This window comes from Nannobrachium achirus (genome assembly GCF_963921795.1).
Source record: "Nannobrachium achirus genome assembly, chromosome: 12".
Taxonomy (NCBI): Eukaryota; Metazoa; Chordata; class Actinopteri; order Myctophiformes; family Myctophidae; genus Nannobrachium; species Nannobrachium achirus.
The window spans coordinates 30824410-30932521 of record NC_137832.1 but is presented as its reverse complement, the minus strand read 5'-3'; the positions used below and the strand labels follow the sequence as shown (position 1 = coordinate 30932521).

General features: G+C 40.3%; 5 protein-coding genes across 6 annotated transcripts; 1 reads left to right on the top strand and 4 right to left on the bottom strand.

Annotated features, from left to right (window-relative positions):
• Positions 1-7250: 7250 nt before the first annotated feature.
• LOC308296093 (leukocyte surface antigen CD53-like) lies at positions 7251-14570 on the bottom strand. The gene is made up of 8 exons (XM_080739215.1): positions 14539-14570; positions 13594-13678; positions 12556-12747; positions 12070-12144; positions 11743-11844; positions 9938-10048; positions 9137-9220; positions 7251-9025 (listed from the first exon to the last, which is right to left on the bottom strand). Exons 2-8 carry the CDS (start codon positions 13654-13656, stop codon positions 8954-8956), a joined length of 699 nt encoding a protein of 232 aa, XP_080595341.1. The 5' UTR covers positions 13657-13678; positions 14539-14570; the 3' UTR covers positions 7251-8953.
• Positions 14571-20057: 5487 nt separating this feature from the next.
• Positions 20058-26781, bottom strand: LOC308295515 (leukocyte surface antigen CD53-like; the record flags this gene model as incomplete). The annotated part of the gene is made up of 7 exons (XM_080738566.1): positions 20058-20135; positions 20240-20323; positions 21735-21842; positions 22861-22971; positions 23563-23637; positions 25959-26147; positions 26719-26781. 7 exons carry the CDS (start codon positions 26779-26781, stop codon positions 20058-20060), a joined length of 708 nt encoding a protein of 235 aa, XP_080594692.1.
• A 3647-nt stretch (positions 26782-30428) lies between these two features.
• lman2lb (lectin, mannose-binding 2-like b) lies at positions 30429-40333 on the bottom strand (the record flags this gene model as incomplete). 2 transcript variants are annotated; one of them, XM_080738191.1, is made up of 9 exons in its annotated part: positions 30429-32941; positions 33455-33571; positions 34234-34348; positions 35149-35310; positions 36019-36039; positions 36244-36326; positions 37699-37816; positions 39562-39680; positions 40129-40333. In XM_080738191.1, the coding sequence occupies 9 exons, from the start codon at positions 40331-40333 to the stop codon at positions 32799-32801; spliced, it is 1083 nt and encodes a 360-aa protein (XP_080594317.1). In that variant the 3' UTR covers positions 30429-32798. The 2 variants fall into 2 exon arrangements, with proteins under 2 accessions (XP_080594317.1, XP_080594318.1); XM_080738192.1 differs by lacking the exon at positions 36019-36039.
• A 19429-nt stretch (positions 40334-59762) lies between these two features.
• tm2d2 (TM2 domain containing 2) lies at positions 59763-73501 on the top strand. The gene is made up of 5 exons (XM_080738565.1): positions 59763-60111; positions 64774-64943; positions 67272-67359; positions 68097-68212; positions 71320-73501. The coding sequence occupies exons 1-5, from the start codon at positions 59851-59853 to the stop codon at positions 71531-71533; spliced, it is 849 nt and encodes a 282-aa protein (XP_080594691.1). The 5' UTR covers positions 59763-59850; the 3' UTR covers positions 71534-73501.
• Positions 73502-73948: 447 nt separating this feature from the next.
• On the bottom strand, positions 73949-103950 carry htra4 (HtrA serine peptidase 4; the record flags this gene model as incomplete). The annotated part of the gene is made up of 11 exons (XM_080738563.1): positions 73949-74114; positions 75812-75907; positions 76047-76104; positions 77430-77544; positions 83073-83105; positions 83480-83674; positions 84869-85073; positions 85152-85251; positions 90067-90406; positions 94173-94178; positions 103759-103950. 11 exons carry the CDS (start codon positions 103948-103950, stop codon positions 73949-73951), a joined length of 1506 nt encoding a protein of 501 aa, XP_080594689.1.
• Positions 103951-108112: the final 4162 nt, after the last annotated feature.

Here is a 108112-nt window from a genome sequence, read left to right as displayed (position 1 = left end):
TTGGCAGAAGATGCTTGTTCTGTGACTTTCAAGACTGAAGCGAAACTAAATCACTCGTGAATATTATATATATATATATATATATATATATATATATATATATAATTATTATTATTTTTTATTTTTTTCTCCACTGCTCCAGTAGTTAGAGTTTTAGTGCATAATTGACATACAAATTGTACAGAACCTCACTGTTCTCACTCTCTGAACTCTGCCCAACCACAGCATCCTTACTTCTGGCACCCATTATGCGCTAAATTCTGCTCATGCTCAGAGGTGCTCCCACATTCCAACAGATACCTGGCAATGGATTTCTCAAGGCTTCTTTCCACAGGTTACTCTTTATAGAATGTTACCGCGAGCTTCAAGATTGACAAGAAATGCCGACAAGAGACTTTTGCTCGCTTTTTTCTTTCTTTTTTTCATTTTCTTTTCTTTTCTTTTTTTTCCTTTAAGTTATTGTCATTTAACATCATGAGGACTTGGTAAACTGTAGTAAAATGCAGTCTTTGAATCAAAACGGTTAGTTGTATTGCTGCTATACAACAGTGATTTATTTTTCTTGTTGTATGCCTCGGACACCTGCACAGTGGAACTTCAGTGCAGTCAGTGAGCCATGTCATCCATAGTACATTTGCCCCACCCCCCCTAAGTCTTAATGGAATATTCTCAGTGCTCACACTCCACTACACCATGGACAAGTTAACACATCTACATGCTTAAGCCCATTTAGAACGGGTACACATTACTGTGTATCATTATTTTATGCTTTAACTCCTGAAAAATAGCAGATATACAAGCTCGGCACCGAGTGCCGCGCTGCCCGACCCGATGTTTCTATGTCAGCAATCTGGCTTAGCCAGCGTCAAAGAAAAGGTCCTTTTCACTTAACTGGAGCTCAGTTAGTCTGTTCTTGAGAGACTACTATGTCAATGGTTCTCAAACTTTTTCACGTGAAGGACTCCCAAAATGATATTTATTTGGCCACGGACCCGCATCTCAAAATATTTAGTTCCAGGGACCCCCCAGAAGCAAAATTTTAGTTACAAACGTTCGCTCTAAAAATACATATATTCAAAGATTTGCACACATTTTCACGACTTTTTCAAAAATAGCAGATCTACAAGCGCGCTGCGAGCTTGTATATCTGCTATTTTTCAATAGTTAAAGCATTCAATAATCCTAGGCCTAAATGGGTTAAGCCCCCCACTCCCCCTTACTCCGGAAGATTGATTCTAACATCTGTCTGATCTGATGTTTTTCATCAATGCCATGCCTCACATTCTGTTCATACCTGGGAGCTGCCCATCACAGCCACCGTTCTCACCTGTCGGGCCACTGAGTAGCTCCACTGCAGCAGTTGGAGATGTAGTGCCTTGCCCAATGGCGCTTCAACCTTAGGTTGTTGAGGGAGTTGTGTTTCCTATCGCCTTCCTATCCAGGTTATCCCATGCCAGTTCTGAATTCAACCTTCCAGTCACAGGCCCATACTCTTAACATACGTCCTCTTTTCACGGTTGAAAGTGGTGTTTGGCTTAAAAGTTAACGCATATCAGAAGCTGCTGTTTTGTCTGTTGACATTCGCAGAGGTTAGATTAATAGTCTTGAGGAAGAAACATCAGTTCAAACACATGTCATTTTTTCTCATTCCGATATTTACAAAATCAGGAGCAATGTCATTAAGAATCTACATGATCGATCCCATCACCACATCAATGTGGTATATATACTATATTCTGATGCAACGAGCAGTGTGCAATGCATGTTAACCATTTTGACACAGAAAACATGTGAAGTTTTACTAGAAGTTTATAACAAACGCACTGCCTTACTCAACTAGAGGATGTGGTCAGAATAAAGGGAACAAAGACACAATGGTGTGGAAAATGGGCATCTTTAGCCCAGTTTGACAGTCATTTACTCCAGAGTTATTGCAATAGAGTGACTGTTGACTTGCAATGACGCAGACATTGCAGAGGCCTTGACGTGACTGATGTTGCTGTAGTCCTCAAACAAATGGATGACTAACGACCAATACCTTGAACATTAGGGGAATGTCTTCTAGGTCCTAGAGATGATGACTAGATTCCTAGATCCTACGAAGACTATCCCTATTAGGAAGAAATAGAATCCCTAACCTTAGAATCATAAAGGATCCAGTTAAAGATCATTACCTGAAGTTTGTAATTCAAGACGTCTTAAAGGGATATTCCACTTTCAGAAAAAACGTTTGGTCATTTTATCATCTACTCAGACTTTTGTTAACACCCTGGACAGATTAAAATTTCATTCAATATTTAGATATTTGATATTCATTTTATCAGACACTCCCCATCCAGGGCCCATTCGTATACAAACCTATTGTAACTTCAAACTTCATTTTAACAATGATAGATTCATCAAAAACACACGGCCAGCTCACGTATTAGGAGGGTAGTATGAGTATGAATCTATCATGGTTAAAATGGAGTTTGAAGTTACATTGGGTTTGTATACAAATGGGCCCTGGACGGGGAGTGTCTGATAAAATGAAATATCAAATATCTAAATATTGAATCAAGCAAATTATTAACTGTCCAGGGTGTTCACAAAAGCCTGAGTAGACGATAAAATGACCGAAAGCTTTTTTGAAAGTGGAATATCCCTTTAAGTTGTGGAGGCCTCTAGACTTTTTCTCAAATTTAAATTATGCCATTTTTAGTGTTCAAATTAAATTAGTTATTCAAATTGTCTGGCTGTTTAATTTGGGGTCCACTGTCTAGTTTGATGCAACTGTTTTCTGCACTGTTGAATGACTCGACGTCATGGAAAAGCAACATTAACGGTTGTTTGATTTTCTTTGTTTTGACCATACCCTGTAGCTGATTGTCCATTTTCTCAGTTAAACTTCCAAACGGTATGGACGTTTTTGTGTATGATTATGGTGTGCTTGAAAGAGAATCAAGACTGTTGAAAACAATACAAGCCATATTTATTTAGTTTCTATTATTTTTTTAAACTTCTTAAATTGAGTTGACAGGCATACTCTGAGAACTCCTCAGTACAGGTGGCAGTTACTGAGAGAAGAGTGAGCAACGATTTCAGTTCTCACATTGCTGCAGACCATGAATCGGGATTTGAATGGGGCCCTTCCGTTATAGTTTTAGCTTACAAAATGGATCCGCCTTTACACTAGATGCACACAAAACCACCTATTCTCCTTTTACATGTTCTCCTTCGAGTGTCAGTTTTGGGAACATGTTTGGCTCACATTTATTAGGACAGGGTTTTAGTTTCATGCTTTGGCATTTGTGAATTGAACAGTGACTGTGAAGGTTGTACTGTATGCTTGATGGTGTGTGAACCGGGCTGCGGCTCGACATTAGAGGGCGCTATCCTTTTTCTTGTTTATACTGTAATTCAGTGGTTCTCAACCTGTTGGCCGGGACCCCCAGGGGCGTCCCCAAACTATTTTTGGGGGTCCCCAGATGATTAACCTAATGTGCAACATGGTTTTCTCACTCAACAGTAAACAAACCAACATAAAGGTGAAGTGTATAGAGGGTATATGCACATTTCTGAAGTGACAATTTAAGGACTTTTTAATGCCTCCCCAGTTAAAATATGATTATTTTGGGGGTCGCGGCCTGAAAAGGTTGAGAACCACTGCTGTAATTGATGTGATTGATGATTAACTGGTGCAGAACCTAATCAAGGGTCAGTGGTTACTGAACAAAATAGAACTGACAGCTTCTGTCTACGCAGCAGAATGATCCAGGTGTTTTAACCTAGATGTTTTTAATGTTTTTTAAATATAGGGGCTGGGTACCCTCGTTGTTTTACTCATTCCAGTTTTGTCAGTGGGTTATTGGATTTGGGGTATATGGCTTGGATGCGGGGTGGCCACATTAACACCAGCCACCAACCAGATGCTAATTTTAGTGGCTGGTTATGGCTTTGTTTTCTACTTGGTCAGCCACTTTTGCAGCTAACCAGCAGTTATTTTTGGGTTTTAATAATAAGAATCATGTTTTGCTATCAAACTAGTTAAAGAACGGCTGGGGACTTTGTGGATCCCATAATGCCGCTGTTGCCCGGAGGGTGGGGAGCGTTAACTTCCTGCCCTGCTGGGTGTTTGTGGAGAAGCATTGGGTTAGTGACAGGGACGTGCTGGGCCCCTGATTCAGCCCGGGAAAAAAGAGTTGGAGGGGCCCTCATTTTTTTTTCTTTTTAGTTATATTTCGTTGTTGTCGGGTGGAAACCTTATATGTCCAAAACCGTTTGTTTTGTATTTATCATTTTAAAAATGATTTAAACTAGTGAAAACAGCCGATCTAAAAGCACACAACGCCTCGCGGTGCGAGGCGTTGTGTGCTTGTAGATCTGCTGTTTTCACTACTTTTGTGCAACGGCCTTGTATGATGAAGCAAGGCTTTGCTTTGCGAAACAATTTATAAATTTGAAACTTGGAGATACGAGGTTTCTGCCCGTCAGTGACGATTTACTTTGTTGGCCGCACAGCCCCCAAAATGGAACGAAGGCCGAATTCTTTTTTAATTCTTTTTCCTAATGGCCGGGAATGAACCGGCCGTTCTGGAGTTGTCCCGCTTTTCCCAATAGCAAGCACGTCCCTGGTTAGTGACTCTGTTTCTGTTCATTCTTATTTATTGATGTATACTTTTTCCCCACCACATGTTCTTTGTCTGTAATCGTGGGTCTTTTGAGGCAGACTAAATGTTTACCGAGAGAGATCACACACTTTGCAGCGTTTAAGTAATGGTTTGGGCTCTCACTCTTACAAGAATCTCTCTTGAGGCATGGTACTGGCTCAGTCTTGCACCTCCTAACGAGTTTTCTTCCCGTCTCACTGAGGCATTTTGGTTTGCTTTCAACAACATCTTTGGCAGTAAATACTAGATATTAAACTTAAGTTTCAGTGTGGTTGTTAAGCTCAGCATTTCACTGCAGTGGCATTGTACTGCAATTTCAAAATGCAATGCAAGAAAGTAAACCCGAGTCTGTTCTAATGATGTATAACGGTAGATGAGAAGTATCTGAGTAGCCCAATGGTTATGGGATGCCATCTATCTTTCAAAAAAAAAAGTTTAATCTTTGTAATAGCGCAATACGAATGGCAGAATGTAATTAAAAAATCTAAAATCCATATTGCAAGATTATCCGTACTTTACAACTTCACGCTAGACTTTGGGTTTTCTCATGATCTCACTTGAGTGCAAGATCTGGAGGAGATTCACCATAGGCATAGCTGAGAATTTCCCTGCTTATTTATTTTTTGATCGTACAGCTGTCTAGACTACAGCCCAGTTTAATACATTACCTCTGTATCCCCCAAAAGAGGAGAGTTTTATCTGGTGTCTTAATAATAACAGGAAGAGGAGTGGGATAAGCATATGTGTCATGCTTACTGGGATCCACCTTGTAGGGATGGACAGGACATGTCCTTCCCGGGACAGACGGCAATAATAACATTATGTCACAGAGAAAATACCACTGAAGTCTAATTTATGCTTCATAACATGACTGTTGCTAGCAACACCATTCTGCATCGAAGTATACATTAAGCTTTACGCTGCTGCTGTCTCTGGTTGCTTTCAGTGGACAACGTGGGGGTGTCAAAAACAGTCTTTTTCAGAGAGGAAAATGAGACCGAGAGAGAGCTGTATCGGAGAAGGGTGTGTTTTTTTTTTTCTTTTCTTTTCTTTTCTTCCCCTTGGCATATCTCTCTAGTTGAATTGCAATAATTGTGTTAATAGTTTTCCGAGGTATCAGGGGTGTTAAGTTTGCAATAAATGGTATATTCTGCTGTGTACAGTTACATTTTTTTTTAATGACAAAAATTGTACTTGTTTCTATTTTTTTTGTGTGACTGTTTAAAAAAAGAACAAAATTATTTTAAAATGTAAAGGAAATCTTAGTATTTTTTTAGTTTTTCTTTTTTTTTGTCTTAAAATATTGATGCAGGATTTTATTCTATAAATAAAACCGTGGATTACTTATGACATACGTCCAGTTTCTTTATTTAGTTATTTTTGCCAACATGTATCAGCAACAGAAACTAAAATGTTGACTTTATATTAAAAAAAAATTCAGAGTAGACTTGAGTGGCTATTTTGACCCATGAAGTAGCACAGAGGGGAAGTGGGTGTCTACCACCACCGCAAGTTATATCCAACAGGGCGATAGCAAGAGAGCGGTAAAGAGTAAGACCCGTACTTCCCGTTTCTGCGTGACGTAGGTGGATACCTTTTTAGGAGGCGGAAGCATGTTTGGAGTCTATTCATTTACAATGAGAGAGCTAACGTGAACACAGAGCAAAATAATAGTTCAGAAGCTATGGTTACAGAACTAAATATTGGACCCGATCATCACAAGCCTCATAATATTAACAAAATTGTCATACCAAAGTGGCTTTTTTCAGCGACACAACAAAGGAGAAAATCGACTTTATTATTGCTCTTTAGCTGTCCCAGCAACACACTCTCGCGGGATCTATAGCACCAGTAAACAGGACGTGCGCGGAGATTTGCAGTCAGCCGGCGCCCACTTAGGAGGCTTTTTGTAGGATTTGTTTACCATGTCGCTCTCTAGTAGATCCAATGATGTTGAGCTATCTTCATTAATTAAATATCTTTGGTCATATTGTGACTTTCCAGAAAATAGCTGACCTCCAAGCTCACAACGCGTCGCAGCGCGACACCTTGTGAGCTTGGAGGTCGGCTATTTTCAATGTTTTCACCAAAGGCCCTTATAGAAATTTCAGCCTCTCTAACATTCTCTGCACGTCCCTGCTAACAACCCACACGCATCCATAACCAGAAACTTGTCAGAGGTTCTGTGATGGCTTTCCATTTAATTATAACCAGAACCACCCCCTGGGTAGGTATGTCATTAAAAAAACTATTACAAATATATATATATAAGTGTAGATCTGCTATTTTCACTTTTTTGGAAAACGTTTGAAAGTAGTTCTGGGTCTCCTAGAACTCAGGGTTAGTACCACCACGTGAGCAGCTCCCAAATTACAGTAGGTCCTGAGACTGAGCTTCACATCTCAAACAAATCCACAACCGGTGAAATATATTACATGGCAGTGGTGTAAAGTAACTTAAGTACATTTACATTTTGATGTATGTTTTATTACTGGAGTTTTTCACATTTTCAGTACTTAAACTTCTACTCCACTACTGTACATCTCAGAGGCAAATGTTGTACTTTTACTCCACTACAATTATTTGATAACTTGAGTTACTTTGTAGATTTTGCAACGCAATTGTGAGCTTGCGTATCGACTATTTTCAGAATAATCTTTATTCATTTTATACATACTTTTGTACTTTTACTCAAGTCAATTTTGAATTTCGGACTTCTACTTGTAACAGAGTGTTTCTTCAATGCATTATTGATACTTTCACTTAAGTCATTTGAGTATTTCTTCCACCACTGTTAGGGTGCCCTCACACCAAAATACCTATTAGAGTGGAATCCGCGTTCCACCAATGCATTTCAATGAGAAGGGAGCGTTTTTTGCAGAAATCCTCTGCTGGCATGAAACCGCTTCACTCATTGAAATGCATTGGTGGTACGCAGATTCCACTCTCATAGGTGTTTTGGTGTGAGGGCACCCTTACACAACAGTGTTGTGACAGAGGAAATGACAACCAAGCAGGGCTGATTGATGTATTGTCAAGCAGCACAAAGTTAAGACTACAAGCCATCACATTGCAAATATTGTATTTATGTACAGTATGTATGTAACCACTTAACCCTATATGTATACTTAGTTGACTGGAGTCCCTCCAGGGGCTCTATACTGCATAAGGCTCCCTCGTTTTTTCCCTCTAGACCAAATATCTTTGCCGAAAATAGACGATCTACAACCTCATTGTTAGATTGGCAATTTTTGCACAATGTTTGCCCCAGAATAGGGATGCTAGCATTAATGTGTTTTCGAAAGGTGTCATTAAAATGCATCATTGCACGATAAGACAATTCTATATTGCCTGAGACAGTTACAATATTCCACCGGAACATTCACCAGCTTAATTTCCGTAGAAAAAATGTACAATCAACCGTAAATAAATGTATATAAGGGAACAGAAAGTGACCAACTGACCATGAAACACTAACATAATATACCAGTAAGACACCCTAATAAAGCGACCACGCCCTAAAGGGCAAGGTTATTGAGTCAACAATGTCAATGAGTCAACAATGTGATGTCACAACAGGTCAGCTATAGACATTGAGACGTTACCTACAGTAGCTACCTACTCACTGACGGTCAAGGTTCTGCCGGGTTTGAGAGTAAATTCTCCCTACGGTCACAACTACATTGGTGCATTTATATTTTCACAATGGCTAACAATTTTTTACAATAGAATAACATTTACACAGCCTGATTTCTCAAAATGTCAATGTCTATGTGAACAGCAGTATGCACTATAAGGTTCCAATAGTATTATGTCTATTTACAGAAACGGAATTTGACAAGCTTGAAAAGCACACTGTCTTCAAATGCAAAAACATTATATAATGGGAAGATAACCTGATGTAGGTCTAACACTAACAGACCGCAACATTGTATTCCCATTGAATATGTTTTGCATTTGAAGACTATATATAGATATATAGATATAGATAGATAGATATATAGATATAGATATATAAGATATACTAGATATAGATATAGATATAAAAGTATGTGATACTTTTCACAATCAACATGAGGTATTCTACAAAGCCAAACAAAACAAATAAATAGCAAAGGTTCCTTCAACTCCTTCAGTGAACACTCACCAGTACCCTGAAATAAAATGTTATCAAATCTGGTTTGGAACTACATGTGGAAAAGTACGATCAAATCTATATTCTTTTCATAGAATGTGCATGCAACCTGGCAATATGATTCACTCTAACATAAGAGCAAAGGAGATGTGATTCAAGAGTGTTTCTTCTATAACTTGTAGCCAAGTCCAGATCTGCTGATGTGGCAGAACAGAGTCATAGCGAAACACATTCCCAAGACCTGTCAAAAGAGAGCGGAACATGATGTAATGATAAAATGTTCTAACATGTTGTGGTAGTAAAGGGTAAATATATAATCATACATCTAAAAATAAGTGGTCAGTAAGCATACCTCAATGATGCAGAGGACAATCACAGAAATCCCAGTTGTGAGGAAGTTCTCCTCAAACCAGTTCTTCATTTTCTCCAAACAACCCTTAAATAGAGAGCAGCATTTTTATGTATGTATTATTATTCATTCATCTATTTACATTAAATGGACATTCTGGGGTTTGTGTAGAATAGTGGTTCTTAGTTGGTTTCAAATTGGGGCCTAAATTTTACATTGGTCATCAGGGGTGTCGCACCAAATTCTAAGGCCCTGGGTACAAGGATTCACTGCGGGCCCCCCATGAATGTTCTTCTGCTTGGGAACGCATTATTTTGTGCTTTAACTATTGAAAAATCTTGGAAATGTGTGCAAATCTGAATATTGTTGACCCGATTTTATAAATGTACATATAGGCCTATATATATGTATATATATATGTCAGTGTTGCTCAAACATTTTCATGTGAAGGACTCCCAAAATTATATGTATTTGGCCACGGACCCCCATCTCAAAATATCTAGTTCCAGGGATTCCCCTGAAGCAAGTATTACAAATGTGCGCTTAAAAAATACATATATTAAAAGATTTGCACACATTTTCACGACTTTTCAAAAATAGCAGATCTACAAGCTTGCAGCGTATATGCTATTTATCAATAGCTAAAGTATAAAATAATTAAGGACACCCTGGGCCCTAGTAACTCAGTCCCACTCTAAGATGTGTTGAGTTGGAATCGAATGCACTCACAACTATATTTATTCACTTTATATAGTGAAATAGCTCTGAATATTTCAAATGATGCTACCAGTGTAATATTCATACCGTTTCCTTGTATTTGTGGTGTGTGGCGTTAAATGGAAGGATGCGGCACGATTTAGGCACTTCATCTTCAGTACCCCAGTCAGATACGTTAAGGACTCCACAGCAGTTAAACTGTAACACAGAATGGTTGGGAACATCATTTCAAACCAGAAAGATTACACTCAGTAGAGTGCATACTCTGCCAGTGCTATTGTCATTATATGCCATTCCGTGACAGATTATGATATTTAGACCTTGCCCTTAATGGTGAGCTTGTACTTTGACGTTTTTCACTCAAAGGTCTGTTCTTGGCTACCAAGTTCTATAGAAATCTATATCCATTCTCGATTGTGAATTGATTACAACCTCGACTTTTGACCTCTTTGACCCAAATGTAATAAGCTATAGGCAATTTCGATCTACTGTAAATGCGGGTCGTACCAAATTAACCAAAATTGTGACCATCATTCATTAAAACGTGTGTGCTATGCGGCTACAATTCACAACATGTCCTGCCCTTAACATGGACAAGATTGCAACTAACTTTATTATAATATTTGGACGGTAATGGTAGTTATAATAATGTTAGTTAGTGTGCGAGAGCTATATGAGGCTCCAGGAAAAAAAGAGAAAGGAAACTGGACGTAGACTTGTAGAGATAATAAAAATGAAGAGAACAAAATGAGAATAAAATAGACTTGAAAGTATACTTAATAGTTAATAAAATATGGATAATAACAATTCTAATAATTGTGACCAATCACTAGACTTTTTAACTTTTTTAAAACGCCTATCAACAGAGCCTGTATACATTAGCAAGTTAACAGTTTTGGGTGTGAGCTGCATGAGATATAAACAGACAAGCAGGAAGGGCGGACACCAATAGTGCAGAGTTGCAAAAGCAATCAAAAATGTAGAAAAATCTATTAAGAAACCAACCTTTTGACCTGGCAAAAGGGTTTCTTCAGGGAAAAGATGAATTTAGGTGCATGACATTAGACATACCACTAGCCATTTCTTAAAGACTTCATAACCTTACTTCTCTCATTTTTCCTTTCTTTACATATCTACTGCATAGTACTGTGTTCTATTCGTCTGTCATTCAATGTTATATGAGATACTTAAATGGTTTCCTGTGGAAATAAGCTTAGTCTTTTCATGGATCTCCTTTTAGTAGACCTTGTACCAGTGAACTGTACCGTCATGAAACTGTACCTTTTCCTATGCAAACTTCTAATAAAGTCTTCAATCAATCAATCAATCAAAAAAACAATCAAACGTTACATTTCTCAGAGATGCTGAGGAAGGCCTAGGGGTTGTTTCCTTCTGTTGTTATTTAAAAGTGTTATTTATTTTTGATTACTTGATCTGATATCAGACCCTTGTGGTTCTGATTCTAACCCATCATAAGAAGACTTGTGTGTTTAGCATACAGTACCATATCGTCGTTGTCGGAAGAAAACCTTGTATGTCCAAAACTGTTCGTTTTAAATGTATCATTTTAAAAATGATTTAAACTAGTGAAAACAGCCGATCTACAAGCACACAACGCCTCGCACCGCGAGGCGTTGTGTGCTTGTAGATCAGCTGTTTTCACTACTTTTGAGCAACGGCCTTGTACGATGATGCGGGGCTTTACTTTGCTAAAGAACGTACACATTTGAAACTTGGAGATATACGAGGTTTCCACCCGACAACGACGATATTTTCTTGCTAAACCCTGAAGAAGGGAAAACAAACCTAACCTAGTGTGATGTATTGAACCTTTTAGTATACGTTGAGAAATGTAAATGCACATAGAACATATTAGGGATTCATGCACTCACTGTGTTCTGAACCAGATCCCAGTCACCCGAAAGAACTGTCGAATTCTCCTTCGTGGCAGCAGCCAAGCTGTTTTCCAGGTCTGTTTTCACCATTTCACCAATCTAAACAATGACATTACTTTTACATTTGTTTCCTCGGTTTACCAAGTGAATTCTTAATAGATTGTCTATAGACGTATTGACTTAAACTATGTATCATCGTTTAAAAACAATCAGAACCAGTTTTTAATTTACATTACCAACACTTTTGTGAGAGATTTCTTTGTGTCAGTGAATTTATATCGTATTATAATAATCCTATAATGATTTGTATAGATCGTGTCTTACCCTCTCTTCGTAGACCAGGAGGAGGCAGGCTGCAATCAGCTCCACTACCATCAGAATAAACAGCAGAAGGAAAAACTGGGAATAGAGATTCCATATCACTCAGTCAGTATCATTTGAATTGATATGATCTGTTTCTAACATTTTGTAATTAGGATACTGTGAGGATAGCCATGTAAGATCAAGATGTGATTGCAATCTGAATCGGCATACTGTCTGGAACAATGGTTCTCAAACTTTTTGGAGAACCAAATGGTCCACTTTGGAGAACCAAATGGTCCATTTGGTTCCATTTGACACTGTTAGAGTTACAGACTTGTAAAGGTCAATGTAGACCTCCCTAAAAGGACCCAGAGAGTCCCTGGAATCCACTTTGAGAACCACTGGTCTGGAATATCAAGGTTATGGTCCTATCCCTATCTTTTCTAGCCATAGAAATAAAGAAATAGATGTGTATGAATGTGTTCTTCCAAAACTGTTGTAGCATACAGTCAGGAGGAGGCAGCGGTTTTCTTTCAGGGCTCCCAGGAAGCCCAGGAAGGACACACAGGAGATGATGATGCCGCAGATGAGCAGCATGTTGGGTATGCTGAGGTGAGCCAGGCTGGGCAGGAGAGCAGTGGACAGCCTTAACTGCATCATCATGTACACACCGAACACCAGCAATGCTGTGCCACTCAACTGTGAAAACAAAAGACACATCGGGTTTTATCCCATTACGACCGGGAACGCATTATTACGCATTGTGAACGTCTTGTGCAAGTCTTTGAATATCTTTGACCCGATTCCATAAATGTCTTCTAAATCCTTCTAAGGTTTTTGTCAGTGGTTCTCAAACCTTTTCATGTCAAGGACCCCTAGAATTATGTATTTGGCTGCCGGACCCTCGTCTCAAAATATTATGTATCAGGGTCCCCCCAGAAGCAAATATTTGAGTTACACATGTAACTTTAAAAAAAAGATATATTCAAAGATTTGCACAAATGTTCATGTTTGTTCTACAAGCTCGCCTGTGAGCTTGTATATCTGCTATTCTTCAATAGCTAAAGTATAAAATAATTTCAGGTCTCATTTATACTTTGTTGAAAGACCAGGTAGCTTGTCGTTGACAATAACTGACTTTCAACTGAATTTTCAGGTGAGCTATAGATTGTAGCGGTAACAGGGCCGGCCCGACTAATTAGCATACATTTTAGGCCCTACCCGGCCCGAAAACGTCGAGTCGGGTAAGGTTGGGTTCTGGAAGAATTTGAGGACTCTATCAAAGAGTAAAAGTAATATAAATAATAATGTATATTTTCTTTTTTCATTGAGGCCCAGCCCGGCCCGACTAATTAGCATGCATTTTAAGCCCTACCTGGCCTGAAAATGTCAGGTCGGATCAGGTTTGGGCAGAATTTGAGAACTCTAGTTCTAACTTCTGGACTATAACATGAAAACTGACTTATACATCGTTCATACATCCATTCCATATACTGTACGTAGAGAAACACGGAATGAGAGCTGATAACAGAAGGTGGTACATACAAAACACAGGAAGTTGACCACACACATGGTGTACTTCAGGCACTTTAGGCAATTCTGAGCCATTGTTCAGATCCTCTGTTCAAACCTGGAGGGGAGGGACACATTAAACAATGTTATATACGGATACACCAAAAATGTCCTGGTCAGAATATTTGAGTCAGACATTGGATTTCCCCTCCATCATGGGGCAGGGTTCTGTTTGTGAAACTTGAGGTAGAACGTCAACTCACAACAAGGAAGTGAGGAGCATGCTGCTGTACATGTCTCATTTCCTGTGTGATACATTGTGTTTCCGCTGCATTAAAACTATTTCAGCATAAGATGAGTTACTTAAATGAGTGCAGTTGAGATCATTTTTAAATCGTTAAAGGGATGTTGCAAATATCAATTCAAAACATTACTTGAAATGTATCCAAAATTGTTCCAGAAAATATGAAAATACGATACGTTACGTGGGGGGTGAAAATCCTCTCTAACATTTCCCATTTATATACAGCAGTTTAGACACTCATATTAACTTTAAAATGTAGTCTTATATCAAAACAATAATCATTGTGTTTAATACCTTTGTCTGAATATTTATGTTCACTTTTCTTTTTCACTTCTTCGATACACGTTCAATTAATTGAATGTATTACCAGAAAGACAACAATACAGAAAGATAACAACAGCAATGATATTCTAGTAGGGAAAACAAGGACAGCAAATGTAACTGTATAGTCAACAATCAACACAGAAATTCAACCCATTGTGTGAGCAACATGAAGTTCCTCTTTCAAATACTCCTTGTTTTTTCTTTCTCTAAAGAGCCATTTGTCTTTATACTATTTCCATTCATAAACACTACAATAAAGACGACTTGGATATTAAAGTTTGATGTCTCACTCACCTGGTTGGTTGAATTATAGGCTACCCTCTATTTCTCAAGAAATTAAGACCACTTACTCTGGAGTCGACCTTGGTGTTGTCTGTACTTTACGTTCTCACGTACGTCTGTACTCTACATTCTCGCTTAGCATTAAAAAAAGGCTGGGGGCTTTACTTAGCCACCCTTTTCACTTCCTTATTTCAGAGCAGCATGAAACATCTATGACTGAGAAAGTGTACTGCGGAACAAACAAAAATAACCCCACTAAGAAAAAAAGGAAGAACAAGTATCATGTCTGTGACAAGCTGCTTTTTTTTACAACATGTAAATTGTTTTGCACACAGTACAGTGGAACATGTGAGAATCACACAAACCAATAGCCTCTATCACCAAAACACAACCACGTTGGGAAAACAAAGGTTTGAGGTGTTTTATTCTCATACAACAGGCTAATATAATACAGCTGTATCAGCATTAAAGGCAGTGGAATACTTGTACTTTAAGCTTCCTCAACAGTGTGGAATGGGTATGGTTGAAATAAAAATCACACCCGTGTGAACTGAGCGGTGGTTTACCCACCTCATAGATCATGTGTACCGATTTTTGTGACATTTGAAGAAAATATGTAGGAAAAGGAGCAAAAAGTGTGTTTTGGAGAAGATTCAAGATGGCGGAAAATCTATCCTGGCGCAAATGGGCGTGGCCTATATGGGGAGATGCGTCTTGACCCAAGGAATCCAGGGAAAAAAGAATATTAATTTTCCGATCTACGGTTCAAGAGTTACGGGGCAAAACGCAAAGTGGGCCGTTATAGCGCCACCATGAGGCCGAGTGATGTAATTATTTTTGGATTCATTCTTAAAATCATTATGAATCTCCTCTCCGAGGTTTGAAACTGTAGCTCCTATGGTTTACGAGAGAAAAATACTTGAAAGTGATTTCTTGCATTGTCCCATTATAAGTCAATGGGGACAATTAAGCGTCGTTTTTTGCCGATTACGTCGGCATGGTAAGGCGGATCGGAACGAAAGGTAATAGCACACCATTCCCGGCCGAGCCGCACATTTTGATGTATATATTGCGCGAGTGGCGTAAATGGTGCGGCACTAGTTACGCGCCGAAGTTTAGGCTACATACAGACACGGACGGACGGACGGAGACCCACACACACGGCCACGTATAGGAGCGTTGTGACCACCGCTCAAAAATAGAATAAAAATACTACAAAGGGGTGCTCAGTGGAGCTCAAATCTCTGCCAGGAACCAAACCCTACTCCTCTCCATCATTGTACATGTGTGGTGCATGTTGATGGCATTGTGTAAAGGCAGGATAACAGATGAAAACATGCTGATCATTATTTTGTGTCAATTAAATTTGCACAGAACCAGACTGGGAACATAAGCGGCAAACGGCAGTGGCCCCATCTATACTATAATTTTGCGAATGTCTGAGTGAGTGTCTGAGTGAGTGTCTGAGTGAGTGTCTGTCACAGCGTTTCTCCTCAGTGGCTGGAGCAATTGATCTGAAATCGCATCACCATTAGCATATGAACACACCTGACATAACTGTGAAGCCCGTTTGTCACTTTCACAAATCGTATGCTGTATATTAGCATTTTTATGGTGTAACTACTATCTATTCTGCATCTAGCATGAGGCACATCTATTCTGCATCTAGCATGGGGCAACATGTTTAACTAGAAGCAGTGCTCTTCCGAGCACAGGTCTCCACCAGGCCACACAAATCGGCCTGTTATAGCGCCACCATGAGGCTGATTTAAAAAATGTGGGGCAGAGGTTCTGAATTAGCATCCAGGGAGTGTGTGTGCTCAGTTTGGCAGCGATCGGGCCAACGGCGCCGGAGATTAGCTGGTAACAACCAGGCCACACAAATCGGCCTGTTATAGCGCCACCATGAGGCTGATTTGAAAAATGTGGGGCAGAGGTTCTAGATTGGCATCCAGGGAGTGTGTGTGCTCAGTTTGGCAGCGATCGGGCCAACGGTGACTGAGATTAGCTGTTCACAAACTGCGAGGACGGACGCACGGACGCACGGACGGACGGACGGACGGAGGGGAAAACATACTCTCCCTCAGCCTTCGGCTGGTGGAGACAACCAGCTCTGTGTGTGTGTGTGCGTGTGTGTGTGTGTGTGTGTGTGTGTGTGTGTGTGTGTGGGTGGGTGGGTGGGCGGGGGGGGGGGGGGGGGTTGGGGGACAGTATCTCTGTAGCCATTAAACGAAACGGGTTTCTTACATTGATGCTCCTACATCATGCAAGCACCAGTTAAAGTTACTTTCCATCCCTCATATACTGTATGCACAGTGCACATCCCATAACCCACACACTGCACATCATTTTGGAGCTCATATCTTTGAACGGGTAAGGGCTAGTATGTCCAAATTTACAGTATTTGTTTGTAGTTTAAAACAGGCAACCAAAGTGTGGCAGTGGAACAAAAAACACCAGCACATAAAATCCTTTTTTAGGCTCTCTTATTTATTTTGTCTGGAAACTTTTACCCCAGTGTGGTAAAAGTATGGCAACCAGCTGAGTCAGTCTCTGAAAGTAATTCAAAAAGTGTGGTTGCCCTGACGCAAGTTCTGGGTTACCAGCCACTGAAAACTGAGGTGTCCGTGGGAAAAAATAGTGTTGCTACAGTATGATATCCGGTTCAACATTTGACATTTGTAGAGCCTCTCTGGTCAAGTGAGTGTGGTTTTGGAGTTGTACTTGTGTTGTTTAGGCCCTGCAATATGTGATTCCAATTTGGGTGTTTGAAGAGAAAAGAAAATGCAGAATAGGCAAATGGACATTGTATGTGAGTTATTTCATCATGGACTGATATAGGCCAGATAGGCTGAAAGTGAAACAAAGGGGGCCGTTATAGCACCAGTGCACACTATGACGCAGATTTGAAAGACATTCTGGGATTGACTTATTTGGCCTACTGCCTGGTAGTGTAGCCTAAGACATTTCATGCTGATCAACGTTGTAGTTTGCAAAATTAGCCGCAGACTCACAAAGAAACATGTACACGCACAAACACACAAGGACGGTCCTGGCCTTTGGCCTGGTGGACACTTTTTTTTTTTTTAGAATAGATTATAAAATTATCATGAGTGTGATATCTTATATTCTCCCATCTCTATATGTCAGAGTGACTTCCAACAAATGCAATCACAGAACAAGCTTCAGTTCAAACATCATATTCTACACTGTAAAATAGAAGCAGTGCTCTCCCGAGCACAGGTCTCCGCCAGTATGTTATTGTTGCCTCCTGGTGGCGCTATGATAGGCCAAAGTGAAAAGGGTGCCATGTCTTCTTCATCCTTTCGCTGCATGCATGATTTGAGGCATTTTGTCCAAAAGTGAGTATGGCAAAGGTCGACCTGCTGGTGGCGCTATAACAAGCCAATGTGAAAAGTGTGGGATTTGCTCCTTGATCTAGTGGGAATGTGGTGCAGAATTTCGCATCAATCACAAGCTGCATTCATGATTTTGAGGCATTTTGTTCAAAATTGACCAATCCCGCAAACTTTGGAAGCCAATGTTAGCCAAATAGGATGGAATATGAAATATTGGACAGATCCATCTTGATCACATGACTATAGAGATACTGTGTACTGATTTGTGTGATTATTGGATAAAATCTGAAGAGTAAGTTGGCCTTCTGGTGGCGCTATAAAAGGCTTATAGCACCACCATGAGGCTGATTTGAAAATGTTAAGTGTCATTTCTGGCCTAGTGGGAATGCGTGCAAGATTTCACCAAGATTGCATGCTGTGTTCATGCTTCGGCATTTTGTTCAAAAGGGACCAAACCAAAACGTTGGAAGCCAATCTTAGCCAATCAGTATATGGAAAATTGGACAGATTTATGTCGATCACAATACGAATTTCAAGGTCAGCTCTATAGAGAAGAGAAAAAAAAGCAACAAAAAAAAGTAACCACAGAGGTTCAAATAATGGAGAAGTACACAAAGATTGTGGTGAGAGAAATTACGTATAGGGGATCTCCTTAAACAGGAGGTACTTTCAGTCAGTGCTTTTTAAACACAACAGAAAATACCAGATTCTGCCTTTCTGACTGGGGTGTGAACAGTGGGATGGACTTTCCACTGACCACTATCCTATTGCAGGACACGATAGTCAAGCAGGGAAACAAAGTAATGAGAGCAAACCTGTTGCATGTGTTTATTTAAAACAATTCATATAATATCATATAATATTTAAGAAACAATTTACAATATGACTCTTCGTCACTTCATTTGCCCAGTACAGCAAAAGGAACAGATATTTGACAAGCGGCATAATGGCATTGATGCAGACACACTACTAGCATACATGAGACGTACAGCAGGGGCTCTCAACCTGTGGGTCTGGACAACCGGCAGGGAAATGACAGTGGAGTGATAATTTACAGATTTTTAAGACCTTTTAAATACCTACAAATGTTTAACGTAAGCAAAGTAAAAGATCATTATTGCATGGTCTGCAAGCAATAAATAAACTATAAAAACATTGGCAAAATTGTCAAATAATATAAGAAAGAGTTAAAACAATATTTATCTGTGGAACCGAGTCAAACTAAATTGAATGGCCCAATTCCTATATTCCAAGTGCTTATCAGGGTGGTGGGGGGTCTGGTCCCCAGTTCATTATTTTGGGGGGTCGCAGCCTGTGTGTGTGTGTGTGTGTGTGTGTGTGTGTGTGTGTGTGTGTGTGTGTGTGTGTGTGTGTGTGTGTGTGTGTGTGTGTGTGTGTGTGTGTGTGTGTGCGCGCGCGTGCGCGTGTGCGTGCGTGCGTGCGTGCGTGAGATTGCAGGTGTAAAAGGAGGCGGTGTGAGAATCCAGCAGTGTATTGGTCCAGTGAAGCATGAATCATGATGTGGTTAAACTGAGTAGAATTATATACAGTATATAGGCATGAGCATTAATAGAGCACAGGTATAATTAAAAAAAAAAAAAGATTAAGGGCAGGACAGAATTATGGTTTGTGTCCTTTCAAGATTATTGTTATTTAATGACATTTTACCTTTAAATGAAATAGTTACACAAAGTAAAGGAGTAGTTCACCCCCAAAATGACTTTTTTTCTATTGATTAGTCACACCATGGAGACTTGAGTTCAATATATTTTTTTATGTAGGCTATTTGTCGCATTCCTAAGACAAAAAGAAAATGTATTATAATAAATGTACCCCCATTGATTCTGGATGGGGACCCAAATGCATGGGCCTGGATGGTGTGAGACTCAATGGGGGTAAATTTACTTGACCCTTGACCCTAAATTTACCCCCATTGATTCTGACCCAAATGCATTTGGATCCCCATCCAGGGCCTTATTTGGGTCCCCATCCAGGCCCATGCATTTGGGTCACCATCCCGAATCAATGGGGGTAAATTTTTTGTCTTAGGAATGCGACGAATACAAAAACATATTATTGAACTCAAGTCTCCATGGTGTGACTAATCAATAGAAAAAAGTCATTTGGGGGGTGAACTAATCCTTTAATATCATTTTGAGTAGAAAAGGAAAGGTCTCCCCCAGAATGTATCACATCTCCACAGATTAGCCGAGCTGACTCGAGGAGATTCAGAGATGTGAGAGGTAGCCAAGTCCATTTCGAGTAAAGTGGCAAAACACGGGGACGGTGAAGCACATACAAATGAACTGTGAATAAAGACAAAGATGACATTTATCAAATATATAATAGAACTAACAACAAATGTCTGCAAATGAGTTCTAAAGCAAAGAAAGGGGTGTATTCACTGTACCTGCAGGATAAACAGAGAGACAACGCCTGCACCGGTGCTAAGGAAGTTTCTGGCAAACCAGTTCCTGAGTTTTAGATGACATCCCTGAAACAAAAGAAATAACTCTTCAAATGGTAAATAAATATTTATGTAAGTACAGTATGTACTGTACTGTACTAACCATGCATGTATTTACTTATTTATTTTGTACCCCTTGTACTCCACAATTGAGTCATTACACCAAATGAATTCCTTTCACTGCTTGTGACTGCCTACTGGCTCACCTGCCAGTGAAAGAGTGTTACACCTCCCGCCTAGCCTATAGGAGTACATGCAGTGACAAATATCACCCTGCATGCCCACTCAGCTTCCCTACCCAGGCAAGCTGGGTGCATGGTGCAGTGCAGTGGATTCGAACCCCTAGACCAGGGGTCTTCAACGTTTTCAGGCCAAGGACCCCTTAGTTGAGAGCGAGATGAAGCAGGGACCATATAGTTTTATCGTTTGACAGCACAATCTTCAGTGTTTTTTGGATTCATCATGTCAATTTGTGTTATCAGATGTAACCACTTGAACCATCAATACTTAATAAACTTGACCTTTCACTCTGTACTTAGTGTGCTCTTTTTCCCCCTCTACACCAAACCTCTTTGCCAAAAATAGCCGATCTACAAGCTAGGGTTAGGGTTCAAGTGGTTAAAAAAGAAGAAAAAAAGTTTCTATCAAACAAAGATTTGAAGGACCCCCTAAGGGTCCCGGACCCCCTATTGAAGGCCCCTGCTCTAGACTCTGCGAGGGTAGGCACTAGGCAGGTATTTTACCCCTGCGCCACCCGGGCACCCATCTTAAGAATATATCAAGGAATAAAGGACGTGTCTTGTCAGCATTTGGACAAACATGTCCATGCATTCATCTTCAGTGGACTCAACTACTGTTGTGGTGTCTTTACAGGTCTCAGCTGCAGTTAATTCAGAATACCGTTTTGTGAAAAGCACTGAATATCCTTGTTGTGGAATTGTCCTATCCTACTAATAAAGGAGCAAACTCACGCTCTAACGCTCTAACGCTCAACTCACTCACGCTCTAACGCTCTAACGCTCACGCTTATCTACGTTTATCTATTCACTCGCTTCAGCAACTGATCCCAAAGTTCACATGGTATTGGCCATTAGCATTATACCAACACTGACGGAGCCCGAATTTCATTTCTCCCAAATTAAAGCAGTTTTTTTAGCGTTTTCTTAACCACTTCTGTTGAACTCTGCTGTCTGTTGCCAGGGTTACGGTCCGTTCCTCCAGGCCATGGGATCTGTAGCCCCACACACACACACACCCCTTTCTCTCACAGTTAGGAATGTTTCTCTCTCTCTCTCTCTCTCTCTCTCTCTCACACACTTTCACCGGGTGCGTTTGACATATTTTGGAGCACATATCTTCGAACGGGTAAGGTCTAGTATTAATAAAACGGCATTTCCTTGCCTAAAAACACAACTTAGGTTATACTTATATAAGGTACCTCTTGCCAGTTGGTGTGGTTTAAAAGTACACATGGGTCTTCGGTACAGCAGGATAACGGGACCTTCCCGTCCCAGTCAGACGGACCATGGACTCCACAGCACTGAAACTGTAAATATGACAAAAGTGATTCAACTAAACTGTAATAGTGTACAACAATATTGAAAAACTCCCCATGACCCTGAGGAAACCCACACATTGAACAGGAATGCAGGGTCAGCTACATTGTGTGGATAAATAAACAACAGCCATAAGAAGAAAAATAAGTAGTAGCGGTAACATTAACAGACCAGAGTGCACTTTAAGCTAAAAAGTCTCAGGGGTCATCGCCATGCTGGCTTGTGGTGGATATTTTGTCAAATCTCATACAAATGAGTGGACAATAATATTACCAGAAACACATGAAGAGCTATAGCCTTAAATGACCTTACATGCAGACCTACAGGTTTGTACGAGTCCATTTGGTTCCATTTGTGCAGTTATGGGTGTCCTTGAAAATCCACTGCCCTAGTGCAGTGCTCCTCAACCTTTTCAGGCCGCGACCCCCAAAATAATCATATTTTAACTGACGAACACTAAGAGTTGAGGCATTACATTTTGTATAACACAGTTCTATTGTGAAAATAGCTGATCTACATGCTCACGCATGTAGATCAGCTATTTTCACCATTTCTGTCTCTAATATTTTACAATTTGGCCAATGTTTAATTTGACATTTTATAGGTATTAAAAAGTCCTTAAATTGTCATTTTAGAAATGTGCAGATACATTCTATACACTTAAACTTTATGTTGTTTTGTTTACTGTTGAGTGAAAAACAACATTGCACGTTAAGTTAATCATCTAGGGACCCCCCCCAAAATAATTTGGGGACCCCCTGTCCCGACCCACAGGTTGAGAACCACTGCTCTTGTGGACTCCTAATGTGCCATATAGTATCAGAGTAGATCGGTGTAATAAATATTCAGAAGAAAACCTGGAGGCTGACATTCAGCATTGGATCTTATGATCAAAATGACATAACTATAATGTTTTACGGACAAGGCCATGTCTTGCCAAGGACATATTTTGTCTATGTGTGGACACATTGATGACCCCTGCCTGGGGTAGTCTTGCAGAAGACTTACAAAGAATTGAACGGCATCAAAATCTTCTTTGATGGTCATGTTGCCATCTGGAGTGGACTGCTTGTAGGTCTCCAAGCTCCGCGTCAGATCTTTCTCAAAGAATGTGTCAAGCTGTACCACACAAGTGCAAAGGCATTCATCAATACAACTGCCCAATTAAAAAATCATTACAATATTAGAATATTGAACTGAAAACAGGGTACTCACCACACTTTTAATCTAGTGTGTAGAATTTGCAAAAATAAACAAATCTTTTACCTTTTTAAATTGCATATCAATGTGTACTATACTGCATGGTATAGAAGGCAAAAGTTAACCAATAGGGGGCACCAAACTGCTGTACTGTTTCATGTTCATGACATGCTCACTAATACAATACAGTTTACAGTTTAGGCATTTAGCAGACGCTTTTAATCCAAAGCGATTTACAATAAGCAGATAAAACATCACAATAATAAACAAGATAATAAAATGTATGTATTATTTACAGATGGGTATTGTGTTGTTAGCTATGTAGCTCATGTTTTCTATAATACTTTTCACTGGCACTTTGAAAAAAAAAAGAAAACATATTTACTAAATGTATTTTTAGCATTGTACACTTAACACTCACTGTTTGGTGATACTTTGGGTTTTTCAATCATTATGTTTTGATAAATATAAAAGAAACATAAATGCATAGATCTGTGATATATGCTGTACCTCTCTGTCATACACCAGGAATACACAGCCCATGGCCAACTCCACTAGCATCAGAAGGAATAACAGCACAAAGAACTGTAATCACACAAATCATACACGTTATGCACACGAATGGATGTTCTGGCATTTTTGGCAAATATACTGTTGTAACTGAACAGATCTGGATCAATGTTTTTGACACAAGGCAGATATGCCCTTTACACACATGCACACACTCACACAATTAAGGACCTTGCACACACACCATCAGCTGAGAATGACTAATTGCAATGTGTTGCATGTTTCCTCTATTTGTAGCCTACATGACATTTTTAAGTGACAATTAACACACAAGGACTAAATGTTTATTTATGTGTTGGCCACCTGTCTCTCCTCTTCAGTGCTGGCATTCATGTTGATTGGAAGGGGCCAAAACAGGTGTTTGTTCATAATGTTTGTATTTTGATTTGTCTTATTTGATAATCTGTAAATGAATTGGCACTGGGAATCAGCTGAAGTTGTTTTCATTCCTTGATGATTATTATAGTATTGTGTAAGTAATAACTCATGGGCCAGTTAGCCAGCTATGAGTTAATTGGGTTACCAATTACTATAATTGTGATATGGTTTGTCCCACCAAGAAGCAACATTTTGTATGCTTTTAAATGCCTTATCAACCTTATCAAACTATCTTTGTGTGTGAAATGTACTATGCATAAAAAATTTACTTACTAATAAACTTTAATTTATAGCACCTTTCATATCATGCTGTAGTCTACGTCCTACATATTAAAGCAAGGTGTTTTTACATAATAGGGAAATATAACACAAAGACAAAGTGTGATAAAAAACCTGGTACTGTAAACAAGAAGGCAGTGGGTTAGGGATAAGCCCCAGCTGGGACCCTTGGTTTTAAATTGGCTTTGTTGCGATTAACTCCACAAGATGTTAATCACAGGAGATTTATTTGGTGCAAATACTGTACATCCCCAGTTCCCCACCCATCTGGCATGTATCTCTGTCTAGTATGCTGTCTACTATGCACGTAAGCAGGCCAGAATAAATTATGTTTGTTCCTTAGTGTTCAATTTGCTCTGTCTACATTAGTGTTTTTCTGGCGTGGTAGAGACCCCCAAGAGAAGATTGGGGGGGGGGGGGGGGGGGGGGGGGGTGGAAGCATTACATTTTAAAGGGGGTGGCTGAGGTGCTCTGGAGGGGGGGGGGGTGATACTGACATGATACTGACCATGATACTGACATGATACTGACCATGATACTGACATGATACATACTGACCATGATACTGACATGATACTGACCATGATACTGACATGATACATACTGACCATGATACTGACATGATACTGACCATGATACTGACATGATACATACTGACCATGATACTGACATGATACTGACCATGATACTGACATGATACATACTGACCATGATACTGACATTATACTGACCATGATACTGACCATGATACTGACATGATACTGACCATTATCCCGACCATGATACTGACCATGATACAGACCATGATACTGACCATGATACCGACCATGATACTGACCATGATACTGACATGATACAGACATACCAGACATTCCCAATGTATGAATGAATGAACCATTGTAAAGCGCTTTGAGCACTTGGAAAAGCGCTATAAAAATGCAATTCATTATTATTCATTATCATGATACTGACATCATGATACTAACCATGATACTGACCCTGATACTGACCATGATACTAACATGATAATAACATGATACTGACCCTGATACTGACCATGATACTAACATGATACTAACATGATACTGACCATGATACTAACATGATACTGACCATGATACTAACATGATACTGACCATGATAATAACATGATACTGACCATGATACTGACCATGATACTAACATGATACTAACATGATACTGACCATGATACTGACATGATACTGACCATGATAATAACATGATACTGACCATGATACTGACCATGATACTAACATGATACTGACCATGATACTAACATGATACTGACCCTGCTACTGACCATGATACTAATATGATACTGACCATGATACTGACCATAATACTGAACATGATACAGACATCATGATACTGACATGATACTGATGATGACAGCACATAAATTATATAACCAACACAATACACAACAAAAATACAGCTTGCTTTTTAATTTTGGGGGCGGTAAGTAACCTGTATATTGGATAGAGGGCCCAAAAAACTTTGAGCCTGGGGCCAATACGCCACTTTAAGGAGACATTTGAAATGTAAATATTTCAACAATTAATTATACGTCTCCTAAGGCTATTTTGAGTGTGGAAACCCCTTTTTAATTAGATGTATTTTTCTATGTTAGATACTTTGAGTGAGTTCAATAAACGTACCGTGATGAGCATGCAGCGGTTCTCCTTCAGTGCTCCCAGGACTCCCAGGTAACAGACACAGGTGACGATGGTCCCTGTCACCACCAGGGTGTTGGCCGGGTAGATGGGCCAGAAGGTGGTGATCAGAGAGGCATATCTAGAGTGTATCATCTGGAACTCTCCAAACGCCACTACAAATGCACCACACAGCTACCACATACAGGAGAGTAAGAGAGAACATCCATCACATGGCATGTTATGGCAAGTTTTCACCCCAAGTTTTAGGGTCCCCATATTATTTTGTGGGATCTCCAGATGATTAACTTATGTCATTTTTTTCCTTCTCACTCAATGGTAAACAAACCAACACACAGTATAAGTATACTGTGTGTTCTACATATCTACATATTTATAAAGTGACAATTTGAGGACTTTCGTTACCTTTTAAATACCAAACTGGCAAATATTAAGTAAGAAAGAGGCATTGTGAAAATAGCCAAGCTCACAAGCCGTAGCGTTGTGAGCTTGTAGTTCGGCTATTTTCACAATATTTATCTATGGAACCGAGTAACGCAAAATACCTACAATTCCAAGTGCTTGTCAGGGTGGGGGTACCCAGTTCAAATATGTTTATTTTGGGGGTCACGGCCTAACAAGTTTGAGAACCACTGTCCTAAATAAACCTCAAAATGTAATGACTAATCCTATACTGTCTGTACAAGTAATCCACTCTTCTTAGAACCATGTTTTTACGACAACATATGAAATAGGCTTTAGTCACCCAGCAAATGAAGTTGAGGAAAACCATCATGCTTTTCCAGCAGTCTACACAGGAGCGATTCATTCTTCCTTAAATGATGACCTGCCTCCGTTAAGACCTATGAAATAGAATTCAACGAAACACTACAAATGCAGATGACAACATGATGGCAAATTCTATGAATCCGCTTAAAATCAACTGAAAGCTCATTGTGTATTCATTTACTATTCCATGTCTAAAGACAGAACTGCTATAGGCCTAGCAGAATTTCACTGCCAATTCAGAAATCCAACAATACTTCATAGAAATGTCTCAAACTATAACCAAATCTGACAAATCTTTACTACATTTTTGGAGATTGTCATTCTTAACACTGACATAATTCTCTTTTTTCGGCCATTAAATAAATTCATGTCACGTCAGAACAGTTTTTGGAACAGAACAAAACAGTTTTAGGAATCTGTTCTATTCTGTCCCAAAAACTTTTCTGACATGACATCCAAAACATTTATTGTAACATTTTCTAGAAATCTCACCTCATATTATGCATGTGTGCTACTGCGGGCCTAAAGAGTACCCTACCGTATCAGCCTTTCTCAGACAGTTAGCCCAAAAATCCAATAGATTCTGTTGTTGTAAACCCTGCTGCTCAGGGGCCTCTGGCATCCAGCTCGGCCAACCTAGTCAATGGCTCCTGAGTACTGGGCAAATATCACAGGTTTGCCCAGACAACCAGTTTGCCCAGACAACCAAGGGCTTTGCACACTCACTGGGAATGGCTGGGGCTGTGGCCCCTGGAGGTCAGCGGCCCCTGGGCACTGGCCCTATTTGGCCTGCTCCCTAATCCACCCTTGTTAGGGAGAGTGTTTACACGACAACACTGTTTGGTATGACAACTCTGAAAGCCGCTGCCTGAGCCTGCATCTACAGTCAGAGTGTAGCCCCTTGACATTTAGACATGGAATAGAAGACCATTCTTCACAATTAAAATCTTCTAAAAGATAATGACATACTATACATTTTCCGAGAATCTGCATTTTCGCAAGAAAATAAAGCTCAGCGTGTACTCAAATGAAAGGTAATATGAAACTTTATCTTTGGGTTTCATGGTAGCAGAATAGCTGAATAGATGCAAAACAGACCTTACGAGACAGTGCTTATAGTAATTTTTAAAATTTTAGTATAGTACGTTTTTCCCCTTATCTTCTACTTAACCGTATTTAAATGTTTGTAGCCTAATCATATTGTCCTTATACTATTCATCCCAAAGATTCATATAGTTTAAGTCATGAGCAACTTATTTCTTATATTATGAAAAAACAATGACCCAACTTATTACCCATACCACAACGTACTGAAAGTTAAATAAAACCAATAAAAACAATTTTGTATAGCTTAATACGAGAATTCGGATTTATTTGACATCATTGATAACTATCTCAGTATAAGACTTACCTTATCAACAAGCCTGCAGTAATATTAACTCCCAGGTGATAAGTTATAGGCCTTTGGTGGCTAGTAGCTGTTTATATACTATGAATACTCCAAGTTAGCTACTGTACAAGAAGGAAAAGGCAGTATAAGGGACAGTGGCAACAACAGGATCCGCCTCAAAATACTGTCTGTAGAGACATTTCTATTTGTTTATTTACACAACTGACAATAAAGAGATGGGAGGGGCATCCACAAGATTCCACCTTACTTCGCATGAAACCATAGCATCCCTATTCTGGGTCTAAATAGACTCTACAAGCCTAGACATCTAGAATGCTTGTAGATCTGCTATTTTTGGCAAAGAGATTTTAAGTAGTGGTGGTGGGAGTGGTGCAGCCCTCCAGGGGGCGTACAGAGAAGTCATATTTTTTAAAGGCGCTCTTGGGGGACGGCAGTTTAATATAGCTAATATAAAATATGCAATAATAATAAAGGTTACATTTTAATTAGGTGTGGGGGCAGAAAGGGACCTGGATATTGAATAGGGGGTACTGGCACAAAAAAGGTTCAGAAACACTACTGTAGAGGGGAAAAAAGAGGGGACCACTTATAGACCCCAGAGAGACTACTGTATGTTGACCCCAGTCAGTTACATAAGTCAGTGGGTCCCAATGATGGACCACCAAATAGCCATAGCCTCTGGCCCAGCCATTGCAAAATGGCTTTTAAAATAACCAAAATTAGAGAAAATTGCCAATGTACAAGCTCACAATTGTGCTGCAATGCGTTGTGAGCTTGTAGATCTATCTGCGTCCATGTAAAAATCTTACTCTTTGATTTTCCTCTCATTTCCAATTGGCCCTTTTGGCGGGCCACGCCGCACATTCACACTGTCTTTAGGGTTTGACAAATCAATATCCTTCTTCTCCCTTTCAGCTGTACTTCTATTGTTTAGTGTTCAGTTCATTCCAACAGGTTGGTGTTGTTGATTGTGTGGCAGATAGATTTCCAGGAATGACTGCAGCTTGATGATGTTAGCGGTGGTCTTCCAGGTTTCTGGTCTAAAGAGCATCCACAATGCACAACAGAAGAATCCCTGTAAATGTATCCAAATTCCATGGAGCCAGTTTAAGAGATAAGCTCCATCAAACATATAATTTTCCGAATGTCTGTCTGTCTGAGTGAGTGTCTGAGTGAGTGTCTGTCTGTCTGTCACAGCGTTTCTCCTCAGTGGCTGGAGCAATTGATCTGAAATCGCATCACCATTAGCATATGAACACACCTGACATAACTGTGAAGCCCGTTTGTCACTTTCACAAATCGTATGCTGTATATTAGCATTTTTATGGTGTATCTACTATCTATTCTGCATCTAGCTTGAGGCACGTCTATTCTGCATCTAGCATGAGGCAAAATGTTTAACCAGCTCTGTGTGTGTGTGTGTGTGTGGTGTGTGTGTGTGTGTGTGTGTGTGTGTGTGTGTGTGTGTGTGTGTGTGTGTGTGTGTGTGTGTGTGTGTGTGTGTGTGTGTGTGTGTGTGTGTGTGTGTGTGTGTGTGTGTGTGTGCAGGCAGGCGGGTGTGTGTGCAGGCGGGTGGGCGGGCGGGCTGGGGGAGGGGGACAGTATCTCTGTAGCCATTAAACGAAACGGGTTTCTTACATTGATGCTCCTACAGTACATCATGCAAGCACCAGTTAAAGTTACTTTCCATCCCTCATATACTGTGTGCACAGTGCACATCCCATAACCCACACACTGCACATCATTTTGGAGCTCATATCTTTGAACGGGTAAGGGCTAGTGACAATATAATTTGTTATCTACTCTGAAAGCAGTCTATAGTGGCATAAAACTGTGAGCACAATAATCTGATGCGTATATACGACATAAAATGTGCTCTCTACTTCAACTTCACAGTTCTGAGAAACTCAAACAGAACATAAATCTAATCTATCTATAAATGCGACAAATCTCTGTCTACACAATCAAAAAGAGCACCAATCACAAACATTCAATCAACGACAGACCAATCCACACAAGACAGTTACAGTAGCCTACTGCACATAATTAACAACACACTGCTGCATATAATTTGGCTAAAGCAATATCAGGCCAACAAGATATATACAGCATCATGACATAACCCCATATTATGGCTCTTACACAGTCAAAAGAGAATATTGACAGTATCAGTTCCATTGTTTGCAAAACAATTTCTTTGTCTAATGCCTGGAAAAAGAGACGAGAGGACATTCAAGAATTGCACTATAGACATTTTTATTGAAAATGATCCGACACAATATAGCACAAAAAGTGCATATTATCCACTTACAACAAGAACAAATTACAGCAATAAGATTAAAAATAGAAATTTCAGAGCTTTGATTTAAGTATTCACATTTTCACAGCCTAAATAGCATCAATTAAATACTCTACTGTATAACTATCGTTTCTTCAAGAGGTCATAACAACACAACGTATCCACCCACATACACTTTTAGAAGAATACTACAGATCTGTTGTAAACTAATAGAATGACAGCAACATGTTCCTCGTCCTCCCTTTGGGTTAGGTTTATTACCAAAAACAGGATAGTTTATCTATTATATCAGATATCAATAAAATTATCGCTATTATAATTAACATGACAAATCATTTCCTTATTTATAATTATGTATCTATATATATATTCAATGGTTACACCCCGCCACTCCGACATGTCTTCATTCTGACATCAACCCTATCTCTAACCTTACCCTAAACTTAACCCCTATGGAAGTGTCGCCACTCCGACAATAAGAAGTAAATTTCGGAATGGAGCACGACACCCATATTCAATGGCTATAAGAAAAATGGCTGAGCAATTTTGTCATGTCTGATGAAATATGAAGTTCAGAGACATTGGTATATCTCCAAATGTGTGGTGTATTGCATATTAGGGAAATACACATGCAGGTTCAGAACACTTCCATTTTGAGTTGTTGCATCCAAATTTATCTTGACGGATTGGACACTGAATTGCCTGAGATATCTGAAAGACTGCTTCACTTGTCTATGGTTAGATGTTATCATTATAAATATGGTTCTCTTTCAGGCAATGTAATTTGATCACATTCAAGAAATACAAGAACCTAGGGTAGATGGCCTAGCAATAGTTTAAGAGCGGCTGTAATGGAAAGGTCCAATTGACATGTTGTACCACAAGGCAGCCTTGTGTCTGCGTCTGTGATACACTGAACCCCCTTCACTCAATGCAAGTCACATGAAATATTAAACTGTCAGCTCAGGACACTTTCCCCTTACTGAATACAGTTTCTGGTCTTAGATGTGCGAGTAAGGCACCAGCATGTACAACATTAGAAGTCTTGGTAACTAAGGCTGCACAATTTAATTGCTAAAGAAAAGTCAATCACAACATTGACAATATTGCAATTTAAAAATGTAGAGTTATTTGTTTTTTTGTTTATGTTCTTTTGCTTCTATGAGAACAACTGTATCCACGTGTCAGAATTTCTTTCCTTTGACAATATTGTGCATCCCTCTTGGTAAGAAAATGATGTCACAGGTTTAACGGTTTAACCCTAACCCCAAAACAGTGTTCATACACAAACTCAAAATACATGTGACTTCATAACATTGTCGATGGACAGTAAAAAACATGTACTGTATCTGCTTTCATACGACAAACAATTGATCACTGGCAAATGTGACTGCTAATGTGTCATGTAATGACAAAGTGGTGCATCGATGTTAATCAAATTCACAGGTTGAATAAAGTTTAGTGGCAAAAAGAAGAGAAAAATAAGTTTGAGTTCAGGCATGCTCTAGAGATGATGTAGTACAAAAATATTTTTTCATACACCAACAGTTAAAAATGGATTCAAGAAAATTATTCTCAATATTCACAATAACAGTAACTTCAATATAAAAATGTGTGAGAGAGCAATGAGATGTCAAATACAAAAGGCAAGTGTAGCACAAACCTCAAGACTAGGACAGAACATGTATAAAGTAAGACTTGCGTAGTCTTTATTGGTCCTAGCTAGGCACTTAGTTTGGATAGCATTAGCAACTCAAGCACACATACTCCTTAAAAGTACAAAATGGAGCACATCATTCTCCAAAATGTACTTTTAAAGAAAAGAGTTCAATAATAAAATAAAAATCATCTCATGGGTGCTTTGTACTGTATCAGTGCAACAGAGATCTGCCCATGGTTGGCTCAGAGGACCCACAGATCATTGTCAAAGTGCCCAGCAGCAGCTACAAATACATAACGTTTTCTACCTTACTTTTTAAAAAGGAAAGAAACGGTCAAATCCTAGTGGATAAATGCATTATTTCCCCACAGATGCAGTTCTTTTGTCCGAGATGCTCAACTTTGTTCAGTTAAAAGAAGTGATGCCCATGGAGAGCCGAGTGTATGAAAGCCTTCATTCCAATCAAAAACACTACACCAGCTTGTTTCACAAATGTGCACACAACTGTTGGTATTTAGCTGAAATTACTACCTGCACACACTTGACTGTCCATGAAATGTGTCTGGGTTAAAGCTACAGTAGACTTAGTATTATTGAACTGTCCGTAAGAACACAAAAAAAAAAGAAACTCACTGAGAACTCTCACTCCGCCTGTGTTGTTGTGTAGACTGTTCAGTCCATCTCCGCTCAATAGAAGCGCTTGCGGCTGTTCTCCTTCCAGCGGTTGTACATCATCAGGGCTATGGCTCCCAACACACACAGGCCAACGATGGAGAAGAAGCAGGTGATGAAGACCTGCACTGAATTCGTCTGTTCTTCCTCTACCACAACTGCCAGGCAAAAAGAAAAAATGTCAGAAATGTTGTGATGGAATACAGGCCTGTTTAGAAGAGTCCTCGTAAACATTTCTTTTTTTTTTTGCTGACAGAATAAGAAAAAAAAGTGAACAAATCCTGGGGGAAGATGATAATTATAACTTAAAACATTTATAACAGTTAACACTCTGTACACACTGGGGGCGTTTATTTCGTGCTATTAATTTGCATTAATTAAAACGCCTGTTCTGTCATGAGTACATCCACAGTTCCACACAGAAGGCGAATATAATGAGGCGATACTGTGTGTGATGTAATCATTATTCAAGATGAGGTTGATTTTTAACTGAGAATAAAATAATCAACCTGTATGAATGAGGCATCACCAAATGAATAGTTTGTACTAACACGTAAAGTAGGAGTCGGTGTGCAAATCACACCGACGCTTGCCTTACACTTGATATTACCTTTTTGACAGTTTAGAAATATAAAAAAACACTGCTGAGTCACAAAAATGTGTCTTTGTACCTTGGAATGGAGCCATGTTTTCAACCATGGGGATGGCGACATCCTCCTCTTCCTCCTCCTCTGGAGTCCTCTCCGCTGTCAGCTGGTATAGTTTCATGGAGATGAGGTCATGGTTATCTATGGGGAAACACATCATTCTTCAGGTCACATGATGGTGATCACCCCTGCTGACTTAAAGGACAACTTTGTTTTTTTACAACAAGGGTTCATATTTTAGATTGTAATCAGAGAAAAGAAAAGGTGAGTGTTAAAATGTTTTCATTTGCTTCGTTCTATTGTTTTATCACGTTTACCGTGCTAAAATGTGGGGCATGCGTACAAGTGGCTAAATGTCTTTTTAGACACAAAACGCAAGCAGTTTCTTTATTGCTATTTACAGTAACACTTCTAGCCCCCATAAGTCACATCCAACCATGAAAGGTTGCGTTGTTTCTTGGGAATGGGCTTATCGTGTGTAAAATGACATATTTAGCCACTTGTACGCATGCCCCCAACCACTGAAATAAGAATCTCTAAAACAATAAAAATAAGTAAATGAAATAATTTTAACACTCATCTTTTATATTCTTTAATTACAATCTAAAATATGAACCCTTGTTGTAAAAAACTAAAGTTGTCCTTTAACACTGAATTATTTTACCAGTAGAGCCCCTCCACCCCAATATGCTGTCTGGCCACGTCTTGTTTTAGCAGGCTTCATTCAAGAGAAGTCAGTTGTAAAGGTGACCATGATTAGGAAGTTCTCTAATTACAAAAAAAACAATAGACTCCTTCTATACCCGACAGGTCTCCTGTGACAGAGGAGGCACCAAAATGGTAACCAGGAGGCAGGCGCAGGCCAGAGATGTCAACACAATCCTTCCATTCCCGCTTGCCATCGATGTCCATCATTAACTGGAGGACAGAGGACAGAACAGCATGAAACACATTTACATGGTAGTACTACAGCTGGGCGATATGGACAAAATCAAATGTCACAACATTTTGGATCAAGAACCTCAATATGAATATTGTGACAATTATATTCAATAAAAAGGTTTGTTTTAACCAAAAAGAGCACAAGTTTTTGTAATTTTTTTATAGTATATAATAAGGCTCAAGTGATTAAAACCGAGATATTTTGAAAATCCCAGATGATATCTACTCTCATATCACGATATGGATATACGATCTATATATTGCCCAGCCTTACATGTACACGGAAATGGGGGAGTGTCAGAAACTCATCATGAGAGCTATTCAGTATTGACAAATCACAATTAAAACAGAAAAGAAAATGTCATGTGTCTGCAACAGGCTAAAAGTCAACTAAAAGGCTTGAAATGAGCCTGGGTGCCAGCCTGTTTGCTCCGTTCAGAGATTTGTTTTGTCTCTCCACATCAGTCTGGAAATAATTCAGTTGACTCGTATTTCAGGAAGCAAGTTGTGACGTAGGCGTCGTTGCTGATTGGATGTTGTTCCAACGAATCAGAATAGGGTTATCGTAGCAACGTCATCATAAACACACTCAGCACGCTGGTGTGTTTGACAGACATAACCAAAGACCAATCGGAAGCCACGGATGTGTGAATCCCGCTTCTATGTCCCACCTCCCCTTGGAGATAGGAGGCTTTCCAGACTGTGAGAGACAAAACAAATTGCGGAACGGAGCGAACAGGCTGGCACGCAGGCAAGCTTGAAATATGAATTCCCACCGTCAGACGGTTTCTGTAGTATCGGAGGAGGAGGAAGGTGTCGTGGTTGACGTTGCGCACAAGAGCTGGGCACCCGCCAAGCTCAGTGGTCCGTCCGTCCCGGTTGTGGTCATATAGCAGCGTTCCGTTCCCCAGCATCACAGATATATATGGAAAAACCCTCTGTGAGAGACAGAGAGACAGGATGAATGAGTGAGAATGAAAACAGAGGCAGACAAAAGGATTTGTGATGTGTAAAGGAGACGGTTAGGGAGAGTCAGAGAATTATATACAAAATAAAAGGGGAGGAAGGAATGTTAAAATTGCCATAGTATTGGATTTATTTTCGGATCTTTCATTTTTCATCTCATTCTCTGCCAAAAACTTGTTTTCATGGATTTCTTTGGTTGGCCCACAGCACAGGTTTTTCTCAAGTTAGCGACCAGCCCCATCTGGGGTAAAAAAATAATAATAGTAACACAGCGGAACCAGACGTTGAAAAACCATATCTCCATTCGCTTCCAGTTACATTTTTTCACAGAAACATATTTTTTGCCAATTCCTGGTTTGTCAAACAGTGGATTTTCAATCGGCCATAACTAGACAACCGGTGCTCGGAATAACTTTTTTCCCACTGAAGCACAGACTGACGGTCCGCGTGCGGGATCGATCGAAAAATAGAACAATATTCTGTGACTACTTGGAAAGGTAAGGAAAAACAAAACATAGCTGGCAGTGGTTAGTGGTTTGGCAGTGAATGAGTTATTAATTAATTAATTGACTAATTAATTAATTAATTAATACTAAACAGCAGGCAATGTAATTACTTCTACGGTGTTGGTTGAAGAGATAAATATTCCTCAAAATGGGTTAATATGGCACTGATGCTACCTTAGGTCCAGTGTACTTCTTCTGCATATCCAGTAGGTTTGCAAAGAAAACAAAAACAAAACAAATAGGACACAATGATACTTATTTCTCAAAATGAAGATGACCCAACTTGCTACCTAGGGAGGGAGGTGTGTGTGTGTGTGTGTGTGTGTGTGTGTGTGTGTGTGTGTGTGTGTGTGTGTGTGTGTGTGTGTGTGTGTGTGTGTAATGGGTGAAGAGTTTCACCTCATGTTTATTGTCTTCGTTTGGGTAGGTGTCCACAAAAATCCCAAGACCAGTAAACTGGTTCATGTTGCCAAACACAGGACCTGCAAAAGACAAAACCTTATATATACTGATATCAGAATAGCCTTGCTGTAGAATGCAAAGCTATTTCAACTGAAGGCTGTCTTAAACCTTCACATTATATGTATGATGTTTTAGTACAGTTATAGCTAAAGTGGTAAACCGATGATAGTGCAAAGTGTAGGAGAATTATTTTGATTACTGAATGATCGAACAGACCTTATGCAGTATCCTCAATATTTGTCATATTTAAATTTTAAAATGCATGTGCATCTTGTATGGTCATATCTGTACAAATATAAATATAGTTAATATGCCATTATAGATCGGCAACATTATGTCTGCTACCAGGGGCGAAGGGGTAGGAAAGTGGGACTGAGTTACTAAGGCCCAAGGTGAGATCTGCTATTTTTGAAAAGTCGTGAAAATATGTGCAAATCTTTGAATATTTATTTTTTAAGCGAACATTTGTAACTCAAATTTTGCTGGAACTAAATATTTTGAGATGGGGTCCATGGCCAAATTCATATCATTTTGGGGGTCCTTCACATGAAAAGGTTTGAGCATCACTGACATGGACAAATGTTCACAATTTTTCAAAAATAGCAGATCTACAAGCTCTGTGAGCTTGTATATCTGCTATTTTTCAATAGTTAACATTCATGGGGGGCCCACAGTGAATCCTTGTACCCAGGGCCCAGAATTTGGTGTGACGCCCCTGTCTGCTACCACCAGTAAATGATATCACCCCTCATGGCGCACACCTGTACAGAGGGTATATAAGAGAGTCTGTATACTTTGATAAAAGCCTATGCACTGTGATTATGCAGCTCTCCATTGTAATGCTTGGCTTGCTGGAAATACGTCCTTAGTTTTTTAGTGCAAACCTGTCTCTTTAGGAAACACTATTTTCCAACATACCTTTCAGTTTGTGTCCCTTTTTTGGTGATGAACACAATGCTAAACCAGATTCAACTCTAAAACCGGTAAGACTCCATAATAAGGTTGCATACACAAACTCTAGAAGGCAATGGTAGCCAATCAGGAGGGAATATGGGAAATGGGACAGATCCATGTTGATGACATGACTTTAGAGATGCGGTGTACCGCTTTGGGCAAAATCTTTAGGAGCAGTGTCCAAAAATGTGTTTTGCAAGAATCTGCATCATGGTGGCGCTAGAAGAGGGCCATGTGAGAAATGAGTTTGGCATGGATAGGAGCAACAGTGGCGGATATATGAGTAGGGCAAAAGTGTGACGTGTGATGGACAGACAGACTGACTGACAGCCGGTGGAGGTTTTGATAGTAACTGCGACCTGACGGTCGCAACTAAACGGATGAAACATCTGACACAACAAACTGAAAATATTGAAGAAATCGACAATAAAGACCTACCTACGTTCATGCGCTCTTTGGTGAACCAAAAAGCCATGCCATCTCCGTTAAGGTTTTTCTTCCCTTGCCCATGGATTTTAAAGTGCATCTGCAGCTCCCAGTCCCTGATGTAACAAGGCTAGAGACACAGTGATTGAAGACAAGATAGATTTAGTTTCCAGTGTCTGAAAAGTACCTATTTATCAGCTGCAGTTTGTGTTACAGTTTCAATATTGTCTGCTCATTTCTTTGAGTCATCACTTCCATATTCACACTATCCTGTGTCCTGTGTGAGGTCTCATTTCCGATTGGATAAAAATGTGTATCCTGACCTGAATGTTCTGTTTAAATAAAGAGCTGGAGGCACAGGGTGATCCTGTTAATGATCACTATACTATAGGCTAGACTATAGATACCAATAAGTACTGTCAGAATTCATATAATTTATCGGCTTTAAAGTGTCTCAGATATCAATGACTCATGTCATCAACTTCCTCTCTACTCTCTTTTCTTTATCTACCTACTGTCAATGAAGTAGACATACTAGAGTACAGTATTAGTAGACATAGTATTTTGTTGCGTAATTAAAACGTACATGACAAAATGTATAAATAATACAACTCGGTAACAGTAAAAGCACATCATTACAAAGGAGTAATTTGAGGCTATTATCCTTACTAAACACAACTAGTCAAGCTAATCTCTTATCCCATTTAGGCCTAGAATTATTGAATGCTTTAACCAGTGAAAAATAGCAGATATACAAGCTCACAGCGTGGCACCGAGTGCCGCGCTGCGAGCTTGTAGATCTGCCATTTTTGAAAAAGTCATGAAAATGTGTGCAAATCTTTGAATATATGTATTTTCAAAGCAAACGTTTGTAACTAATTTTGCTTCTGGGTGGTCCCTGGAACTAAATATTTTAAGATGGGGGTCTGTGGCCAAATATATATAATTTTGGGGGTCCTTCACATGAAAAGGTTTGAGAACCACAGACATAGTAGTCTCTCAAGAACAGACTAACTGAGCTCCAGTTAAGTGAAAACGACCTTTTCTTTGACGATGGCTGGCCAGATTGCTGACAGGTTTTTCAAAAAAATCTTAGAAGGATTCAAAAGACACTCATAGAATCGGGTCAGAATTCAAATTTTCACGATTTTTCAAAAATAGTAGATCTACAAGCTCGCAGCGCGGCACCGAATATCTGCTATTATTCAGTTGTTAAAGCAAAAAATAATGATACACAATAATGTGTACCCGTTCTGACACAGTGGTCACAGTCATGGCATAGTAATCACTTCAGAACAAGACTGTTCAAGATAAACAGCATTTTTTCCCAACCACCTCACCTACAGCCTATCCTACTGTACATGTCATGGATGAGCTTAGAGGACCAGCTGGTCTTTCTGGTAAGAGCTTGGGTGATCATGTATGAGAAGGGTTGCGCAATTACTTTTTAAAGTCAGTTTTAATGTCAGATATTCAGCTTGATTTTGTGATGACTGCAATTAAACGGATGATTTGGGGAACAGCATTCCATGTGAGTGTATGTTATGTATTTTATCAACAGAACAGTGTGTTCCACTTCAATGTGCCAATATTATTATTGGCTTGCTTATTGGTGGTGGTGGATACTAAAATCTCAACCCAAGTACAAAATACATGATTTTACTACGTCAAATGTGTTATTTACACAGGGTGTATAAATGAAAACATATTTGCCTATCTTTAGATCGTATGTCTACATTTAAACCATGATGACCCAGTCATGTCCCATGTACATTCAAATGTATTATTTAATAGACAATAAACCTAATTCTGGATGTCAATAATAGGCCTTGATGTTCTAATCTAGGTTGTAAAGGTTTGTGTTTTTAAACTTACAAAGCGGCTCCACACTGCTCCTTGCCTACTCTGTAGGTCTGGGGTTAGTCTCACATGATCAGGTGTGATCATGGCAGTGCCCAGCAAGTCCCAATGAGAAGAACTTGAGAAACCCAGGCCTACAATAAAACATAACAGTGCCACATTAAAACATAACAGTGCCGTTACACTTAAAGCAATCAATATATATATATATATATATATATATATAAATATATATATATATATATATATATATATATATATATATATATATATATATATATATATATAGCTATTTTTGTTTGTTGTAAAGATGACCTCATTATTATCATGTTACTGTTACCGTACTACTAGTGTATTAACGGTAAGCCCGTAATTGTGCAATCTCTGCCTTAAGTCAACCAAACCCTGCTCTGTGACTGTCAATATTACATATTTGCCAAGTTACCATTGAACAAGACAAGAGGACACAGGGCTCCGTTCTAAAAGCATGGATCTTGTCGCTTAAACACACTGCTGTCAGCTTAATGTTAAGTCAACTTTAATGACATTATGACGCTAGCTTCACTGGCTAGCGTTGGTTACCTTGGTATGGCTTTGTCAGCGAATACTCCCTCTTCAAGAAGTCCTCGGTTTCGAATCCGTCGTCCGCCGAGGACTGGCTGAGCATGGAACAAACAACTACAAACAAACATGTTAATTCACGAATGTTCCTAAAATTGAACATTGAATCTGAAATAAGCAAACTTCTTCGCCGACACGGTTTAGACTTGATCATGGTGGCGGCCATTTTAGCCCTCCCACTTTAAGGAGTCCCCACGCCCACATGTGTTATGAACTTGTGATTGTGTCCCGTTGCTATTGGTTTGCCTATCTACCATATGAATCATCAGCGACCTGATTTCTGTGGTTATGGCGTTAACCACTTGCATCATCATCATCCATATTCTGGGGGAATATACTGCTGACTTTTTGGTGAAGTGTTGTCAGACAAATCCAAGCTACTGCTACATTTGAGCTAAATTCTGTGATTATTTTATTTTCATACTTTTATGATTTTGGTGCACATTCACTATTATTCATTTGTCTGGTTAAGTAGTAGGCCTAGGCCAACTAAATACATTAAAACGCGCATTAATTACTTTAAAACACATGTATTTAAATTCCATGTCAAAATCTTTTCATGCCTTATATATATATATATATATATATATATATATATATATATATATAAATATATATATATATATATATTCAGAATTACAGAAATATAACACATAGGCCTAGTCTTAGAAAAGACCATTAACCCTGTAAGGCTCGGATTAATTTCTACTTGCAAAAAAAAAAAAAAAAAATCTAGTGTTGTAGGAGTCCTATTCAGAGGACATTCTACAGAACAGGAAAACAAATTATCTAAACTCTTTTTTTTTATAAAATATAAATGTGTCCAAAAAGCGACAGTGGGTCTTCTAGGGTTGAATTTCATTAGACATTAGACTTTTAAAATGTAAAAGTAATCATAAAAAAAGAAAAAGCATCCAGTCCAAATTAAGCTCCTCCTGACATAATTAATTCTGTATCTGATGGGCAAGTTAGGCCTATCACGCATTAGTGTGGGGATTTAAGGGGAGCTAATGCTAATTTCGTGCAATTTTGTCTTAAAGCGCAAAATTTTGCACAGATGTAGCCCAAGTCTTGCTCTAATGATTTAGCTAGGGTGCCCGAGCCGACGACCTTCGGGGTCGCCACAGCGGCCAAATCAAGTTGGGCTCCCATCGACTTTCTATACAGGAGGAAAATACCCAGAAAAACATTTTTTTTCTGGGTATTTAAGTAGGATCTGAGGGGTCTAACTAGGGGTTTGTCATGATGCTGAATCCATTGCAGACATTTGTTTTCCATAAAAAAATTCCTTGGGCTAGAAATGAAATGAGAAAACGATGCATGTATGGGTGAGTATTCATGTTAGTCGGAGGCCTTAGGGTTTTTTTTTCTCGTGCTAATCAGTCTAAAAGTGCAAAATTTTGCACAGATGTAGCTCAGGGCATGCTCTAATGATTTAGCTAGGGCGCCCGAGTCGGCGACCTTCGGGGTCGCCACAGCTCCAGAAAACACCCACAAAACTCTGAAAAGTGATGACTCATCACTCAAACCGATGGGAGCCCAACTTGATTTGGCCGCGGTGGCGACCCCGAATGTCGCAGACTCGGGCGCCCTAGCTCAATCATTAGAGCATGCCCTGGGCTACATCTGTGCAAAAATTTGCACTTTTAGACTGATTAGCACGAGAAAAAAAAAACCCTAAGGCCTCCGACTAACATGAATACTCACCCATACGTGTATTGTTTTCTGAGGCCATTTCTAGCCCACGGAATGTTTTTTGTGCAAAACAAATGCCTGCAATGGATTCAGCATCATGACAAACCCCTAGTTAGACCCCTCAGATCCTCCTTAAATACCCAGAAGAAAAAAAAAATTCTGGGTATTTTCCTCCTGTATAGAAAGTCAATGGGAGCCCAACTTGATTTGGCCGCTGTGGCGACCCCGAAGGTCGCAGACTCGGGCGCCCTAGATTAATCATTAGAGCAAGACCTGGGCTACATCTGTGCAAAATTTTGCGCTTTAAGAAAAAATTGCACGAAATTAGCATTAGCTCCCCACACTACATCCAGTATTACAACTTAAGGTTATAGACCAGATGTGTATTTGATTTGTGTTAACCTCTTTAAATGTTGACCAGAGTCCCTCGGGGCTTTACACTATAGTGTATTTTCTGTTTTAGCTCTGAAAATAGGCTATCTACGAGCTCACAATGTACACAGTGTTGCAACGTGACACATTGTGAGCTTGTAGATCTACTATTTTCCACTATAAAGTAGTCTGCAGAATACAGATGCTGAAAGAATAGCCTATACTGAAGAGTGGATTATGAAAACTGTAAGATATCAAATAATAATGACATTTTGAAAGTGTTATGGTTTGGCCTAGGCCTATACATAAATCTGAAATGCAGGTGACAGATCTATAAGTATGTAAGTAAGTAGCCTAAATAAGTGTAGACTATGAGTGACAGACCTAAACTACATACTGTATGACTTGGCGTCTGTGCACGCTTGTTCGCATCCTTGTCATCATGTCTCATGTCCCATAAATAAAGAATCCTGGGACGTTCGATTAATGGACAAAGCCAAATATTGACAACTAATTGGCGCCACCAGGCTTGTGTCATTGTGTCAACATCCCGAGAGGAATTACACTAATGCAGTCTTCTCAGAGACATTATGGCTCCTCTGAGACAAGAAGCAGAGAGAGTGACAGAGGAAATAAGAGAGCAAACCTGAAGGTGCTAAGACTGCCATAGATCGTATGTTTATGATCCAGCAGCGACTCAAGTGACTTTAAGTATTTCCTCTAAAGCCTCCCATGGGAATGTTTGTCAAATATACATCCAAAAGACCAACAAAATTCCAGCTGGACCTGAAACTCGAAACAGTGACGTTAGCTCTCGACACCCACAATATCACCATTTGTATTTGCCCTTAATCCACCTTCGAGACCAATGCATACACAGCTTAGTGGCTGTCTGCCCGTCATAAATCGTAGGTCTGCTTACGAGTGTCCAGGATTGCAGAGCATATTATGTGCTTTCTGCTCCTGCTGTGCAGCCGGTGCTATAGTCTTGCACAGTAATCCATATTCGCAAGGTCAGGAGATATTGTGATATCTCCAGACACCGGTCTCAGACTCAGCTTTCTAAAATCACAACTTTATTGAACTGGGCTACACCTGTTCCTATGTAAACAACTGGGATCGAATGTTGCCTATGGGAATGACGGGCATCAGTTTTACAGTATGACCAGAAACTCAAGGAGTTTTGCATAGTGATATGTTTTGTGATCCATATACTCACTGCATCACACAAGTTTGATATTTTCATGCTGGATAAAGCTACACAATATGATTTAACTTCATGAACCCTAGTGTCCCTATTCTGGGGTGAACATTCAGCAGAAATAGCAGATCTACTAGGCTACAAGCTCATAATGCTTTGCGTTGTGAGCTTGTAAATTGGCTATTTTCTGCAAAGATATTTGGTGTAGAGGGAAAATGGCTAGTATAGGCCTAGACCCCTGTCTCCTGTCGGTCTCCAGTTAATGAAGTATAGGGTTTGAGTGGTTTTAAAAAAGGATGGCATTTTGGGCCCTATTTTCGTCCATGCTAAACCCTAAACCTCTAAACTTCTTTGTCTTTTTTACTATTTTGAAAAACATTTTTTAAATCATTTTAAATAGCTGATCTACATCGAGACGTTGTGAGCTATATTTATAATAGTAAAGTGGTTTCCAGTATGAAACCACTATTCCTTCATCATGTCATGAATGGCTATCACCATATGAGACACCTAACTATGGCCTCATTCCAAAATATTGATATATAAATATTGATAACTTAAAGAGCTCTAGAGAGATCTTCCATAATAGTGTTTACTTTTGGAAAGTAAATCTCCCTAATACATAATGTACAAGGGCCACAACACAAGTGAAAACTTTACAAGCAAGTTACACTTGATGATACACTTTGATTCGCTACACTGTGTCAAGGAAATGTTGCATTCATATGCACTTGCAGTAGTTTGCTATACTGTATGTTAATCCATAGATTACACGGGTGTAAGGCCAATAATGTTAATGTTATAATGTTAATGTATCAGCACATTTAGCTTCCTCTTTTCTTTTTGCAAGAGGAGGGCGAGCATTCCACTCTGCTTTCTATTCTTCCTTGATTGAGACATAGCAGTAAAGCTGCGATATAGACTGCAGGCAGAATGTGACCCCCAGCCTGCCTGTGTGTGGCGCCGGATGTGAGCATCTCAACCACAACACTATACTGACGGATGCTGCAGTGTTTTACTTTGAGAATGATTGCATAATGAAGAGATCCTAATGCTTCCTCTGGCAGCACAAGCCTCAGTTAATCTACAGCCACTTATAAGACACACTAACTGTCCTCTTTATCTCCTTTAAGACAGCAGACATTAAGCTCAGGCAAACACCTCTGGACATAAATATTCACACTATTCAAATCAACAGCCTCGATAGAATATCGTCAGGCCAGTCAACGGGGTGAAATATGGTGGTGGCCTCCCCACCCACAGTGTCTGGTTCTCTTTTATGTTCTGTTCCTTCCCCCTGCTGTTTGTGCTGACAAAAAGGAAAGCACATCTTCTTAATTGAAGAGCTCATTTCCTAACTATTCTCTATTAAGGATGTGTTACACTGGCACTTTCAAAGTCAATATTTCACCACTGGTGGTGATCTCATAAATGCTTCTGGTAAAGATGCCAACTCTTTTTTTTTTACATTTATACATTGAGATTTAAGGACATTTTAATCATGTAAGATGTTATTCTTGCACGGTTTTTATATGTATTATCAGTTGATAGGTATTCTTGGTTCGATGGTGTAATATGAGCTGTTAACAGATGTGTGTATCAGAGTCGTGGGACTAGATATGCATAATGCCACGTCTACTACGCCTACTATAGTCTCCATTAGATGCCCAAAAAATGCCTAACGCTGGCATTATTGTATACTACGTGTGACTGGTAAACAATAATTATACACTGTCTTGCTGTGTAAGACAGGATGGGAAATTATTTGGGAGGCTTCAGCTAATTTGTTACTATAGAGACACTTCTGCTTAAAGTATTGCCATCCTTATGCAGTGAAAAGCTACTCCAGTAAATTAGCCAATGTCTGCCAGATTTGGTAAAGTATAATGAAAATTGCAACAGTGTCCAGCTTAGAACATAAAATTGGAATTAAAAGTAAAGACAGATAGATAAATAATGGTCTCAAATGAAGTCTTGTGCGTTATCCATTAGCAGTTTTGAAGTTATATAACACTATAGTATAGATACTGTAACTGCTATTACATCTTGAACATAATGAACTGATTATATTCTGTCATAGCAGGTGAACTTGTTTCTCCAATGGTCAGTACAGTTGCACATCAGGAGACATTTTAAGGTTTGACAATGACTTTATTATTCCAGCAGGAAACTTATTTTGGTGTGGAGGGGAAAAAAACGGATACAGATAATCAGTAACAGAACTATAATGATAACAAGCACAAACCCAAACATTCAGACTCATCAGTGTGTCTGTCCCCTATCTACTGTATATCCACTCATCAATGGATGAGAAAAAAAGTGTATGCGTGCACTGAAATTCAAATTCTATCCAGCCAGACAGATCCTTTGTGCAGCAGGGTTGTCTATCAAAATATGTTGCTGTCATACTGGCTGGTTAGAAGCTGTTGAGGCTATTTCAATTGGGCTGAGTGATACTGACAATATTATAGTATAGAGAGCATAAAAAACACAAAAGAAAATCCACAAAATGTTTCGATTATATCTTTATTACTAAGATTTTCTTGACAAAATCACACAGAAAGTAATTTTCAAAATAGAGACGTCCAGGCAGACAGGCAGGCACAGCGAGTCACAAGGCGTTGCATCAGAGAAAAGCCATCAGTGGAGAAGCTCTTTTACACTTACTGCTCTTTTTAATGGCAGGCCTTCAATCTGTCTCTCGCCTTTCAATAAGCTAATAGTTCTAATGTGTGAAAATTGATTTCTAGAGACCTGCTGCTTCCTCTTTCCCCCAACCCTTTTTTCATTCACTTTCTGTACACACCCTGGCTTAAATGTGATTTATAACCCTGTTGGTGTTGAAAACGGTATTGATTATTTTTCCTCAACCTTAAACCTTTGTTTTATATGTAAAGTTTGAGATCCAGGGAAATTGTGTTTGCTGAATAGTGAATTTCAGTCTCTGCCCACCTACTGACAAATGAACTGAAAATGCCATTACCATACTCACCATGCTTTGAAAAACATGTCAGGAAGATGATCAATGACAAATTTCCACCCACACTTGCCCCACTGCAATTTGCCTATCGTCAGAACAGATACTTACGACACCATTGCCACATCTCTCCACTCCACCCTCTCTCAGGAACAAGTCATATGTGTCATATGTGAGCATGCTATTCATTGACTACAGCTCAGCGTTCAATACCATAATTCCCCTCGAATTAGACACAAAGTAAAAGAGTCTGGGTCTAAATTCAAGCCTTTGCCGCTGGATCCTCAACTTTCTGACACAAAGAGGTCAGGTGGTGCGGATGGGAACAACAACTCCTGTCTCTCTGACTCTCAGCACAGGAGCCCCCCAGCAGGGGCGTCACAAGGGGGGTAAAGGTGGGACTGAGTTACTAGGGCCCAAGGTGGAGGGGCCTTAATTATTTTATACTTTAGCAATTGAAAAATAGCAGATATACAAGCTCACAGCACGGCACCGAGTGCCACGCTGCGAGCTTGTAGATCTGCTATTATTGAAAAGTCGTGAAAATGTGTGCAAATCTTTGAATATATGTATTTTTTAAGCGAACATTTGTTACTCAAATTTCTGGGGGGTCCCTGGAACTAAATATTTTGAGATGGGGGTCTGTGGCCAAATACGTATCATTTTGGGGGTCCTTCACATGAAAAGGTTTGAGCATCCTTGACAGAAACATAGGTTTTTCAAAAAAACTAATTTTAGTGATTTTTCAAAAATAGCAGATCTACGAGATTGCAGCACGGCACTCTGTGAGCTTGTATATCTGCTATTTTCAATAGCTAAAGCACAAAATAATGTGTAATAATGTGTTCCCAGTCTAATGGGTTAAACCCCCTCCCCCTTTGAAAAACCTTCATGGGCTACCAAATCTCAGTGCATAAACCAAAATGAGACAATGTTCAAATGTTCAAAAAGTTTCCAGAATTATGCTCAGAATAAACATCGTGCTGTCATTGGCATTTTTAATTGATTTTTATTTTCTAAATAGAAGCTACGAAGTGCAAACTAATGCATGGTTTCTCTTCTCGGTCAAGCACTGACCACTGCTCCATTAGATAATGTAATTACAGTAAATTACATCAAAATAGATTGCAAGACAATCAAGTAACTTTCTGATGCAGAAGTCATGCATGTTACGTCTCTATACTTACTTCTGAGCAGTGTCTGAATTTACTCTCCATGTCTTCCAGAGAGGGATCTGAGGATATGGGAAATGTGAGGAATGCTTTGCATGGTCTTGTGAATAATGTCCCTCACAGCACCCACTGAGCTATACAGGCCTTCAGTGACCTTCTCCTCATACAGTATAGCAGTGGTTCTAAAGAAAATAGCAAAAAATAGTATCTCTGTAGATCTGCTATTTTCACAATATTTATCTGTGGAGCCGAGTCACATTAAATGTAATACCTATAATTCCAAGTGCTTGTGAGGGTGGGGGTCTCCAGTTCAAATATGTTTATTTTGGGGGTCACGTCTTAGAAAGGTTTGAGAACCCCTCCAGTATAGCATCTATTCTAGGGCTAACATTCTGCAAAAGTAGCAGATATACAAGCTCAAAACTAATTTCTTTGCAACAAGAGGTGACCTTTCGTTCACCCTTTATTCATCACAGGAAGGTTCGCTGAGCATGAATGTTCTTTTTCAGCAACACCCTGCTTCACAATCACACAGAAACACACGTAATAAAGTACAACCACACTATTATGGTGGCCACTGAGCAGCTCCACAGTTTTCTTGTCCATCAGCTATTTTGTGAGCTTGTAGATCTGCTGTTTTCAGTGAAGATATTAGTATAGAGCAAAAACAGGATGAGGCTTAGAAAAGAGCTCTTGGGAATCCGGTCAACTAATAAGGTTTATGTGGTTAACATCGCTATTTGACAAGGAAGTACATACGGTTTAAGTGGTTGAAATAATAGACCTCCAAGCAAAAGCGATATTGTTGTCATAGTAATGACAGCTCCTTTGGAGAGAATGACAGCTATGTGACATAGGATATGACTTACTTCTGATGTAATTTAAAAAAAAATATATAATGTAAGTCAGTTTCTCAGCTGTGGCTTTGGATTCATAGAGTTCCCTATGACGTTTTGGACAAATCTTTCTGTGTGTGTGTGTGTGCATGAGTGCGTGCGTGCGTGCGTGTGTGTGTGCGTGCTTGTGTGTATTTGATATCAGCTCCTGGGACGGTGTCTTTTAGCACCTCGGCTCTGCTGTTTAACTACATTCCTCCCACCTCTGAAGCCCAAATATGTTCAGTCGCACATCCCTGTTACCGTTAGACCATTCATCAACATTGAACTGTCCAAACATCTGAGGTGTTAGGGAGACAGCAGGACCAGAGAGTGGTTTGGAGTGCTTCCAGTGACCCTGGCCGCGGCGAAGGATTCCAATCCCTGAAGACATGCAGTCTGCTGTGAAACCAACACAGGCTGACCGTGAAAAACATGATCAGTTGTTGTCTGTGACACTGGGATGCTACTGGAAAGATTGGTGAGTCAAGTCAAACCATGTCTAGTTTTATTAGTGTTTCCTGTACAATAAAAGAAAAAAAGAAAATGACTTGAAAATCAACCATCAAAATATAGAGGAGTTATTTATTGAGTTAGTTATTTAAACCTACGAAAAGACACAATGCCCTAACATCCGGAAGTCATACTATAAGTCAATTAATAACAAGGGCATGATAAATTAAAATAAGCCACAGAGCTGTACTGCTGCTTTGGAAAGCTTGTTCTCAGACTTGTCTTCTATACAGTAGCTCATATCGAGAAATCATAAGAATTCGATTTTAGCTATATCTGGTGTTGGCTAAACGTACTTGTGGGAGAAATGCATTTCTTTTGGTTTATATCCTATACTAAACCAGACTTTTTTAAAGATTATTTTTGTGTGCCAAAATGCTTTATTTAAATAAGGAAGTGTAGAGAGACTAGAAACCTAGGGAAGAAAGAAGGGAGACATGCAAGACATGGTGGAATTTGAACTCCAACTCAGGTCCTCGCACTCAAGGAATGAATCACAGATCAGTGCACTGTAACAGGCTGAGCCAATCACATCAGTCTTATTCTTTAAAGGACCACATGAGCAGGCGAGCATCTTATGTTTAGCTCATTGACTATGACTCATGTTATACAGCTGACCATTTTCCAAAACATACAGCCTTTTATGACAAAAGATGAAATGTCCATAGCGTACTGAAATGAATGGAAAAACATGATAAATGGTCTTGCATTTGTACTGTATACTGCTTTTCTAGTCTTCTGACAACTCTACACCACGTTGGAATGTATGCCTCTGTCATAGAATTCTGGATAAATCAGGACATGAAGGCAAATGGAGTCAGAGACACTTTGTATTATAAGGGTCTGGGTTAGAATGTTATTACATGAGCACATGGGAGTATATTAGGCTAAATGTAGTACTGACCTGGCCTGCGTTATTCCATGGTATCTTGATATAATATTCAGATTTTGAGATCATACTGTAAATATTATACAATACATGACCTGATGAACATGTATTGACATCAAAATGTTGTCACTCTTTCCTGCACCCTAAAATAAAATATAATAAAATAGTCTGTGTTTGTGCCAATGCCTTCCTTCCACATAAATATTATACTGTCAATATTGTACGGTTGCCGCTCCTCCTGAGTCACCGCTGCCCTGGGTATGCTTTGGGAAAATAATAAAAATAAACCAGATTCTTCAATGTATTAACTAATATTTTGATATGATATATTTCAAGTGCCATCTGCGTTGTCAGATTGTCTTACTGCTTGATTTTTTTATACTGCCAGCTTCCACGCCGGCGCCGCATATGGCATCTCTGCATAGTGACATAAACTATGATATTGGATCACTCATTGAAATGTGAATATCACACCTCCTCACTTTACTCACTACTAAAGCCTGATTTATGCTTGTTTATGCTTATTTTTATTCATGCTTCGGTGACAAAGTGTTGTGTGACACATCACGGTACTTTGTCACTGAAGCAGAAAAATTAGGCTTAACACTCCATAAGCTTGGCTTAACTACACCATCGATGGGCACCAGCAATCACTAATTTAGATCATCATGTCAATCAATCATGGCTTGATGTTTCATTCATCCCCATCAACTAAGTGTTCCAAAATGTGATATCCAGAGATGTGTAAATTGTATAGACATTTGCTGTACATTTGAACATTTTAGCTTTTTATTTAGCTGATGATCTAATTCAGAGAAACATAATGTATATGAGTAGGGGGGGTTGAGTGTCGTCATCAAGGACATACATTATGGCTGAATTTGGGTATTCCTCTTCAGCCACCATGCGCTGAACCCTAGGAGGAGGAGAGGGATGGTATGGGCAGTAACCCAGTGAAGATCTTTAGGGTTTATCTGCTGTGACAGGTTTCACACGCAGGCCAAACCCCACAAATAACAGCCAGGCGTCTTGTTTGCCATCCATTCTCTGGCCTGTTTCAGATTACCCACCGGGTCCTTTGAAGTCTGGCTGACGGACAGGGCTGCAGGGTTTTCCCCCCGTCCTCTGCCAGAAAAAGATTGGGTCATCAGCAGCACTGCCACCCACTGCATGTTCAAGTGTAACCCCTCAATGAGAAGTGTGTTTATCCTGGGGGTTTGATCAGAGACCCTGCGGGAGAGCTGTAAATGGTGGCCGACACTAAGGGATTTCCTGATTTCACAGCTATTGGCCCTCGGTGCCATAGCAATCCATCAGCTATCTAAGTTGGGTATGGCAGCCGCAGTACAAAATGATTGTTTTTAAATATCATTTTGAAAATGGATATTTTGAAGTCTACCATCGATATTCTGCTCATAATATGAAAACATTCCTTGCAAGTCAATGAGTCAAAACGCTTGTAGCTTGTAGATCGGCCTAATTTTTTGTCATAAAGTAGCACTGGAGTCTGTCCAAAACATTCAAAGAATGCAAGAATGTTCGGAGGCATATGAGATTCATGCAAAGCAGCAACATCAATGGACGTTTTTCACTCCATATATTATGACGTAATGACATTAAATCAAATGATAAATTCTTAATGACATTAAATCAAATGATAAATCCTTGTCAGTATAAGCAATAGCCTTTTACATACTGTACCTGTACACAAAACCTAACAATAAAGACCTAAACGAAGCCTCCACTTCCTGAGCTCACATGCAGTATATTCCACACAACAGTGTACATCAGGGGTCTTCAACAGGGGGTCCTCAGAGTTACTACAGGGGGTCCTCCAAATCTTTGAGCGATAGAAAGTTTTTTTTCTCCTTTTTTATATTAACCACTTGAACCCTAGTGTCCATATTCTGAGAACTTTATTAGCAGATCTACAAGAGCTTGTAGATCGGCTATTTTCGGCAAAGAGGTTTGGTGTAGAGGGGGAAAAGAGCAGACTAAGTACAGAGTGAAAGGTCAAGTTTATTAAGTATTGACGGTTAAATATCTGAAAACACAAATTGACATGAATCCAAAATACACTGATGATGGTGCTGTCAAACAATATATGGAATATATGAACCAGTTGTGGGGGGTCCCCTGCTTCATCTCTCTCTCAACTAAGGGGTCCTTGGCCTGAAAACGTTGAAGACCCCTGGTACATCAAGGGTGGTGGACACATATCCTGAACCTGCCGCCCTCACTCATGAGGTTTCACTAGGACGTTCCTGGGCTGCCATGCACCATTGAGTAATAAAAAGCCTGTAACCAAACCCACAGCCTTAATCCACCCCGGACAATCGTTGGCAGACCTTTTGGCGAGGCGGAGCAGAATCCCCGCAGGCCCATCCACAGAAATGTTCTCATATCCTAAGGCCGTACCGTGCCGGGGGCATGGAGCACCCATGGGGTGTTGGAATGATGGGAACACTGAGACTCAAGCAAATGTGCGTGCCAATCTTTAGGGGGCTGTGTTATCACTCATATTTCATTGACAACACTGTTAAAGTCTTTATTACAATGTCCATGGAGAGGACTGACAGATGAACATCTGAGATGTGGTACAGAGTAGCTATGATGGCAACTTGGCAAGTAAGGAAAAGAGGTTGAATTAATCTTAGTCCTCCTGGCCTGAAGCCTAATAAGGATACTGTAAAATAAAGTATTATTACAAAATGTGATCCTACAGACACAGTCATCATGGCACTATAAAGCTACTAGCTTCACATAAGTGCCATGAGTGTGGTCTGTCTGTAGCATCATATTTTGTTCAGTCTTCTTATGATAGGCCTACTGCTTGTAATGAGAAAACTCAGTCTGAATCAGGTTCCATCTGATGACCTGCCAGTGCAGAAATGTGACCATAGGCAACACATTGTAGACATGCCGCTTTGCACATCCAGACGTGCAACACCAGGGAAACCCCACCCACCGCTAGGTGTCACATACAAAACACAAACGTGTCAACGTGCACATCACCTCGGACACGAACCAGTAAACCACACGGAGATTCAGCAGTCGGGGAACTCCACCTCAGACGCAGTAGCACCGGTAATGAGTAGGCTATTCATTTGCAATACAGCAGCAGCAGCAGCGCAGTTAAGTGACGTATAGAACTTTCCAACATCATGCAGAAACTTTTATTATGCACGTTCCAAACCGACACGCCAGGCTATCATTCATGTGAGTCCAGAATAGTCCTATACGTGTGTTTTAAAATCGTTTGAAAACAATTTGAAGATGCACAGCTTCTCTGATTCTTGCGTCCCAGCGCAGCGTTTTCCAGCGGAGGTCGCACTCGGTGATGATGATGGGAGAATGCTCGCAGCAGGAGGACCATCTCTATTCCCAGCTGTTGCGTCGTTAACTCCCAGTGGATCTCATTCTCTGCCACTGTCTATTATTCCCCAACGAGATTCCCGCTTGGATTCCAGAGCTGGACCGGTCATCCACCACATGTCTCTGGAACAACGAGTGGCAAAGAGCGCAGAGCCCAGACCGCCCAAAAGACTGGAGACGAATGGAACGTCAGAGGGTGACCCCAAAGTTCACCTGGAAGCAAGGGATCTCTGGAGACAGTTCCATAAACTGGGCACCGAAATGGTGATTACAAAATCCGGAAGGTAGGCTAAATTCAAACATTTACATTACATTAGATTTCATGTCATAAATAGAATTACAATTTGTATATTGTGTTATATCAACAATATGTTTTAATTTACATAACTTTAGCCAACTGGTTGCCAAACACTGGGTCAGGACCCATTTGTGGGTCGCAGACACATTTTTATGGGCCCCTTAATTTTTTTGTTTCCTATAGCTAGGCCCTATTTAGTTTTTTAAATATGCCTATTATTATTTCAAAACATTTTCAACATTGGCTATAGTGATCTCCAACGTGAAATCTGCTGTCCATCCTTTGCAGGCGCATGTTTCCGCCGTTTAAAGCCAGGTGCGCTGGCTTAGACAAGAAGTCCAAGTATATTTTACTGATTGACATTGTGGCGGCGGACGACTGCAGATATAAGTTCCATAACTCCCGGTGGATGGTGGCGGGGAAGGCCGACCCTGAGATGCCCAAAAGGATGTACATCCACCCGGACAGCCCCGCCACGGGCGAGCAGTGGATGTCTAAAGTGGTGAACTTCCACAAACTGAAACTAACGAACAACATATCTGACAAACATGGATTTGTAAGTGTCAACTCTCAGTTTGTTTTGTGTATAGGCCTACTGTATGTCTATTCAGCTTTATCGTTTTAGCTCTCATCACTTTGGTTTTTAGGAAACAGTGCACACTGGCTATTTAGAAGATATTAGTAGCCTTTAGTCGTATAGATAGCCTATTATGACTTAATGGGACCACTGGATAGTTATTGGTTCTCAAACTTTTTCATGTCAAGGACCCCTAATTGACACCCATTAGCCCGTGGACCCCCATTTGAAAAGATATGGGACCCAAAGAGAAGATGTTTACAGCTCTATGGCAGTCATTCTCAACCATTTTAAGGACCCCCAGTTTGACATGCATTAGTCTGCGGACCCCCGCCCCATTTATAGCCTATTTCTATCTCTGAGACCCTAATTTATATTGTAAAATCAAGTTAGTGTCAATTTGGTTCCATTTTTACACTCAGAGTTACATACGGTTCCATTTGGTTCCTAATTATCATTTAGCTGCATGGGGACCCCCCTGGAACTCCCTCAAGGACCCCACTTTTAGAACAAATTATCTAAATGCATGGCTATTCAGCTTTATAGTTTTAGCTCACTTCTCTTTTGGTTTAGATGTCGTATTGGTATAGATTATATGACTTGATGGGACCACTTCTCCATGTGTTTGTTTTTACTGTGGATTCTAGTTGAATAATAATCATTTCTCTCGTCTTCTGGTGTTACAATGAAATTATAATACATTTTTCGTTTTTGGCAGACAATTCTAAACTCGATGCACAAATACCAGCCGAGATTTCATGTAGTAAAGGCGAATGACATCCTCAAACTGCCATACAGTACATTTAGGACATATGTGTTCTCTGAGACAGAATTCATTGCGGTAACTGCGTACCAGAATGACAAGGTAAGAGTAGCGTAAGTGATTTACTAACTGTTTATTTTCAAACACTTAATCTTTGTGATTATTAACAAGTTGTTAATAACAACCTAAACAAATACACAACTTGTAGGACTGTGTGTGTGTGTGTGTGTGTGTGTGTGTGTGTGTGTGTGTGTGTGTGTGTGTGTGTGTGTATAATATGTATAATAATATATATATATATATATATATATATATATATATATATATATATATATATATATATATATATATATATAGCCTATATATAGCCTTGCACACTGAATAATTCCTTAAAAGTAATTAAATCGTTTTTCATTTATTCTACAATATATATAGCCTATATATTTTTGGTAATATGTCATGCTGAACTTAAACAGCCAACTTAGTCCGAATATTAATGAATAATTCGTATGCATTGCGTCATTAGTGGGAATAGTTTTTCTTCTATTCATTTTTCAGATCACACAGTTGAAAATTGACAACAACCCGTTCGCCAAGGGGTTCCGAGATACAGGGAACGGGAGAAGAGAAAAGAGGTAGACCTATGTTGGCCCGTCCTAACTTTACACATGAAGTCTGAAAAATTAGACAGACAGCTTGCGCTGCTCTCCCTTTGGTTCCCGACTGGAGGAGTAGGCCTATGTTGTTTATTTACCGTAACTGTTCTATATATTTCGTATATATTTTTGTTTAATCTTTAACAAAATGATGGAAAGTATATTTGTGTTGTCTATATGGTTCTTATTTTCCCTTAGGCCTACTGTGTTTTTAGATGTTTTGTCACCAAGGACCTCAATCAATCAATCAAACAAACAATCAATCAATCAATCAAGCAAGCAAGCAAGCTACTGTAGCCATACTGTGAAACGAATAGCAAATATTTGCTTTCTTTCCTCTATTGTTGGTGATAGAAAACTACAACAATCATCACAAAAGTCCAAAGAGATGCGGATGAATGATTTGACGTTGGAACCGGAGAAGGAATCGTCAGTAGAATATTCTGAAAACTCCAAGTCCTCAGGTGCAACAACTTTCCCTTTTCTTTTTTTGTTTAAAAAATTAAATAAAAAAATAGTGGCCGCCCTTCAAACTGCGGTGGTCAATTGGTTCACATTATTTTACATGATCTATGACTTCCAGGCTAATACACGTTCCAAACACATTAACACAATAATCTGTATTTCTTCTAAAGATGCTCACGAAAGTGACAGCGATCAAGACGACGAGGACAACAACAACCCTGCACACGACACGCGTAAAAGTGGCAGTCAAGTGGACATTAAAACGGAACTAAATGTCACCATTACGCACGAGCCGCCAGACTGCACGCACGGGGCAGAGACAGAGAGAGACAGTGATGAAGGCTGTGTAATCAATAGAAGTGACGGAGCGCGGCCCCACACTGCACCACCACCAGACCCAGAGGAGCCCATCATGGAAAGAGAAAAAATGCGCGGCGCGTTTTCAGTTTCACACAGCCACTTTTATCCGCCAGATTTAAGCAGACATCTCAACCACCTTAGTATCGCCAACCATCTTTTCCACCCTGCTCAGGTCAACATCGGAACGACGTTGTATAGTTGTGCCGCCATAGACGGCAGCAGCAGGGCAATGCCAGCTGGTGTGAGCGCCGTGGAGGCTGGCATCCCAGCACTTGCAAGAAGTTTAGGAACGCCAGGGTTGCCACTGGGCCTTCAACACCACGCGCTGGTACAGGTAGTGAAGGCTTTATTTTATATTAATGGACTTTATATAGGCTAATTGGTTTACATTTAGACGTTATAATTGGTAGTAAAATGCAGTGGTGGAAAAAGTAGGCTCTACTTACATTCTACTTAGGCCTACAAGTTGTAAAAGTATCAATAGGCCTGCAATGTAGAAATACTCTGTTACAAGTAAAAGTCTGGAATTCACTGTCCTTGAGTAAAAGTATGAAAGTGTTGGCATAAAAATGTACTAGTAGGCCTACCAAAAGTAAAAGTACAAAATGTTTATGATGTTCAAAAACGCATCTGAGCTAGTAGATCTGCTATTTTCAAATAACATAGGTATAAAATAGGACAAAAGTAGTTAATGTATAGTTTTCTAATATCATAAATTATATCTGCAAAGTAAATAGTAGGCTAACTAAAGTTTTCAAATAAATGCGGAGTAAAATTTGCAGAGATAGTGGAGTAGGCTAGAAGTAAAATAGCCTAATTGGAAATTGGAATGAATCAAGTAAAGTAGCCTACTAAACGTAGACTACAAATAAAGTGTACTTAAGTAGATGTACTTAGTTACTTTACAACACTGGTAAAATGTCTATTTATTTTCTGTTTACAGGACCTCATTGGAGTCTCTCACTGCGGACTGTTCTTGTATCCATACTCTTTCTCACCTGTTATAGCGCAGTACGTTCCGGTCAGAGCCGCTCCTCATTTCAGTCCGTATCCAACTCAGGTCCATCCCGAAGGCCGTCTGTTGACGTCGCCGGCGGCATCTTTTACTCCAACAAGTTGCAGTGATGGAGGTGATCATCATGCTGGGGTCACATCGTGTCAGGGCTTTTCACCGTTCGTGAAGTTACGCTCAGATTCAGAATGATGTCAGTGAACCTGACTGTGCCTGTGGATTTGCTAATGCCCAAAAACAGGCCGTGATGTTATAGGCCATTCGTTCTCAAAGTCAGGGGTCCTTGAGGGAGTTCCAGCCCAGGGGGTCCCCAGCTAAATGATAGTTAAGAACCAAATGGTCTGTAACTCAGAGAATGTAAAATGAAACCAAATGGACCCCAAATGAACAAGAATGGTCTGTATAGCCTAGGCCTGGCTGGCCTATATGTCAAACATGGGGTCATTGGGGGCCCAAAATCTTCTCTTATGGGGGGTCCCTGGTGGGTATATCTTTTCAAATGGGGGTCCGCGGGCTAATAAGTGTCAATTTGGGGTCCTTGACATGAAAAGGTTTGAGAACCACTATCCAGAGTCATGCAAGACGCATGTAATCCATCTAGACCTACAAGTCATGTAGATGAATCTGTCCATTTATCATCGTCTCCACTTCAGCTGATTGATGCACAATGCACTATATAGTCTATCAGCTATCATGAAATGGCAAAGTATTATTCCCAATTCTGTGAAGTAACCTACTTGGATCTTTCTAAAACGGTTTATGGTTTCTTAATTTGACATTGAACACACACGTTTTAAAGGGATATAGGCTACATTGACTATCTGTACGCACAAAATAAATACAAAAGATTGCGTGCCAATTTCAAATATCTTTGAAAGAAAAATGTTGCCTTGTAAAATGCCTTTTAATTTTTTTGTTATAGCCTGCTAAACATTGCATTCTTATTATTTGCCATGACAATTATTATAATTATTTTTTTTTCTTAAATGAAATGAACGAATGTAAATGATTTAAGTTGAACTGCTTCATTAATTTAATTGACAATACACTAAATGTTTTGTCAAATACAATGTGCACTTATAATTGTTCTGTATTCTTATTAAAACTTAATTTAGCAACCTTACACGTTTGCCTAGTCCATATTGTCTTTTTTATAGACTACATAAGGTTTATTTGGAAAAGTAGACATTGCATGTCTTAGTTGCCAAGTTTTTATATAGTCGCTAGTGAGCTTAAATTATTTCGGCTACCTTTATGATTAGTGTTATATGGCTATGTTTCTTATCATTTTCATATCGTGCATAGGCTTTACAGTAGGCTAGTTTCAGCCAGAAGGCCCAGAACCAACTGATTGTAAGAAATACGGAGGAATTGCCAATTGCCATGCACAATTTTTGTGCATGGCACCGTATTTGGTTTGAGACTCGAGAGTGAGACAGAATCAACTTTATCAGAATTCAGAATTACCTTTATTGACACGTTAAAGTTTACAGGTGAAAAGAAGGAATACGTATCGTGTTCCCCAAAGAAGTGTGTGAAATTATTGTTGTGTGCAAGCTCCTTCATTCTAGTTGTCAGGAGAAAAGAAACATCTTAGAAATGCCTAGGCCAACTATATAAAGTTGCAGATATGCTACAAAAATTGTTATCATGCCTGGCTGCATGGCCACTGCTGTGCCAGGGCTACAATACAGTTACACAACAACTCTCACTGCTCATTAAATATTGGTACTTTTACAGAGTATTTCTACTAGCACTTTTACTACAAAAAGTAAATAATCCATTCACCACCAGCCACCACACTGACTGGGCCTGAACAACCTTTTGAGAATGACATGCCATGATGAATACAGTTTTAGGTCCAGCCGCTAGATGGCACCATGGATACACGGATGTCCGCCATGCGATAATGGAGTCCGTAGCATACGGGGTTGAATAAATTAGAATCCGCAGCTTGTGATTGGCTGGAGCGAACACGCGTCTCCTACGGATTCCATAATAGCGTCCCCGCACCCGCACGCGAGTTTAGAAACTCTAGGCTTGCTAAGGGAAACCACGCCCGCACTCATTTTTGAAGCTTGTGATTGGCTGAACCGGAGGTTGGGAGCGCTCCGTTGTAGTCACTTGGACCGCGCGAGGTGCACCAAAACCCAATTATCATTGCGTTTATCGTGCGCTTGCCCAGGCCGTAATATAACGATTGCATTCACCACGGCTTCGTAACTCGCGCGGCCGGCCCTGGCCTGCCTTCGCGCCGCTTGCAATGTCGTGGACAATAACTGAAAACGAGCGCTCCTTCCCTTAGCAAGCCTAGAGTTTCTAAACTCGCCACCCGCACAGACATCAATGACGTCATATTTATGGGACAAAATAACATCCACACACAACACAAATCTGTGGCAGACGTTGTTCGTATCTAGAATAGATAGATAGATATCACTTTCTAATGATCTCTTTACGGTTCATGTAGCGCTGCTGCGAGGATGGCGAGGGTTTCCGTCAATTACATCTTACTGTGCGGACAGCTGCTGCTGCTGCTGACGGTGCTGCTTTTGCAGTGTTTGGAAGGAATTCACTCTCAGAATTCAACAACATCGGAGCCTCCGCCGCCGCCACAGCCTGCTGCCTCTGGACAGGGAGCGACGGTCGTCCCGTTCAGCGAGCAGCCGCAGGACAACAACATCACCTTATATCACAGCAACGAGAACAGCGACGGCGGCGGAGGAGGACACGACGATAGCAACGTGAAACTGGCGAATATAGGACTTCCGGTGTAGGAGCTGGCGAATATAAGACCTTCAAAATAAGATGTCAGTAATTAATATTTGTAAAGACCGTACATTTATTTAAAATGATACATTTACGATGTGTGTATTTTTAAATTGCTTATACTGGTGTACTTCAAAGTGCCCTAACAAGTTTTTACCGATTTAAATTGGCTATTGATCCCCAGTAAATGGGTACTTAGCCCATTTTCCATACAACTTCTGATCATGCACAATGTGATAATTGCCACAATTAGCACCTTCTGCCAGTGGTGTAAAGTAACTAAGTAGGCCTACATACTTAAGTATGTAGGCCTACTTAAGTGCAATTTTGAAGTATTTGTATTTTTACTCCACAACAAATTATTTTTAAACTTGAGTTACTAGTTACTTTGCAGCTGTTTTATTGCAATACACACATTAACAACTTAGCCCTATTTAAAACCTAGGTTATTTGAAAATAGCAGATCTACAAGCTCACAATGTGTCGCATCGTGACATGTTGTGAGCTTGTAGGTCTGCTATTTTTTACTTTTACTTTTGGTATAAAGTATATTTAAGTATAGTAAAGTGTATATAAGTATATTTTGATGCCAATACTTTCATACTTTTACTCAATTTCATTTTGAATTCCAGACTAGATTATCTGGATATCATGTTAATATCTGTGCATGTCTACCTCTAGGCCAGGTTGCTATGTAAAATTAATGTAAGCAAATAAAGTGATAAAACAACAACAAAATATGCTCCAGATAATAATGGTGGATTGTGCAGGTGAGATACAATACCAGTAATAAATGCGTCTATTATTTAACAACATGATATACAAAAAGTCCCATTTTCAGACTCTAGTGGGTGCTGGACGGGAGGCGGCTCTTTGCGTCGGCACTTTGAACACGTGCACGCGTTCGGGGAGACCTACTCTTCCACACCACACTCTCCGCTAAGCAGGAGAGGCGTAAAATCAATTTCTGTTGGCTTTCCAGTGCAGCCACCTCCTCAAAAAAGTGACATTTTCAGACATTTTCAAACTCTAGTTGGCGCTGGAGAGCAGACGGCTCGCTGCGTCGGCACTTTGAACACACGCACACGTTCGGGGAGACCTCCTCTATCACACCAGACTCTCCGCTAAGCGGGAGAGGTGTAAAATATATTTCTGTTGGCTTTCCAGTGCAGCCACCTCCTCAAAAAAGTGACATTTTCAGACATTTTCAAAATCTAGTTGGCGCTGGAGAGCAGACGGCTCGCTGCGTCGGCACTTTGAACACACGCACGTGTTCGGGGAGACCTCCTCTATCACACCACACTCTCCGCTAAGCGGGAGAGGTGTAAAATATATTTCTGTTGGCTTTCCAGTGCAGCCACCTCCTCAAAAAAGTGACATTTTCAGACATTTTCAAAATCTAGTTGGCGCTGGAGAGCAGACGGCTCGCTGCGTCGGCACTTTGAACACACGCACGTGTTCGGGGAGACCTCCTCTATCACACCACACTCTCCGCTAAGCGGGAGAGGTGTAAAATATATTTCTGTTGGCTTTCCAGTGCAGCCACCTCCTCAAAAAAGTGACATTTTCAGACATTTTCAAAATCTAGTTGGCGCTGGAGAGCAGACGGCTCGCTGCGTCGGCACTTTGAACACACGCACGCGTTCGGGGAGACCTCCTCTATCACACCAGACTCTCCGCTAAGCGGGAGAGGTGTAAAATATATTTCTGTTGGCTTTCCAGTGCAGCCACCTCCTCAAAAAAGTGACATTTTCAGACATTTTCAAACTCTAGTTGGCGCTGGAGAGCAGGCGGCTCGCTGCGTCGGCACTTTGAACACACGCACACGTTCGGGGAGACCTCTTCTATCACACCACACTCTCCGCTAAGCAGGAGAGGTGTAAAATCTATTTCTGTTGGCTTTCCAGTGCAGCCACCTGCTAAAAAAAGTGAAGTTTTAAGACATTTTCAAACTCTAGTTGGCGCTGGAGAGCAGACGGCTCGCTGCGTCGGCACTTTGAACACACGCACGCGTTCGGGGAACACTTGGCCTTTGGTGTTGTCCATTGTTTGAGGGCACAAAGGCCAAATGCCAGGGCAGGAAGGCCATCAAATAAAACGCAATTTTAGTCCATTGAAAGAATTATGTTGAATTTAAGGGTTAGGGATGATAACCTAATCTGCAGTGAAATAGATAAATTCTGGTATGTACAACCTGATCAATGCTCAGCCCTGCCACCAATCAAAGTCACTGGATTGGTTGTCCTGCTCTCCAGCGCCAACTAGAGTTTGAAAATGTCTTAAAACTTCACTTTTTTTAGCAGGTGGCTGCACTGGAAAGCCAACAGAAATTGATTTTACACCTCTCCTGCTTAGCGGAGAGTGTGGTGTGATAGAGGAGGTCTCCCCGAACGCGTGCGCGTGTTCAAAGTGCCGACGCAGCGAGCCGTCTGCTCTCCAGCGCCAACTAGAGTTTGGAAATGTCTGAAAATGTCACTTTTTGGAGCGAGTGGCTGCACTGGAAAGCCAACAGAAATTGATTTTACACCTCTCCTGCTTAGCGGAGAGTGTGGTGTGATAGAGGAGGTCTCCCCGAACGCGTGCGTGTGTTCAAAGTGCCGACGCAGCGAGCCGTCTGCTCTCCAGCGCCAACTAGAGTTTGGAAATGTCTGAAAATGTCACTTTTTGGAGCGAGTGGCTGCACTGGAAAGCCAACAGAAATTGATTTCACACCTCTCCTGCTTAGCGGAGAGTGTGGTTTGATAGAGGAGGTCTCCCCGAACGCATGTGTGTGTTCAAAGTGCCGACGCAGCGAGCCATCTGCTCTCCAGCGCCAACTAGAGTATGAAAATGTCTGAAAATTACACTTTTTGGAGCAAGTGGCTGCACTGGAAAGCCAACAGAAATTGATTTTACACCTCTCCTGCTTAGCGGAGAGTGTGGTGTGATAGAGGAGGTCTCCCCGAACGCGTGCGTGTGTTCAAAGTACCGACGCAGCGAGCCGTCTGCTCTCCAGCGCCAACTAGAGTTTGGAAATGTCTGAAAATGTCACTTTTTGGAGCGAGTGGCTGTACTGGAAAGCCAACAGAAATTGATTTTACACCTCTCCCGCTTAGCGGAGAGTGTGGTGTGATAGAGGAGGTCTCCCCGAACGCGTGCGTGTGTTCAAAGTGCTGACGCAGCGAGCCGTCTGCTCTCCAGCGCCAACTAGAGTTTGGAAATGTCTGAAAATGTCACTTTTTGGAGCGAGTGGCTGCACTGGAAAGCCAACAGAAATTGATTTTACACCTCTCCTGCTTAGCGGAGAGTGTGGTGTGATAGAGGAGGTCTCCCCGAACGCGTGCGTGTGTTCAAAGTGCAGACGCAGCGAGCCGCCTGCTCTCCAGCGCCAACTAGAGTTTGAAAATGTCTGAAAATGTCACTTTTTGGAGCAAGTGGCTGCACTGGAAAGCCAACAGAAATTGATTTTACACCTCTCCTGCTTAGCGGAGAGTGTGGTTTGATAGAGGAGGTCTCCCCGAACGCGTGTGTGTGTTCAAAGTGCCGACGCAGCGAGCCATCTGCTCTCCAGCGCCAACTAGAGTATGAAAATGTCTGAAAATTACACTTTTTGGAGCAAGTGGCTGCACTGGAAAGCCAACAGAAATTGATTTTACACCTCTCCTGCTTAGCGGAGAGTGTGGTGTGATAGAGGAGGTCTCCCCGAACGCGTGCGTGTGTTCAAAGTTCCGACGCAGCGAGCCGCCTGCTCTCCAGCGCCAACTAGAGTTTGAAAATGTCTGAAAATGTCACTTTTTGGAGCAAGTGGCTGCACTGGAAAGCCAACAGAAATTGATTTTACACCTCTCCTGCTTAGCGGAGAGTGTGGTGTGATAGAGGAGGTCTCCCCGAACGCGTGCGTGTGTTCAAAGTGCCGACGCAGCGAGCCGTCTGCTCTCCAGCGCCAACTAGAGTTTGGAAATGTCTGAAAATGTCACTTTTTGGAGCGAGTGGCTGCACTGGAAAGCCAACAGAAATTGATTTCACACCTCTCCTGCTTAGCGGAGAGTGTGGTTTGATAGAGGAGGTCTCCCCGAACGCATGTGTGTGTTCAAAGTGCCGACGCAGCGAGCCATCTGCTCTCCAGCGCCAACTAGAGTATGAAAATGTCTGAAAATTACACTTTTTGGAGCAAGTGGCTGCACTGGAAAGCCAACAGAAATTGATTTTACACCTCTCCTGCTTAGCGGAGAGTGTGGTGTGATAGAGGAGGTCTCCCCGAACGCGTGCGTGTGTTCAAAGTACCGACGCAGCGAGCCGTCTGCTCTCCAGCGCCAACTAGAGTTTGGAAATGTCTGAAAATGTCACTTTTTGGAGCGAGTGGCTGTACTGGAAAGCCAACAGAAATTGATTTTACACCTCTCCCGCTTAGCGGAGAGTGTGGTGTGATAGAGGAGGTCTCCCCGAACGCGTGCGTGTGTTCAAAGTGCTGACGCAAAGAGCCGTCTACTGTCCAGAGTCCAATTTGTAAAGGCCATGCACTCCAGTGAACAGCATTTATCCATTTATAATTGTTTTATGTTATTAAAACTTTTTTTTTTTAACCCAGAAACATAATTAACATTGTGTATGTTCGTGTAAATGCTTAATCTATATTTGGAATGTGCATATATTGGGAGAATTTATCGTTTTTCAAAAAATTTCAATTGGCTGAGGGGTACTCTTATTCTGAAGAAATGTCCTTACATTCGCCAGCTTATATTCGCCAGTTTCACAGAACCCACGACGATGACGTGAGTGAGCTGTACGAATACAACCCCCCGTCTCCAGTCGTCCTCTGCAGATATCTGTAAGTATTAAACCAGAGTTGTTTTGGTGTGTGTTAGTGTTAGCATTATCAGACAGTTAGCTTTAGCCCTGTGCTCAGTGTTCCCTACTGGGGGTCCTCCCTATGTTCACCAGGTTCTATGTTCCCCACTTCCCCCTCAAAAAGGTTCTGTGTTCCCCACCCACCCAAAAAAGTAGCCGCAAATTGCAACACTAGATTTGTTTATACTCGGATGAATCTAGGGTTGCAATACCTCCCATAGGGATCCAATGCATCAAAACGTTTTTTTTTGCTATCTGATTGTATTAAACGACTTCAAAATCACCAATATTGTGGCTCTATGGAAAGCTTGGAATTTACTCTTGCTATCTGCAAAGTGTTTGTTTCAGAAAAATCCACCGTAGAATTGTTAGGAGCTACTTTCTATCAATAAATTGGCTTCGGGTGATTATTTTTTCTAAGTGCTGGAGTTTGGAAGCGCTTGTGGGAAGTCACTCAGCGGTCCTGTGTACCACCTGGTTCTAAATGTCACATAATGCAGGAGGCAGCGGGACGCTGCGTAAATAGAAGACGAGCGCTTCCGAAGTTCAACAATTAGAAAATAAACCATGTCTGCTCGGATTTCTTGACAGAAAATAAATCATAACAATTCTACGGTGGATTTTTCTGAAACAAACACTTTGCAGATAGCAAGAGTAAATTCCAAGCTTTCCATAGAGCCACAATACTGGTGAGTTTGAAGTCGTTTAATACAATCAGATAGCAAAAAAACGTTTTGATGCATTGGATCCCTATGGGAGGTATTGCAACCCTAGATTCATCCGAGTATAAAAAAATCTAGTGTTGCAATTTGCGGCTACCAAAAAAGGTATATGTTCCCAACTCAAATGCAGGAAATGGGAGGATAGCTAGCTGGGCACTTAGAACATGTGGGCAATCTTAATTTAGCTGCCCAGTTGTCCAGGTGCCCACATGTCCCTAGTGCCCAGACGTCTCCACCCTAAGTGCCTAGTACTCGTCCCAAATGCCCACATGTCCCTAGTGCCCAGATGTCTCTCTCCACCCCTAAGTGCCTCCTCTTCCAGGTGCCCACTCGTCCAAATGCCCACATGTCCCTAGTGCCCAGATGTCCTGGTGCCCACTCGTCTAGATACCCAGTCATAACAAAAATATGGTGCCCAGATGTTCCTAGTGCCCCCCTGTCCCACTAGTATTCGTAATTTCTCCTCATTATGTTCTGTTGTGTGTATTTAGAGTTGTTATTAATAATTTGAAATGAATGTTTCCTGCATTTTTGGATGAGCAGGGAACATGGAACCTTTTTTTGTGGGGGTAAGTGGGGAACATAGAACCTCCTGGGGAACATAGAACCTGGGGAACATAGGTACGGTCCCCTGTACTGTACGTCAGTGTTTCTCAAACTTTGAAATTTCAAGGTCTCCCTTTAACTTTGACCAGTAAAGTCTGTAACAGTGTACAAATGAAACCAAATGGACCTAACGGGTCCATATGGATCCAACGGGTCCATTTGGTTCCATTTGTACACTGTTACAGACTTTACTGGTCAATTTAGACCCCCATAAAGGAACCTAGGGTCCCTGAAATTCACTTTGAGAACCACTGTTGTACGTCACTGTTTCCCACACAATGGGTCGCGGACACATTTTTATGGGTCCCTTTTTTTCTCCCTATATTTTGTTTTCAATTATTATTCTTTCAAATCATTTTTTTTAACATTCCCAAAAAAAGCAAAAACAATCATGAATTAAAAACAAAAAATGTTTTCAGTAATTTCATAAAGCAATCAAAGAAAAATAAAATAAATTCCATACATTAGAAAATAAATGTTTTAAAAGTAGTGAAAATTAAAATCTGCTGTTTTCACTAGTTTGGGTCCCAGGCAAACGTCTAATCTCTCTTTTGGGTCACAAGCTAAAAAGTTTGGGAACCACTGATGTAGATGTAGGATTCAGTCATTCAAATTTGCTTTAACACATTTCGTCATTCATCCATGACCTCCAATCAATGGTATCTTATCCATTGATTAAAATGTATTTTCCAATATATATATATATATATATATATATATATTTTCTCTACTTTATTACATTACCACCTTTAACATTAACTTATCCTTATCTCATATAAATGTTTTACACAAGTGTGTTTAATAAATGTATCTCTCCCCAGGGCTGTGGGTGGGCGGGTGGCTGGGTAGATGTTGTGCTGTCTAGTATGTTGTATTACTCGTATTGTTCTTGTCTGCGTCCATGTATGCCCTGTATTTTTAAAAAACTGCCAAAACTCAATAAAAAGTATTAAAAAAAAAAAAAATGGTATCTTATGCAGACCGGAGGAGTTTGTTCTCTGCCAGGAGCCCGTGGATCATGCAGGCAACAACAGCGCATATCTGGAGCTGGGCCACGGTTGTGTTGGGGTAAATATTTTCTCTTCGTCATAAGTTAACATTTATAAAGTATAATTATAAACATAATAATCTCACTTGTGTACAATTTGTAGGAGTGTGCATTTTACCAGTGCATTAATTATTGTATAGTATAGATTATTAAAGGTGGTGCTATTTGTTTATTGAATGTGTTATAACTGGTCTCCCCATCTCTCCAGCTAAGAAAATATGTCAGTTTTCAAATCAGGAGAGAGAAATGATTAGGATACAGGAACAGCAAGTGAAATTGGAAGTGAAGAAAAAAAAATCTTGACAAATTTCGAATTGGAAAATAATTCTAAACAAATTTTATTCTGATTGAAAATGTATTTTGTTTACTTAACAGCTGTAGAGCTGGAGAGACCCCTGTATCTGAGCAAACACTATATGCCTATACTATTTATTACTTACGTAAAATAGAGCTTTAACCTTTTTAACAAAGCACTTTGTTTTAAACAAAAACTATCACTTACGCATTAAGTGTCAATCAACTTTCCTTTGTTTAACATAAATTTTCTAGTCACTTCTGGGAAACCTTTAAAGCAGTGGTTCTCAAAGTGGGGTTTGGGGACCCCCAGGGGTCCTTGAGAAGGTTCCAGAGGGTCCCCACTCCCCTGTAAATGTTGTTAATATAGCATAAAAATAAATCAGTGTACTCCAAATCATCTTGAATTTGTTCATCCATTCTTCATTCATTACACATGTCACCTCTTGTCACTGTGTTTTAGTGGGGAGGTCAAACTCAGAAAGAAGTGAACCACACACCAGTTATCTGCACTGCCCTGGATAACATTGAGTGTGCTGGACCCAGAGAGTTCCTCAGAGGGAATGTGCCCTGCATCAAGTAAGTGACATCATGCTGGCCTTCATGTATTATAGTGTGCAATGCTGAATGGCCGTGCATATGTTTTGTGCTGTTATGAGAATACTAGTCTATCAATAAATTGGAGCTGAGCGATATGACTTCATATCAATATCATGATTATTTCCAACTTTTAATGAGCAGCTTTAATCTTTTATTTATTCATTTTTGAAAATGGTCGATCTGGGCGCCCAGAAAAAACTAAACCTGCTTCTCGATTATTCAGTTAACCTACAATATTAAAGGGATATTTCACTTTCATGGTTGTGCAAATTTTAACATCTACTCAGGCTTTTGTGAGCACCCCAGACAGTTTTTAAGTTGCTTGATTCAGTATTTAGGTATTTGATATTCATACTTATCAGACAGATTTCCTATATAAACCCATTGTAGCTTCAAACTCCATTTTAACACTCCCGCTGCCAATTACGTCCAGGAACGTGATAGGAAGTACCCCGGTGCGACTCAACATCCCGGTTATCATGTCCAGCGACGTGTTACCTGGTAAACAGGTGCTGTGGCTGGTGAGCAAAAAAAGAAAAAAAAAAAATCATATCCCATGATGCAACTCGGCCGCCATCATCAGGAAGCGTGTATTCTCCATAGGCTCCTTATTCATTGCTGCTGCAAAGAAACAGCTCTATCTCGGAATCTACTTCCAAAAACTTTGATCGCTAAGAAACGTTTTTTATTTTTTTCACAGCGACAATGGGCTGCATTTCCGTGTGAAAGTAAACACCCCGGTCAACATCCGGGTTTAGTGAATTTCCACAACATCTCTCTTCAAAATAAAGCGCAGTGAATGACGGCACTCTGTATCCAAATAATTACAAAAAAGATGTTTATTCACTCAACTGTGACTTGACATAGTATTTGTTTACAGTATACATAGAAAAATCTGTTTTCATTTTCTTCTCTTTTTTTTGGTGCAAATGTATGAACAGCTATTTAAGAGTTCACTGCTTTTGTGAGGAAAATCACACTTGGGATAACAAACTGTGCGTTGTACATTCTCTCCTATGATCAGCTAGCTGCTACAGTATGTACCATATGATGTAACAGCTTATGGTTTCTATTGCTTCTTTGGCTGTCTGATTCCTCTCTTTAGTTTCGCATTGGGAGTGTTACACCAGTGCTTCAAGAACTGAATGAATAATACATTAAAAAAAATGCAAATGTTCAGGCACCCCAGTGACTCGGTTAGTGTGTTTACCACATAATTGTTGTTTTGTGTTTAGTGTAGCAAGCTGCTACACTAAATGCCCATTTCCTGAGTTTAATTGATGCAGTACAAAAAATACAATATTTTTGCATTTTCAAATTATAGTCTAGTTAAGTGTTTCTCCCCTTCTCCCCCAAACCAATATGCTTGACTTAAATACTAAATAAATAAAAATAATGTGATTTTATCCACTGGGAATGGGATTCATTTGGAATTAAATACTGTTGAAAGTGTGGTATGTGGTTGATGTTATTGGACCACTAGATGGCAGTATTTCCAAAGATATTGTAGAGAATCATTAGTGCTACTGCCATTTCTCTGCATTCAGGACAGCATATGCACCAGCATTTCATTTGCCTTGGGCAAGGGGGTTTATTAAAGGACAGAGAAGGTGGTCTCTACGGCAGCTGACCAATCAGCAAGTTAAACGTCCCACGAGCATCACAACAAGTGACCTCGCTGTTGAAGGATGCTCACCATGATAACCATAGATGAACCTCTGCTGCAGATAGTTTCTGCTGTTTTTTCTTTTTCTTTTCTTTTATGAAGAATTTACTGTTGAGGAGACACAGGAGAGAGAACTAAAACACAGACCCAAAAACATTTACCTTGTGTGTTGACGGTGTTCCAAAAAATGGGAGGCATGCCAGCAGCAGTGCCTGCCATGTTCTGAGACAGCTCGCTAACTGTAGGAAAAATGTTGATCACATGCTATTTAGTTGTTGTCTTTGTAAATAAATAAGGCTATACAAATGATTAAATTATGTCATTCACCGTTTACCTCATTATCTAACATGTGGCTTGATTTCTTTACCGAGCCGGACAATAGAAAGGTGAGAGGGAGGCAGTGTGGGAATGGCACAGGAGAGAGACTCAGTAGATACTAGTCCAGCACTGCAGGATGGTGTAGTAAAGACAAGCAATTTGAGCAGACTTTGAGCTCCTCGTCTATTCCCCTTTTCCCTTTCACAATTGTCAGAACCTTCAGTTCATAGCACACATTGAACAAATCAGCACTGACTAAACAATCTAATTAATAAACAGACTGGGGATCTTAATAGTCTTGTGACTCATGCATAACTAGCATTAAACTTTGAGAGGGAAGTAGTGAGAAAAGCAGAGGTTATTAGTCATATTTGATTGTATATCATGGGTCATTCTGTTGAGTTGATGACTTCTGGGCACTTGCTGCAGCGTTCCAAAACTGAAGATCAGTGGCTTTGGCTATTTACTGTTGCACTACTGCAGTTAGGTTGCTTAATTTTCAGTCTAATGAGACTGTGTCTTTTGAGGCAGCATAATAAATTGAAATTGTATTATTACTATTTCTATGTATTTGATGTATTGCTGTTGATGTATTAATGGTATTACCTTGGGCTGTCTTTTCTTATTGTAAGTCGCTCTGGATTAAGAGTGTCTGCTAATTGCCTAAATTGTAAATTACAATATTTTCATTTAACAAGAGGCTGTTTATTTATTTATTTTTTATAGGAGGAAAAATATTTCCTTACAACAGCTTACTATACAAAGCTGTACAGAATCTCAGGTCTACAAATCCAGTTACAATATTTAGCATACATCTTATATCATATTATCTTATATAATCTTACATAATGCAGGCTTACAGGTATGTCTTGTACATACCTGAATGCGACTGTTATATTTTGCTGTGACTGGTCTTTTTAAAAAGCGTTATCAGGTTTATTGATTACCTGGCTGGTCTTATCAGTTAATCTTTGTCTATATGGTGTACATTGTTGTGTCTGTCTGCAAAACTAATTTCCCTTACTTCACTTATCAGCTGAAATAAGATTAATTGAACTGAAGTAAACTGAAACCACCCTTTTTCTGTTGTGTGTGTCTGTAGATACACAGGGCACTATTTCATCACGACCCTGCTCTATTCCTTCTTCTTGGGCTGCTTCGGAGTCGACCGCTTCTGCCTGGGACACACGGGTACGGCTGTGGGCAAGCTGCTGACTCTGGGAGGCCTCGGTATCTGGTGGTTCGTCGACCTCATACTGCTCATCACCGGTGGGCTGATGCCTAGCGACTACAGCAACTGGTGTACCTACTACTGAGGCCGAGACATAGCCACAGGCAAAGGACGGGTCACTATCCATCTTCCTTTGACAACTAGGGGTGGTGTTCACTGTTCAGTCATGTACTATGTTATGGAGGACCAGGAGATTTTACACCAGCTGATATCACTAATTTGTCCCCCCTCCTCTCCTTTTGAGGGCATGCTCATTAGTGAATTCAGCAATTGTGTTTGTGTACAATGAAAACCTACATACTCCACCCTCCATGACACAAAATCTGACTCCACAACAAGTGTCGATATCACAGCTACGCTTATGTCCTCTGTTGGCTGTTTGGATGGTCTGGGGTTTTAATGTGTATCAAGAGCTACTGAGCAGTGTGCATGTCCATAGATTGTTAAGCAGTATGTGACACTGATCAGCTAGCACCAGTATGATACATTGACTTGACCCTCTTACTGTATACCTACATTTATAGTATAAATAGTGAATGTCAAATAACAAACAAAAACGACATACTACTGTAAACGCCGAATGATTTGGCAGCACACCATGGTACACCATGATGTATAGTAATGACACATCTAGGAAATTACCTGAATCTTGTGATATATACTGCTCAAAGAAATTAAGGAAACAAAACGTTCCCTTAATTCTTTGAGCAGTACTACAATATCCTATACTCAAATAAAGGGACAATTTGTTCCCTTAAATTCTTTGAGCAGTGGTAATACCAAAAAGAGCAATGTTCTTTACCCTAAAGCCCACAACACCAATTAAAACTCTTGATATAGTAACAAGAAAATTGTACTGTTTTTCTAAATACTTGAAAAGTTGTTTAATAACAAGGCAGGATTTGAAGATGGAAGATTTTTATTTCACATATCAGATGGGATGTGTTAAAGCAGAGCATTGAGGGACAATTCAACAGGACATAGTGATGATTGAATGTGGAACCTTTCTGTAACGGAACAATCTGTCCAGCCTCTAGGGAAAAATGCCAGCAGCCATATCGTCACTGTCGGGTAGAAACCTTGTATCTTCAAGTTTCAAATTTGTACGTTTTTTCGCAAAGTAAAGCCCTGCTTCATCATACAAGGCCGTCGCACAAAGGTAGTGAAAACAGCAGATCTACAAGCACACAACGCCTCGCGGTGCGAGGCATTGTGTGCTTGTAAATCATTTTTCAAAATGATAAATGCACAACAAAGAGTTTGGGACATTATACAAGGTTTCCACCTGACAACAACGATATGCTTTAGGATGGAGTTCACATTCTCACATAATTCCACTGATTTCTCAAACCAATTGAACATTATGTCTAAGCTAGTGAAGGTATTACATACAGATTTTTGAGCATCGGCTAAATGAATGGGAGAGACGTGAGACAAATCCACCCTGTTTTCTGTTCCCTGTAATAATTTAGTGATGATCCAACAAGAATTAACTTACTGAGAAGGACAATAACTAATTAGATAAGTCCACAACTGCCAATATGTAAGTGGTGTGCCCATGTTCTTGGTAACTGATATAATGCCGTACTGATGACGTCATCGTTACAACACACATTCAGTTTAGTTTGTTTCCAGCTGTAAATTATACCATTACATACTGTTGTTACACCAAACCAGAGGGGTAGTGGACACCCAATGGAGGAGGTTCTATGTGCCAGATGCAGGGGGTTAGTACTCCATTTTGCAGACATGGAGTTGCAACCTTGTGCTTGTAAAATGTTGTATATAAATATTGATCTACCCAAAATGCTGATTTGGATAGTGTTTTATATTCTTTTTAAGTTTAATGTATTCAACTGTTAATTATTTGTATTTCTTTTGCCGTGTTTCGTGTCAGTGTGAAACATTGTTAAGAAAAACATGTTCCTTTGAACATACACATTTTAAGTTATTTGATCTCCAATATATTTGTTTTGAAGGAGGAGTACATTCTGTTAAGAGCAAAATGGTTACTACACTAAGACTGTATTTTTGTGCGGTGGAGAAAAGGAATGCAGACAATCTTACCTTGTATTTATCAGTTTTCACAGCTCAATAAAACATGTCTCAGAAAAACACTTGATGGAAGTGGTAATTGGTATGGTACAGATATGTTTATATCTAGACGTGTGCGTGTGTGCGTGTGTGTGTACTCAGATTTTCCATGCTGATAATGTGGATTAACAAATATTCCAAGGGTCCCTCATGGAGATTGAGTATGGTGCTGAGAAAGTAGAATAGTCCCCACTCCTTGTCTGTACAAACCAGTGCATCAGAAGTGCACTAAAATAACATTACAGGTATATTCAAGCGGAACTGACTAGAACCACGACATTATATTAATCCTAACAGAATTAGGAGAAAACATTCAATACTCATTTGAATGAGGCCATACACATAACAAAAACATTGTTTTGGTATGGTTTTCGATTACAGCCACACTTAGAAAACAATTCCCTCATCAATCAATCTCATTAGGAATGACTGTTAGTGTGACATCTCTGTCATAGCGTCGCACCAACATGGACAGTGTAATGATAGACTGGACGGCTTTAGTCACTTCCTCTGTGGTGTGAATGGGCTGCCCGTTGATGCCAATAATCACATCATGATTGATCATACCAGCGCTGTGGAACAAATGAACACGATACATCACACACTCGAGAAGAAAAATGGATGACAAGGACTTTAAAACATGTTGATTCTTGTTTCTGGCTTCTCTCTCAACAAATAGAAAAACAAAAGAAATTGTCAGTTTACTGTCCTGTAATACAGATTATTTGTGATACATAAATCTTTCTTTTTGGCTTGTGCCAGAATTGGAGTCAGAATTGTAATGGTGTAGGCATCACTTTATTCCTATTCCACCATTCCTTGTTGATTACTTGTTTGTTTAAGGATTAATTGTAAGATTCTACAGATCATGTTTAAAGCTAAGTTGTGGTTGATGCCATTTCTGTCACCTGTTAACCTCCTATGAACCAGTAAACAAGCTCAGTTTCGCAAACAGGACCATTCTGTGTTCTTAAAACTAGGTAAAAGTTTGCACGTTATGATTGTATACAACTGGTAAGGAGATGAAAATTACTTGGGAAATATATAGGCTACTGAATATACTAGATCTACGTCACACCGCCGATCCGACCAATATATGCCCATACATGAGTATCTCTGTATCTGTCAATCCTTGTCCCTTTTATGCCCATAATAGAGATCACAGATGTCATCAGTATATGCCTAAATATGGCATGCCCCCGTGTGTGCCCATTTATGGAGCTGACTGAATTGTTTGCGCCTGATGCCAGGATGACACATTGAAGTTAGTTAGATGTATTGTGAAAAGAAGAGCTACAGCAGATCTACCACTACATGGTAAAAATGCATTGCATTGGTATTTTTGCTATTTTGTATTCATTTTTAACACGCCATTTTGCAATAGTCTCAGTCAGAGGCTATTGTTATTTGGGGCTCCTTCCTTGGAATTAAAAATGTTTGGGAACCTTTGTTCTAGGCTACAATTAGAAACACAGGAAGGCTACAGAGGCAGTCAGAAAGATAGCTGTTGTAGTAGTACTGTAGCTGCTTCATGCTGGCCCCAGACTACATGAAAAGAGAGAGAACAACATTGCCTGTAGGGTAGGATAGTTTAATGAGCAAACAGACCACAATGGAGTCTGCAGCCTTGAGAACAGCAATGTTCTTGTTCTAGCCTGCTGAAAATATCTAGAGGCCTGCACAATTTACAGTTAGGCATTTAGCGGACGCACCTCCAGACTCAGTGCTGCAATGCTAATTCATTTTACAAAACCTAGAGGCCAAAGAACACCTTGCTGTGAATAATAGAAATGTCAAGTTATGCGTAGGCGCTGATGGAGGTAACCAATAATGTAGCATAGCTTAGGATCTAATTGGGATACCATCTATTTTTAAAAATTTTCACTCCAAAAATGGGTGCCTGTTGGCATAGACGCCATAGAGAGTAAGATGATGAGGAAGAGTGGACTGCCAACTATCCTTTTATGAAAGTTTATGAATATTTCATTTAAAGTAGATTGGAGGAATGGCACAGGAGAGGACCTACAGGGATGTGATGCCCGGCCACTGAAAACAAACCGAACAATCTAAAACGTTTCATGAAGGAACATAGAGCAATAATAGCCTTTTGTATAATTTCTAAGGCACAAAAGTGTTGGCAGCATCTATCTATCTATCTATCTATCTATCTATCTATCTATCTATCAATAACATGTTTAATCACAATCCCACTGCAGAAGGATGATATTTCCACCCCATACAATAAGGGCTGTCTGGACTTAGTTCTTACCTGTGGGCAGCTGTTCCTGGGAGTACCTCATAAATATATACTCCTGAGCTCACATCTGGAAAGTCTCTCTCTCGTTCCCTGAGTTCTCGGATCAAACTGGACACAGAGAATAATTAACAGACTTTGATCATTTAGTGGCACCCCAAAATGTAATCTTTATCATGTAAAGAAAAGAAAATCTTTTCAAGCTGGACTTCTGGGGATTCAGAAATAGCTATTTAAAATGTCTACTCACGATGGGGTGAGCTCCAGCATACGGACACCCATGTATTTCTTCTTTGGCTGTGTCTTTCCTGATGGCCATAAAATAAAAACATAATATCCATAAGTCAAGTCAAGTCAGATATACACAAATCACAAACAAAATATACAAACTAGCTCAAATGTCAAACAATGTAAATATTATGTTACGTTATATGACAATACAATATGAGGGTGAAACAATATATGCTGAAGCCCGTATGAGTATGTATGTGTAGTGACCATAGACTGTAGAAAATAGGGTAGTGACAAACATCACCCTCCTTGAACACGGGGCAATTGTGTTTGTACAGTATAAAATGCTCGACAAAGCTGGATGCAATGTGGTGGATTCGAACCCTGAAACTCTGTGATGTTGGGAAGCTACTTTACCACTGAGACACCAAGCGCATCTGAAATAATTGTGATATTGATTTGAAGTCATATCGCCCAGCCCTAGTTTAAACCATGAGAGGCAATTTCCTCTTATGTCAGCTGATAGGCACACAAAGTCTCATAGTATTACATAAAATATGTTTGGTGTTATATTACTTTTTGTGAAAGCCAAAGGTGCAAAACATTATAAAGTCAGAGTCAGTAAAATAGAGAGAGAACACTCTATCTGTTTAGAATATAGAGGAGACAGAACACTTAATCAGTTTAGAATATAGAGGAGACAGAACACTTATTCAGTTTAGAATATAGAGGAGACGGAGACTTGAAACACTACAGATGGTGTTCAGCATTCAGCAAAGATGGCCAATTGATGTACCTTTGTCTGCACGAGTAACAACATGTGGCCATCATAAACTTGTGTTGAGCTTAAGGTGAACTCAAATGTTATCAATCCCTTCGTTTCACGAGATGGCATATGAGATGACACATGTGTACATGCATTAGTAAGTGGGGGGGAAAAACAGTACACAGTACGGGACCATATTTCTCCAGTTCCTGGCACATTGACAGTTTACATCACATCCCATGTTGTTTTATTCTGCAAGTTGTACAATTTGTCAATATTCATAAATATAAAATGTAAATGATATTATGTTATGTAAGTCACAACTTTAGACTGAGTCTTGTCTTGTTAGTCAGAATTTACTTCCTTGGGGAATTTCCGACATGGCACGATGCACTACTCTCAAAGAGACTGATAAAGTTTTATTGTGCTGTGTGAATCCTTTTGGAAGTTACATTCCTTTTTATGAGAAGCCAAGGCCACTACCATTGGCCAATCTGAGTGAAAGTTAAAAATAATCACAACCAAAGTTTTCACACACGGTTTAACACAAACCTGATCATAACTTTTGGACATAAGGCAAAAATAGTACCCGGTCCAACTCCACGGGTGGAGGTAATAAAAATACACTCTACAAACCCATGATTTGTCTGTCGTACGACTCAGCAAGGAACTGACGGATCTTGTCAGCAGGAATGGCAAATGAGATTCCTGCGGTCACCTTCAGAGTATTTATGCCTATTACATCGCCATCCTGTTAAACAGAGAAAGCAGAAGGGATAGACAGGAGTGGAGATGGCCATCGAAAGCACATTTATTGCTATGATGCTTTCATTCTAGCCACAAGTAAAAGAAGCAGCCATGGTAGTGAGACAAATTGACATCCTGATCATTATCTTCCAAAGTATACATAACACCACAAGGCTATTATGTGGTCTCCCGTAGAGATGCAATTAGAACACATCAGCCTTGGTTATAGTAGTGACTAGTGAGGGATGATGAATAGAAAATTCCGTTGGTATGGCAACCATTCTAAAAGAACAGTATTTTTGGAGTTAGGCTACAAAGCAACAGGAGGAAATGGCCTCTATAAACTACAGTTCATTCAGATAACTTACGATATGATTAACAATGTTTATTATTGATGAGTATTACAAGTGTATATGTAACATTTTGACTTGGCGTCGGCTCTGCTTCCCCCTGCTCAGCGCAGCCCGGAAGAACATCATTAACCATTAGGAGCAGGGGGATATAAATATATAAACACCCCCCATGGGGGACAGAATTAGCAGAGCCTACTGGTGGAGCTGGGGAGGCGGTGGGGGCAAGCAAGCGCATGGCACAACAGCCTGGAAGGCAGCAGCAAGAGAATGACAGCCTGAGGGGGTTACATAGCTTGGCAAGAGATCAGCTGACTGCCAGCAGGCTGCCACGTCGCCTGTGACGTAGACTGCGTAATAGTGTAGTAACAGACTTAAAGCAACATAGTGCGCAGTGACCCCTCAAGTGTATCTGTATGAACTAATTCTGCTGCGCTACATACATTAATTGAACATTTATATGATTTTAATACATGGTGTGGATCTATCATCAAGCATCTATACTGGACCAATTGGTCGCAAACCTAAACCAGAATGTTTAGCTACATATTCTCACAAACACCTCTCACAAACATAGCCACCACGTCGAACAAACGTGAAAATTTACAACTGTCCACATTTTAAACATGCCACTCTTTGAACCGCATTTATTTCAATTTAACAAAATTCGCCTTACGCATAGCAGCCACTCCTGACGGAGTGATCCAAAGTTGACCGGCGACGCGATTTACGTCACAAATGGGCGTAAACACAACGCACTCCCAACTGCCTGCTAGCAGAGATGGAGCAAGGGGGAGGGGGCAGTTCGAGAGAGCACCATCACGCTGTTCTGCTTCACACCAAACACTACACAGGGACACACACTGCCATTGGAATATGATAGGAATAGCGTGTTTTAAACCTTCAACTTTACCCTTTCTGCAATGACAACCTTAAAAATGCAGCTTACAGCAGAAAAATGACTTATTTAAGCCACGCGTGTGTCAGTTCTCCATGTTCTCAACAAAACATTGCTTCCCTCCATAAAGAGTAGATTATGCATGCAATGTTTGACCAGACACGCGTGTGTGTTTGTGTAGTCCGTTAACAAGCATGGTATGTTGGTAGCGATACTTTTGTACTTTTACTTGATACCTAACGTTGGGAAGTGTTACCGAATAGAGAGAGAGAGAGAGAAAGAGCGCGAGAGAGAGAATCGTATTTCAGAGAGAGAGAGTTCAACTTCTGACGTAATTCTGGAGAGCAGATCTGCAAGCTCACAACGCCTCGCGCAAGACGCACATCGAGATGTTATCTGCGTGAAGATCAGCTGATGTGTGTTTGTCTCCCGTTCTGTCCAAGCAAGAGAGTGAAAGTTTTTTTTCTCTCTCTCTTTTTTTTTCAAGCCGCTGCCTGCTGTGAGTGCCGTGCTGTCAACATAAAACGAGCTGCATATCCTCTGTGTTGCTAAAGCTCCCCTATAAATCACATGTTTGTGCAAGAAAGAAAAGATTGTAAATCTGTTGATCCAAATGAAGACTGAGACTGTACAGCAGCAGCTCTGCAATGAAGCGCAAAGTAGGCTACGCTGTAAAACAATAGGGTGAAGTCAGGTAAATTGGGACACTTTTTGGAAGCGCAAAGTATAGGGTGAAGCAGGGCCGTGCAGCCCATACAGGCAAAATAGGCAGCCGCCTGGGGCCCCCTCACAGCCTGGGGGCCTCATGAGATTATTATTATTATTTTATTTTTTAACCAACATGGCCATCAGGGGGCCCCAGTTGAGCTCTCAACTATGAGACAGAGAACAGTTGAAGTGGCAACAGTCCGCCATTCCGAAACACCGCTATTCCGAAGCAGGATTAGGGTTAGGTTTAGGGTTAGGGTTAGGGTTAGGGGTAGGGTTAGGAGTAGGGTTAGGGGTAGGGTTAGGGGTAGGGTTAGGGTTAGGGTTAGGGTTAGGGTAAGGGTTAGGGTTAGGGTTAGGGTTAGGGGTAGGGTTAGGGTTAGAAGTCAACGTTCGGAATAGCGGTGTTTCGGAATGGCGGGGTGTAACCATTGAAGTGAGGGTGAGGGTTAACATTAGCTCATTAGAATCTGAAAAGAAGTCAGGTAATTTGGTCCGCTTTTTGGTAATTGGCCTAGGAAACTAAGAAAAAGCAATGTGTGATACTGAATTTGTTTTTATGATTAATAAGGACTGTTGTCAACATGTTTAAGTTAAATTTATGTAATAAAATAAATTCGTTTTGATCCTACAGCTTTTGAAACAGCTGTCACACATTTTCTTGATTAGCAGTTTTCAGGTAATTTGGGCTACCATATCAGCTGAAATGACGGGCACTGTTACGATGTTAATATTATGGGCTCATTGGGCTGTATGCAGACAAATACATTTACTGCACCCATCATTTAGCTTGTCAGAGTGGTCGTTGGAGCGCCTCAGTGCTGCTGCAGAAGTCACGTGCAACTTCTTCCAGAGAGATTGATTGATTGATTGATTGATTGCATAGGAAATAAATGAGTCAACTGTAACTCCATCAGGTGCTTTTGTTTTACATGCTGCTAGGAATACACCATGGAACAGTGGTTCTGTTCATATCAGGAACCCTCAAATTTTTTCTAACACATTTTTGGACACTGTTCCTACACATTTTGCCCAGTAGCTAGATAGATACATACATAGATAGACAGACACATAGATACATAGATATAGAACTCTGGCGGTGTGGTTCACTTCAAAATCTACATTAGTGGCATTTACCTGTCGCTCTTGCGCATTAACATCATACCTTATTTTAACACACCAAGCCAACACAGAGCAAGCTTTCCTGTACCTGAGGGGTTTGAATAGTAATAAAGTAAATGTCATGTTTTCAAAATGCATAACTTAGAGGGGAGATTCATAATAATTACGGTCAGCCTCATGGTGGTGCTATAACAGCCCACTTCACATTTTGCCCTACAACTCTTTAACCATAGGTCGGAAAATCAAAATGTATTTTCCCCAGGATTCCTTGGGTCATGACACATGTCCCCACATAGGCCACACCCATTTGCATCAGGATAGATTTTCCGCCATTTTAAATTTTCTTCAAAACACACTTTTTGCTCCTTTTCGACATATTTCCTCCAAATCTCACCAAAATCGGTACACATGTTCTCTGGACCCATGCAATAAACATATTCAAGCGACAATTTTCATAGTCCATATTGTTCACCTGTAATATGCTTCCAAAGTTAGTGGGAGGGGCCTATTTATCAGAAAAGGCCACAAATCACAAACAAAACATCCAGTCAAGATTTGAATCACATGTCAAGGGTTGTATGCTCAACGAATTCCCAGAAGCAGGGCGTGCCACAAATGCACAAAATGCAACCGTTTCATGCCAAAACATGATTTTTGGGGGAGCAATCCTCCCAAAAAGAAAGTTTGCTTATTTTGCTGACGCAAACATATTTCTCACATAAGCATATACTATACACTGTATATGCTTATGTTTCTCCATTAGCATATATGCTTATGTTTCTCTGGCAGTGTGAAAGGACTGACAGATACAGATCTCCATATATGCCCATATCAGTTGGAACACTGCTGCAATTTAGCTGTGAGCGCCCGCGAAGCGGGCGCGATCTCTAGACGTGAGCGGCCCAAAGGGCCGCGAACTTATAGTACTATAAAATCCTACTATAAAATTGAGAAAAGAATTGCATCCACTATTCTCCCCAATGGGTTGGCCAATCAATGTGAAATTGCACATGGGCATTTAGCATTGGCAGCGTCTGACAAAGCAGATTTTTCCATTCCCAAAATCTAAGCTGTTTAATAGCATTTTTGGCAAATCTGAGGGACCTATACATGGCCTATTGAGAGAGCAGACTATGGGAAACGGGGCTGTCTTCCCCGAAGCTGTGGGCAGAGTGAACAAATTAACAATACAGCATATGAGCGAGTATTACAGACTAATGGCACTTTCCCAATGCAAGTACTGTACTGGCTCAACTGGACTCGACTTCTTTTTTTTTTCATCAGGCAAAAGTACATGGTACATTTTTGGTATCACCTCCGGCTCCGTTAAGGTTCCAAGCGAGCTGAGGCGATACCAAAAGGTGCAGAGAGAGAATCGAACCAACGTGATTGTGTCATTGCATCACAACAGTCTAAGCACCCTAATAATGTTAACAAATGTTTAAACTAGGCTAACCAATGAGGTAGCACTTTATAATAACTATGTGTTATAACTAGTTAATAAATCATTCATAAACTATTAGTTAATGAGTTATTAATGACGTGTTAAGTATTTGTTAACAACTAATAAAGGATGTATAACTATGCCTTATATAATATAGATGGTTAAGAGATCACCAACAGAATGTTAACTGTACATTAAGGATTTATAACTGCTTTTTATACATATTTATTAGACCATGAATAAGCTATAAGTAAACGACTTACTAATGATGACCCTGTCAAGTATTTGTTAACAGTAAATGTGGAATAGTTAGTAAACGTGGAATAACGCCTCCTATAATGGTATAAAGCAACATACATATTTGGAGTGCACTCATCCCCCAGAATATTAACTAGTGATCTCTGTAAAAAAAAAAAAAAAAAAATCTTGTGAGGACCACTTTGCCTCAAGAGAGTATTTTTTATTTCATTATTGTCAGGCCAGGAGGGATGTATGTTGAGTGTGTTTTCATCCTTGTCCGTGTGTGTGTGTCTGTATAGCTAATCTGATCTGATCGGCAAGAAACTTTGTATGCACACTCACAGTAAGCCAAAGAAGACACCCCAAATGTTTCTCTTACATTTATAGCACATTGTTCTTTACGTTACTGTTTCTGGTTTCTTTTTTCAATTTCTTCTCCCCTGGATTTCTTAGATGACACAACTTCCACACCCATTGTGTGGCCACACGCCCACACCAATTTTGCCATACATTGTCCACCATTTTCCATTTTATATTTTTGTATACTTAAGTTAGACTTGGCACCCAACCTCCAGGCCAATGCTTTCCAACAAGGCTTCTACAATTAGCCTTAAAACAGCAAAAATGCTGAGTGGGGACCTTGAATGCTAAATATAAAAGAGATTTGTGGCCTTGCTCTTCGTTATGCCATAAAACAAGAAAGATAGCCTGCATTACAAATATGCAGATTACATAATATGTTCTCTTAACAGCACCATAAATCCTCTTACCAAGTTCACAAGTGGTCCCCCGGAGTTACCATACTGTGAATATACAGAACAAAACAATATTGGAACTAATACAATCAATTAATTAACATAAAGCAAACATAATTTGCCAAATGTTGAAATTTCTTCCCCAATAAATGTTTGCTTGTGTTCATTTCAATACAAACAGTTAGAAGTAGGCCTACCATACCAATAACTGACACTAAACACTTTAATGGTGCTATGCTTCTACTTCTACCTCTGATACATCTAATGTAAGAAATACAGGAGATTGAATGCCAAATTTGTTTTTTGTTGAGCACTGTATATAGCCAATGCTTATGTACTATGATGACAAAACTATATTTCCACCATCAATTAATGCTACATGTAAACAGTAAAAGTAAAATGCACCTTTGTTCAACACTCACATTGATAATTGCATCAGTTTGAATGTACTCCATGTCTGAGTCTTTGAAGCCCAACTCTTGTCCGTTTCGCTGTGCTGTGCTGATGATGCCAGTGGTGACAGTGTTTTGGAGAGAGAAGGGGCTCCCCACTGCCACCACAAACTCCCCTGGACGCAGGTCTGAAGACTGGCCCAAATGCAGCACTGGCAACGGGCTCTAGAGGACACACAAGGAAGAATGAGCAGGGACAAAAACATGAACTCACACAGATGATTCCCCCGGAAAACAAAGAAAAACATGATGAATGAATGATTGCACAAAACATTTTGGGGTTTGATGAGGAACACTTCAACATAACATAATAAGCACCTCTGTGCTCTACGACTGAGTTGGGCATTATTCTAGTGATGGCTTTTGTAAATTTCTTTTAATTTTGAATAGTCAAATAAACAGAAAATACATTTTCAAGTAGGTTCCAATTCCAACCAATCAAGAGAGAGTAACCCATCTATCTGTTCCAATTTTGTCTGCAAATGTTATCTAGCTAAACATGACTAAACTGTGTCTGCCTGTTTCCCTTCTCCCATGCTGAAGCATTATTATCTCTAGAGGGGACAGTCATGCCTGGGTGATATTTCATGGAAAAATCTCCAGGGCATAGGGCCTTGTGTCACAACAGATTCCCCTTCAAGGCAAATTTTGCCGTCTGCCGCCTCGAAAACCAGCGTGCGTAACAGTAAAATATAGTATGGTGATTTACAACTGTCAACTACTCCCATGTTATTTTAAGACACTCTCCTGAACTTGCTTAATGACATTTTTTAAAGGACATATGGCTACGGTAGGAACTGAACCTGGGAACTTTCTGTAATGAAACAGTCTCTCTTTATGTTCTCTTCATCAAGTAAATGAATGCTGTTGGCAAATCAGATGTTAAAAGGTTAATCATTTTGTCTATAGTAAACTGTTATTAGTGATTGTGTTAAGTGGAAAAATGTTAATGCCATATAAAGGAGCTCTTACCCAGAGTGACTAAGTAGGTCTGAGCAGTGACAAATGTTTTATTCATAGCAACACATCAAAGCACAAAAAAGAAAGAAAGAAAAAGTCATAGCTGAAGCTTTGAATTTACAAAACATAACCAAATGGTCCCTGGAGGAAATCAGATAACAAATGGGCCATGATAAGGCAGTGAAATGTGGATGATGGCCCGCTCTGATTCTCTTCCCTGGCCTCTATGGCTGACTGCCTCAGAAGGTTTAATACTCTGCTGTTTTGATGTTAGCCACTGATGACACGCTGCCGGGCCAGTGTAAAAACTAAATACAGAATTAAGATCAGGGATCTTGCAGAGCTGAGTGAAAGCAGAGTGAGTAAGGACCCTGTTTCTGCCCCCCAATGAACACTCACATCTGACTCAATTTTGATAAGTGCGATGTCCATCTTGTGGTCCTTGTCCTTTACTGTTGCGTCATAACGCTGGCCACTTTTCATCTCCACTTTAATTTGATGCTTGTTGGTAAGGACGTGTGCGTTAGTGACGATCCAGCCGTCCTCTGACACAATGAAACCGGAACCACTTGACACCTGGACCTCTTGATTTGGAAATCCCACCCTAGTGTAGAAATAAAAGAAAGATTATATTGCTGGAAAGACGAGAGTGTAAATGGCCACTAAATAACTCAAAACAAACCTTGTATAAAGCTCTAGATGTACAACAGCTGGGGCAATCTTATCCACCACATCTGCAATGAAGTTGAACTTGTAACGCATGCTTCCGGGTCTGTGGACATCTGTATGGATATAACACACGGTCAAAGTATGCTGAAATTAAAGAATTCTATTACAAAATAGCCTGTGATCCATTTTGGTGGAAGAACAAAGCCATTACCTGGAGTTAGGGATGGGACAATATGAAAATTTCATATCACGATTATTGTGACAAACTAAATCGCGATTTACGATATTACCGCGGTAATCAAAATCCATTATCCTGGGGCGGAACATTTGCCAAAAATAGCAGATCTACTGAGCTTGTATTTCCCTCCAGTAAATTTGTAAGTGTAACACTTCAATTGGTGGATAACAAAGTACTAATGCAAGTATAGGCTAGCTAAATATTTACACGATGTCATCACAGAAAAGGTACGTAAAGGAAGTACTCGCACATCCACTTAATTCGGATGAAGGTGTGTTGGACAGTGAAAACTGAAACAATCATGAAGAAACTTATTTCGTGAACAAAAAAATCCCTCACACATGCTCTCGCTCAGCAGCCCATTTTTTATTTAAGTTGACAGATGTTTCAGTCCCACTGGACCTTCATCAAGAGTGTCATCACAGAAAAGGTGACTGTTTTGACACATTTTGAGTATTTTCAGCTTGATGTATAACATGTGGATGAATGCAACCCAGGTGTGTTTTCATTGCCAATGCCAACGTCAATGACGTTTTATGTTGCAGGAAGCTAGTGTTCAGGCAAGCAGTGGCACATCTCCTTAACCTGTGAGTATTTTCACGTTCTAACAACGACAGAGAGTAGTATTTACAGAGGGAATGCAAACAAACATTGATCACAAAATGACAATACTGTACATGGGTTTTATATTATTTTCCTGGATTCTCACCACCGTTGCTAGCCAGTAGCCATGCATGACTGAGTGTTATGTCAGCTATTTCCAAGCTAATATCAGATAGTGATAAACTTAGGCCAGCTGCTGAAGGCAGGTCTGTATGCCCACAAGGCAAAGTCTTTAGAGGGAAAATGTAAAATCAATGCTTGAAAAACTAAAGCTAGGGAAAGGCTGAGGTTCCCAGGTCTATCTTAGACAGAGGCAATTTATGACTATTATCTTTAGGGCCAAAGGAAACTTTTACCCTAAATGAGCCATTTTGACAGAAAAGGGGAAAAAAGATCACCTAATATTTATCATTCATTCAAAAATATGGATATGTGTGTATATGTGTATAAACTTTGACGATGGTAAAAAAAAAGAAAAAAAAGAAAAAGAAAACATAATAAAAAAGCATTAACTATGCTGGGGGAAAAAAAGTTTTTTTCCCCCAGCAATGGAAAGATCCGTATATGCAAATTATTACACTAGTCATGATGCTGATGCCAAGACCTGCCTTGGCAGAGCATCAACTATTTAACTGAATAAGCCTGTTTCTTTCTCAAATGGTTGTCTGACTTAGACCATACACATAAAAATGTCCCTTGATTAACACTTTAATCTCTCTGTGCTTTATTGCGTTATGTCCATGCTTGCTTATAGTATGTTAAAGCACGTAACTTTCCTTTTCTACCCCGGATTTGAACCTATAGGTCTCCTCTGAGCAAACATTTTTACCATGCTAAGCCTGCCTGCTTTCTGTGGGGAGAAAGAGATTTCCGACCTTCAGGTCAAATGCATTTGGGTCCCCATCCGGAATCAATGGGGGTAAATTCATTGCAATCAAATTATTGTCTTAGGAATGCATCAAAAAAAAATATATATATTAATGAACTCAAGTCTCCATGGCGTGAGTAATCAACAGAAAAAAAGTCATTTTGGGGATGAACTACTCCAAATTTAACCCTATATGCATTGGTTATTTGCCCTGTAGATCTGCTTATTTTATTTTTATATCTTGAATATAAAAAGTGAATATTTGGGATATTTTTTTGAAAAGAATGTATGGCTAGTAGGCCTATACAGGTTACTAGTAGTAGTAGGTTCAGTAATTATGTTGTGCCAATCTGTGTGTAGCTTGTGAATGTCATTTTTTCAAAGGGAACCTGTAGGAGAGTATCCTACTAAATGCATGATGTATTTACTATCTTCTGTAGGTTGCAAAACCGCACATTATGAATATGGGTAGCACGCAGGGAGGGAAAATTACGAGATTTTTACTGTGACATTATCTTGGAAGTTTTCCCTTCGGGTGTTATTGTGCTGTTAAAAAGGAAGAAAAGGTCAAGTTGTTAAAAGTGTTCCCCTTTGCCCAAACATGTTCTGATTTTGTCAACCAAATAACAACTTTACATGATGCTATAGTAAATGACTAAGAATTTTTCACAGTCATTTCACAGTCACAAAATAACTTCAAGTAAATGTTTGTTAACAATAGCCTTTTTTTATCAGGAGAATGCAGTTACAGTAGGCTACAACTAGCAGAGCAGGAGATGTGAGAACTTATAATAGAATATGTGCTTATTTTTCAAATAACTATTCTAGCTATTTTGATGTTCAGGATCATTACTAATTAGTTTCATTCTGGATCAATATTCATTTTTTAAGGAGCATGAAGACAGCTGCAGAATAAAGACAGAGTGAGACAGGGTATCAGAAGAGGACAGGTGGTCTTGAACACACTCAACACGGGTGGTAGTTCTGGGTGCATCATGCATTCATGGAAGTGTGTGTGCGTGCGTGTGTGCGTGTGTGTGTGTGTGTAAGTGCTGTCAAAAATATCGATTTATCGATTTTGAATATAGTGTCGATTTTCAATATGACTTTTCCATAGTATCGATAATATCGATACTCAGTTTCTTTTTGTTGGTTTACACCAACGTTACTTTTATGTGTATCCTTCCTACTTTGGCTTATTCCTAGTTATTTTAAAGGCCTATTTGTACTTAGAATGTGAAAACATCAAAGGCAGGCCTTTAAAAAGTGCACTACCATCTACCTCAAGAAGTTCTGTATTTTTCTTTAAATAAAAACGTACATTTTTGCACTAAAATCGTTGTGGTTGCGTATCGAGTATCGAAATTTTCAAAATATAGTATTGAAGTTAGAAATCCAGTATCGTGACAAGCCTATGTGTGTGTGTGTGTGTGTGTGTGTGTGTGTGTGTGTTATATCACGAAAAAACGAAATTTCCTACTTAGGATGTATCCTTGAAGCTAATCTTTCCAGCGAAAAGATGACTTCAAAAGGTACAACAAACTTGTTTCCTACAAAGGATCGCCCCGATGGTCAATTTCAACACACTGAAGACCGTAGCTGGTGCAATCATCCAGCCCCTCTTTGACTACGGAGTCCATGTATGGTATCGTGATGCCCCAAAATCCCTAAAAACAAAGCTCCAGACAGCCCAAAACAAAATAATTAGGGTCCTGCTTAACCTTTCGAATCACTCACCTCTCCGCTACTCACTAGTTAAGCGTGGGGTGGCTCAGAGTAGATGACAGAGTACAGCATCTTGCAATGGGCCTGGTGTACAAGATATACTACACCTCTAAGATACCCATGTACCTGACAAAATACTTTAAAAACGTTAAGGATGTCTACAATTACAACACGCCACAGATCACGTTCAACCCAGAGTCAGCTCAAACAAAGGGTCAAACTCGTTCTCCTGCTATACCACCAAAATGTGGAACGCCTTACTGAAGGACCCAAATGCTTTTGTGTGAAAATCAAAGGGTGTACATTTACTTGACCCTAAATTTACCCCCATTGATTCTGACCCAAATGCTTTTGGGTCCATGCACATCCAGGGCCTTATTTGGGTCCCCATCCAGGCCCATGCATTTGGGTCCCCATCCAGGCCCATGCATTTAGGTCTGCATCCAGAATCAATGGGGGTAAATTTACTATAATCATTGTTTTTGTCTTAGGAATGCGACAAATACATTTTTTTTCTTCATGGTGTGACTAATCAATAAAAAAAAAAGTCATTTTGGGGTGAACTACTCCTTTAAGTATATGTGTAATTAGCCTACCTAATAGGTGGCTCTGATTATCAATTAACATAATAGTAGGCCGGCCTATAATAACTACTACCGTATGTGTCAAATATGTCAATGTCGAATTTGCTCCTTGGTGTCCCTGCTCCCCAAGTAGACGGCCCTATTCTAGGAGGCCCACATTAAATCTCACAAGCTACCAAAACACATTTTCTTATCTTTAGGATAAGAAAATGTGGTTCTGTGTTCGTGTTCGAATACACGAAAGGTCGACCTAAAACAAAGTCGACCCAAATTGTTTCCCAACGGGTCTGTGGCCTTAAGCTAGATGCAGAATAGACCGAAATCTAATCTTTGCTTCTGGGGGTCCCTGGAACAAAATATTTTGCGATGGGGGTCCATCCGTGGAACAAAATATTTCGAGATGGGGGTCCGCGGCCAAAAACACATTCTACAAATGTCTTCTAAATCACAACAGTTTTCTGAAAATAAACTTATGTTGCTATAATTCTTTTCTCAAACTTTGTCATGTCAAGGACTCCCAGCATGATATGTATTTGGCCACAGACCCCCATCGCAAAATATTTTGTTCCAGGCACCCCCAGAACAGAAGCAAAGATTTGATTTTAGTCACAAACCCGTTGGGAAACGAGTTTGGGTCGGCTTTGTTTTAGGTCGGCTTTTCCTATACCCTGTGTTCAACAAGTCCTCCGTTGTCCTCAGGTAGCCAGGCCTCATTATTATAATAGTTTTCAGACTATGCCACAGCTGTCAACTCATATCTAATGCACTGACCCGGGGGCGCTGATGAACTTGAACCCTTGAATTGCTTTGTAGCCTAGGAGCGCATAATAATGTTGTTTTAACCTAGTGTGCGGGCCCATACATAACATAGTTTTGCCACAGGTGATCGTCCGTCAAGCAAGCAACTCACCCGAGTAGCATTGACTCTGCTGCATCATAATAATTGGAGGAGTACCCCCGAGCTCTGCTCTCCTGTTCTCCGCTCTGAGGCGACAGCTGGTGGGGTACGTTCTCCCGTCGCTGCCACACACCACTTCTGCGTGTGTGCACGTGCAGGTGCGGGTGGAAGCATCACACACCATGCCCTCCCCGCACACTCTGTGCCCCGCCGCTTCCCCGCACGGGTCGCCCTCCCCGGCCGCACACGCCGGGCAGCAGTCGCAGGTGTCCTTGGCCGTGCCCCAGTAACACGACGGAGGTGGATGAGGACAGCGAGAGGCGTCGCAGACATCCGAACAAGCGGTATGTCTCTTCGTTAGGACACGCGCGTGAACCGCAGCGATTAAAAAACAAGTCAACTTCGTCATGGTCCATACATGATAATATCCCATTTTCCAGTCGAGCCAGAACAAAAACCTTTACATACGAGTCCAATGCTCGCGTCTCGACTTAAAGTAACGTTTGCTGCTCGTGTTTAACAAATGAGGCACGCACAGCCACTTTACATAATTCATTATTATGAGTTCCCTTTTAGGACTACCCACATTCAGGCTTTAGGGCAGGCTATATACTACTACACGTGGGTTGTCTAGCTGTCATAATAATTACCTTCCAGTATCAACATGCTGGTTCTGTGTTGAGTGTGTTCAACAAGTCCTCCGTTGTCCTCAGTTAGCCAGGCCAATCTGCTCTGGAATGTGTTTCATTGTTCAGAATTAAACGCCTCTTACGATAGAGCAGAATATATGTTATTGATTCATTGAAGACTTTATTAGAAGTTTGCATAGGAAAAGGTACAGTTTCATGACAGTAGGCCTACAGTAACCCGGGACAGTACCTATATTCCCCAGGTTCTATGTTCCCTACTTTCTTACCACCTAAACCTACCCCTAACCTCAGTAAAACGAATGGAGGTTAACCTGTGGGGAATATAGAACCTGGGGATATAGGGTGGACCCCCAATAACCCTAACCCTAACCTCAGTAAAACTAAGGCTGGTGAAATGCTAACCTGCCAATGCTGGTGAATGCTAACCTGCCAACGCTGGTGAATGCTAACCTGGTGAATGTTAACCTGCATGGTCGGACCAACGGGAAGTCGAACCAATGCTCAGTCCCCGCTTTGGTCTAGAATGGCTATACACACATCCAATATTAATTTGGCCGACATTCTGTTACAGTAGGTTACACCAGTAAGACTCCCTAATCGGGAGATAAGCGACCGGCAGGTGACATGTATACACAAAGAGGGCTGTAAGTGGCATTAGTTCCTGGGTGTAGGGGGACGTGTAGACATAGTGTGTACCGATTTGTGTGATTTTAGGGCAAAATCTGTAGGAGCAGTGTCCAAAAATGTGTCCAAAAATGTGTTTTGCAAGAATCAGCCTCATGGTGGCGCTAGAAGAGGGGCATGTGAGAAATGAGGGGTGGGGTCTCCGCGTTGCCTTGGCGGACGAATAGGTACCGGCCCCGGCTCTCCCGGACGCTCCTAGGCCGAGATACGGCATTTTATGTGAGCTGCAGTGGAGGGGGTCCTCCACTGGGGGCGCCACCACTTTTGCATCCTTTCTGGAGCACCAGGAGTCGGTGGTCCCCGGGAATTCCCCGTGAGCAGCCCCGTTGGGGTGGTCATTTGGTCATTTTTGCACATTTGGTCATTTTTTACATCTGGGGGTCCCTGGAGCTCCGGGGGTCCTTGGAGGTTGTAGTTTGGTAGGCAAGGAGCGTGTGTGCAAAATTTGGCATGGATCGGGGCAACGGTTGCGGAGATATGAGCAGGGCAAGAGTGTGACGTGTGAGGTGTGACAGACAGACTGACGGACTGACGGACTTACAGTTTGTGGAGGTTTTGATAGTAAGTGCGACCTGACGGTCGCAATCACATCAGACTGTCATTCATTCAGCAAAGCTGGCACATGAATCAGTGACCAAAATGTCAGTAATCAACTCATTGCAAGCACTGTCAGGCCCGCTTCTGCTTTTCTTCTGTATTTTCTTCTTTGTTATCAAGGATATTTTTCCTGGCTGTAGGCTGTTAGCAGGCTGTATAGTACACCATCTTGTCCCTGAATGCATCAACAAGAAATGTAACAAACCCCACTGCATTTTAAACATGTGATTATGGGTGCACAGTACAGTAGCTTGCTTGTGCACTAATAAGCTTCAGTTCTCAGATCACTAACATTAAAAGCAAACAATGGAAAGGAATAAAATGAAGAAAAAACACTGCTCTGTGACAACTAATTTATTTCTACAAAACATAGAAGCTAAGTAATGAAATGAGTTTTACAACACATGCTTCTGTTTCACTGGAATAGTTCTATGATAATGAATAACTTGAGGTGAAACCCAACTGCAGTTCATCAAGCATGCATCTCTGGGAGCAGATGTGTTTTGACGGCTCATCTTTTATTGTTTTCTCTGCCCGAATGACAAAGCAATGTAGACCATGTTGCATTTGATTACAGTGGGAATATCCACTGCCATTTGTAAAAATAAATACAGAGTAAATTGCGATGCCATATAGGCTACTACTGTACTCGGGGTGTGTTATCTTTTCATTAATATGTTCAGTTTAATATGTTCAGTTTAATTATAGAGGGAACTGTGAAGAACTCTCAGTTCCAGGTGTAATTCTTGTGTAGGTGAGGGAGCAGGTCTGCTCCTGTTCAGAGCAGCTGTTTGTTTTGATATGGCAGTGCTTTCCATTGGCGTTGAGGGCCTAATTAAACAAAACACCTGTGGTGATAGGCGCTTACTTGATGGCTACACTGGCATGCACTCTGACCCACCCTAGTTTGCTCTGACATGAACATCAGGTTTCATAAGTGGGCACTCACCCTACTTTAAGAGAAAGGAAAGGTTGCATGCATCAAAATTCAGGTTACCTTCTTGTATAAAAGGACAGGCTGGTATGCTGCTTCCTACTGTGAGGTAAGATGGGTATCAATGCCACGTGGCCTGACTGAACAAGATAAGGCTAGCTGAACTGACTAGACTGGACACTTATCTCAGAATGGGAAGCTGTCTCTGAAATGTGGCCAGTCAACGTAGCAGCAGTGTCTGTCCTGTATCTTAATAAATGATGCTGTAGCGACTCAGTCGACTGAGTCCAGAATATAGACCCTTTTCTTTAAGATTGCATTACGTTTATTTTAGGTACTTTTGTGTACAAAATGTAACTAATACTAATCCCATGGTCACTTGCTGAGGGATGATATATATATTTTTTTTGAGCTGTGTGAAGCACAGGCTCCCTATACGTGGCTGTGTGGGTCTGTGTGTCTGTCTGTCTGTCTGTGTGTGTGTCTGTATGTAGCCTGAACTTCCTAAACTTCGGCACGCCACTAGTCCCACAGTTTTGCCACCACACACTCGCGCCATATGTCAAATCGACCGGCTTACTCGGGAATCGTGGGCTATTACTTTTCTAAGAGAAAGGTTCTATAGTTTAATTGATATTAATTTATTAGTGAATTAATTTTCCCCATTGACTTATAATGGGAATCGCAAAAACTCACATTCAATTATTTGTCTCTCGCAAACCATAGGGGCTAGAGTTTCAAGACTTGGAGAGGAGGTTCATAATGATTTCAAGGATTAAATAAAAAATAATTGTGTCATTTGGCCGCATGGTGGCGCCATAACACCCCACTTTACGTTTTGGCCTGTAACTCTTGAACCGTAGGTCGGAAAATTAAAAATATTTTTTTCCCTGGATTCCTTGGGTCATGACGCATCTCCCCATATAGGCCACGCCCATTTGCGCCATGATAGATTTTCCGCCATCTTGAATTTTCTCCAAAACACACTTTTTGCTCCTTTTCCTACATATTTTCTTCAAATGTCACAAAAATCGGTACACATGATCCACACACACACACACACACACACACACACACACACACACACACACACACACACACACACAGCTCCACTTCACACGGGTGTGATTTTTATACTTTATTGAGTCAAGAGCTTGTAACATTCTCTTTAAATGCCTTTTCATTTCATTTCATTTTACATATCCTTACATTTTGACCCATTTTCTTTTTTTTTCTTTTTTTTGTGTGCATACCTTCACCTACATAAAACACAAAACAAAAACACTGAGGGAAAAAGACAAAACAACATAACCTATGTACAGAGAGGGATGATATTAATGGTCTATTTTCACTGGCTACCTGTTAAATACAGATTTGAGTTTATATTGAATTCTATTTGATTTTACCAAATTATAGCATAAGTACTGGTTCACGTTATTTGATTATCCAGCATCCAGCATAAAGGCAGTGTTCCCCTGCCTTTACGGTTTGCATGGTTTCTAACTTTCCATACATCAAGAAGTTATTTGGTTCATACTCAGGGCCACACCACAACAGATGCATAAATAGAGACATACTTTGTCTGTGCCCTTGACCAAATAGCCTGCTTGCCACAGGCACTGCTCAGTGGCTGCGAATATGTCAGCAGTTGTTATTCCTTATAGAATCCACGCTTCATTACAATATGACAGAACCAGCACACTGATAATAGTTCTCTAGGCTGAGGAGGACATGATAACATTAACCGGATGGGATTGTGCTATCCCTGCAGTGCCAGAACTCAACCATCACAGCCTCAGCCAAGAATGTGGTCCTCAACCAGGTCCGGGGTTGAATTGAAGCTGGTCAGTGGTCAGTGCCCTGGATGGTCATTAAGCGTATTAGGCGTATTACCCTCAGTTGTCTAGCTGTTATCGATGGCATGCTGTGGAGGTAGTGCGCATCTGAAGAGGGGGGTGGGGGGGCATTTGACATAGCTCCCTTTGCTCCAGATTGTCCATGGCTCTGTGGGGGCAGTCCGCTTCAGGCTGGGTTCTTCTGGCCGAAATGTTTGTTCCACAATGTGTGTGTGTGTGTGTGTGTGTGTGTGTGTGTGTGTGTGTGTGTGTGTGTGTTGTACATACAGACATACTACACACATACAGTGAAACCCTGTGCTATGCCTTCATACCTTTGGCCATGCATTTAAAGTTGTAACCGTAGTAAAGGCATCATTATCATCATCTGAGTGCCTCTAGATCTTGCTGCCTCCACTGGATTCCCTCTTCATTGCCACCCCAAGTTCAGTCCTGTATCCTAGTCAGAACGTAAGGAAATGTGTGGGATCTACTACCTCTTGATGGACAGGAAGATTCCAGAGCAGAATATCTGAGATGATCTGGTCATTTACTCTGTAGCAATGTCCAGCAAAGCAGACTGTTCTTTGTGCTCAGATGTCACCATAAATCTGAGCTTTCATGGGATGGTTTTGCCATGAATGTTCTGTACATGCATGAGAAGTCATTGTCCACGTTTGGATAGCCTGGTAAACCATCCCGGTCACGTGAATCACAGCGCCCTGAGCGCAGATGCTGATTGGATTTGTCGCTTCCACATTTTGGTTACTACAAAACTTCCTGAAAGCTGAAAGCCTCTGAGTCAAAAGGCCCAATTGAAATACACCAATATAATGACCTTTTCACTGGGTGTGGTCACCACCCACCTGACAGCCAGGCATAGGTGGGTGTGGCCACATAAAAACATTTTAACAATTTTCGTTGAAAAACACTTTTTTTAAAACAATCTTCCAAGTGTAATCATAATACCTGATGATTATGTTGGGGGGGGGGGGGGGGGGGGGGGGGGATCACCGCACAATGTCTTTAAGGAAGATACTTTTCCACATGAAAAGGTTGGTCTTGCGTCTTTAGAGATGAGCTCTTGAGCCATATTAGATGTAATTTATTACATGTACTTCATTCCTGTCCTTTCCTTGTCAGGACATCCTTTCTGCTGCTGACTACATATAACAGAGCTATTTGAAAGCTTCAAATTCCTTGCTGTCATATTGCTCTTTATTGAGTGGATGTGTGGACGACGTCTGGATGATCCAACCCTTTTAATTCAGATTCAGGCATTCTGTCTTCTTTGCACTTTACGTTAATAAAGGCCTGTCATGTACAGTAAAATGCAAATATTCTGACTGGCCTCTGGCATCGCATTGCAACGCGTTGTGAGGTTGTAGTTCTGCTTTTTACAGTATAGTATTAATTTGGCAGAACACTGAATTGACCAATTTTACAAGTTTACAGTTTACAGTTTAGGCATTTAGCAGACGCTTTTAATCCAAAGCGACTTACAATAAGCAGATACAACATCGCAATAATAAACAAGATAATAGGTCAGTACATTAACAGCAATATAACAATGTAAATGGATATCTATCTAGAGAAAAAACACAATATAATCAAGTTCTAAAGAAACCTAACAAACAAATGTTAACTAGCTTCATGTATGGTCATTGATTTTACTGTAGTGCTAAGGGTTTAGGTGGAGTCTGAAAAGGTGAGTCTTCAGTCCACGGCGAAAGGTAGCGAGTGAGTCCGTTGTTCTAAGTGCGACAGGGAGTTTATTCCACAACTTGGGAGCCAAGAGGGCAAACTGTCTCGGACGAGTGGATTTTTGCCCTGGAGTACCAAGTACCAAGTTTGTTATCTGGCATTTCTTGCCAAAATATTTTGTGATGGCCTAGGTGAAGACAGTTTGTCATTTTCCCCTGCAGAAAGAAAACATTTGTTGAAAATCAAATGTATGTATGTTTTTTTGGTCACTCTGAGATACTGTGAGATAATAGATACTAAACTACACTTTAATACATTCTTCTTCTTATCGTGTAGACTGGATACGCACATGAACTTCAAAAGGGTTAGAAGTTTTCTGCCTCTGACCATTTTCTGCTTTTTTGTTTTGTTGGGATGTTAGGTAACCATAATTAGCTGTCTGCCCTTGTTAGCACCGTGAGAGGAACAATCTATTGATGAGGGTGGTGATGTCTCTCTCACCTAAATTCAACATGTTAGAGGGAAGTACCTCATTTGATTCATGCTCAGTGCTTGTTCGATGCAATTTATTCGAAGATAGTAAACACTAACCCTGGCCGACTCTTCAACGTCATCGTTGACGGGATGCCTTCTCTGAAAGCTCAGAGCCAATCTTCACTCACTTTGATCATGTCCTTTTGGTTGGTAATGAAAAAAGGACATGAAAGGCTGGCTTTGGAAAATGTGTTTGGAAACTGACTCATAACGACCCTGAAATTGGAATTGATCCAGTAAATATAAAGTAGAGCATCTGCCCTTATCAGTGTGGTACAAGGAATATGAAGAGTATACACTATACAAAGTTTTTCTTGGTAACGTTATAAATTAATTCCCATACTAACTTGAGATTCTGGTGGATTTGATTTGAAACTAAACTTTAACAGACAACACTAAACCTCAAACTACAATAAAGTGATTAATTATTTTGATTGTACACAGTGTTAGTGAGTCTTAGCAAAGCTGCCAGAGTGCTTAAAAGTTGTGTAATAAAAAAAAGGTTTGTAAGCTAAAACTATATAATATTGCTATAGAGTGTTCAGAGAGGGTATGTTAACACTAGCTAGCTTTTATGAGAAAGCGTTGTCTGAAAAAGACATAACAAGAGGGGGAGGGGGGAGGGGGGGAGGGAACGATAAACTTCAATAACTCTTTGGAACATACTGAATATTGATAACAAAGTTTCAATTGTGCATCCTGTATAAGCTCTCTTTACTGGTTGGATACGGTAGGTATCCTGATCTGGAAATGTATTTTCTTTCTACTAAAGAGCTGGAGGGATGGGGAGGCATGTGTAGTACTGAACACACTAATGCAATTATTGCTATTGAAATATTGTGCCATTTGACCAGACAACATCACTTACACCACCTTTAATGTTTGCTCCTTGAGTATAAAATGGTTGTTGTTGCATAATCTTAATTATCATACTCCTAAATTGAACATTTGTTTTCCGTTACTCAAACAAAAGAAACAAACTAAAAAACACAGCAATGATTGTTATTGGAATATAGAGCTAGTTGAACCAAAATGAAATAAAAACATAGAAATTATCATACCACCTTTAATGTTTTCAGTTTGGAATGGTTGTTGTATTCAGTGACCTGATTTCATTTGAATCTTCTAGATCTTAATTTGCATAACTCAACCACGATGAAATACAATCTTCTTTCACAGCTACCTTTTTAACATGAAAGATTTCACTCTACTTAGAGCCATCTCTGATAGTGTGAGCAGTCATTAGGAAAGAGTTCGACTGGAGGTCTTTTGATGTATATTGCCATTAGGAGTCTACATGGTAATTGCTGCTCTTCTGAAAGTTGACTCTTGGCTTTTAAAGTGCAACATTATGGTCAGTTGTGATGGCAGAGATGTGACGCATTGCTGTAGAACAGCAGCTCAATAGTTTTTAGATGACCCCATTTACTTTGCTGTGATTGAAAAATACATAAATTGTTGTTCTGTGTACTTATTTCCACCTTGATTGTGCTCAATGATACTATGATTGCACGCAGTTTGAAACTGCTTATTCTGTCTGGAGGCTAGAGGCTTAATAATGGCTGAGTAGTCTGCCACGCTGTCAGGCTTTTAAAAGAAACCTTATTACACCAGTCTCAACCCCCCGGCAAATCTGCATTGTTTGTGTCTGTCGAAGCACAGAATTATGAATCTAGCGAGTGTCCTACACACATTACATTTTGGCACAGCATGTTAGTTCATCAGTGACCTTGCTTTCATAGAAATACTTTAGAAATAACATTAGGATGAGACGAGTATTAATTTGAACTCTGAAAACCTGGCTACTGCTTTGGAGTTTAGGCCAAATGATCGCCACATTGGATATTTTATCTAATAAACCTGTGAAATCTATAAAAAATAGCTCACGTCAGTCCAGGGCAAATTGTCAGTTTGACCTGATCCATCACATTTAACCTCTGAATGTAGACATTATAACATGGATTTCATTATATATATAAATATATATATATATATAAGAAAAGTCATAATCATAATCAATCCCTAAAGTCAAGACTCATATACACCAGTAAGACGCTTAAGATAAGGGTGCCATCTGTCTTGGCCATATATGGATTCTGTTAGTGTGGTTCTACTAACAGGGCATAATCTGGGATAAAATCCATTTTATGCCCATATATGGAGATCCCTAACAGAATCCCTTTATGACCATATTTGTAGATCCCTGCTCTGAGTATCTGACATCACTGTGATGTCACCTGTTTATGCCCATATATGGAGATCCCTGCTCTGGGTATCTGACATCACTGTGATGTCACAGTGGTGTGTCAGGGGAACCACAGTGTCGGGCGTTATCTGTCCGTCCGGACATCCAGATGACGGTTCTGATGGTAAACTGCGACCTACGGTCGCAATTAACACATGTATTGTGTGGTTGTGAAATCTGTTGCATTATGTAAAAGGTCATAATATACGTTAACATAAGTTGTAAATGAGAATGTGCAAAGATGGCAATTTGATCCCCTCTATACATTTTAATATGCCAATGCATTTGATAGGTATACCTCCTTTTCAGGCCACACAAACATTAAGAACAAAGAGAGCACATACAGTATGTGTTTAGGAGTGAGAGGAAGGAAGGAAGGAAGGAAGGAAGACAGTATTGCTTCTTGATTATTATTTTGTTTCTTTTGGTAAGAAGTGAAGGGATCACATTGCTTCCCTGAACCTTTTTTTATTCTGTAAGTCATTGGGATTCCAAGGACTGAGCAGCCCTTCAGCGGTCATACTAAGTAATTCTCTGTAGGATTGAACCACCAGTGCCTCTATGAAACCTTTTTAATATACCAGTTAGACTTAGAGTAAGCCTGCCCTTCAGAGTTTCCACAAGTTTTTACACTACATTATACAGTACAACCTACGCAGTCTGTGTAGAAGTTCCACATTTTAATGTAAGCTGTCAGTAAAATGCACTATAATTATTTCTTCATTTTCTGCCTTCAGAAGGTGCAATGAATGGTACTATGAGTAACGGGTTGAAAGATAACAATGCTGTGTAATTTTTTATGTATATTTGAGGAAAGAATGGGCTGCATGGCTATACCAAAGGACACACGTTCAATATGAACAGCATGGCAGTGCTTTATGAAGGGAGGAGAATAACCAATGAGAAAAAATGACAGTCAGTGGTTTTTGGCCTGCGGGTGATGCTAAAGGCAAGGTAATGGGGTCTCTGAAATTGTTAAGGTCCATCCTCTGGGAAATGTCAGTACGTTCAGCAAGATCCATGTATAGCAATCTGTCCATTTGATTTTGAGATATCCTGTGTACAAGTAGACATTGTGGCCTAAGGGTGGCACTAAAGGAAATGCAATGTGGATCCAAAATCAATCAGACATCATCGTTTTGGAGCGTGAAGTTGCACTGTAAATGTCAATCCAGCCAGTAGTTGTTGAGATGATATGTTTGGATTGGGAGTTAAGTATTTGATGGATGGATGGATGGATGGATGGATGGATGGATGGATCAACATTGCCACCATGTGAGCCCTGCCAGCAGGGCTAAAGAAGCTATTCTTTGTTTATTCTCATAATTTCAATGATGTGTACTATATTTATGGATAAGAGCATCCAGTGCAAAGCCCTAAAATGCAAAGAATTATACCGGTATATTTTTTACATAAATGAACTGCATGTTTGAGAACCTAAACATACTGTAGTACTAGTACTAAAGTTGAGCACACAATATCACAAGTATGGGTCTCAAAAATTGCTCAATAGTGTCCCCACAAAATGTCAAACTTGAAGCTGCACATTATGTTTTCACCTACAGGGCAGACTTACAAAAAGCCTTTTGGAGCCATGACCTATACTTAATAGGAAATTAACCATTTTGAATTAATTGTGGAATTTTAACAAATTCCTCTTAGGAGGATAATCACATCCACTCCTTCAGCATAGTCAGCCTATAAAAGATATTACAAATGACAAGTTATCAGTTTTTGTGAAATGGTGTGGCCAAGGTGAAGAGTCCATGTATCGCCACAAACGGGAATGCTTTGTAGCTCAGCTGTACAAGGCTGTACAAGTTTAATCATTTTGTTTTGGTTTTAGTTTTTTACCCTGGAACAGGAAGACAGCAGATTTTGCTCCAAGAAGCATCAAATCACCTACTGTATGCACAAAACAATGAATATATTGTCTTACATTATTGTTCCCTTTCACAAGCAACAACTGTATATCTGGTACCAAAAATAAAATAAGGTTTTGGGTTTACTGCACATTTAAGGCACAGGCACTTGTGTACATGTTATTCTGGAGGGCGGCAGTGGCCCAGGGGTAGAGTGGCCGGTAGAGCAGCCGGATGGGAACCATGAAGTTCCCAGTTCGATCCCGAGCTCCCCCGGAGTTGGTGTCGAAGTGTCCTTGAGCAAGATGCTGAACCCTTAATTGCTCCCGATGTGCAGGTTGGGGCCTTGCATGGTACTGCCATCGGTGTATGAATGTGTGTGTGCTGTGAATGGGTGAATGTAATGTAATGCACATTTTATCTTAAACACCACACAATTATCAGACATGGATGCAATAATAAAATCACTTGGCTTTTCAAAATATTGTCATTGCAAATACTAATTTATGGATCAAGATTCAAGACTAGACCATGTTTAACTTGAATGTAATGAAAGATCTGCAATATAGCCTACGACGACTTGCATGCCAGGGATCAATTAACGCAATAAAAGATTCTGGGGTGTGCCCATGGGTAGACCCAGCATGCCTTGCGGCGCACACCCAACACAAGTGTATTATGATGGGTGTTGTTGATTTATGTTGTGTTTTGTCATTCATTTAGTTGTACAACACGTAATAGGCCTATTGGTGGAAACCATAGTTGAAAGGGGTGGTGGCAGTAGGCCTCCCTCCTATTCTAACATGTGGGTGAGACTCTTCTTTTTTGAGCCACTTTCATTCCCAACCCCAATCCGTTAGTGAAGTGAAGTAGGACTATGCGGCACAGGTTGACCTGAGCTGTTGATGGATAAATGGTATGTGCCATTACCACAATGAGAAGAGTTTCCAAGTGAGAGAAGCAGTGGTGTAAAGTACTAATTACATTTACTCAAGCACTGTTCTTTACGGGAGCGTGTCGCTATTACTACATGTCATCTTTTCGACACCCGACTCTAACCCTAACCCTAACCTCCGTGGAGTGAGTCGCTAACCCTCCGGTCGAAATGATGGTCGTTCGAAAGAGCGCGATTTTACCGTTCTTTAACGGGAGTATTTCCAATTTTCCATACTTTTTACTTCTATACCACTACATATCAGAGGCCAATGTTGTACTTTTACTCTTTAAAAACTCTTTTACTCTTTAAGAAAACTTTATTTACTATAGTTTCTTTGTAGATTATATGATTATTATTACAACACATACTGTATGTTAACCACTTCAGCCCTATATACATTTCGGCCATTTGAAAATAGCACAATAGCCAATAGCACAATGCAATCGCGATGACGCACTGTGAGCTCGGAGACTGCTATTTTCAAAGGATTCTTATAAATTTCATACATTTGAAAATGTGTGAAATGGGACATTCTGCATAATGAGTACTTTCTACTTTTGGCACTTTAAGTAGGCTACATTGATACCAATAGTTTAGAATTTCTGACTTTTAGCCTACTTGTAACAGAGTATTTCCACATTGCAGTATTGATGCTTTTACTTAAAGTAAAACTTTGAAGTAGCCTACTTTTCCCACGACTGGCCATTAACACAATGCGAAGAGTTTCATAATGAGAGAAGTTGCCATGCCTATTTGCCTCTTCAAACCCATCCTCATTACAATACTTTGAGAAAAACCATCATGTAATTAAAAAGAAATATTAATCAGCCCTAGAACGAGAGTAGGCTATCAAACATTATATGCCACATTTAGGTCAGTGGAAACGCTTAAAGCCTTTCATTTGTCCAGGATTTGCACAACATTCTGTTTAAATGTGTTTTTACTAAGTACAGTTAGTGTATTGTATATTCATCTGTAACATTCACTGGGTAGGCTACTGCTATTCCTGCTATATGCTAATTGACGCAGACCTTTTAAAACCCTCGCTACATTTTATATTATCCCTCCCAATGATTGAACAACGGCTGAAACGAGACCCAATAAAGGCGTGAGCACAACAGAATTCAATTTCCTGATTATTCTGTTATGATTATAATTACTATATGTGCACACTGCAAATGGAGTGCGTTTAACATGGTGCAGTTAAGAGCCTCCTACATCAGAGGGAGAAGCAATGACCTGACATTTCCATAATGGCTGACTGTAACTGCGCAAGTCATTTTTTTCATTTATAGTGCCTGTCATTCCGGCTGCTCGTTCAGCATACAAATCCATTATTTCCCCCGGAAAACTCATAATTCATAAGCTCATTACAAAGGGTGTGAATTAAGAGGCGGCGAGTGCGTCCTTTATGCAATTTCCTGATCGGGACTGGCCTAGTTTTGAAAGTCAAACCTTCCTCAAAACTTCTACAGACTAACAAGTGACATTGAACACGATTTTGCATGCTCTCCTCTAAATTGAATGTCTAAGTTAATATCACATCATGCTAGGGTCAGAGGAAGTCCACCAGACATGATGAACTCAGCCATGGGTTATTACCTCGGTTTAGACCACCTTCTCCATACTGTATGAATGGATACTCATGCACTGTATATAGTGCATTAGATCACCATCCTGCTATTGTGAATGTTTTGGAAAATGAAGTCAATGGAGGAGTACCCTTTTCTTGCCAGTAGGGGGCACACATGATCCATATTTCACCCTCTGCATTGCCATACTGTCCCTTAACTGGGAGGGTAAGGCTAGCGAGGGGGAGGAGGACTCCTTTAAGCTCCAGTGGCCATGCCTCTGCAGACACAGATACATAAAGGGAAGGTGGCTGCCTGCCCTGTCAAGGTCAGCCATGGCCATGACCGCATAGCTTTCCCTCCTGTTCCAGTGATGACCGGTGCACTAATTGGCTATGTATGTTAGCCACCGTGACTCTCCAAATGAAACCACACCAAGTTGACAGCCCCCCTGGATTCCATCTGAGACGCATCTTTTAAATGGTCCCATATGGCGATTGTCAGCAGAGCAGAGGGGCTGTTTGAGGAGCACTCCTCATATCCTGTTTCATTAGCCTTGTCGGTGTGCTGTGGAAGAGATGTAATGTGGTGGCAAAGTGTATCTCTAGAATCCTCCACGCTCTGTCGTGAGCTGTCAGATCAACACCAAGGCAAATAAGCTTAGTCATGAATATTGAGTTTACTCACCCTCTCCTCTCTCTCTCTCTCTCTCACACTCACACACACACACACACACACACACACACACACACACACACACACACACACACACACACACACACACACACACACACACACACACACACGCACACTGCTGTCTCCTCACTCTGTTTGTGTGCTGATTGATGGTGCATAATCTATTAAGAGGATTTGGACTTGGTCTGAAATTGAGGGCAGAACTCTCTGAGAATTAGCTTTCTTAGTGTGGGGGAAACTCCAGTATAAAACTCTGGTAAGACGAGGTATGGGCAACTTCAGAGATGGCCAGGGAAAACTCATTAGCTGTGACAGCTATTTAATTGATGTGTATAGTCTGTGTGCCCATGGATAAGTGTTTTACACAAATTCTGACTGGAAACCAAGGGTGGGGTAACACTTTGAATCACTCCCCGACACACCAGAGCAGGAAAAACTCAATGGCAGTGGAATGATATGTCGACTGAAATCTGAACTACACTTGAATACCCCTTTTCTCTTTCTGTAATATTCTGTAATATTGTTTTGACCTTCGTTTGGATTTAGTCATACAAAGTGATTCAACAAAGACTATGTGACAGGAGGAGCTGTATCCTTGACTGACCCTTTGCAATACGTACTCCCATGAACCCCTCCTGATTCCCCCAACATCCATGTCATGTTGATATGTTCTCCATACAAACATAAAGGACAGCAGTTCCTTCCTTATGGGTCCTCTGAGGTCCATTTTGACACTCTTAAGAGTTAAATTATCGCTATGGATTTTACTGTGTGTATGCAGTGGTCTGTAAAACAGTCAAGAGCTTCCGAAATGTTTTATCTACCAAAGAGGAGAAAGGTGTGAGGGAGATTTTTATTTCTGCCAGCTCATCCGAGACGGGGGACATGTAAGAAATACTGGTCTAGTAACTTGTGGCTTGCCTCTGGAAATTTACAAGAAAAACAGTGAAGCCAAGCAAGAAGAATTTATGTCTGAAATCATTTTCATCTGACAAGTTGAACTCTAGATTCATTGTTGTTGTTTTGCTGCTTATTGGAATTTGCTTCATTTTATAGAAGAGGGATCTGAGCAGTTTGCTGCAAGACTCTGGTGGCGCCCATTTGATAAGGGGCGACGATAATGACTTTGAGCCGCAATTACTCCTCGGGTCTTGACAACAACGACAACACCAAAAAGGACAAGTCGACTGTCTTCAATTCCTGGCAGGAGAAGGCATATGTCAGGGCTGCTTTGGTGGGAAGGACATCAAAGAGTGGCTGTTAATTCGACCCAGAGAATCCTCACTTATCCTTTCATACCCACTGTCCCCTGAGGCCTGAGCAATTTATGTTACTTATTTATTTATTTGATTTGTTTACTTAGCATGGGGACAATGAACATTGAATTGAATAACTGTTCCAGAATCACCTACAAAGCAAAATATAAATGAACGTAATCTGTAGACCCTGGACTGGAAATGCAGTAGGTACAGCAAGCAACCCCATTAACAGCCATGTAATAATACAAAGTACCAATAATAATAATGATGATGATGATGACAACAACATTAAAAGAAGAAGATTCTAAAATAACTGATCATGACTTCATTTTGAATCTATTCTTGCTGTACCAACTATACTGCACATTAATGCCTCTGGTGGAAGCTCTTGTTTTCCTGATGTTTCCCTTTCTGGTATTGGAGCAAGATTATAGATTATTCAGACAGGTAATTATAGACAAAGTTACCAAAAGGTTATGGCAATTACTTTTATATAACAATACAATGGTTATACTTTTATGCCTTTTTACAGCGTAGATCTGCACAAGCCATCTAGTGTCTTAAAATAGGCTAATGAACCATGAAAAGCGTTTGAAAGATACTATTACCAGTCAGACTCCCTAATCGGGAGATAAACGACCGTCACGTCGCATACACAAACTTTAGAAGGCAATGGTAGCCAATCAGGAGGGAATATGGGAAATGGCATGTTGATGACTTTAGAGATACTGTGTACCGCTTTGCGTGATTTTAGGCCAAAATCTGTAGGAGCAGTGTCCAAAAATGTGTTTTGCAAAAATCGTCCTGATGGTGGCGCTAGAAGAGGGCCATGTGAGAAATCAGGGGCAGAGGTTGTGATTTGCCAGCCAAGTAGTGTGTGTGCAAAGTTTGGCATGGATAGGGACAACATGGCGGAGATAAGAGTAGGGGCAAAAGTGTGACGTGACGGACAGACGGAGGGACAGTCGGTGGAGCTTTTCATAGTAACTTGCGACCTGATGGTCGCAATGATAAAATTCGTTAGTACCTGCCGATGTAATCATGCATAATTTCTTTGTTTGCTAGGAAGTAAATAAGATTGGACTGGAAAAGGTTTGGAATTTATCAAGTGTTCTGGAAAAATATTTGGCTACAATATGCATTGCTTTGGTCTATTGATTTTGTTCATCAAAAACAAATCAAACATTTTTTCCAAAACATGAAATACAGTATGTAATAAAGTAGTTTTGTTCCGAACAGGCTCCGCGATTGCAGCTTAATGTATACCGCACGTCATGTGACAAAAAGAGCAGACCTTCAAGCTCACAACGTGCTTCAGCGTGATTAGTTGTAAGCTTGTAGATCCGTTCTTTTGCCCTCACTCGAGTATGAATCAATCAAGTGACAAAACAAATAGTGATGGGAATTATCAATCCTTACAGTGTACTGAATCATTCAGTACAGTTCACTAAAAAAAGATTTGTTCACCAGTTCGTCCAGAACTATTTCCTGTGTTGCATCGTCTCTCACTGAACTGACAGTTCAATCCCTCACACTGAATCCGGAACAGTACTGACCGAAACCACCTTAAATCGTAAATTACTGAATTGTTTACATGTGTGAGTCATGAGTGAATGTGAACGAGTCAATAGAAGAAAAAAGTATGGTCGGATGCCACAGTGAGTCTTGTACTCCAGTGCGTGATGCCCTAGGATAGATGGTTTAGCCAAAAATGTGGCATGACATTTTTGAATATAATTTCTACTGAATGTTTAGACACAAAGGTATATTCTATGCACTGGAGCAACTCGGATGTATTTAACCTTTTTTATTAAGGTGCCGTAGAGGTAGAGTAAGAGACTAAATATTGTTGATATACACTATATAGGATTGATTGATTGAGGCCTGGAAATCGAGTTGAATATTTTTGAAAAGTTTGAGAAATTCATTGGTAAGAATGTGTGTGAACCCTAACAGTAATGTCTGCTTAATGTCTGAAGCAGTAAGTCTGAGAACTTCTAAAAAAAAAAAAAAAAAAGTATTGAACATATTACATGCTCTACAATCTGTCCTGCTAACTAGCATCTGCCATAAAGAGTACCTGTGGACTTAGATTCACTCAGCACATCTTAGGAAGAGGCATTGGCAGACGCACCTGGCTACACACTGGCTCTATACCCTGGACAAATCTATTGGCACGCTAGTCATTGTATGGTCTGTAGATCACCCCTAGGCAGGATGCAATCAGCGGAACAAAAGACTAATTTAAAATCTGAGGAACAAGCTGGTTCACAGGGATAGTTTCGTAAAGGAGGAGTGTGTGTGTGTGTGTGTGTGTGTGTGTGTGTGTGTGTGTGTGTGTGTGTGTGTGTGTGTGTGTGTGTGTGTGTGTGTGTGTGTGTGTGTGTGTGTGTGTGTGTGTGTGTGTGTGTGTGTGTGTGTGTGTGTGTGTGTGTGTGTGTGTGTGTGTGTGTGTGTGTTCCCTTGTGAAGGCTTCTTAAACCAGAGCACAAACAGCCTGTGAGGGGTTCCGCTGAGGCATTGCTCTGGATACACACCGCCATGAATATT

Coding starts and splice junctions, on each gene's coding strand:
- LOC308296093 (XM_080739215.1), bottom strand. CDS start 13,656: ATGGCTCAGAATTGCCTAAAGTGCCTGAAGTACACCATGTGTGTGGTC. Junction 11,845..12,069: donor TCCTGGTCTACGAAGAGAGG/GTAAGACACGAT, acceptor GTCATTGTTTAG/ATTGGTGAAATGGTGAAAAC. Junction 9,221..9,937: donor ACCACAAATACAAGGAAACG/GTATGAATATTA, acceptor TCTCTATTTAAG/GGTTGTTTGGAGAAAATGAA.
- tm2d2 (XM_080738565.1), top strand. CDS start 59,851: ATGGCGAGGGTTTCCGTCAATTACATCTTACTGTGCGGACAGCTGCTG. Junction 60,112..64,773: donor GAGGACACGACGATAGCAAC/GTGAAACTGGCG, acceptor ATATATTGGGAG/AATTTATCGTTTTTCAAAAA. Junction 68,213..71,319: donor GGGAATGTGCCCTGCATCAA/GTAAGTGACATC, acceptor GTGTGTCTGTAG/ATACACAGGGCACTATTTCA.